This window comes from Mustela putorius, unplaced genomic scaffold, assembly GCF_011764305.1.
Source record: "Mustela putorius furo isolate JIRA1106 unplaced genomic scaffold, ASM1176430v1.1 tig00003834_pilon_pilon_pilon, whole genome shotgun sequence".
Taxonomy (NCBI): Eukaryota; Metazoa; Chordata; class Mammalia; order Carnivora; family Mustelidae; genus Mustela; species Mustela putorius.
Window position 1 is genome coordinate 70061889 of NW_025421987.1, and position 121896 is coordinate 70183784.

Below are 121896 nucleotides of genomic sequence, written 5' to 3' on the forward strand. Positions count from 1 at the left end.
GTGAAACGATGGCCCTAAGGAGGTCTAGTAAGAGCACAAACCCACACTTCAGGTTGGTGCTGTTTGAAACTAAAGGAACAACAGCATGCTTCCCATACAGTTAGGGTGATCCTGTGGTAGCATCAGCCCTTAATACCCTTTCCTTTTCTGTCCCCCTTTTCATACCTACTGCAATATTCACAACTCTGTCCTACAAACCTCCCTTTGGCACTCAGGTCCTCCCCTGAGCGTTTTTCTGAGAAGTCCATGCCATATGAAACCCACTTCACTTTTTTTTTTTTAATTTTTTATTTTTTATAAACATATATTTTTATCCCCAGGGGTACAGGTCTGTGAATCACCAGGTTTACACACTTCACAGCACTCACCACTTCACTTTTGAAATCATATCCGCTTGCCTGCTGAATTACAGAGGCCATTTTTTAAAACAAATTGTCCTTTCTTCTCTCCATGCCTTCTCACCATAGCCTGGAAACACTTATTTGCTGATAAGTTCAGCCCCAGGCCTGAACCCTCCTTAGGCAATCATGCTGCCTGTCTTGAAAATATAAACTGAACCAATCCAATGTCTCTCTCTGAATCTAGAATTGAAAACCAATTCAAGGGAATGAAATAGTGATGTGGGGAGAGCAGAGAGAGAGAAGCCATGAGGCAGAGGCCTGGGTGAAGAACAAGTTGCATCCCTGGGTATAAGCACGAAGTTTGAGTGAATATAAGAAGCCAGTCAGTAGGGAACATAGAACTAATGTGCCCCCCAAAAGCAAAAACCCATGAGTGGTCAAGACCATCCAGAGACAGAATTATCTCCGGTCCAGGAACTGTAAAATCCTGTCATACCAACTTTTCTACAGCTCCTCTTCTTGGATTTTCATACCATTTCACTTCTCACTAAAATAAACCCACTTTATTTTCAGTGCCTTGACTGGGTTTCTGTACTTGAAGAAAAAGATATCCAACTAGAAATCAGTTAACAATGTAGTCTGCCTAAAGCTGGATAATTTTTGAAGAGATTTCAATGAATTGAGGAGGAGAAACTATCTTCCTTCATTGTTCTCTGGAGTCTGCTCTTACAGCAAGAGATATAAATCCAGTAAAACATCCTAACAATCTATCACATTCTGTGACAGTATAAATCCCAGAAAACCAGCCTGACAGGGGCCCAGAGATCTAGGACTCTAGGCCACAGTCTAACTTTTGTGGTAAAATTCTTTCTTCAATCTCACAAAGAATCCCTTTATACATTAAAACAAACAAAACAAGCAGAGATGCTTTTGTTGAACAACTCAGTCCTCCTTCAAACTCCTCCCTGAAATCAAGAAACCCTATGGGTCCCCAGAACTTGGTCTGAAAACATTTAATCTCTCATTGATATGTGAACTACAAAGGATTAAAGCACTGCTAAATGAGCACATAACCATGAGACTTTATCTCTAGGACCATCTGTAATCTCTGGCTCTCCTATGCCAATATCCAATATTCCTAATAGAAGAAACTATTTTATATTTGTTCTCTGTGTATTCTTATGAAAATTTCCATCATAGGTTTCAAAATATCTTAATATTGGAAACTTCATTTGAGACAAATATTTCATATCACAGTATTTTTAACAGAGTGCATTCAAAGTCTTTTGGCATCAACCCAAAGACTGAACTTTAAAGAGATGTGGAATGTGTTTTAAGAAGTCTTAAGGTGAAAACCTGAAACTGAATAATGAAGTCTCTGTTTGTGTAACAAAAGCATGTTTTTCAGACTAAAAGAGAGGTATGGTTTATATATGAATTTGAGTGATCCAAGTATAGGAGTGTCTCTTAAATTTATCTTACTTAAATCTCAAAAGGTTGGTTTCTGCCACATATTGCAAACCACATTAACTGCAAAATGCCTATATGCTGAAAGCAAGCTGCAGTAGATCATTAATGAAGGTAACATTAGAGGCTGCAACAGACCTGCCAGGTGCCTTCAATATCCACTCTCTCCAACTTCCCCGGTGTAACAACCCCACTTTTATTCTGAGCAGCAATGTACCCTCTTCAGTGACTACATTTCCAAATCCTCTTGTCTCTAGATGCGACTAAGTTCCAGCCAATAATACATAACAGAAGTGTTGCGTGAGATATCCAAGAACACTGGTTAGAAGAAGTTACCTCAGTTAGGAGGTGTCTACTTTGCTCTACCCACTGTCCCCCTTCTTGACACCTTGAAATCAGATTCTGAAGGCTGGAGATCTATCCCCATCTTGAATGACAACGTCAACTTGAGGACAGAAACAACACAACAAGATGTAGTTGCTGCACCAACTCCATACTGCCTACTCCTGGACTCAACTTACAAAAGAATCTTCTATGTTAGTCCGCTGTTATTTGGTATTTCCTGTGATATAAAATTAAATCAAATCCTGATTGGTTCAATGGTCTCACTTACAGAGTTTTCTTCCAGGGCTGTGGTGTGGTATAGATCAGAGGAGAAAGTGAATGTGGGGTGACTACTTTTGAAAAATCAAATGTGCATCTGTTCATCTTCTGTGGCACTTGCAGGTTTTATTTTTTTTTAAGATTTTATTTATTTATTTGACAGACAGAGATCACAGGCAGGCAGAGAGGCAGGCAGAGAGAGAGGAGGAAGCAGGCTCCCCGCAAAGCAGAGAGCCCAATGCAGGGCTCCATCCCAGGACTCGGAAATCATGACCTGAGCAGAAGACAGAAGCTTAACCCACTGAGCCAGGTGTCCCACAGGTTTCATTTTTTTAAGTGCAGAAGCTGTTTACAAATTCTACCATCGCTTGAATAAACAAAAAAAGTTATACTATAAAAATAAGACAATTCTAAAAAATGTGAAATATCAAAATTTACCCTAAAACATTTCTTTCATACTTATGTTGAATATATAAGGTTTAATTTTAAGATAGGGATGAAGTACATTTCCCCTCTTAGAAGTCTTCCTAAGCATTTGTATCTAGAATAATGTATATTTGTCTTCTGGATAGAAGGCGATACACGAAGTGCTTCCTTCTGGCAGAAATAAGAGCATAGAGATGCTTAGAACTGTTTCCATAAATGTTATTGCATATTACATGTAGTTGAAAAGAAGAAACACAAGCTAACCCCATCAATCAATTAACTCTTTTCATTTTAAACATAACTGTCACCTCATGGAGAACATTAAAAATATCCTCTTCTTTTCTTTAACTATGGAAGACATTTGCATTAAAAAGGGAGGATTGTATTTCCTTAGAGTTCATCTATGCCTGCTGGTTATTCCCCAGCTAAAGTCATAATCCTGTTTGCAACATCATAATCATTTACCCAGCAAACAATCAGCGTGTCACTAACAAAGAATTATGACTTGAGGTGGGGGATAAACTACAGGCACAGATGAACTCTGAGGAAATAAAGATTGTTTTCATGAAAATGTGGCTAGTAATAAATAACCAGCGATGAAAATTATGCTGAAACAAAATATCCCATAAAAACAGATTTGGGGAGGTATAAGTATGTTTTTAAAATTTCTCCTCTCTGAAAGTATGACGCACAAAGTGTTTATAAAAGTACCAGCGTGGGGTGCCTGGGTGGCTCAGTGGGTTAAAGCCTCTGCCTTCAGCTCAGGTCATGATCTCAGGGTCCTGGGATCGAGCCCCTCATCGGGCTCTCTGCTCAGCGGGGAGCCTGTTTCCTCCTCTCTCTCTCTACCTGCCTCTCTGCCTTCTTGTGATCTCTCTCTAATAAATAAATAAAATCTTAAAAAAAAAAAAGTACCAGCACAATCTTAATATTTAAAAATTCTGAATTTTTACAGGATAGAAGAAAGCTAAACATAGGAAATAATGTTTCAAAAATAATTTTAGTGAGATAAATTTAGATATTTAGCTTTCAACATAAACAACTTTATACATCATTCAGTCTAACTGTCCAACTCAATGGAAGCATTTTCCACTCTAGATACTGAGTGACTTTTATCATTTATTAACTCAATCCTGAATTCACTAATTGATCCATCCATAATTTGTCTGTATTTTCAATGATTATAGCATAAACTCTTGAAAAGTGATGATAATAAGCATGGAAGAGAGCTTTTCAGTTCTCAGTGTTTCCACAATCACTACTGCTTTGGATTCCTGCCACATTTCTCTAAGAAAAGCTGGTGACTTTTTTTCCATTTCACGATGAAGAAACACGTTCAGATAAGTTATTTGCCACCTAGTAAGTAGTGTATCCTGATATCCTGTGTTTCTCATTTTATATATGTTACTGTGTCCTCTTGGGAAAAATTAGGGACTGAAATGACTTATCATTGGATCCTGTACACTTTATTCATTCATTCATTCATTCCTGATGACCAGCAATGTGAGCTAGGCATATGCTACAGGCTAAGTGTACAGTGGTGAACAAAATAGACAATCCAGTCAGTTGAAATGTATTGTCTGACATACATTCAAAAATTACACCAATAAATTAATAGGTCATGAGGTAAGAGAGAAAGGAGAGAAAAGTAGGATGCCATGAGAAAGAAGAGAAAAAGGAACATAGGGAATTAATTTCAACAGAAATGGAAAGTCTCATTCAGAAGGTACATTTTGAGACCTTAGAGATGAGAAATATCATGTAGCCAAAACCAAAATGAGGTAAACATTGCTCAAGATCTTTCCAACCACTGAATCATAGGGACAGAGAGAACTGTTTTATTCTGAATCAAGACATTATCTAAAATATCTGAGGCCCTATTACATATGGAGCCACTTTGTAGAATTCTTTTGTTCAAGAAAGGTTTTCTGTGCACTTCACATATATGGCACATATGTGTCACAGTGTGACACACTCAGAGTGCACTGGATGTGAATGACTTCAATAAATATCAAACAACATATCCAAGTTATCAGATATAATTCAATGTCAATTCATTTCCATTATGTGTATGTCCAGAGCTGCAAAATTATAGAATTTCATATGACTATTACACCACTAAGCAAGTCTGAGTATAAACTACTAAATCCCAACATGCATATAAAACCATGGGATCACTTGTCCAGTGGTTGCTAGAGGCACACTGTGGTAACTGCAGCACTCGCAACACGGTTGTGATTCTTCTGGAATCTCTGTAACTCTCTCAATTCCACAGTCAGAATTAGGTGCATGCCTTTAACAGTGATTTTAAGCTTGCGCTTCGAAATGAGAGAACACATTGAAACTGCTTCAGGCAAAGGCTCTAATCTTATTTAGTTTTTATTTCCTCATTAGACTAATGGAAAAGGAATTAAAGATCTTTTCTAAATGTGTGGTTATGGGAAGCAAATAAAGACAGAAGGGGGTCTGCTCTGCCACAGAGGACCCTCATGTTTAATTTCAATGTCATATTGGAAGTCAAATGGCAAAGTCAATGATACATGCCTTATCTCAGGTCCTGGCCAGAAATGCACTAATGACAACTAGTTCTCAGATTTATTGTTATTTTAAGATTCTTTTATTGTGAAAGGTAATAACATCTTACAAAATCTCTTTCTGAACTAGTTCATAAAAGACTCAAGCTATGCCTGGATACACAGAAGGAATAGCAGTGGTCCTTCTTCCTTAATGAGAATAGGACACCTCCTTCCACTTGGAGAAAAACACTGGAGTTGTATAAATTGTCACTAGGGAGCGATTTTCTTCTTCGTCAGAAGGAAAAAGGAAGATATTGTCTTACAGCAAAGGAGGATAGAAAGAGTCAAAAAACTTTAAATCTGAGAAGACATGCTAAAAAAAAATAATGTATTTTCTTCCTATTTTAATTGATGAAAAGGCAATCTCCATTTTAACTATAAATTCTAAAATTCAGAAAGCTATCAGCCTCAGGACAAGATGCTAGAAGGGCCTTTGACATAAATGATGAGGATTTGAGGGTGACTCACTGTTATCTTTCTGAGATGGTGACAGAGGAAGTGCTAAGAGGACAGTGAAAACTTCGGAGGAGTTACACTCTTTAAGATATCTGTTTCTTTTCAGAAATTCTATTTTGATAGTACGATTGGATTTCCTTATTGCTTATTGTTCATATATGTTACTCACTTTTTTTTTAAAGATTTTATTTATTCATTTGATAGAGAGAGAGAGAGAGATCACAAGTAAGCAAAGAGGCAGACAGAGAGAGAGAGGGGGAAGCAGGCTCCCCACTGAGCAGAGCGCCTGACGCGGGGTTCGATCCCAGGACCCTGAGATCATGACCTGAGCCGAAGGCAGAGGCGTCACCCACTGAGCCACCCAGGTACCCCTGGGTGCCCCCTTCACTTTTAATGTAGGACATTTTTAGACCTATTAAAAATCGTTCATTTATGTTACTTTTAATGAAGGGCATTTTTAGGCAAATTAAAGGGCATCTCTAGCCCTATAGACCTAACTATTTTTAGACCATAGAAATAGGTGTCTTCATCATTTTTTTATCCTGATAGTAGGTCACCTGTGTGAATACGAGTACAATGTATTGATCCCATAGAAAATATATCAAAGATAAATTATGCTAAATAATCAACGGTCTTATACAAGGGGTTATTAACCAGAATCAGAGGGAAGAAAAAAGAGTTTGATTCTTCAGCTATGGCTATGCCCTGATGATGGCATTACTAACCTACAGGTAAGTTTTCCTGATGTTAATAAACTCCTTAAGAGGAAACTGTCCTAAAATGTCACAAAGTGACAACCCATAAAGCTTTCCTTGGGCATGTCTTTTTCTGTTCTTTTGTTAAACCCTTGGATTATAAGCTCATGTAAAGAATTGAACCCCAAATCTCCTACTACTGGAGACCAGTAGAATACCTCTATGTGTACTCATTTTTTTCACTGTAACAACAATCCAGAAACTATTTTTATTAGTCAGTGTTCTCCAGGGAAACAGAACCATTGTGACAGCTAGCAAATCCAAAATCTATAAGGCAGGCCAGAAGGCTGGAGATCCAAGGAAGATTAGATGCTGCGGTTTCAGCCCAAAGGCAGTCTGGAGGCAGCAGTCCCCTCTCTTTGGAGGACCCAGTTCTTTTTTCTCTTAATAAAACTGATTAGATGAGACCCACACATACTGATTAGATGAGACCCACACATACCATATAGGGTGATCAGCTTTACTCAAAGTCTATTGATTTAAATGTTAATCTCATCTAAAAAATACCTTCATAGAAACATGTAGTATACAGTTTCACCATATATCTGGGTATCATAGCCTAGCCAAGTTGACATAAAATTAACCATCACATGACCCTCCCAAAGTAAGAGGCTTGAGGGGGAGTTTCTGTGTTCTCTAGTTTATGTCTTTGTGTTATATTAGAATGACAAGTATTATGTCTGCTTTACTTTGGGTCCTCTTTTTCTCTTCTTGCAGCAATGTTTGAAGTTACCAGAACTTTCCTAAATGTCAAAAACCCTAACAATCAAATCAAAACCAAACAGTAGTTACCAAAGTAAAATATGGATTCTAGGCTCAATTAACTCTTATGATGACATCATTATTCAATATAATTCAGCAATTAAATATTACTTTAAATACAATCATGTTCTAACCTACAGTAGTTTCTAGACACACAATATAAATGTCATTGTTACAAATTCACCAAATCTTCCTAATATGATCTGCAATATAGATTAGCATTTGACATACAATAAATCATTTGGAAGAAAAAGCCCTTATAATTTCACTAACTTTTATTAGTTTGCAAACCTTGAAATATCAGAAACATTAATAATCAAAAATCTCCAGCACCTGTACAGGTAATCACTTGGTCACTTTTTTCAGCTGTATGCTTTACTTTGGGTACAAAATCGAAAAAGTAATGAACAAATGATCATTATCAAGAGGCACTCTATGACCACGATAGCATGATGACATGTTGCTTGTCAAGAAAATCCTCTTCCTCCTCATCTGTGCTGCTTTCAGAAAGTGTCAGCAAAGACTGAGCTTCAGTATCTCTTTCAAAAGAGCTGGAAATACATTAAAAGATCAATACACAATATACAGAACCAGGTTTCAACTCTTCATTTATTTTCTGATCAATACTACATGCATTGAAGTCATTGGAGGCAGGCAGATGTGAGGAGGCTGTCTCAGACCCTGGCCATAATTTTCAATGTGCCCAATATCCGAAGCTTCCTTTTAATGAGAAATTCTCATCATTCTCCCTCTCCCAAGAAATAAAGGCACAGTGGAACCAAGGGGAGAAGATTGTATGGTCTCTGGTTGTGTCCTTCATTGATGATTCAGAAGGCTCTTCAGAAACTTGCAGAGCCTCAGGGTCATCATTAAGAACATTCATCATTACATTGGCTGTTTAATAGAATCCCAATGAATAGACTGCCAGATAAATCACCTCTTTTGTGTACAGTAAATTAGGACTATGTGGATAGCCAGTCAAGATATGCCAAAATCAAAATTAATGTCAGCAATTATTTAGTTGTTTTATTTTGTTATATTTTATTGTGGAAAGGAACTGGTAGAAACTCTAGTATATAGGTGTCAGGTTTAGGAAAGGAGGTAGTGTGGGGGAACAGAAAGGAATTTGTACAATTCAGATTTTTTTATTTTTTTTCCAACTTATCTAGAATTTCAGCCCATGTATGCTACTAAATAATATAAATATGTCATCCTGTGATGGATATTTTTTTAGATCCCTTTTTATAAGCCCAACAGAGGCTAAATCAGCAGTTCCTAAACTCTGATCTGTGGACCAGGGCAGATCTGACTGAGATAAAAATTTCCACTGGTCTAAGAAGAAAAAATAACAACAAGGTAATGACTTTTTCATGACATTTTTAATTTAAAAGAACTTTGCTTTATTCTGTTTATTCCCCTTATATTTTTAGTATGAAATGTCCTTTCTTTTCGTGAAATGATACCTAGAGTACATGGTAAGTTTAGTTACTTTGTTTTAAAAGAGATTTTTAGGGAAAAAATAGCAACTTTATATTGATTCCTCTTTTTAAAAACATAAGTGGTGTTAGAAATGCAAAAATCCAAGGACCACAGCTAAACGATTTTCTCCTTTAAAAAGACAGAGTAATGGACTCTTGATTCCTTTTCACTGCAATATTAGACTTCAAACCAAACAAAGGAATTTATAATTCAAGGGACTTTTATTTTACATTTATCTTAATCCTTCTAGAAAAATCCATCCTCCTTTTTCAAGAAACTCCAGCATGCCAATAATAGACCAACATGATAAACTACTTTTTGAAGCATTTATTAATATAACCTGTATTCTTTACAGACTGATCATCCAAAAAAATGTTTTTCATGTGCAGAAAGAATGAAATGATACAATTTAAAATATGCTATCATTAACAACCTTGACTTAACTTTAAGAATCTTCTTAATACTCTAAAAACCTTATTCATATTAAGTAAGATCCTATTAGTGCAAACTAGTGAGATTTATTAAGTTAATTAATCCAAGTAAAGCAACTGTTTTTCAACATAAGAAGAAAGGCTAAAGGATTATAAAATTACAAATATCTTTTCATTTTGCTGACACACATTGTGCAGCAGAGAATTATCTCTTCACATTAAAGTAACTTCTTCATAAGACTTCTATGAAATCCTGAAAATAGGTCAACTAAGGACCCAAACATTTTATAGAGGATGGCCATATAAAGTATACCCATGAGGACAATCTTTCTTTACATAGTAAAGATAACTATTCGGGGCTTGTCAAAAATTTCACTATGCACTATCTTTACATGTAGGCTGTAGCCTTAACCTACCTCCATTCCTCAACTGCACAAAGGCCTCTTGCACTTGAGGTCTTACAGAAATCTAGGGTAGTCTGACTTATGTTCAGCGAATGGTTGTTGAAGGCTGGTAACTCTTCTGAGGTTAGGCTGTAAAGCTTTTCTGAAGGATCTGAAACATTTTATTTTATGCACTGTCAACACATAAATTCAAGACATAAACGCGCAGCATATGGTACTAAAAGTTTACCCGGCGTAAACTATAGGCAGTACAAAGAAGGTCAGTACAGATTTTTAATCACCTCAATTTTCTAGTATTTGTGGGGTGGGCAGAATATCGAAGTTTGATCTGACCCTCTAAATTAGGACATTGGTACCAAGTCACTTCAATCATATTGACTTTGCTTTTAGCGAATTCCCCAATTTTTTTCTATCTCTATGGAAATATAATGGACATGTGACATTGTGTGAGTTTAAGGTGTACAATATGTTGATTGGAACACATATATTGCAAAATGATTAATACCATAGTGTTAGCTAACACATCCATCATGTCATATAACTACCTCTTTTTTTATTTGTTTGTGGTGAGAACAATTAAGATCTACTTTCTTGGGGCACCTGGGTGGCTCAGTGGGTTAAGCCTCTGTCTTCAGCTCAGGTCATGATCCCAGGGTCCTGGGATGAGCCCTGCATCTGGCTCTTTGCTCAGCAGGGAGCCTGCCTCCACCTCTCTCTCTGCCTGCCTCTCTGCCCACTTGTGACCTCTCTCTGTCAAATAAATAAATAAAATCTTAAAAAAAAAAAATCTACTTTCTTATTAACCTTCAAGTATATAATATTATTAACTATAATCACCATGCCATACATTACATCCCAGAAGTTATTCATCTTCTAATGGGAAGTTTATATTCTTTGGCCACTATTTCCCCATTTCCTCCACCCCCCAAGTCCATGGTAACTACTACTCTAGTCTCTGTCTCTATGAGTTTGGCTTTTTTAGATTCCATACATAAGTGATATTATACAGTACTTGTCTTTGTCTTTGTGACTTATTTCACCTAACCATATTGATTTTTAAATATATATTATACTTAAAGTGTCAATTGTCCTGAAAATTTATAATATCTCAAAGAATGTCATGGGATCCTTTTTAAACCTAGAATACTAGGTGACACCTCAATTTGCCTGAATGTTAACTGCTTTATTGTTTATTTTTGTCTTCTAAGAAATAAAAGTTTTACCCCCCGCACAGTCTGAGGCAAAGATTAGTCTTAGCAAAGCTACCCTTTCTTTTTCTGCTTCCTTGGTTTGTTTGGGTAGATAATAACCATTTGTATGCGAAAGGGGAGAAGCCTTAAATCTTCTCCTTTTACATGAAGTTGCCCTATGATTTAGCTCAGGTAAGGACAAATAGTGCCAGTTAAATAAGCCAATGGACAAGCAACCATTTTATATAAACTACCAAAAAGTCAAGTACAGAAATAAATATGATTATTATATTAGAAAGACGATAATGCCTTCTTTTCATCTTTGATAAAGTTTTAAGGGCCAATCTAGCTTGTACCTAAGGTTATACTATGATGAATTTTAAAATCATTAAAATACTGGATCTGGGAGTTAGACACTTCCAACTCCTATGAAAGTGTCAATCAAATATCCTCCTGATCTGAAGGACCACACACCAAACTACGTGTATTATCCACTTGACGAAGAGAATTATTTTAGTAGCATTATTTTTTCTCAGAAGATAGCACTTACCAGAAATTTTTGAGCAAGCAGAGATTCCCCTGCTGGAAGAAACTTCTAATCATTCCTGCTGCAAGAAAGACCTCAATATATATACAACTGGAAGTGTCCTTAAAATTGTTTAGTCCAGTGACTTTCAAATTATGATACATGGTGAAGTTCAGAAGGCTTGAGGATATTGCTCCTGCTCCCACCACCCCAAAGCAATCAAGACAGCTTTCACAGGGTCTCATTTAAATCTGGGGCTCTGTATAAGACTAATTTTGAAAAAAACAAAAGATCCTCAGATAGAATTTTTGTCGCATCCCCAGCTGTTGGGAGATTAGAAATTGTGGGTCCCCAAGGCATTGGTAACTTAGAAGTCACACACCAGAGGAAAAGAACTGGAACTAGCTCTAAGCTCTTCTAGCTCACCAATATCATCAATCACTATGTTCCAGAATCTAATTCTTTAGGTGAGGCTTTTATTCTCTCCTTTTTTCCACAAGGAATAAGACCGGTATGCAAGATACCTTTACTTGCCCCAATGATAGGGAGTGTTACGATGAGAAAGCAATCAATTCAGGATTTGGAATTGGTAACACTATAGTACTGAAACCTAATAGGGGCTCTTAGATCTAAAGAACACCAGAAGGAGAGGTATTCAACCGCTGTTAGGTATTTGAGTCCTAATTAGCACAGGGCTAATTCAGAAAGTACAAACAGAATGGGTCTATTTTTGTGTAATTGTACATTCTCAAAATTATATTTCAAAATACCTTTTGAAGTTAATAGGGGCAAAGATGACATCACTTGATTTTCAAAGCAGTGGAAAATAAAACTGCTTATGAAAACCCTATTGTGGGTTAGTGTTAAATCTAAAAGATCAATTGTACATAAACCTAACTTTTTCTAATATAAGATCAGGGAAGACTGGATTGACACTTATATTGGAAATTCAGCTATTATAAATTTACTTTATACCTGTCAAAAAAGTGGACTTTTGAGGAATGGATTGAAATTAAACGTTTTCTATCCCTTAATCTTTTAATTTATCCTTTAATTACTTGGCTCAGTTAACTGCCTGAGTGCCTTACTTGGCTCAGTTAACTGCCTTTAAAAGTCCACTGTCTGTGGACTTTTAAAACATAGGATCGCCATGGGAATTTAAGCCTTAAACCACAAGTCAGAATGAATTTGAACAACTGAATCGTTTATAACTAACAAAAATGTGAATGCTTTAACATGCATTATTATTGAGACTTTCTCATAATACATATCTTTTGATATTTCCCAAATTTCTTCAGGCTATAACAATATTCAAAAATTGACAAAGTGGCTTGGTAAATAAGTTATACTGCCATGTTGAGCACATTAAAGGAAGTGACTATAACATCATTTACAGATATTCATAGAGGAAATAATTATATGGCATGAACTATAGCTAACTATATCCTCAAAGTGGCCCCGAAGAAGACATGGTTTTAGGATAAAAAACAACTTTTAGATCTTTTTGACTAGAAATTAGACTTACCAAGAGAATCTTACCTGACTATATGTGGAAAATACCACTCACTGGTTCCTTACATAATTTAACAGATTTTTTTCAGGACTTACTATGTGCTAGGCAATTAACTCTTGAGAGAGAGTGTGTATGTGTGTAGAGAGAGAGAGCATGAAAGAAATCTTCACAAATATAGTATTTAATATATAATTTAACTCAGTCATTGAACAATTTTATGATAGGGCCTATTACTACCCAGGTTTCATACACAGAAACTGATGCAAGATCAGATTAAGAAAGTAATTTGCCTAAAGTCATGAAGCTAGTAAGGAGTGGTTTCAAATTTCAAAACCAGGCTCCTAGCGGAAGAGCCTGGCTTGCAACTACCATGTTTTGCTTCCCCCTACCTCCCACCTCAGCAGAAAGTTGTGTCTGCAAGCAGCACACACATCTCCTGTCCCCGCCCACCGGCCCCGCCTGCCTGCCTCCAAAAAGGCTCTAATATCAGCCACAGCAAGCTGAATGAAATGGGAAAACACTTCACTTAATGCAGTTATTTCCTGTCTTTTCTTCTCCTACCTCCTTGACACAGTTGTTTTCCACAGAACTTAGAGGAAGGGAAGAGGAACTCTAGAGCTAATAGAAAACAAGTCAGGTTTGTTGCTCTCAAAAATTTGGCTTTCACAGAGATATGAACACATTTACATTTGTATAAGAGTCAAATTGTGTAGCTGTGCTTCTGTGGAACCAAACCTCATGCGGAGTTTTTCCAGGTTGTGCCATGAGTAGTGAAATGTGGGTGGAATTTTTCTGCCCATTGATGCTAAACAGAATACAAAAGTCTCATACACAAACTGATTTTTCTGGAAGAGCAGCTTATTATACCACAGCATCTGTCACCTCAGTGACTGTTGGGTTGATTCAGCTGATGGGCCACCCTCTTCCTTCCTCAGCTCCAGGTGAATGTCTCCAAAGCTCTGCACTCTTCCAGAGCCAATCTTCCCAAATAGAAAGAGAGCTGTTTGTGGGTCAAGTGTGTGTAAGTGATTTTGTTCTGCTCCTGGGACATCCGAAAAGCCCTGGTGGTTCACAGGCTACACAGTGTGTGCTTGCTTTTGTATATGAAAAGTTATGTATCCTAGTGAAAATACTGGTGTTGGCATATGAGAAAAGGAGTGGCCCAGAGAAAAAGTGAAATATGTAAGAACAAAAGTGATAAAGGAAATAAGAAAACCTAAGTGGTTAGAAACAACCAGAAGAGACTACTGCTTGTTAAGTGCTGTGTTTTATTTATAAATAGAATTTACCAATCTATCTAAATAAGAAACCCTTCGTTTTCTGAATAAAAATTGTATGATTATCCTTTTTAGATCCAGTTCAGATCTGTCAGGCTTCATTTTAGACTTGATCTTTAATGTGAAAATTACCTCCAAGAAGATTTGCATTTGATTTTTAGTATTTCAGAGTAAGGCAAATGAACAGTACATACAGATGGATCATAGACTCTCATTCCCCACCCCATAATGAAATGAATAGAAAAGGCAGAAAAAAATTAAAATCAAATCAAATCACAAAAAGAGTCAAACAAAGGAAAGGATACAAGTCCACATAATAAAGTAGGACAAGGGGCAACCAAAGAAAAACAGAAGATTCATTGAGGGTACAAGTGGGTGCTACCACTGTCCACCCATTTTCCTCCCCACCCAATAGGCACATCAAACCAGTAACAGGAAAAGGAGAGTCATCTAAAGTACAAGTCTCACCAATACCACACCAATTTGGAGAAAAGTAGATGAATGGGAAGTAAGAAGAAATTATTTGAAATATTTTTAAAACCCCTAAGTACCCACTGTAAGATCCTGGCAGAAGCAACCAAATTACAAACCTACAGGTGTCCCCATAGGGACAGAATACACTTGAAACCAGGTGTAATGAAGTTTAATGTAACAAGAAGACTAGAGAGTCCAGGTCCTCCAACAAAGGAAGATGAACTCCCCATTCCTTCCTCTATACCCCCATGCTTCTAAGCTGGCAAGACATGAAAACAATGCAATAACCAACCCACCAATAGTAGCTCCAAAGATAAGACTGACACATCTCAGGTGAACAGCACTTTAGGGAAACTGTCATATCACTATATTAGAAAAGAAGGAGCATATGAGCAAAGTAGCCCACAGTAAATATAAACAGGGAAGATACAAAGAATAGGCAGCAACTAGCTATGCAGACAAACAAACTACAATCTAAGAATTCATAGCATGCAAAGAATGATTAAATAAAAGATCAATCTGGTAGAAAACAGATCAAGATCAGAAAATTTCCCACGAGTGCTTTGGTTACAAGAGAAGTAATGAAAATGACACTTTAAAAAAATGTAACACTGCGAGGAGCCAGTCCAACATGGTGGTATAGAAGACCCTGAACTCACTCCTCCCACAGACACACTGAGTCTAATCCTACTTACAGAGCAATTCCTCCTGAAGAGGAACTCAAGGCTGAACGAATGGCTCTTGCACAATAAATGAGAGAGGGATCACACAGGGAAGAGTAAGAGACGGAGACAAGGTAATGAAGGGAAGCCCATCCCCAGTGTGGCAACCTGAAGTGGAGAGTGTGTGCATGTGTATACTCCCTCACCCTGAGACACAAAGAAAAAATAGCGGTTTAAAGGGAAATCAAATGATAAGTGAAGGAAATTTATTTACTAACCATAGAGCACCTACCAAATGCTGAGAAACTACTAAAAATCACTCCAGGATTGGAAGCACTGGTAAGTGTCATTAGCATGTTCCCCCTGCTCCTTGATAGCACAGACAAAAAAAGCAGGATCCAGGCACTGTAGTTGGCCTGATGAGGCTGACCTGAAAATCCCCAGGCCCCTAGCTTAGAAAAGTTCCAGCCATTTCCCTAAGACAAACCCCCAGCATGTTACATCCTGTGCCAGTCCCACTCCTGGGTACAGAAGGAATGCATCTCAACATAAGAAAGACCCATACATGGGAAATACAAAGCTAACATTATACTCAACCATGAAAAGCTGAAAGCTTTTCCTCTAAAATCAGGAACAAGATAAGGTTACTCACTTTTATCACTTTCATAGGACTTCCTTGTTTTATTCAACATATTCAACATTGAAAGTCCTAGCTAGAGCAATTAGGATAGAAAAAGGAAAAAAAAGGCATCCAAATTGGAAAGGAAGAAGTAAAATGGTCACTATTTACAGATGGCATGATACTGTGTACAGAAAAACAGAGACTCCACCAAAAAGCTGTAAGAACTAACAAATGAATTCAGTAAAGTCACAGGATACAAACAGAATTAACATACAGAAATCAATTGCATTTCTATACATAAGTAATAAAGTATTAAAAAAAGAGAAATCAAGAAAATCCCATTTACAACTGCATCAAAAAGAATAAAATATCTAGAAATAAATTTAAGGAGGTGAAAGACCTATACTCTGAGAACTACAAGATAGTGATATAAGAAATAGAAACAACAAAAATAAAGATACAATGTGCTCCTAGACTAGAAGAAAAAATATTGTTTAAATGTCCATTCTACCCAAAGCAATCAAAAGATTCAATGCAAATTCCATCAAAATCCCAGTGGCATATTTTATAAATCTAGACCAAAGAATCTTAAAATTTGTATGGAACCACAAAAGAGCCCAGTCTCTTCAATAAATGGTGTTGGGAAAACTGACAGCTACATACAGAAGAATGAAACTGTATCACTATCTTATACCATTTATAAAAATAAATTCAAAATAGATTAAAGACTTGAATGTCTTTAAACACTGAAAACCATAAAACTCCTAGAAGAAACCATAGGCAGTAAAATCTATGACATTGGTCTAAGCAATATGTATTATTAAATATTTTTGGACTAGTATTCTCAGGCAAGAGTAGCAAAAGCTAAAATAAACAAATGGGATTATAGCAAACTAGTAAGCTTTTGCACAGCAAAGGAAACCATTAACAAAAAGGAAAGGTAACCTACTGAATGGGAGAGACTATTTGCAAATTATATAGCAAATCATGAGTTCATGTTCAAAATACAACTCAGTATCAAAAAACAATGTAATCAAAAATTGGGCAGAGGACCTAAATAGACATTTTTCCAAAGAAGACATACAGATGGCCAACAGGCACATTAAAATGTGCTCTATAAAATCATAATCGTCATGTAAATGCAAACCAAAACCACAACCTCAGCCCTGTCAGAAAAGCTATTATCAAAAAGGCAAAAAAAATAAGCAGTTGTTAGTGAGGATGTGAAAAAAAAAGGGAAACCTTGTACACTGTTGATAGGAATGTAAATCAGTACAACTACTATGGAAAACAATATGGAAGTTCCTCAAAAAATTAAAAATAGAACTACCTCATAATCCAGCAATTCGATTTCTGGATTATTTGAATAAAATGAAAATATCAATTCAAAGAGACACCTTCATCCCTATGTTCATGGCATATTATTTACAATAGCCAGGATATAGAAACAACCTGAGTGTCCATCCATATATGAATGGATAAAGATGAGACACACACACACACATACATACATACAGAGATACACACACCAGAATATTATTCAGCCATAAAAAGAAAATGAAATCTTGCCATTTGTAACAACCTGGATGGACCTAGAAGATATGCTGAGTGAAATAAGTCAGACTGAGAAAAAAAAAATCATATGATTTCACTTATATGTGGCATCTAAGCACAAAAAAAAAAAAAAAAAAAAACAAGTGTATAAAACAGAACATAAGAGTTTCATAAATATAGGAAACAAACTCTTGGTTACTAGAGTGCTAAGGAGTTGGGGATGAGCAAACAGGTAAAGGGGATTGAGAGCTACAAGCTTCCAGTTATAAAATAAATAAGTGATGAGGATGTAAGATACTGCACAGAGGATGTAGTCAATAATACTGTAATAACTGTGTGTGGTGATAGATGGTAAGCAGACTTTCCATGGGGATTATTTCATAATGTATAAACCCAAACCCATTAATCACTCTTACGTACTCCTGAAATTAATAAGATATCGTATGTCAATTATACTTCAATAAAAAATTAAGAAGAGTAAAACTAATCTTAAAGATCAAACAATAGCATGTCAGACATCAAAAAAAAATTTTTTTTTCAATAGTCACCTATTCCTGGGTTGAATTCTGTACCAGAAAAAAACAAGTATAATGAACACCATTGAGACAAATTTTAAAAATTCAGTATGTACTGTGGATTAGAGAATCACATTATATCAATATTAAAATTCCTGATTTTGATAATTATATTATGGTCCTTAAGAGAATGGCCTTGTTCCTGGGTAATACACATTGAAGTATTTCTTTGATCAAGTGTCATAATCTTTATAACTATGTCTCAAATGCTTACAAGAAAGGACAGTGTGTGTGTGTTTGTGTGTGTGTGCATAGCTAAGCAGGGCAAAAGACAGATACTAGGTAATGAACTGGATAAAGAGCATACAGGAGTATATAAGAGTTTGTATTTTCTTGCATTTTTGCAAATTTTCTATAAACTCAAAATTTATCAAAGTAAAAATTTACCAAAAATATCAAAGCAATAAAAAAAAAACAAAGCAATACCTTTAGAGAGCTAATTTAGTAAATCAACCCATTATTTGTTAAATCAATTCATAAAGAATATTCTATAATTATAGCTGAAAATTAAACTTCCAACATAGAACACGAGCTTAAGATAAAGTAATAAATGCAAAGGAAAATAAAAACTGGTTAAAATAGTTGAAGAAAATATAAATAAATACATTGTACAAAGAAGATCCAACATTGATAAAATAGATTTGTCAGCAGGAGAAAGCCAAATGGAACAGAAAAGCAATTCAAACACACAACAGCAGAAAATTTCTCTGAAAATAAGGAGCAGCTTATTCTACAGAAAGAAAAAGAGCCCTGGGCTTTAAGAAATGCTCAATTATCGATATTGAAACACATTCCTGGTCCAGTTATTGAATTTCAAAGATAAAGAAAAATATTCTTCAAACATCTAGTCTGGAAAGAAGCCCTCACTTGGAAGAGAGAGAGTGAAGAAAGAAATCATGGTAACCTGAGACTACGTCATAACAGAATTCAGACCCAGAAAACAAAGAACCAGTACGTACAAGGTTTACAAGTAAAATGACCCAAGGAACTTACCCTCCACTGATATGCCATTGAAATATAAAGGAAGCACATTCTCAAACATGAAAAAATTCGAGTGGCAGAGCTACCATGAGCCCTACTAGGGAGGAAAACTACTTGACAATTAAATTTAACCAAACAAAAGTTAAAAAAAAAAAAAAACTGTGCTAAACTAACTAGCATCAATAATCAGGGACAGAAGACAGAAGACAGTGGAGAAATGTCTATTAGGTGCAGAGGAAAAAAGTTATGATTCCCTAAGTTAATCTAGCTAACTTGCCAATTGACCAAAAAGTTGAAACAGGCATTCTGAAGAATTCCACAATCAGATCTTCTAGAGATGAATCAAAATAAAAGGTCAGAATTGGAAAGTCATAATAAAAATGCTAGTACTGACCATTTAATCTAATATGAATTTTCACTAAGAAAATGAAAAAGGAAACCTCAAAAAATGGAAAATAATAAAATTAAAATAGCAATACATTCTATTATAAATATAATATATAAATATATGTATATATTTGTATATATAATTTTTATATAAAATACAGTTATAACCACATGTGGTTTTAAAAAAAAAAGAACAGGGGCACCGAGTGGTGCAGGCAGTTGAAACTCTTAATTTGGTTTCTGCTCAGGTCCCTATCTCAGAGACCTGAGATCGAGCCCCACCTTGTGTTTATCAGCTTAGCAGAAGTCTGCTCAAGTTTCTCTCTCCCTCTTCCCTTCCCCTGTGTGTGCATTATCTCTCTCTCTCTCTCTCAAATAAATGGATAAATCTTTAAAAGAAAAAAAAAGAACTGAGTCCTCTTATTATACGGATTTAATCGTTATTGTCTAAAACTAAGTCATATATAGTTATAAATGGCCTTCATAGCTTAATGTTTCCTTTTTCCTTAATTTTTAAAGGGATATTTATAAAAAGCTACGGGATATACTATATAAAATTGCCAATATCCCACTGTTTCTTGGGTACAAAACGGCAGTTTCATATATTTCAACTTCATATTTTTGTAATAAAAAAATACTTCTCAGAAATGTATGATTTCCTTTAGTTTCATTTGAATTTTTCTTTTGTGAAACAGAGTAAATACAAAATTATTTATAAACTTGTAAAGCATAAATATATTTTTATAAAATTTTTACTGTCTTTCCTTCAATCTATTCATCCTTCTATGTATTTTTACATGTATACTCATGATTTAAATAGATATTTAAAATGGTGCTCATCAAATAGTATGGTTGTTTTTGGAAGAATAAGATTTTGTGGGGATTTTGGCTTCCTTTTTAGTATTTTTTTGTAATTCTTTCAAGGATATGGTTATGATTTGCTAGACTGCAGACACTGAGGTTTAGGAAGGAGAATGCACAAGTATAAATTCCCCATAAACTGGTCCGCCAACTAGCATTGACATCAATTGGGTACTTGTCAGATGTGCAGAATCCCGGCGCAACCCCAGAATCTGCATTGTAACAAGATCCCCAGGGCGTTTATATACACACTGAAATTTGGAAAATACTGCTTTAAAAGATCTAACAGCTCAAATCCCAACAAGGGTGTTGGGCGGTGGCTTTCAGGAAGCTACAGAAATTAACCACTCAGTGGGGTTTGTAGAAAGGAGAAAAAAATTACTTTGTTGTCCACATGAAGTTCCTTGTGCTATATTTTGACTGTGTATTACATAAGCGAAGGGGACATCTCTAGTGTGGGCATCCATATGTTTTATAACATTCTCAGGGTGATGTCATGGGACACCCAAGGAAGCAAATACAAAGGTTGGTGGTTGAACAAAGGAGAGGGAAAGCCTTGTTTCCTTGGAGTGTGATAGGAGGAATCAAGCAGAAGACAGAGTTAACATTGTCTATAGGGGGAAAAAATAGCATTACCTGCAAGATTTCTTAGGACATTTAATTCTTTTTCCAAACTGTCTAAGGTTTGCTGATCAGCAGTGCCATCTAAGAATGGCTCGGTGTGGTGAGTAGTATCAATATATTCAATTTCTGAAATTTCAGAAGCGGCTCTAGACAATGGTCGAGCCCCTGCACTTCTTGACCGAGGATGGGAGGAGACAAGGCAGCTGGAGCTTTTTTTAACAGAGTTGGAAAGGGATAAATTTGCTGTTGAAGGTCTCTGGGATATCTGGCCTAAAATGAAAAATAAAAAATTTTTATATCAACTTTTTTATGCTTAAAGGTATAAAATACCAGCCCCCTAAATCTAGAACAGTTAAGGTCATACAACAGAGTTTAAGAGAAAGTGTACTTTAAATTATCATGCATTCTGGTTTACCACAATGTTTTAATCCCAAATTACTTTCCCTATGTCATAAAGAACACTTCTGAGTTATTTTTCCCTTTCTTTTCTACATTCAGAAAAAGACAAGCTAATTTTAACTAAAGCAAGAAATCTGTAAACCAAGTTAATTCCAGAACAATTCAGTATCTAATCTTCTTTTTATCCAATATCCAATCTTATAATCTGTTCCCTAAACATCCCAAACTATGTCATGTTTCTTAAATTCTAGGATGATACCACACTGTGCCTTGTAAGAGAAAAAAAATAAACCATAGAATAGACATGGGACCACTTCCCCGTGAATTTTTTTGATGGTGCGTAACATTCTTCTATTGAGACAGATATGGAGACAAAATAATAGTATGCGAAATCTTCTAGAAAAACACAGGCTTTCAAGAAATTGAGATTCTATTTCTAATTTTCCTAAATATAAGTTCAGTTTCTGCTGCTATAGAGGGCACTTTAGTGGAAAAGTTCCAGAAACACAGATCTAACTTGGGTTATTACTTTGTTCCACTATGGTAGTCACAACTTTGTTTTGACTTCGTTTAGTTGGTTTCTTTAACATTTGTGTTTCTTTCATAGCAGGAAAAAAGATCCCTTCAAATCTTAACTAACATAACTATTTCTCTCTCTTTCTCTATCTACATATATCCATCTATCTATTGATAGATACGTATATCTATCTTTTGATACTACTCACAAAATTCTTTAATGAAGGTCAAGGGAATATTCAAAGTACAAATTTAGAAATTCAGAGTGTAGGTATTTTATATGTACTAAATCACTGTTCTTATTTAGATTAATATTTTCATATTAAATATAAATATAAGAGTCACTTATGGTTTGTCTCCCTCCCAATCCCATCTTGTTTCATTTATTCTGAGGGTTGCCGGGGGGAGGGGGTTTGGGAGAAGGGGTGGGATTATGGACATTGGGGAGGGTATGTGATTTGGTGTGTGCTGTGAGTGTGTAAACCTGGTGATTCACAGACCTGTACCCCTGGGGATAAAAATATATGTTTATAAAAAATAAAAAATTAAAAAAAAAATATATATATATATATATAAATATAAGATAACCTTGTGTCCCCTTAATGAGAATTGGCTTTGTGTAAAATGTTGGATTATTTATTTAAAGAAGCACTACTGTCAATATCATGAAAATCATTATTTGAATGAACATACGCCATTATAACATTATGCCCACTCAATTCGAAGGAAAATGTAAGATTCAGAAGAACAGCTACAGGTAGTTGTCATGCATTAAACATTCAAAAACTACTGAATTTGTCTTTTTTTTAAACTTAAAAATATACTTTGAATATAGCTGGTACTCCAAGAAGCATCCTAATGTAGTACGTAATTATTTAAGCAATTAAAACTAAGGTAAGTCCCAAAGGGCACCAATTTTAATGAACATTTCAGAAATCAATTTTGAAAATATTTTTTGTCGGAATGAAATTATGAATAAATTAAAATAAGATTCTGACCTTTTTGTCTATGAGCACAGAGATAATTATGAAGAAAAATTATTGACAAAAATGTATCTATGTTTGAGGACATACAAATGCAAATATCCTTATGGATTACTTTAAAGGCTAGAATTTGGAAATAATTTCCCCTTTTATCTGTAATACACAGGAGTACATCATATATAAAATAAACAAATACATAAGAATACATGACACACAAAAAAGCAACCTTGCCATTCTTACATAGCAAAGCCAGAGCAAGAAGAGCTAACGTGGAAATGTGAGTATAACAATAATTCAACTATATGAATTGAAAGTTCTGCATCTACGGAGAAAATGATACCCTTCTATTTGTATTGTGCTCTGTCCCAGTCAAGTAAAATTCAGAGGAATGCAGAACTCTGACTAAAATAAAACCAGTGGAAGATGTTATGAGGAAGAACCGGACTTCTGCCAACACAGGCAAATATGAGTCGAGAAAAATTTAGCATAATATGGATGTCCTTCAGAAGATTCAGAAGAGCACAAACACTTGCCAAACTGTTGTGACAACATCTGGTTGCCACAGTATTAGACGTTAATTGATCCCAGTTGAGAAAACAAGTACACTGAGGGTGGGACATGCATGCAGCAAACAGACCATCTTTTTGTGGAAAATATGTTTAAAGACTAATATAAAGTCCCCCAAACATAGAAAGAGACAGCAGAAGCTTCAATCTGGTCCTTGATTTTATTTATTTATTTTGTTTATTTAGATGAGTATATTGTTCTCTGTACAGGCTTATTAATGTAGAAGCTTATTGATGTTAATGCGGGGGTTAAAATTTGAAACACCGTTAAGACTGACACTAATGAAAAGTGCCATGATTGAAGGGAGCGCTCTATAATTTTTTTTTTTTTAAGTTCAGCCTGTAGATTAGGAACATAAGAAGTTCTTTTTAGAGTAACTTGTGCCATTGCTGGCAATGTAATCTTACAAAATTATAGATTACCAGTGACCACAGTTATACTCTGAAAATAACTTAAAAAACTCTCCTTGGTATTAGCTAAAGAAAATGTGCTCCATGACTACTAATGAGACTTTGCTTGCTATTGGTAAGATAAAAGAGAAGGGCGCTTTGGACTATGGGCACAAGAATACTGACAAGAATATGAAAGTCTGAATCACTCAGTGAATGGTATTTAGTACAATAACTGTTATTGCCAGTCTAAATAAAAACATTAGAACTGGATGAAATATCAATAGAGCAACATGCTTTTTGTGTAGTGTCTCAGTAACAAATAACATCTGATCAAAGAAGCCACTATTTTATTTCTGAATAAAGGTTGTGAAACATCATTGCCTTTTGACATTCTTGTTCTTCTGTGTAAATTACTAAGCATTTATACTTTAAAACATAAAAATATATTTTCTAAGAGTTCTTGACACATAGATGGGCATTTTTTTAGCAGTATGGGTTATTGGAAAGAAGGCTAAAGTGGGAAGCACTTGTCCATTCTCACTGAATTAGAAATCATCTTGTGACCTAAGGCATGCAAATATATTTCAACCTACAAAAGTTAGGAGTAACTTAGGAGTTGGGACAGAATATCTCAAATCCTCTCCAACTCTGAAAGCCTATGAATTAATACCCAATTCAATTAAATTATAAAAATCATTTGTCATATCCTGAAATTGTCAGGCACTGTGTCAGGTTCAGGGTGTTCAAAAGTGAATGAGACATTGCCTCTACCCTCAAGCTGTACTGCAAATTAACACACAGTCTTGCTCTCCTGCTTCCCTCCTTCAGACACGGTTGCTAAGTGCTGACAATATGCCAGGCTGTGTTCCATCACTGAGGACGCAACAAAGAAAAGGACAGGCTAGGTCCTCGCTTTCTTTCCAACCAAGCTTAGGATGAGCAAAAAATAAATAAATAAAATAATTTCATCTATTACTAGTAAACAAGTACAATAATTACATCTATTATTAGAAACTATTATTAGTTTCTAGGAGAAGGAAAAATAAGGTAAGTGTGACGGGGGTCTCAAGAGGCTGGCATTAGTTAAGGTGGTTTCAGGAGGCTTCTCTAAGGAAGCAGCGTCTGGGCTGAGATAGAAAAATGGAAAAGAAACGATCATTTGAAAAATGGTGTGAAGAGTGAGAAAGAGGCTACAGACCATTCCAGGTTAGATGGAAGAGCAAATTCTAAAGCTAAGGAGCTTCTTTTTGAAAACGAAAAGAAGCCAGCCAGTGTAGCTGCACTGTGAGAGGACCACTGTTAGCAGAGTTGGGCAAGGCCAGCTCAGTACTGCTGTGTGATGTCTGGTAAGAGATGTTGTGGGTTTTTTTTTTTTTCCTGTCTTCTATAAGAAGCTATAAAATGCTTTTAAGCAGGAGAATGACAAGATACAATTTATGCTTTAAGTTGAAAGAAAATGTGATTAGCTCCCTATAAACTATAAACAATTTTACGGCTATAAACAATTCACTCACTGACTATAAACAGTATAATTTGATAGAAATTATTTACTAAAACTTGTTTTCAAGAAAGGCAAGAAGTGAAATTAAGAGATAATGGACAACTGGCTTAGGCTCCTCTGGAATAAAGGTAGAAGCAGTCAGATTCGGGATCAGTCTCAGAGCTGAAATCAACAGAATCTAGGGATGACTCGGCTGTAGAGGGTAAGAGAGAGACAAGAAAGCTCCTGACCATCTTACCAATGCTTATATGGTTTTGTAGACAGACACAGAAAAATGGGGTGGGTGAGCAAGAGGTTTTGGCAGGAGTTGGGGAGATCAATGGGCTTGCTGCCGTATTTCATAGCTATTGTGTTTCTACATTCACAGACTTAAAAATCTTACAGAAGAATTCCTTTATCCACTAGCATCAGTTGAGAACATAAGATTTTGATAACTTGTGGCTTAGCCAGAAAAATTTAATTTTTATTTCAGGATACTGCTTCTGTTCAGAAAGTCCTTTCCCTCTGTCCCTAACTGGTACATCTTATTAATTCCTTAAGACTTAGATGAAATGTCACCTGGTCTCTAACACCTTGGTGATCTACACCTTTTAACAGCAAAGCAATAATTTTACCATCTCCATTCCTAAAAAGACTGCACATGTACCTACCTTTACTATAACTGATCGCATGTACTATGATTATCAATTACCTGTCAGTCTCCAAAAGTATGTTATTCAAAGTCCTCTTACAAAATGTGTATTTTATATGGGGTAATTTATGTGTTTATGTATCTATATAGCAGTTTTCCCTAAGTATGATTTTTGGACTGCCTACATCAGCATAACATGGAATTATTGATAAAATAAGTACAAATTTCTAGCTCCTATCTCAACTTTAATAAATCAGAATATTAAGAATGAGGTGGTGAAATCCACACTACAACAGGCTTCTCAGGTGGTTATGCTCACACTAACATTCTAGACCTTCTGCCTTAGCCTAAGCTCAGGGATGAGGACAGCTTTTGTCTCACCATGTCTGCAGTGCCTGGCTTACAGTAAGTGCTTCCACAAATGTCTCTTATAGTAAATTACTGATTTCAACTGATCACTCCAGATCGAGACTTAAAGGCATTTGGCATCTTATCTATAAAGATTTGTCCTGATAACACATTTCTCATAGCATGCATATGAATTTGTTTTCGGCAATATGTGGTAACTTAAAACAGTTCCTTTGGCTGCCTCCAAATGAAGCTACCAGAAGTTTTGAAGCTGCTTGAGACTTTGATGTGAGAACAGGTACCTAATTATAGAGCCAAAAAACATTTATAATAAATGGATGGTTATTTCATGAAAAAAAATGTTTTAAATCTGGCAGATTATCAACATAAATGCATATGAAAGGGATCTAAGCTAGCCAGAGTTTGAATCATAGGATTTAGGGCAAGAGAGACATATAAATTTTGCATATTTGGACAAATCATCTGTAATTAAATCTCTGGCTTGAAGATGGCATTCAGATGAAGGCAAATAACCCCCCTGTCAAGCGTTCTTCCTAAACCTGTGAGCTCCTAGAGATCAGGGAACATGACTTACGCATCCCTTTTTCCTCAGGGCCCAGCATCAGGCCAACATACTCAACACAGGTCTGTTGAATTGCCTTAATTCATCAGTCATCTACAGCAACTTCACATGAAATTCAGTATAAAGCAAACTTACTGCAACAGGTGTTCTTGGATAATAATAATAATGACATAAGAAAACTACTGATTTTAATGATATCAAAATTCTCTGCGTACATTCTCTAGGAAAATATTACAGTGAGATTCAACATTCAAAAGAGTTATCGTAGAGACAATCTTAAGACTATTTTGGTTAGTGAATGGAGTCAATGAACGTAAATCAAAATTTCAGGGTTAACATATTCAGCACGAGATGTAGAACAGAGGTGTCTCAACCATGGCTACAGAAAGCAATCTTAACATAAACCATTCCTTTCACAAATGGCTATGTCTGGTCATAATGTGAACCAAGTGTATGATATGCAAAATCTAGAACAAATACACTGTGTCCCAGAGTGTAATAAAACTGAGTATGTACTTTATGAGGATTGTTTAAAATACACACCATACCCTGAGCTACATTTAAAAAATACTATTTACTAATACATTGTAGCAGAAATAACTAAGAGACTGAACTCATGTTGTTGAGAAGAATATGACAAGTCTTGCTTTTTTGGTTTTGGAAAAAAAAATGTAAGGCAGCCAGTAAAATGAATATGTTCACATTATGAAACTGCAAAAACTAATTTTCAGGTACCTAGTAAACTGCTCAGAGAAACTAAAGAACACAGTGAGTCATCAGTATGGCACTGTGGCCTTCCAGCTGATCTTACCCATTTTTCGTTGTGTTCTACTCATTGACGGGTTCTGGGCACTCTGCTGAACACCCAAGGTGACTGCATTATCAGCATATGTACTTATGCTACGGTCTGGAATCCACTCTCTGTCTCCTGAAATGGAAAAACTGTAAGCTAATTTAAATCTTAAAAAGCAGAGAGATCCATATTATGGCTTTATTTTATTTATCATCTTACTGGATAATCTAAATAAGGAACATTGATAAGAGTGAGGGATATATTATAAAAGACAGAAATCTCATAAATATATAATAAAAACATTAGATTTGCATAGCATAATAAAAAGAAATAAACTGTAAATTGCAAAGATATCACATATACATTTGAATAAAAACAAATACTTAAGTATATAACAATATACTTAATATATAATAAAAATAAATACTTTAAGTATATAACAATATAACATAAAGCATAATAGTACATGAATAAACATATCTGAATACATGGGAAACCTAAGAATATAGGTGATACCAGAACTTGCAGAAGGAAATTCCAGCTATGTTTCAAAAATTCCTATAAATCCTGAGTTTTTATATTTGCTTTTAGGATGGTATTTAAGAATCATCATACAATACTTAGCAGCTAATTAACTGATTCAAAGAATTTCTATTTCACAATTTAGTAAAGGCTACATTTCTAAATTCTAAAAATAATCTCTCCTCAGTCTCATTATACTTATATTCTCTCACATTCTGAGAGTAGCCTCAAATATAAATATGTGGCAACTCACAGAGGGTTAATAATTTCAGCTGGAGAAGAAGAAAATGACTTTATTCATTGAACAGAATTGCCCAGTATTTCCGAAAATGAGGATGAGCTGTTTAAAAAAAAAAAATGTCAGGAAATTGTTAGGTTGGTCCACAGGCCATCTGATTTCATGTCTGAATTTACCTGCAGTTGTAATCCTAGTACTGGAATAGCTGCATTCTAAGCTATGAGAAGGAAGTAAGTTGAGTCTTTCATTTTTATCAAAAACAAAGAATCTTTCAAGTCCTTGATATTGTTCAGTTATAGGCTTACTTCTGAGGGCTATTTCTTGTAACAACTAGGAAACAAAATATTCAACAAAATTAAGTTTATTTTATCTCATCAACACAAAGCAGCACATTCATTCATTGAGCACCTACTATGTTCTTGGCACAAATTCTCTCCTCATCAGATTTAGGTTCTTATAGTGAAGACATAGAAAACAACACAACATTTATATATAGTAAGTCCTGAAAAATATATAAACCACAATTATTGTAATTATCTGAAAGTTGTCATCAATCCAAGAAGGACAGAAGATCACAAAAGAAAAGGTCACCTTTCTCCCTCCTTTTATTTTCTTCCCTTAGTGTCTTCGTGCCTAAGTTACTCTGGAAAACAGATTCTTCCTCATATGCTGTGCTTTTGAATTAGTATCTTTGTCTATATATAAACTAATTTCAAAGATGAAAGTAGAATACCAAAGGGAATAAAACTTGTCATGGACAAAATCCAAGTTAACAAAATATTCATTATGAAACAAACATCTATGTAGTAAACAGAGGCAAGAGCAAGCTAAGTTATTTGAGAAGGTCATACAATTAGAAACTAGCACACCTAGGTTTGGCTGATGTGAAGCATAGGCTTACTTTCCCGCCCTACGAATTCATTTTGTGATATGTTTCATCCTAGGGAAGAATATTAATGGGATTAAAACATACATGATTCTAGTAAGTAACAGATTAGAGATTCAGACGTGAGAGCTCTAGATGGGCTTAAAACATAATCAGAGTGCTTTCCGTATTTAACAGTTCCCTAATGGATCTAATTTAATGCCCAAATACAGTCTGTTTCCAGGCAGTAAACAACACAAAAAATTATGATAAGTCCATTCAAATGTATAAGTCATATAAATGATAAAAAGTTACAAAACAAAGCTAGTGACCAATAAAGCACCTCCTTCAAAGACAAATCTAAGTTGGCTCTATTCATGGCATTTTCCCTGGTTGTCCAGGACACTGATTTTCAATTTATAGCAACCCTTCAGCTCTAGTGCAGCTCTGATTTGTATTAGACAACTGCAAATCTGGAGTGTTTTTGTAAAGCATCAGTTGAGAGATAAGAAAAAGAAAGTGGATTGGTTTGTTTCCCAGACTACTATTGATGGTGTCAAAACCAGAACCAAGAGCCCCTAACTAGTCCATGTTTTCTTCCCGGCACCCGGCCCTATTCCACTGCTGCTGCTCTACAACTTGGTACTGAATTCCACAGTTTCCACCTTCACGAAGGACTCAGTTTCTGAAAACTGAAGTGCAAAATGAATGATCGTGCACTCCAGTGCAAGTCAAGTAATACTACTGCTAAAAACTGCCCCCACTGCTCAATCTTAAATTTTCTACTGCAGCAACATAGATATTGAAGTAGTCTCTGCTCAAGGAATAGCTTCTCTTACAGCAGAAAGAGAATAAAAACAATTCATGTCTAGTCATCACAGATTAAAACAAAGTAGATTCTATCACTATATAAAAAGCACTGTTTTCTGTGACATAATCATTTACCACTTTTTTTTTACTATAGTAGTATAAGTAATCAAAATATGGTTAGTAGCTCTGTAACGCTTCAATTCTAATTACGAAATACTTTAAGTATGTAGATATGTATTATCTATAACATGACTTGATCACACAATTTAATATCAGTAATTTAAAATATTCATTTCACGGGTGCCTGGGTGGCTCAGTCAGTTGAATGTCTGACTCTTGGTTTTGCTCAGGTCATGATCTCACATTAGTAGGATCAAGCCCTGTATCAGGCTCCACACTCAGCATGGAGTCCTCTTCAGATTCTCTGCCTCTCCTCCACCCTCTCAAATACATATAAAGATTTTTAAATCTTAAAAAATATATATTTGCTTCAGATATCCACGCCAAAAAATTAGTCTTTAGAGCTAATTGTATTATTGCATTGAAGTAGACATACTTAATTCCAATGCATGTTTTTGACTATTACTACATCTGAATGTATCCATAAAAAGTTATGTCTTAAATGTTTCCAAAAATACTGACTTATCTCTACGTGCCCTTTTACATTTAAATTTTAATGCCATATTTTTTTAGATGGATCCATATAAATAGAAATAGTCCTATGCCATTCATTTTAACTGCTAGATTGCTTTCCATTATACAAATTACCACAGATTACATATCTGTGAGCTTTGACCAACCGCCTTTTATTAGGTTACAGCAGAGAATGTCTCGCCCTACGGCATAGGTCAGGCAGGCTTGCAACCATTATAAAAGAATTGGGGTCCTTGTGCTCTAGGATTCCTCTCCCTTAACACAGGACAATGCATGTGTAGGTTGTCACTTAGTCCTCTTCATGAGGCCATGTGGAAATTGGAAAATTAGAGTTCTGTTTGCAGAAATTCAGTCTGATTGCTTTCTTCACTGAGGGAGGAGGAAGAAAAGCTCCTCTGCAATGAGGCTTTGTTTTTGAGATCTATTATCAGCTAAATTGTGAGAATGTCTTCTAGAAGGAATTGGATTTCTTCTGGCAGACACATTAAGGTATCAACATAAATGGATTAAAATTAATGTGAATTTGTTGGCTTGGAGCTCCTAAGCAAGAAATATATATTTAAACTGTAAACCTATGTTAAATGAAAGCCCAAAATTTCCATTTTTCAGGTAAGGTATTTTATTGATCTGTCCCAGTTCCTCTGCAGAAATCAGTTTCTCTTCATCTTGTTGCATCTGTGAGCATGTCTCCCAGGGTATTCTTCCAGTGACTGAGAAGACTTCTACGGATCAAAAGCTTTTGCAAAGGTCTCAGTTCCAATTTTGCATTTCAAAAAGGAAGAAGACCCATCACAAGGTGGGCCCCAAATCCAATCCCCCAAGCAGAAGGGGCAACAAATCCATAGTCATTCTTCTGTGGTTTTGGTCCCAACTTCACTTTAGGCGTCATGAAGATTCATTTCATATAACTTTGAAGGGTTATTAAAACATTTGACTTGCCTAATTTCCAAAATTTGTATTACGTAATCATGATTACCTAAGATTTTTTTGTATAGAACAGAGATTCAAATATAGTTTCAAAACTGGGCATTAATGCAATGACGAGCTACTTTACTTTTTCCTCTAAGATGAAATGAAAACTATACCCCTATTTATTTATTAGCCATTTTTCTGAAGGAACCACCTTTAAAACCTTGTACTTACATTAAGCCACAAAGACTAGTTATATCTACATATCTGCATTTATTTCATTTTTTTTTAACAGTGACTATATTCTGTAAAAAGCTAGAAAGGATTTATTATGCTAAATTATTTCTAATAATAAATTTCATTTAGAAAAGTAACAGCTCTCTTACTATGGTGCATGAGGTGGGCCTTAAAGTGTTGTCACATAAAACCGTTTGTTATAATGGCATTTACCATATTAGAATTTTTCCTATAGGTCATTAACATTCTTTCCCATAGGAGTCATTCTTCAACTGTCTCATGATAATATAAGGTAGCAAATTTTAACTTCAATAGGTAGTAATGTTTAAGAATATAAGATGTCAATATAAAATTTTCTTATGACATTTCATATAAAATTTTTAATGTAATAAACACAATAGAGATTTACCAGTGGCGACTCCGTAGCTTTAGAATCTTCAAAGTTTGGCCTCTCATGCAGATTGCTAAATTCCAAGGATTCTTTGATGTCCTGAGGTAACTGCTCCTTAATGGAAGGTTTTTTTAAATCTATGCTTGGCAAAGAAGCCTTGCTCTCAAGTGATACGCAGGAATCACCAGACTTTTGATTACTCTCTGTATCTATCATTTTATCCTTGAAATTTCTTTCAGAAATGCTGCTTTCCCCTATTTTCTCAATGGCAGGAAAATAAACATCAGGATCCACAATGATTTCAAATTCAGTATCTGAAGTTCCTGCTGTTGAAAACAATTATTTACAAAACTTAAATAAATTAACTAAACTGTTAATAAACCAAAAGTTTTGTGGTGTAAACCTTTATCAATAAGCACTATTTTATCAACATTTCTTTACCGAGATCTCAGTGTTAAAATATATTTACTCTGTTAATGTTTATAAATGATAATCATAATTTACTGATACATTCAAACCTTAATGGACCAGACTAAAGGAAGGAGGCAAGATTTTATGTTGTAATGAAATGTCAAAATTGATGCACATTTTTACTTCAGCCTGTGGTTCAATTCCTACTTTCCTACATCTTCTCCCACTCCAGTTTTATATTGGCAATTTATGAAAAATAATGCAGAGAGAACCTTATTTCCACATTTTGCGTCTTTTCTTTAACATGCCTAGTGATGAGGTGAGGGCAAGGGGAGATCTGCAGATGAAAGAGCAGTACCAGTTAGGGGCACAGAAAATGTTTCAGCTGGGACACCTGCCTCTGGAAAGCTACAAAATGAGCAAGATTATATTAGTCACCATCTCATTATGTCTGCTTTAAATAAATGAGTTGCTTTAGATCATTGGTTTTCAACCTGGGTGCACAATGGAATCACCTGAAAGTACTCTAAAATTGTCAGTGTATGAGCCTGACCCCAAACCAATTAAATCAGACACTGGGAGTGGGATTCAAGCACTGCTTCTTCCACCTCCCTCCACAAAGTTCTCCAGGTGATTATAATGTGCAACCAGGGTTGTGAAACATTGGTCTTAATTTTAAGAAGAATAAAAATTCTTTAACAATTTTTATGCCATACTGCATTCATTTTAACTAACAGTATGTTTATCATTATCCAGATGGAATATAGCTTCATCTGATTATCCCTATGCTCTTTCCAATATAAATATCTTATCTCTATAAATAGATGGTATAAAATAGTAAAGGCTATGACTAAAATACTCTCCAGTGATGTAAATTCTGCCTTGCTGCCCAAAGGACTTACTTGTTGCAATCAAATGTTTGTATAGCTTAGCAATTACACATAGTATTTAGAACCTCCATTTCCAACAACTACCACCTCTCACCATAAGTACTATGAGAAATACAGTAACTTGTATATCAGAGAAATATTTTTACAAGCATAACTTTATAAAAACTGTTCAACTTAAGGAAACTTCCATAATAATGCTGCATTTTCCTCCTAAACTTCAATAGAAATTAATTGATTTTTTGGTACAAAAAGATGCTATTTCCTCTATGTAAATGTCTACAACTAACCTCTGCAATATTTTTGCAAGATTGCAAAATTCTATTATTAGGATCAAATGTTGCTGAAGAGGTGACAAAGCTGCATTTTAATGATCTTTAAAAATATGATGAAGAAAGTATAGGTATGATTTAATTTAGTCTATTCAGTGGAAGGCCCATAAAGCCATAAAAATCAGATGTCTTGATTCAACATTTGAAAACCAATAATCGAATATGTCACATCAAGAGGTTAAAGAAGAAAAATCACAAGATCATATCAATAGATGCAAACCAGAAACAAAAAGGAACTTCCTCAACTTGATAAAGACTATCTATAAAAAGCCCTAGAGTTAACATCATACTTAACAATATACTAGATGATTTAACCCTACTATCAAAAACAAATCAAGGATGTCTCCTCTCACAACACCTTCCCAACACTGTACAAGTCATAGTTAATGCAATAAAACAAGAAAATAAGTATACAGATTAAGAAGGAAGAAATAAATCTAATTTTGTTCACAGATGGCATGATTATTTATGTACAAATTCTGAAAGTATCAACCAAAAAACTCCTAGAACTGATAAGTGATGATGGCAAGGATACGAGATCAAGATACAAAAGTCAATCACCTGCCCATACAACAACATGAATAAGTAGAATGTGAAATTAACAACACAATGCCATTAGTACTCAAAAACTGAAATACTTAAGAGTGAACTTAAACTATGTAAAAGATTTATATGAGGAAAACAAAAATCTCTGATGAAAGAAATCAAGGAACTAAATAAATGGAGAGATAGTCCATGTTCACAGATAGGAAGACTCGATATTGTCAAAATATCACTTCTTCCCAACTTAATCTATAGATTCGTTCAATCCCAATTAAAATCCCAGCAAGTTATTTTGTGGATATTGATAAAATGATTCTAAAGTTTATATAGAGAGGCAAAAGACCCAGAAAAGCCAACACAATATGGAAGGAGAAGAACAATGTCACAGGACTGACACTATACAACTTCAAAAATTACTAAACAATTGTAGTAACAAAGACAATGTGGTATTGGTAAAAGTATAGAAAAAATACATCAATGGAACATATCAGAGAATCTATAGATAGTCTCCCAAAATATAGTCAATTGATCTTTGTCAAACAGCAAAGGCAAAATAATGGAAAAAAGAAACTCTTTACAACAAGTGGTGCTAGAGTTGGACATCCACATGCCTCCAAAATAATCTGAACACAGACCTTCCACACTTCACAAAAATTAACTCAAAAGAATGATACACCTAAATATGAAATGCAAAACTATAAAACCCTTAGAACCTAAAAATCTAGATGATTTTGGGTATGGTGATGACATTTTAAGACACACACCAAGACCAGGATCCATGAAACAAATAATTTATAAGCTGAGCCTCATTAAAATTAAAAATCTGTTCTGTAAAAGACGCTGCCAAGAGAATGAGAAGACGAGCCATAGACTTAGGGAAAATATCTGCAAAATACATATCTCATGAATATTATATCTCAAAAATATTAAAAAATCTAAAATCTCAACAGTAAGAAAATGGAGAGCTCAATTTAAAAATGGGCCAAACACCTTAATAGACCTTCATCAAAGAAGATACATAGATGGCAAATAAGCATATGAAAAGGTGCTCAACATCATATGCTATTAGGGAATTGCAAGTTAAAACAACAATGAAATCCACCCCACAATTTTTGGAATGACAAAAATCCAAAACACTGACAATACCAAATGCTGGCAAGGATGTAGAGAACAAGAAGTCTCATTTATTGCTTTGGGAATGCAAATAGTACAGCTACTTTGGAAGACAGTTTGGTGATTTTTTTACGAAACTAAACATATTGTTACTATGTGATCTAACAATTGCAATCCTTGGTATTTACCCAAGTGGGATGAAAAGTTATCTTCAAATATACATGGATGTTTATAACAGCTTTATTCATAATTACCAAAATCCAGAATCAACACGTTGTCCTTCAATAAGTGAATGTATAAATAAATTGTGATACATCCAGATAATGAAATATTATTCAGTACTAAAAAAAAGAGCTATCAATCCATGAAAAGACATGGAGGCACCTTTAAGTGCATATTACTAGGTGAAAAAAGCCAATATGAAAAGATTGCACATCATATCATTCCAGCTTGACATACATACATGACATTCTGGAAAAGGCTAAACTATAAAGTGAAAAGATCAGTGGTTGCCAGGAGTTAGGAGGCAGGGAGGTAACATAAAAAGGCAGGGCACTATAATGATTTTTTTATGATACTATAATGGTGGATACATGTCATTATAAATTTGTCCAAACCCACAGAAAGTACAATATCAAGAGTGAACCCTAATGTGAACTATGGATGTTGGGTGATAATAGTGTGTCAATATATGTTTGTTGATTGTAAAAAATGTACTACTCTGGTTTGGGATGTTGATGGTAGCAGAAGCTATGAGTCTGTGAATGCAGATTGTATAAGGGAACGATCTGTATATCCTGCTCAGTTTTGCTGTGAACCTAAAACTGCTTTAAAAAGTCAAGTCTATTTACATAAATCAAGTATCTTGTAAAGTAACACTTAATGGATATTTATATTCAGCATTTCCTCAAAGACAACTGGAACACCATGCTCCAGGTAGATAAGAAAATATCTTTTTGGAGCCCTGTGAAGTCCTAAATTCCCATGTGGATATAGTTCATAGTTGGTCATAATAATTTAGAGGCTTATTAGTTGAAGATGTCAAGACCAGCAGGATTATCACAAATCATGGCTCTACCATCTATTACCCAATCAAAAGTAATCATCAGTTTTATAACTAGTTATTTTAAATAATGCTCTCGAGTATCTCTCAAATCTTTTATATAAGACACATTATTAGTTTTTCTGAAAATTCTAAATAGAATAAAATTATATTAGAAAGGCAGATTAGAAATAATATAGTTCCTATGTTTTAGTTTAGGAAAATGCAATCTAAGAAAGCAAGTGACATATTCAAGGTCACACAATGATTTAAGACAGAAATGGAAATGAAATTTGACTTCCCGGACTAAGATAATTTATTGTGACTGTCTTTTATTTTTTTTTTTTTTAAAGATTTTTTTTATTTATTTACTTGAGAGAGAGACAGTGAGAGAGAGCATGAATGAGGAGAAGGTCAGAGAGAGAAGCAGACTCCCCATGGAGCTGGGAGTCCGATGCGGGACTCGATCCCGGGACTCCAGGATCATGACCTGAGCCGAAGGCAGTCGTCCAACCAACTGAGCCACCCAGGCGTCCCTGTGACTGTCTTTAAATGGTGCTCTCACCATCTGGAAATTGAAACCAGACATTTACACCCAGCATTCTAATCGATAAATTCTAAGGAATTTATTAGTAATAACAATGTAGATATATAAACATGATGATTGGTTTTGTTTGGTTTTATCAATTATGTGAAACTTTACATCAAATTTGAATATTTTGGGAGATTTAATGCAAGGCAGGCAACAAGGTGTCAATTAGATTTTCTTCACTAAAAGCCTGCCCATGTAACCTTTTAAATGCTAGCTCAGTCCACAATAACTTTCAGACAGACCAGCCAACATTGCCTGCTTTTCTTCTGATTACAGACACTGTTCCCCATTGACTGGACAGAGTATTTGCTAGATAACTATATCTTCAACCAAGTGTTTCTAAGTACTAAGTCTTTGGGGCTTAAAATAAACATCATAATAAGAAAAGCTTTTACACACTGCAATACCTACTGGTTTTATTAACTTGCCAACATTTATTGTTAATAATATTAATCTACAAGGAAAAAAGTTACCTTTTGAGTTATTTTTACAGTAAGAAGAGCTGTTGTTCAGATGAAGATGTAAGAGGTCTGTTTTTTCCTTGGTGGAAACATGATGTTGATGGATGTCAGTTTCATATAGAAAAGTATTCTGATACTCATGAAATGTGCAACTTTCATGTTTCAGGGTAAACAAAAGAGAAGAATTGAAAGAAACGATATAGAAAAGAATGTAAAAAGGCCCATCTTATTAAAATTACAGTAAAACCTTCAGGGAATAGGGTTATTCACAATAATTTAATATTTTTTTAACCTTACTGTGGACACATTCTAAACCACAAGTAACTAAATAGTATTATGGATTTTAAAGAAAGAGGTATCTGGTCAGATCTGATTTGATGAACAATGTCAATTGAAAACCTCTTTTAAAAAATATTCTGAAATAAGTTTGTTCTTGATATTATTTCTTCTAAAAATGGAGAGTTATCTACTAGTGTATTGAAATCTGGTAAAATCAGGGTTTTATTACTTAAATAAACTTTTTATTTGTTTATCAATGAACTATCAGAGTCAAACAGCAATACGTGGTGGGTTAAAGCCTCTGACTTTGGCTCAGGTTGTGATCTCAGTGTACTGGGATAGAGCCCAGCACTGGGCTCTCTGCTCGGCAGGGAGCCTGCTCCCTCCTGTCTCTCTGCCTGCCTCTCTGACTACTTGTAATCTCTATCAAATAAGTTAATTAAATCTTTAAAAAAAAAAGGGGGGGATGGGCCTGGGTGGCTCAGTGGGTTAAAAAGCAATAGATGATATTTATTTTCAATTTTTAATGATGGTTACTATATACTTGCATATGTACAATTCAAACAACACTTTCTATGAATTGAATAATATATTTTAAAATATCTAATATTTAATAATATCCAATATGCAAGCTTTACGTAGTACCACATAAAAACTGGATTATGCTACTGTGTCACTTATGATTCATTATGGTTCTCCTTAGAAAGAAAGAAACTTGGGATGCCTGGGTGGCTCAGGGGGTTAAGCGTCTGCCTTCCACTCAGGTCATGATCACAGGGTCCTGGGATCGACTCCCACCTCAGGCTCAGTCCTGGGATCAAGTCCCACATCTGGCTCCTTGCTCAGTAGAGAGCCTGCTTCTCTCTCTGCTTGCTCTGCTTGCCACTCCCCTGTTTGTGCTCCCCTTTTCTTTCTCTCTTTGACAAATAAAATCTTTTTTTTAAAAAAAAGGGAAGAAACTCTACAGGCACCTCCATACCCAAGAGACAAAACCATTGCCAAACCATGATCAGTAACTTTCTCTGCCTTCTGTAATACCTTACTTGGAAGTCAAAGCAAGACTTGCAATAAGACATATAAAAGAACCAAATTAGAGAGCAGATAAGTCATTCATTTTCTTAGGAATACAGTAGTTCATACAAATCTTTTATCTACTGACTAAAAGGTTATCTCCTGCGAAAAGCACATTGGCTGCTAGACATCTGGGTCTATGCGTCCAAACATGGGTCTTTTCCCTTAGGAAAGGGACAGGTCCAAGGATATCCCTTAGGCCCACTGCTATTCCAAAATGCTGATAGGGCTTAAGTTGATCTGAATGTATAAGCAAAAAATTGGCATAGGAGCTACTTAACAGAAATCTCACTCTGCTCTTTACCCAACTTAATACTTTGTAATCAAAACACATGAAACCCTGGCTAAACTTTTAAAAGCAAAGAAGACCCAGAGTCCTTTTATCATTACTAACAGATACAGCTATTATTTTTCACTTGGAAATGACAAAATTCTAAAAAAAAAGTTGCAAAGTGAGCTGTTATACTATACTATACTGTACTTATTTATCACATAGTAAAATCTACCTAGTAACTAATCTATAGTTTGGGAGCCCTTTTGTTTCTCAAACTAATCATTAATATAACTTTTTATTTAGGGTTCATAGCAAACTAAAATAAGAACAATTCAAAGAATATCTTTGGAGAAAAGAAGAAAGCTCATATGACACACATCACCCTTGGTAAGTTACTTCAAATAACGATGCTAAAATCAGAAGTATTTATTAAATAATCCAGATACTAGGTAAGAATATAAACATACCATTATAACCATGTTGCTTTGAATGTTGGCAAATATTAGCAATATTGTACACAAATTTAAACATGGCTTTAGTAAAATATATTCTAACATTGAAGTCACATGTTTTTTTTTTAACATTTTATTTATTTATTTGACACAGAGAGAGAGATCACAAGTAGGCAGAGAGGCAAACATAGAGAGAGGAGGAAGCAGGCTCCTTGCCGAGCAGAGAGCCCGATGTGGGGCTCGATCCCAGGACCCTGAGATCATGACCGAGCCGAAGGCAGAGGCTTAACCCACTGAGCCACCCAGGCGCCCATGAAGTCACATGTATTTTACATCATGAATTTCTCATGTAAAGAAATAGTTGATTTTGAGAGTAGGTTTTTAATAAGCATCAAAAGTGAGTTAGCAAGATCTTACCTTTGTTGACTATCCGCATCTGCTAACTCAACTTTGTAGGGCACTGGGTCTCCTGGTTCTTCAAATTCCTCTTCATAAGTCTTATTAAATACATGTAGTATAATATCAGTATATTCAATAAATGTATTACACATTAACCAGCTAACAAGTATGTAGTATTTAGAGAATTTTCTTCCTACAAATAATGTCATTAGCTTTCTGGCTATGTGCCATAGAACATGAGTTCTAGAAGAACTAAACAAATACAACTATTTGTTGAGGGCATTTGCTGTGTCAGCCATTTTATCCTTACTATCACACCTAGAAATAACACTAACAGCTGTTTTATTACGTAACTACTAAGTGCCAAGTAGGCTAGTGACAAGTGTTTTTAGTCCTCTGAACAGCATGTTATTAAGCTTACTCTGTGCTTCAACAAAATAATGACAAGCACACACATATATACACAAGCACATGTGTTTATTTATTCTATATCTTAAATTTACCCAGAAGAGAATTAAAATGTTTCTAGGCATACATGCAAAAAGAGCAGAAGTTATTAACCAAAAGAAGAAAGTGGTCCTTAAATAGATACTTCTCTTCTAGTCTTTTTCTATGAGAACCACAGGGAGAGAAATATTGAGGACAAGTTGTACATTCAGCTACCAGATAACTAGAAAGTCAGAAATGTGCTAACACATTAAGTTTTGTCAAAACTTAAACCTTTCACAAAAGCTCTACCCCTGACTGGCAAGAGCTCCTGTTGATTTTACTTTTTGTCTTCTAGAGGTTTGTATCCAAGTTATTATTATACTAAATCCCTTAAATCTTAGTACTATTTTTCCTTTAAATAGAAAATAATATTAGATGGCGTTCAAGAAACAACATGTATACAAATTATATTAAACAGATATGATATTAGGAGACTAATTTTTGTTTAAAAAGACTGATAACATAAAGACCTAAGCAAAACAAACACTAAACTACATTTATATAAGTTAAAAGTAGTACATTTCCCACACTACACACTTCCAAAAATGGCACAGTATCAGTACAGCTCAGAAATGGACTGCCTACACTAAAAATAATACTGTTTTACTCCTTTTAACATATTTAATTCAAACTCTTATAAATTTCCTTCCAAACAATGTTGAATTATGAGAAAAGTCTTCTTGAATATAATACATAGTTGTAATTACGTGTTTTGAAATTTCTTGTTAGGTAACAGAGCAGTCATTATGCACTTACATCATCCAGTTCAACTATTTTTAGAGATGGCTCAGGTCTCTCTATGTTTAGTTCTTCTACTGGCAGAAAAGGCGCTGGGTACTGAACTTTGGTCTCCTCAACTAGGATATAAGATTAGGAAATAATATTTTAAGAATATACTTCACCTGATAATTCCCTATCTTCAAATAGTTGACTATTGTTGACTATAATAATGTTCTCTTGTGCATCTACACTAATATGTAAATGTTATCAATTTCCCCACCTCAATTTAAAATACACATTTTCTTAACATTCAATGTTTAAATAAATAAAATGATATAATTAAGGCAAAGTAAATCTATGGTATGGGAAGAGGAGTGTGCTTGATTCTGATCTAGAGACAAAGGGTGCATAGTCCAACTGAAGATAATACAGTAATAAATACATAAATAAATGCAGATGCTGACTAATGCTTAGTGTGTAAAATTTGAAATGATAAATTAGACAATATCAAATAAGTCTGAACTAACCATCACTATCTTCATCACTTTCATTCTGGGAACACTGTGCCTCACTCGCTGTTTTACATTGTGGTATGAATGTATTGGGTAGCATGTTTCGAAGTTGCTCCTGTGGAGTTCTACAAAACAAGAAAGAAGCAATTATAAGACTAAAATCTATTATGTAAAATTTTCCCTGATGAGATTTTGATTTATTTCACAAACAAGTGAGTATACAAAATTAATGATGAAAGCAAAGCTATGCCTCTAATTCACAGAAGTATGATTGTATAAGAGAATCTTAATCTACTAAAATAATTTTATAAATTAAATTAACATCACACAAGATTTTTTTTTTTTTTTTTTCAAAATGTATTTATTTTTTGAGAGAGAGAGAGAGAGAGAGAGAGAGAGCACAAGCAGGGGAAGGGACACAGGGAGAAGGAGAAGCAGACTCCTCGCTGAGCAGGCAAATGCATATGGGGCTTGACCAGGACCTAACCCAAGGCAGATACTTAACCAACTGAGCCACCCAGAAACCCCCACACAGGATTTCTCAATTGCATGTCCTACTATTATTCATTTAGAATGAAAATCAAAGTTATGATAGAAGTCAGCATTCTTGCAGAAGTCACATGGAGCCCATGAAACATATTACACTATTTAAAAAGCTAATTTATGGGGCGCCTGAGTGGCTCAGTGGGTTAAAGCTTCTGCCTTCGGCTCAGGACATGATCCCAGGGTCCTGGGATTGAGCCCCGCATCGAGCTCTCTGCTCAGCGGGGAGACTGCTTTCTCCTCTCTCTCTGCATGCCTCTCTGCCTACTTGTGATTTCTGAGTGTCAAATAAATAAATAAATTTTTTTTTAAAAATTAAAAAATAAATAAATAAATAAATAATTTTTTTTTTAAAGCTAATTTATGGGGGCCCCTGGGTGACTCACTTGGTTACATGGCCAGCTCTTGGTTTCAGCTTAGGTCATGATCTCAGGGTTCTGGGATCAAACCCTCCATCAGGCTCCATGCTTACTGGGAAATCTGCTTATCCCTTGCCCTCTCATGTTTCTCTCTCTCTCTCTCTCAAATAAATCTTTTTTAAAAAACCCTAATTTAAAAATATTTGTTGTATCACAGCCTATGTAACATGTTGATAGGTACTAAGGGAACCTAAAGATATTCTTCTAAACTTTCATCAAGCCAGTAGGATGATAAAATCTGTTCCCACAATGTGAATGCAGTATGTTCTGGCTGTCACATTTATCACACAGTTAATAAGGTCTGATATGGCCCAACTCATATAGAAGGCAACAAAACACAGGAATTCTCAGAGGTCAAGATTATGCATCTGATTCCAGAGGGTATTCCCAAATTGTCAGGAAAGTGGTACTTTTCAATCAAGAATATAAGTAGCTACAGCCCTTCCAGACCATGCCAGTTCATGGAGTCCTCGTGTAAAAGTCAGGGCCCTCTAAATGATAATTCTGTGCAGCACTGATACAAAGCTTAAAATGTACCAGGCTCTATTCAAACTAAGTTCGGATATTAAATATTAATAGGTAATATTAAATAGGTACCAATATTATCTTAATTTTACAGATGAGAAAACTGAGGCACAAAGAAGTAAATCAAAGTGCTCAAAGTCATTCAAGTAGTAAAAGCAGAAGAGGAATTTGAACCCAAGGAGTCCACGTCCCCAAGTCAATGTTCTTAACCACTAACTTTATATAATCTTTCTCCTAATTTGCAAAAGCAATAAAATTTGATAATCTGGCAGTCTATGGCTAAGTGCATTTTCCTAATATATGTAATGTACATATCAGAACACTCCAAAATATTTATATTATTTAAATATTTATATTATTCAGCTTTGTGTCTTAACAAATTTGATGGGCATGACATCTTAAATCTATAATTTAATTAAGTGATGGAAAATTTTAAAGAGTAAAGGTCAAAACAAACTGGCACCTGGCCACCAGAAAACTCTTTCCAGTCTGACACAAATATACTATAAAAAAAAACCTCAATCACAAATGCACATGAATGTACAATTATCCAGGACTCCTTTTAAAGTAAAAATTTACCTTATTTAATGAGCAAAGCCCTGAACCAAATGCTTATAGAATCTAGACAACAGAATATTGGAACTATTGATCCTTTATTCTAGACTCAAAATTTTGAAGATAAAAAATGTGGATCAAAATATTTTATGGGATTTTCCCATGAACAAACAACTAGGTAGTCAGTGACCTAGGTCTGTACTCTGGATATTGGGACCCTAGCACCAATGCTTATTTGAAAGATCATGCCACATAAATAAAGGGTAAGCATCTTTTTTTTTTTTAAGATTTTATTCATTATTTATTTGACAGAGATCACAAGTAGGCAGAGAGGCAGGCAGAGAGAGAGAGGGGGGAAGCAGGCTCCCTGCTGAGTAGAAAGCTCCATGCAGACCTCAATCCAAGCAAGGATCCTAGGATCATGACCTGAGCTGAAGGCAGAGGCTTTAACCCACTGAGCCACCCAGGCGCGCCAAGGGTAAACATCTTTAAAAATAAGACTACCTCACCATATTTTCCTCAAAATTTGATCAGATATTTATTGAAGACTGATGAAATGACAGGTACACACTACTGAGTTTCATATGAAAAAGACTATTATAGGAATTACACTTTATAATAGAGATAGACAGCTTGGACAGCAGTTGTACAGGAATAATCAGAAGAGTATATGAATGAACTTAAATACCCTGCCACGTAAACCACAAGGGGATACAACTATATACCTATGAAAATGACCACCACCAAACAAACGAAAAAACAAGCAAACAACCCTGAAATTACCAGGCACTGGCAAAGATGGAGAGTGGACAGAATTTACACATTGTGAGAAAGGACCCAAATTGTGCAGGTGCTTTGCAGAAATGGTCTGACAGTTTCTCATAAAGGTAAACATGCACTTACCATATGATCTAGTCATCCCAGTCCCAGGTATTTACCCAGGGAATTAAAAATTTACATTCAAACAAAAGCTTATTTGTAAATGCTTCTAACAGATTTGGTCATAATTGCCAAAAAACTAGAAATCAGCAGGATGTTTTTCAACAGATTAATGGATAAACTGTACATCAGGATGATGAAATTCTCCCCCAAGTACGGGGGGGGGATTTTGATTCACTGAAGAACACAGATGACTCTTAAATGCATTTTGCTAAGTAAAGGACACAAAAGGCTCCATATTGTGTGCTCTCATTTACATGACATTCAGAAAAAAGCAAGTTGCCATGTGTTGGGGAAGAAGGGTTAAGTACAAAGGGGAAGCAAAAGGAAATTTGGGGGCAATGGAACCTGTGCTGTTTGGTACTACGGTGAACACTGGACTCCAGGCATTTGTAAAAACCCACAGAATCATATACAAGTTTATGCTATTCAAATTTTAAAAAGTACTCAGCATTTGGACATAACCGAATGAATGGCAGAACTACTCTAAAGGAGGTGGGAAAGAAATGAGAGCCATGGCCTCAGCAACTTTGAAGGAAAAGATCTGGACTGTGTACTGTGAGCTAAAGATAAAAAGCACTGCACACAAACAGTGTGTCGTAGTGTAATATATATGTATATACATACACACACACATATATAGTGGTATACTATATACATATTTATATACACACACACAGGATGATAAAGGAATAAATATATCATAGATAATGAAAGCCAGGATTCTTACTGTGGGTGAAAGAAACTACAAATAAGCAAAGGGAGAATGTGATGCTGGTTTTGAGTCAGAGATATGAGTACACTCACGTCTACTTTAACAAATACTCAGGTAGATAGATACAGAAATAAATTTGGCTGTATGTTTATAGTAGGTAAGTATACCTACATATATTTCCTAGATGTTCTCTGAGAAGACCGAGGCTCTGGTGGTACCTTTGTAACCATGAGTATACCTATAATCCAGATCTTGGTTTCTGAATCCATTTTCAAAAATAAAAAAAAAAAAAAGAATCAAGATTATTTGGAAAAATTATTTCTGGCCTAGGGCACAGAAATGTATCTTCAGTGTCAGAAAAATAAAGAGATGTTACAAGCAAGCCAACGAACAAACAAAAAAGGATGAGACCACGTTGAAAGCAGAGAGGAGTCTAACTAAATCAGCTCTCAGTGGTCAAGACAAGAACCATTTGAGTCACAAAATAAATAACAATAGTATGGGATATTAATCCAAAAAATAAAACACATATCCAGGAGTCTACACAAATAAACAGAATAAATAAATGGAAGGGGGGAAGAAATATTCTTCCTTGAAGGATTCTAATTAGTAAATATAGAAGAAATGAAGGAAATAGAAAATCCCCAGATATTCTGCTTCTGGCAAAATCCACTGATATACTAATATTAGTAGTAGAAAGTTTAAGGAAAAATAGCATTTTATATCACCTCATGGTATCTTCCCTAAAACCTGTATTAGTTATGATGTGAATGTGCCCCCTCCCAAAATTCATATGCTGACATCCTAACATCAATATGATGGCACTAAGAGGTGGGTTCTTTGGGAGATAAATTATGAAAGTACAGCCCCCATGTGGGACTGATGCCCTTATAGAAGAGGTCCAAAAGAGCAATGTGGGAACACAGCAGAAAGAGCCTATGAGCCACGAGGCAAGCCATCACTAGACTCTGAGTCTGCCAGTATCTTTTTTTTTTTTAATTGATTTTATTTTATTTATTTGTGAGAGACAAAGAGAGAGTGTGTGTACCTGCACATGCAGGGGGAGTGGCAGGCAGAGGGAGAAGCAAGCTCCCTACTGAGCAGGGAGCCCCATGTGGGACTGAATCCCAGGACCCTGGGATCATGACCTGAACCAAAGGCCAATACCTAACCAACAGCCACCGAGGTGTCCCTGAGTCTGCCAGTATCTTGATCTTGAACTTCCAACCTCCAGAACTCTGAGAAATAATGGTTGTTTGTAAGGCACCTCAGTTTATGATATTGTTTCAACATCACAAATGTACAAAGACAAAAATTGGTACCAGAAGTTGGATGCTGCTAAAAATGTAGAAGCAGCCTTAAAACTCACTGATGGGTAGAGGCTGAAAGAGGTTTAAAGTTCATACTGGAAAAAAACTATAGTGTTATGAAAGCACTTTAAAGACAATTTTGATGAGGACTCAAAAAGAGGAGAACAGAGGAAAAGCCTCAGTCTCCCTACAGAATACCTAAGGAATCCTGAACAGTGTCAGTAGAAATATGGATGGTTAAGTGCCATTTTACTGAGATACCAAATGGAAATAAGGAACATATTATTGGATACTGGAGGAAAGGCAATTTTCATTAATAAAGTAGCAAAGAACTTGGCTAAACTGTGTTTTTGTCCTGGTGTCCTGTTTTGTCCTTTATATTTCTAAAGATTTTATTTATTTACTTGACAGAGAGAGATCACAGTCGGCAGAGAGGTAGGCAGAGAGAGAAGGAAGGGAGGCAGGGCCCCTGCTGAGCAGAGAGCCCAATGCGGGACTCGATCCCAGGACCCTGAGATCATGACCTGAGCCGAAGGCAGCAGCTTAACCCACTGAGCCACCCAGGCGCCCTTGTCCTTTATATTTAAAGTATAACTTATGAGTGATGAAATTAGTTCTGTGGCTAAGGCGATTTCTAAACAAAGTGTTGAAGAGGAGGCTTGGTTTCTCTTGACTGCTCATAGTAAAAAGTAAGAAGGAAGAATGACTTAAAGACAGAATTATTAACCAAAAGATAAGCAAACTTAAATATTTGGAATATTCTCAAAATATATATATTGAAAAAGAATGAGAGGGCCTATTCAGGCAAGAACAAGAAGTAAATGGCCAAAGGGCCATCTGAAATGAAGATTAATCAGAATCACCCAGATAGAAGTTGTGGCTTTTTTCAGAAACAATGGGAAAATGACCTCCAAAGGCAATTCAAAAATCATCAGGGCTATTCCTTCAATTGCAGGCACAGAAAGCTCCAGGTCACACAGCCAAGAACACCTGTTGGGGTAATGCCTGGTGAAACTATGAGGGTAAGGAAGCCCCTATAACCCCAAACTAGAAATGCCACATGATTTTAGCCCAAGGGAGCCACAAGATGTGACCTCACACAGGGCCATCATAGGAATGAGACCACACAAAACCATGAAGGCAGAGACACCCAATGTCTTAGAAGCCCCAGCCCCAGCACACCATAGCTATGGGAGCACTCCTTAGTGTGTCTGGAAGGCAGGACCCCCATTCTAGTGTGTTTGGAAGGTGGAACCTTCACCCCAATGGGCCTTGGAGTACAGAACACCAATGAAGAGGATAATTCTCAAGACTTAAGGTTTTATAGAATTTTCCCTGTTGGATTTCAGACTTGCTTAGAACCTGCTACTCCTTTCTTATACCCTATTTCTCTTTTTTGGAATGGAAATATTTATCCCATGCCTGTCCCACCATTATATTTTAGAAGCACATAATGTGTTTGATTTCATAGGTTCACAGTTAGCAATTTGCCTCAGAATGAATCACACATTGAATCTTACCATATCTGATTTAGATGTTATTTAGATGAGACTTTGGACTTTAGACTTGAGTTGATACTAGAAGAAGTGAAACTTTGGGAGCTTTTAGGATGCAATGAATATATTTTGCATGTGAGAGGACTGATGAACCTTGTAGGGAGCAGGGCTGAGCTATGTTCAGAATGGTTCATATGTTGCAATCCTAACCCCAAAGTGATAATATTAGGATGTGGGCCCTTTAGAGGTGATGGCTTCATGAGGATAGAGCTCTCATTAATGGATTAATGCCCTTACAAAAGAGACCTGAGAGCGCTCCCTAGCCATTCTGTCGCGGAAGGACACAGAGAAGGCTATCATCCGTAAATGGAGAAGCTGGATCCCTCCGAATCTGCTGGCACCTTTTTCTTGGACTTTCCATCATTAAAAACTGAAATGTGAATGTGTGTGTTCATAAGCTACCTGTTACTCTGTGTAACAGCCCAAAACATTATTTACAAAGTGAAAAGAGAGAGTATGCAGTGGAGGAACTCGGTGAGCACCACATTAACCATGGGCTCAAAGTTAACATGCTGGTATTAAGATATACTGACAGTATAATTATGTGATACCACACACTAAGAAGGGCACATCCTCTCTGTGTTATCCTTCCTCAAAATGCACAACCTCAATCTAATTATGAAAAAAAAAAAAAACAGACATATCCAAATTGAGTATATCCTCTGAAACACCTGGAAAGTACTCTTGGAAAATGTCAGGGTCTGGAAAAACAAGGAAAGACTAAGGAAGTGTAATGGATAAGGAGCTATGATTAAGAAAGGAAAAAAAAAAAAAAGGCAATGTGGAATCCTGGATTGGCTCCTGAAGTAGAATAACAATGGAAAAACTGGTGAAATCCAAATAAAGTCTGTAGTTTGATTAATAATATTGTATCAAAGTTAATTTCTTGGTTTTGACACATGCACTATGGTTATGTAAGATGTTGCCATTATGGAAAGCTGAAGGAATGATATGTGGGAAATCTTAATACTGTTTTACAACTCCTTGGTATGCCTTATTACAAAATATTAAAAAAAATTAAATATGTCACATGAAAAACAATTACAGGGGCATGGAAGTAGATAGTAACCTGTCATCAAACAGAAGCTTCAAGGAAGATATGAGGGTTGACTTCAAAAATCCAAAGGAATGCCATGGAAAGGAAGAATTCAATTTGCTCTATACTGGCTTAACTGGTAGAGTTGAGACCATGTTTGGAAACCAGTCAGACACAAATTACAGTTCACTAGAAGATACTATAGCAGGCAGAAAGTTCCAAAGATGGAATGTGCCATCTCAGGGGAGAGTTTTATATGATTGAAGGTGAAGCAAGAGCTTGATGACCATTCCTCAGGTACCTTCAACGTATTGGCACTCCAACACATTGGTCCTCAAAATGCAGTTCAGAGACCAGAATTACCCACACTAGTACCACCTGGGAGCTGTTAGAAATTCAGAAATGCAGAGTGTCAGGTCCCACCCAGACCTACTGAAGAAGAAACTGTATTTTACCAGTCTGCCAGTGATTCACAGGCACAATAAAGTGTGAGCAGCCCTGCTATACGAAAAAGTGAGACTTTAAAGGTACCTCCCAATATGGATCTTATTTGATCATAAAAATGTGAATGACTCTAGCATACTCAGTCATAATTCTGGTCTGAGATTTAACAATTTAACTGTTGAACAATTGATGAAATGGCACATCTAATGACATAGTCTTTGAATAATATAACTGAATATTATTAATAAAGCTATACTATTAAAAGTCTAATTAACTTAAAAGTAGATTCTAAAAAGTAGAGCCTCAAAAGTTTATGCTAATGTAAAAAAATAAGAGTAATACTTTTTCAAAATAATCGTTCATTACACATTTTTGCTATCGTTCTTAAATTCTATACCATATTTGTACCTTTTTTTCACATACATATTTGCATTTCTCCTAGCAAACTCTAAATTAATGGTGCATAACATACATAAATAAAATTTAAATTCTTATTAGAATAGAAGAAGCTTCACAAGGATTTAATATTGTTTTAAAATTATTTACGCAAATGTGAAGCGCACATATATAATTGCTACAAAAAAGCATGTCACACAAGTCAGGAACATAAATAGCGTTTATGTTTCTTATTAATAATGCAAAGCTTCAGAAAATACCTCCTGTGTTTTTTAAGCCATAACTTTTCCATATAGGATAGACTGTCTTCTTTAAATTCAATATTGAGTGGTTCTCTCCAAATTTTCAGATTAGTTTGTACTTCACATTCTTCCAATGAGTCTATAAAAATAAATATAATGTATAAAATTAATGTAAACTAATCTATAAATTAAATCTCTCATGATACAAAACTCACCATTTTTGAAGCAAATATGCTTTGTAGTCAATAGTTCTAGGCTTAATTAATGCAAAATGTTAACTATTAGTGATTTATTAAATGACTGTACAGACAGTTTTCTTCAATAATCCCTTGAAATGAAAGAATCTTATGATTCATAAGGTTTTTAAAAGGAACCAATTCTTTTCAATGATAAATACGAACAGGTTCATTATATATTCTATAAATGCAAAGACACATAAAGGTATGTATCATAGCCACTGACAATAATATTTACACATTATGGGAAACAGAAAATAAATAACTCAGAATGGCACCTGGAGGAGACAACTGTCTTCATGAATTTATATCTACACGGAAATTCACTTCCAGATGCTTAAGATATTTCTGAAGTACTACTAAAATTAAAACCACTATTCAGAGATATTTAAAACTGATGGAGATTTCTGGGAAAGAAAGCAGTGTAAATCCAGAATTACCAGTATCTGCACCTTCTTGGATACTATCCCTCTCTCCAAACTGACCATAAGAGGAGGAGAAAAACTTCTGAAGAAGAAAGGGAAGCAGTAAGGAAGAGAAAAATTAGTTTCGAAGGCTGAAACTAGAGAACTAGTTCCAACTAGTTCCAACTTCATACCCCACAGCCTTTAAAGATTAGCTTCCAGAACAGCCAAATGCCAGCAATAGAAAGAACCAAAAGAATCCAAGTCACACTACCCATATTCTTCCCCTAAAAGTGGAGCTTTGTCGAAGAAAGCGATTGGAGGAAGCTCTGAGAAACACTCCAGAACAGCCAAATGCCAGCAATAGAAAGAACCAAAAGAATCCAAGTCACACTACCCATATTTTTCCCCTAAAAGTGGAGCTTTGTCGAAGAAAGCGATTGGAGGAAGCTCTGAGAAACACTCCAGAATGCACTAACCTGTGAGCAAAAGGAGATCCCTCCACTACGGGTCCTCCTTTCCAGTGCCAAACAAAATATGTCTTGATAGGAAATCTGAAACTAAAAATGAGGACTCACTTTTTTCTCTGACTAGGCATAAAGAGGAGCCACTCTGCTTGAGCGATAACTCCCAGATCTATCAGCTGATGAGGGGGAAGGGGATAAAGCATCACTCTTCTCCCATTACCAAGGGTACATCCCCTGGAAATAAAGTCAGTGGGTAACCTGAGTTAATCTGCTTGTGAATATGTTAATAACTGAACCTACTGGAAAATAGATTAGTGATATTAATGGAAGCAGACTCTTACCTGTTTAATGCATTTAAAAGGATAGCCCTTGTTTAGAACTGCTTATAGAAAACAATTCTAGGACACATGGTTCTATGAAACATGTCTCTCTGAAAAGTGTCACATAAGCTACATAACTTGGGTTTTAGTTTGATGGCATTTTTCATGGGTCTCTGGCTACCTTTTGTGAGAGAATTTGTGTGAGATGTCCCAGTATTCATACTGATGGGATGGTGGGTGTTTTTCTCAATAGACAGTGCCAAAGTCTTAAGGTAAACGTATGTTTTGATGTGTTGGAGTAGGCGTTGGAGGGACAGTCAGCCAGCCAGTGTAGCTGAAACAGAACACTCCAAAAGGAGAATAACAGGAGGTGAGATCACAGAGATAACAGACTTGAAATTACACTGAAACTTCTAGGCCATTGTAAGTATGTGCCTTTCACACTGAAGGAGATGAGACTTTGGAGTTCACTTAAAATGAAATGAAGTTAGAAATCAATAACAAAGGGGAGCCGAGGTGGCTTAGCTGGTTAAACATCTGCCTTCAGCTCGGGTCATGATTCCAGGGTCCTGGGAACTAGTCCCACAAGTCATGCTCCCTCTTCAGTGAGGAGTCTGCTTCTCCCTCTACCTCTCCCTTTGCCCCTCCCTCGGCTCATATTCTCTGTCAAATAAAAAATAAATATATTTTTTTAAAGTCAATAACAAATAACTAGAAAACTTGAAAATTCAAAGCATGTTACTAAGTTAAATGGCCAAGAAGCATATAAAAAGATACTCAGTATCACTTGTAATGAGTTACACAATGTAAATATGCCTTTTCATGTCTATCAGAGCAGCAAAAATTTTAAAATCTGACAAAACATTGGTGATAATGGGAGGTAACCAAACTGCTTATCTACTGGTGGGAGTATTAACTGATACTAATACTTTGGTAAATAATTCCGTTTTATCTAGTAGAGTCAAAGACATATGCAGCCTATGATCCAATTATTCTACTCCTAGGAAAAGACATCCTAGAAACGTGTACATGGGTACCAGGAGACCTATACAAAGATATTCATACCGGCATTGTTTATAATGGCAAAATAGGAATCAACCCCAAGCCCATCAACATTTAAACATGTAAATGGTGGTAATTTCCTATAACAGAAGAATATTAAGCAGTAAAAATGAATAAAATACAACTATGCACATCTTCGTGGGTAAAGTTTAGTAAATAATAGTGAGTGAAACAGGCTGCAAAAGAATATATATGCTAGCTTTCCACTTATGTAATATTCAAATACACGCAAATTTAACATATTATTTAGAGATACACAAAATACAGTAAACTACAAGGAAATTTTTTTAAATGAAAAATACAGAATCTAAGTTAGTGACAATCTCTTAGAGAGGAGGAAAGGAGAGAGAGAACAGGTGCTTACTGCTTTGTTTTTCTCCAGAATCTATACAAATTTTGTAAATGTTCTTTTCTATCTACTTAATATGTCAGGAAAAGAAAAATATTGACAAACGTATACATATGGTACACCCACAGTCATATATACAATACACTGGGGCAAGAAAAATCACATACCAGATCAACAGAAGTCCTCATCTTAATGATTTCTCTTCAGCAATCACTGACACAGTATTTCTACATTTAAAAATTTATTTTAAGGTAATCGTACCAGTACACAAAGAGCTAAGATGGTCATTATAACTTTTTACCATAGTGAGCATTAGAAACAAAATATCCATCAATAAAATCCTGATTAAGTAAATCTTGGCATACAGAGTATTATGCAACAGTTATAAACGATGACATATAACTGTATTTATATGTAACGTTGTCCATGATAGAATCTAAGCAAAAAAGTCACAAATAGCATTCATAGTGACACCCCATTTATACCTGTGCATGATGGTGCAACTGTGTCTACTGAAAAACGTACTACATGTTAACATTGATTAGATGGTTGAATTAGGTTATTCTCATTTTCTTCTTGGTTAAATTTTTGTAATAATAAAATCATGCAAAATAATCATTATGTTATTCTAATAATATAGTTATCACCACTATGAAAAACAAAGTTTTTTTCTTCTCTGATCTCATCTGATTTATCATATCTGTCCCTTTATTAGTTTAAGTCTTTTAAAGTAGACAATCAAAAGGTATTTGTATAGAAGACTTTTCCCGTTCAAAGCTAAAAAATAAAAAAATACATCAAAATTTGAAATTTCAAATAAAAAACACATAAAATAACATAGTCAATGAGAATTATATTAAGATACATGCTACAAAGAGAGTATATAAATAAAATCTTGGAAGTATTAATGAAACTGAGGCAGCATGAACAAGGGTAGGGAAATATTTCAAAGAGAAAATTATTTAGAAAAAATTCCAGCTTTAATTGGAAAATGGTATGTGACACCTTGATGTCAGGAATGATAACAATGTTAAATAATGAATAAAAATATAAAAAATGAATAATCAGGAGAATTCCTGCACTGGAAAAAAAATGAAGTAAAAATAATAAATTGGATCCTGTCAATAAAGATACATGATTGAAATTCATTGCCTCATTTTATTTTCAGTGAAAAACAACTGGATGTCTCTATAAGAGTCTGAGAAATAAAATTAATTAATTAAATAGTTTGAGAAGTATGATATCTCTCAAAAGATTCTGGGAAACGTAAAACAGAAACAGAATGTGCCTCAGTCACCCAATCTTCAATGTCTAGAATATGGGTGCAAAAATCATCAAGGAAAAATAAAAATAAAAAATATTCCTTTGGGCAGGAGGGGAAAAAAGATAAATCAATTCTCCCCCTTAAGTTCATAGTGGTCCTTGAACTATATTTTTTCAAGACACATACAAAAAAATTCTTTACTTCTCTATCTCACAGATCCTCTTGTTTTATATATAAATACAGTTCAATAAAGGAACAGTTGTCCCGAGAAAAACGTTCTGCCAGGAGTGGGGGAGCTGAAAGCATCCAATTCTGCATTCATTTGACAGTCTAAATTTACATAGGAAACAAACACAAATCTCCCCAGTGCTCAAGTCAGGGTTCTATAAATATTAAACCACTTACCCTTGGTTGTACAGTGAATGCTCCTTTGAGGAGTTACATTAAACTGTTATCCTAATGCTAACAGTTTTTAAACACTGCATTTTTATTCACAGAGAATGGAGATAAATAAGATAAATTCAGCTTTATTTTATAACATTCATTTGATAAAAGTAACTGTACCTGCTTTTGCTGCAGGTGGATTCTGTTTCTCGTTGTCATCTTGATGTCCAGTTCTCCATTGATTTAAAGTTTCCGGAAAGGACTGGGCAGAAGCTTCTTCATCAAATGACCCTTCACAGAGGAGCCTATCTTTTGGATGTGAACACTCTGCTCTTTTTGTGGTTGGAACTTCTACCTAAACCAATTAAAAGTGCATCTAAGTGTGCTTTGTTAAAATTTCCCTATCTTAAAATATAAGTAGCATTAATTATTAGGCATTTTGAATCATATACTACTTTTTAACTTTAAAATGGAATTTTTTAAGTTGTACTTATGCATATGCTTTACTGATTTCTTTAAAATAGTATGGACAATTAGAAATGGTCCCTTCAAAAATTATTAAAACTAGAGCCTGTATGAATGAAGATTTATCATCATGTTATTCACCAGTGTTCCCCATGGGGAGTGGCAAGAGCCATGAACCTAATCCCCCTACTTCAATCTACTATCAGCAAACTTCCCATGGCAGAGGGAGCAGTTTTGTTGTTTTTTTTTTAATATGTGAATCTGATCATGCCATTCCTATATTCAAAACTTTCCAATGATTCTTTGAAACCCCCAGTTCCTAATAAGACCTACAAGGCTCTGCAGACCGTGTACTTCCCTGCCTTTTTACTCCACTTCCTTCAATCCCCCTCTTCATTCCCCTCTTCATTCATCAAGAATGTTCACATTCTTAGTGCTGAGCCCACGAAACACATTCTCACTCAAGGGCCCTGCACTAGCCGCATCCAATACCGTGACCCTCCCTCCATATTTTCACATAGCCATTCCACTCATTACAGTTGGTCTGTGTTCAGATGATTACCCTACAAATACAGCCCTTTTACCCCCACCTTCCATTCCCTTACCTGCTCTCTTTTTCTCTGAAAAACATCTCTGTGTTAATTTAGTCTACATGTTTGTTTGTTTATTGCCTGTCTCTCCCCATTAGAATGTAATGAGATCAGGGATTTTTTCTTTTTCTCAGTGCCAAGAGCACTGCCTGGCATAAAGTAGGTGCTCATTAAAAGTCAGTTGAAAGAATGAACAAATTAATTAATGCATATGAAGCATCGCATGCTTCCTGGCATAACGATAAGAGGAAAGGATGAATTCAGCACAAAATGTAGGCTCACTGTGAATGCACAGAAGAAAATAAATGTAGGATTTGGTAGTTACACACAGGATCAGAGAAAATGGCCAAATTAGGAAAATAAGGCAAAATAAAGTCCACACCAATGCTGAATTAGCATTGTGGATTTACCTACACTGATCAAATTGCTAAATCTCCATTGTGTATATTCTAGATACAAAAGTAGAGTTCTCTATGTTCACCCCTTGATTACAAAATAAACAGGCAGACCGTTAGAGTATAATTGAGAAAAGAACATTAAATATGTGTCCAAAATTTTGAATATAAACAAAGGCATTTGGGAAACTTAAGTCACTGTGCCAGCTGCTGGCCACAGAAACACGGGTTTAAAAGTCCACAACAAAAACAAGTGCAAGAAACAGGTTATTTAACTCAGATAAGCAAGAGTTCTACGGGTAAAAAGTGGTAGGGACAGTATTCCAGAGAGAGGGGACGGTATATATGACAAAACATGGAGTCAAACAGCACAGTGGCATGGAGCCATTAGTAGTTTACACTGAAGTAGTAAAAAGTAGGATAAGAGAAAATATAATTTGTGTCCAATCATGAAGGATCCTGCTGCGTAGAGAGGAAGTTAAACTTACACATAATGGAAAATCAAAGTCACTGTAGACTTCCACATAGTAGTGTGGGAGAAAGAGAAATTAAGGAATAGTGAGTTTGGATGCAAAGAAACCAGTTAAAATATTACAGCTAATTGGTAATATCTATCAACATTACAAACACATGACATGTATATATACACAAACATGTATATATATGTATATATATATACATACAGAAAATATATTGCATATATATATATGCAAAAATATTTTTCAAAATCACTCTTTATATTCTACTTTGAATTGACAAAAGATCAAAATAATGTAAATGCTGGTCAGTGGAAATTTTAAAATTTAAACTTGTATTTTAAAGTAATTTTTGTCTAATAAATAGGGTGTTTTATAACCACTATGTAGAATGAGAAGGCTATAGAACGTACTTATGTGTATATCAAAACATTTTATAAAAAGCCTATTTGCAGAGCAGCATTGAACATATTATTAGTTGTGTAAAGAAATACATACATATAAAACTGGAATTATGATTGCCTTCTAGAAAGGGAGAGAATGAAATCCAGGTTCCATAGAATGAACATTTTGTACTTCAAGAAAAAGCTAATTTCCCTATTTGGAAGACCAATAAGGACAGAAGGACCCAACTATTCAGGTGAGTTTTTGGACAGTAGCTGCATGAGTCCAGTAACCAACTGGACGTGCAGAGGAAGAAGAGAAAGGACTACAGAAAATGATGGTTCCTGGCTCACCTGAAAAGCAAGAAGATAGGCTGTCATCAACAGTGACAGTGATAGGTTTGGGGGGAGAGGTAAATTTGGTTCAAAAGTACTGAGTTTTAGGGTCACTTGTGAGGCTCAGTTGGTAAGTGGCCAACTCTTGATTTTTGGCTCAGGTCATGATCTCAGGGTCATGGAATCAAACCCTATGTTGGGCTCTACACTGGGCATGGAGTCTGCTTAACATTTTCTTTCTCCCTCTCCCTTTGTCCTTCCCCCCTCCACTCACACTCTCTATCTCTTAAAAAAGGGAGGAAGGAAGAAAAGGAGGGACAGAGGAAAGGGAGGGAGGGAGGGTTGAAGGGAGGGAAAAGAGAAAGAAAAGAAGTGCCGAGTTTGTGGAAGGTATTTATAGGTATCCAGTAAACAATGTGAGTGCACATATGTATGTATGCTGCACAAATAAAGCAGCACTGGAAACTCAGTGCTTAATACAAAATGGTTTAAGGATGCAGTGATTCCAGCAGGTGTCCAGAGCAGCTCCTTTCCAACCAATGAGTCAGAGATATAAGAGATCTGCTTTTTATAGCTATGTTTTTTGGAATACTTGGCTTCCTCACAGCAATGGCAGGATAGGAAAAATCAGAGGACTAGACATCAGCTTTCAAATGTTTGAGTCCAGAACTCTCTCATATGCCACTTCAAACTCAAAACCTAACATGACTCTACCCAATTCTGAAGGGAATAGGAAATTTGAAAGAGCATATGGAATTCAGTGGATAATATTCATTATCCTTCTAAGCCACATGGTATCCTTGCAAGATATGGTTTAATATCCCCACTTTCTAGAAGAAAGGTCACATTTTAACAAACTCAATCAGTGCTTCTGATGTGTATGTATTACAGCTAGAGAGCCACTGCCACTGAGTACAGGTGCTCACCTAATGGTTGATAGCAGTGATGTCCAACCAGAATACTTACACCACCATGACTGAGCAGTTGTTAAAATCACACCTGTGGACCCACCCAAAGAGAGGCAGAATTTGACCATGTGTGTGTGTTCCTTTAATGGTTTTCCAGTTGGTTCTGATGTGCACTCCTGGATGAAACCACTGAATTAGTAGTTTTTAGGTTAGGAGGAGAAGTAGAGAGGGTCTATCTAGCATAAGCAGTCACCTATGGGGACAAGAGGCAGCATTTATTGTAGGGATTAAAAGCACAGGCAAAGGCATAAGCTTTCTAATAGGGCTAGTTACTAAGTTCCTCTCTGCCTTTGTCATCTGTTAAATAGAGTAATAAAAAATGCAAAACTTACATGGTTGTTGTGATAGTTGGATAAGATAAGGCAATGAAAGGATTAAGCACAATGCATAGTGTTAGGTGTTTAACAAATGTTAGCTATTGATCTATCACTATTTTTAACGATTAGGTAAATTACATAAAATGGCAGCCAGGAAGGAGAAACCCTTAATGCCACAGCCTCTGTGTAGCAGCTAAAAGCAAATAATTTGGAGTCATAAAGTCTAGGTTTAAATCTAATTTAATTTATACCTGGGCAATTTATAAAAACTTATCTTTGTCACTAATTTTCTCATCTGGAAAAAGTAGGGAAAAATTAAGAGAGGATAGAAAGAGATAATACATGTAAAATATGTAAGACCATGTCTGGCACAGAGTCCATTTTCAACACATCTCACCATTGACAGCTCTATTAGAAAGTGAAATCCATGTAAAAACACTGACTTTCCTGGACAATTCAAGCACAGCTTCTTTGCTGGAAAGAGGTCCTATACGCATAAAGCATGTTTTCTTCTTTGTTCCATAAGCATGGGTTAAGAACTCAAGAGACTGAAGTTCAAGCCTAACCCTGTCACCAAGTAAGAAGTTTGGTGACTGGCCATGTTTGTTACTATTTCTGAACTCTAGTGGAAAGGTGAGTGGCATCTAAAAGGATGAGGATTAAAATATAGATCAAAGATCAAGGAAGCTTGTTTCTTGCTAAAGAATCATTACAACACGTCCATTACAAAATATAGACATGAACTGATGAAAGCTTATCTAGAACAACATGGGATCAGTAGTCAATCTGAATAATGACCAGAATTTGGTGTAAGTCCAATTTTAAATAACTATAAAATTGCCCATCACCTAAAAACAAAAACAAAAACAAAAACAAAACACACTTGGCAAGTTTTTGTATTTTTAGCCTCTCTGAAATCCCAACTAAAATAAAATTGTTATATTGCATTGTGTTATTTTTTTTCATGTTTCTCCCAAATACTCATTCATTTCCTTAAATGGCCCCAATGACCAGAAAGCAACATGTCAAACAATCATTCATTAAAAAAAAAAAAAAAAGTCTTCAGTGGAATCAAAGAAGTCTCCTTAAAGAAAGGATTTTAACAGTCAAGATGTTTTTGAGTCTTAAAAAAAATTCAAATATTAAACGTGATAGAATAACCTACGAAACTGTTTGCCTCTAGTTAAGTCTATGAGTGACAGTCTCCATGATCATGTATGACAGAAAATGTCTACTCTGTTTTCCTTAGCTTACCCCAGAGTGGCTCCCCTGTAGAAGAGATTTGGGCTTGTTCTCACTTTTACTGATCTCTTCTTCAGAATGATTATTCCCTTTGGGTTCATCTGGATTAACTTCCTTGATAAATCGATGGGCAGCATCCAATACATTGGATAACATTTGAGATTTCGCCTGTTAAAAAAGAAACGAAATAGGACTAAAAAGACTAATATGTCAGTTGAAGTAAATTAGATACATTAAATTGCATTTTTTATTATTCTATGATTACTAAAATCCAACACATTTTATTTAATATTTCAGAATACAAATTGATGTTTATATCAACCAATATAATAGTGACAGCTGCCATCTACTGAGGAGATACTATCCCAAGTATCTTGAAAACGTATCATTTAAAAAAAAAAAAAGAAAACATATCATTTAATCTTCAAGTCAACTCTACAGCATTATTATTTTTGTCTCTGTTTTAAGAATAAAGAAATGAAAGCTGTGATAGTTTAAATAACTTAGGCCTGGTCACATGGTGAGTGGGTGGCAGAGCTGGGAAATGACCCCAGGTGTGTTTAATTCTGACTCACAGCCTTTCTACTATGTCAACCGCAAATAGATAGATGTGTTATTTTTGTACAACATAGCTGAAGAACTAAATATAGCTAATCTAGTAGGAGCCTGAATAAGCAGTAGTAAGTATCCCTTGGTGATAAAACATCTTTGGAAAGTATTAACTATTCAAAAGTGCACATCAGAAAGTGGCTCTGCCTGACGGTTCCTAGTAAATTCCAAGTTGCTCCTCATTTAGTATCTTCGCCCATGAGCTTCACTAACCAGAAAGGATTTCCTTCTTTTACCATCTTCTTTGCCTGGCAGACTCCTACTTTTCCCTCTAGATGCATCCCAAATGACTCCGACAGGTCTAGGAACCTTTCTTTGTCCTTCTCACTCTGGCTGTGTGAGGTGCTCATCCTCTGTACCTTCTTCAGACCCAAAGTAGATCTCTAGTAACCCATACAATATTGACTGTACATTCCCTTTTGGTGTCTATCTATTCCATCATACCATGTAAGTTCAAAGAAGAAAAAATCTTGTCTTCTTAAATCTTTCTATGGCTACCACAGTGCCTGGCATATAACATTTGGTAAAAATAAGGGGCCGGGGGGGCGGGGGAAGAAGAACTGCAGAATTAAAATAAATGACTGAGAAAAAGACTTCAAAAACCTCTCCCCATGCCTTCAGTGTAGCTAAAAAGGAATAGGCAACTCCTGGAAAGTCCCTGTTCTCTGAGAAGTCTCCTATCAGCAACTACTCTGATGTGCCCTAGGACTCTGCAGATTCTAGGTTGCATGTGACCTTGAACCAAACAAACTACAGGGTGAAACTCTCTGAAAACCTGGTATTAGAAAGACAAACAATAGGTTGTACTCCTTTAGCAAATGTCCTCAAGACAGAGAACAACTTCAGCAGGGATGAGAAATAATTATTTTGTACTTTCTCATGTAAATATTCCTATTTTTAAATTTTTATCTAGTTACCTATTTAAATGACTAAGATTATACTGAATCTTTCCAGTTATGACCTTTTACAGATCTGTTAAGATTCACTGCAAACTTACTCTAGAATAAACCAATGAAGATCAAATTATTTAGTGTTATTTCATGTTGAATTAATGGATTATCTATGAAAAATGACTAATGTGATATATGCACATTTATATATATATTTAATGCCCAGATATCAGTGATATTTGATCTAAATTTTCCCAGTGATCATCAAAAAGCCTATATAGACTTATATAATCATTTTAAAAGAAATTCAAGCCAATGGTAATGCTTTACCAAAACAAGTATTTTTTAAACAGAGTAATCCAATATAAGCCTGATTTTAAATTCCCTGGAGTAGAGATCTATTGATTTAAAAGGTGATTAGAAGATCTACTTGTCATTTTACACATTCTTAAAAGTAGTAAAAACAACTATTAATTTTACAGGGATTTTTTTCTTAGAACATCTTATATTTAAATATTACTTTTCTTAAAAATGTTTTTAATTTAAAAAATAAATACTACTTTTTTCAGTTGTAAATGTAAATACATTTTTCTTACTCTTAAAATAAGCATGCAAGGGAAGGGACAGATATTATGATCCCCATTGCATAGACAAGGAAATTCAAACTCATAAAGCGTACGTCAAAGCCAAACGAATACAAAATATTGCAGCTTGAGTTAGAACCAAGATCGTCCTTCTCTTAGCCTAATTCCTTTACTCTACTGAATTACACTATTACAGATAATGTGTTTTACTTTTTTATTTCCTAAGAATTGAAATATATTAGATTTTATCTCCATAGATATGAACATTTTTCCTTCCTTTACAAAAAAATTGTAATTATGTATATAATTGCTGGTGTGGGGATTACATTGCTTAGTTTCTGTTTCTAACTTATTCTGCTTATTTTCATGTTTGACTAAGCACTAGCAAATTGAAGGGAGAAACAGATTTTTCTTTTACTTGTCTCATCTACTATCTGCAATGTGGGGTTGGGGAGGCATATGAACTTTGCAAAAACAAAATTTCTGAAAAGCAAAATTAGACGTGTCCTAAGAGTAGAATTATAGAACACACTTAAAATATCTATCTCTTAATTAAGATGTATAAGATTTAAGAAAATTATTAAGATTAGAAATTTACCACACTACTATAACATACTATTTTACAAAACTTTTAAGTTCCTAGGTATGTGAAAAATATATCATTTATGTGTTAATGATTTGCAACTTCCTGTTCTCCAAATGCAATTTCTATACTTATTCCAGAGAAGAATATATAATCTAGGTGGAGTTTATGATAGTTTAACAGAATGTGAAAGGTAGTAATGAATATTACTTCTACTGGCAAGGTGGTAAGAAACTACCCCTTTTCCTGTTCAACAAGCCAGCTAGATGGATATATAGTAACATATCTAAGATGGTAGTGCTACACATTAAAGTCCCCAAATCAAGAGGGAGGGAGATGTTTAAAATGAGATGTCTTAGGAACATCTATGTTGAAATTTAGGTAAGTAAAAATTAAACTTTTTCTGTTTTAAGCTACTGAGATTTGGAGGTTCTTCTACCTCAGCAAGGATTCCACCAATATATAGCCTCATATTTGGAACTACTCCTAACTGGGTATTCTGTTTCACCAGCGGCGGTGGGGGGGGATGCTTTAAATGTGTTTCCTATTAAAAACACACATGAACATATTTCTTCTATGTCTTGCCAAAGTTTTTCTCTCTAATGGCTAGCTTTCCTATTATAATCCTGTTTATCATTTTAGGCCCAGATCAAGTACTATCCAGTTCCACTGTATCTGAACTAGGGCAAATTATTTAATTTCTCTAAAATGAGTTTTCTTCTTCAACTAGCTGCAGCAAAATTTATGTCTTTTCTAGGTGCCCTTATAAACCCTTGCTCACATCAGTACTAGAGCTTTGCTCCTCAGTGCGCCATCTATGTACCAGCAGCAGCATCACCAACTGGAAACTTGCTAAAAATACAAAATCTCAGGTCCCGCTCAAAACCACTGCAACAGAATCTGGGCCTTACCATGTAATCTGAACGTTCACTATGGTTTAAGAATCATGTGTTGTACCATTCATTTGAGTTACAATTGGTTGAATACATCTTTCTTCTCTTTCATGATTATGAATTCCTTGAGAGGAGACCATGTCTTATTCTAACTTATCCATGCTTTATATCAACTTCTTTTGCTTCTCCTCCCTGCAGCTTCATCCTTCACACTTTGCAACTAGAACATTGCCTGACACTGGTTAAGTACTTGAGAAATGTTGGTTGAATCAAATTTCTCTGACTTACTGAGATAAAAATGACTAAATATTCTATTTGAACATTCCTCCTCTCTACTGAAGCTATCTAAGTCAGTGTCAACACAGACACAATCAAAGGCATTGTTAATAATAGCATAAAGGGGGAAATCACTTATCTTTCTAAGTGAATAATATGAAGACATTATGTACCTTACAAAGCTGTTGTGAAAAGTATACATCCTGTATGAAAATCACCTACCAGAGTGATAACACAAAATAGTGCATCCAAATGATTGCTATCATTTTATCTAGATCACAATATAATACTTCCCTGTAAGTAAGAAAAATAGTTCAAATACCCCCAAAATAGAATTCTTATTCAACTCAATAGAGAGAGATAGAACATCTGACTATGGCATAATGAAGAGGTCAGCAAATAATTCTATCCCCATAAAACAAATGTTACACTGGATAAATTTTTTAAAACTATTTCAGGACTCTGAAATCAACCAAAAGCTAACAAAAAGTTGAGAAGTATTTACTTAAGAAAAACTACTATGATATAACTCAGCAAAAATCTATGGCTGTTTCTTATATCTCCCTTCCTAACTTGGTCAATGTTACGAGGGAAAGACGGAACAAGGAGTGTGCTTGATTCCTGGCAGAGGGCAGAATCTTAAAATTATAGTGGCATTATCAGTGAACTAGCAAATTTGATTATAAACGAATGGGGAAAACCCACAGCTCTGACAGCCCGAGGCTTTGGTCCCAATTAAGGTGAGCAGTGGACTACTCAAACATTTAATGGGATGATTCTGAAAATCTCTAAGAGAGTTATAGAGGAGCTACTTAAAAATGGAAGTCATAAAAAAGAACCAAATGAAAATTCTTGATTATGACCTAGAGTATGAAATATTTTAAAAGGAAAAAAAATTCAGTATATTTAAAGTTAGAGATAAATTATCTAATATGAAGAGTAAAAAGTAAAAGTTTAAAGAAAATGAAAACAGCCTTACAGACCTACAAGACCACATCAAGCATCCCACATACATTTAGTGAGAGTATCAGAGAGAAATGAGAAGAAAAATATATGTGAAAAAATGATGGTCCCAAACTTAAAAATTGTTACTTTAAAAATTCAAGAAGCTCAACAAACCCCAAGAAAGATAAATATGAGATCCATACCAAGATAACTCATAACCAAACTACTAAAAGTCAAAGATAAACAGAAAATCTTTAAATACATGAGAAAAATTACTCATCACATATAAGAGCACGTAAATATGAATAACAAACTGATTTTGTATTGGGGGGAAAAAATGGAGACCAAAGGCCATAGAATAACACAAAGTGCTTAAAGGAAAAGCTGCCAAAAATAATTCTATACTAGGAAAACTGTCCTTCAAAAATGAAAGCAAACATAAAGATTACTCTCAAATAGACTAACTAATAGATAATTCATTACTAGCAGATCCACCCTAACAAGAAACACTAAAAGAAAAGGTGGTAAAGACAAAAGTTATTAAATCCACCAGAAGGGGGCGCCTGGGTGGCTCAGTCGGTTAAGCGTCTTCCTCCTGTTTGGGTTCTGATTCCAGGATTGAGTTTCCCACTGGCTCCCAGCCTGATAAGTAGCCATGCTTCTCCCCTCTCTCTCTGCCTGCGGTCCCTCCTGCTTGTGTTCTCCGTCAAATAAATGAATAAAATCTTATAAATTAATTAATTAATTAAATTCTACCAAAAGAAAGATAGATCCCCAGAAGCCCTAGACCTAGAATATGAATGCTTCTAAAGCTCATATGGAACATTCTTTAGCTAGACCATATGCTCGACATAAAAAAAGTATTAATAAATTTGTAATTTTTGAAATCATAGAAAATATGTTCTCTGACCTCAACAACAACAAAAAATTAGAAATCAGCAACAAATAATTTTGGGAAATCACAAGATATTTAGAAATTGAACAACTTGTTTCTAAATAATCTTCGGATAAAAAAATAAAGAAAGATATTTAGAAATTGAACAACTTGTTTCTAAATAATCTTCAGATAAAAAAATAAATCACAAGGTATGTTAGCAAATAATCTTGAATTGATTAGAAAGGAAGCATAACAAATCAAAATACGTAAGATGCAGTTAAAGCAGTGGTTAGACTGAAATTTATAGTTTTAAATGGTTGCTTTGAAAGGAAGAATATCTAAAACCAATAACGTAACCTGAGCCTCACTCAAAAAAGTAGGGGGGGGGGGGAATCAGTGAAAAAAAGTCCAAAAGCCGGTCAGAACCAGAAAATAAAGATCAGAATCAATGAGATAAAACAAAAATTTTTAAAAAATCAATAAAACTAAAATCATATTTTTAAAAAGACTTGAAAATTTATAAATATTTAGCTAAACTGCCCTAAAATGAGTAAAATACAAATTAACAAAATCAGTGATGAAAGTAAGAACATCAATATAGACTTACAGATATTAGAAGATTATAAAGGAATTGAAAAACTTATGCCAGGTGGGGTGCCTGGGTGGCTCGGTGGGTTTAACCTCTGCCTTCAGCTCGGGTCATGATCTCAGGGTCCTGGGATCGAGCCCCACATCAGGCTCTCTGCTCAGCAGGGCCCCTGCTTCCCCACTTCTCTCTGCCCACCTCTCTACCTGTGATCTCTGTCAAATAAATAAATAAAATTTAAAAAAAAATTATGCCAGTAAATCAGACAACTTAGATTGAATGGATAAATTAAACAAAAAACACAAATCACCAACACTTACTCATAACTAATAGAAATTAGAAGAGAACAATACAGTAAAGAAACTGAACTAATTATTCAAAATCTTTCCATGAAAAAACCCCAGACTCAGATTGTTTCACCTGTAAAATCTACTCAATATTTAAGTAAGGAATTATACCAATCTAACATAAGTACTTTCAGGAAAAATAGAAAGAAATATTTCTAAATTCATTTTATGAGGCCAATACAACTCTAATACCAAATTAGACAAGCACATTCCAGGAAAATAAAACTACAGACTAATATCCCACATGAACTTACAAGCAAAATTCCTTCACAGAATATTAGCAAATTTGTTCCACCAATACATAAATTATGAGTCATGACCAAGTGAATTTATATCCAGTAATGCCTCCTTAACTGGACATCTAAAAATCAAGTATTGTAAAAAAAAAAAAAAAAAAAAAAAAGCTTATTAATAGAAGACCAAACAACTTGAGCATTTCTATAAAAACACAGAACAAGAAGCAAGAAATACAAAGAGATTTCCTCATGGTAAAAGCACCTATGAAAAACTTATAGCAAATATCACAACTATTGGTAAAAAAGACAAAATGTTAAGCCCTTAATAAGGAACAACGTCAGAATGCAAACACTTGCCACTTGTATGTAACATTTTACTGATGGCTCTAGTTAACACAAAACAAGAAAAAAAATTAAAACCATCTAGATTAAAAAGGAAGAAGTAAAACTATTTTTTACTTGTACAGGATATGATCCAGCATGTAGAAAATCCTAAGGTATCTAAAACAAACAAACAAACAAACAAAGCCAGCTACTATAATAAGTGAATTTACCAAGCTCACAAGACTCAAGATCAATACTCAAAAATCAAATTTATATATATATATGTAATAAACAACCCAAAAATAAAATTAACAAGTATCCACAGTAACATCAAAAAGAACAAAATACTTACAAAAATGTTTAACAAAAAAGTACATGGATTTAACACTAAGAAGTATAAAACATTGATGAAAGAAATTATATAAGATCCAAATAAATGGAATAAGGGGTGCCTGGGTGGCTCAGTGTGTTAAGCCTCTGCCTTCAGCTCAGGTCATGATCTCAGTGTCCTGGGATCGAGCCCTGCATCAGACTCTCTGCTCATTGGGGACCTGCTTGCCCCCACCCCCGCCTGCCTCTCTGCCTACTTGTGATATCTCTCTCTGTGTCAAATAAATAAATAAAAGCTTTTTAGAAATTTTTTAAATAGATAAATAAATGGAACAAAATCATGTCAGAGACTGAAAGACTCAATATTGTTAAGAAGGTTATTTTTCCCCAAATCAATCTGTGTACTACACAAAATCTTTATCAAAATCCCATCAGGATATTGCTTTGTAACAATTGACAAGCTTACCCTATTATGTATATAGAACAATGAGATGTTATCTCACACCCATTAGGATGACTACTGTCAAAGAACAAAGGATAACAAGTGTTGGTAAGCAGGGGGAGAAGTTAGAACCCTTGTGCACTATTTTTTTTTTTTAAGATTTATTTATTTCAGAGACAGAACTAGAGAAAGTACAAGAAAGGTAAAGGGGAAAGGAAGAAGCAGACCCTCAGCTGAGCAGGGAGCCCTATGTGGGACTCTATCCTGGAACTCTGTGGTCCTGATATGAGCCGAAGGCAGGCACGTAACTGAGCCACCCAGGTGCGTGACTCTTGTGCCCTATTAATAGGACTGTAAAATAGTTCAGCTGCAGTTAAAAAAAAAAAAAAAGGAATTCCTCAAAAAATTAAAAATGGACTTAACGTGATCTACCAATTCCCTTTCTACATACATATTCAAAATAATTGAAAGTGGGGTCTCAAAGAAGTGTCTACATACCCATACTCATAGAAGAACTATTCACAATAGCCAAGAGGTAGAAGGAACCCAAGCATCCATCAATGTATGAACACACAAACAAAATGATCATAAACGTGACCCATAAAAGAATCAATTGATAAATTAAGGCTTTGTAAAAACAAACGATCTGTGGATGCCATATGTTCTATACCAAAATTCTATCAGCTTTTGCATTTGTTTGGGGTTTCTATAGTAAGGGACAATCTTATCCTAAAATTTACAGCCTTATTCTAAAATGTATATGGAAATGCAAAAAATCCAGAATTAGTATTTTTTTTAACTTTCATTTTAAAAGTCAAGATATATAGATTAGGAGAAAATATTTGAAAATCATATATCTGATAAAAACCTACATCCAGAATGTATAAAGTACCCTTAAACCTCGCTAACACAAACAAATACAAACCATGCGATTTTAAAAATGGCCAAAAAAATTAAATCAACATTTCAACAACGACATACAGATGGCTAATAAGCAAATGAAAAGATGTTCAACATCATTAGTCATCAAAGAAATGCAGTTAGAACTCCAATGAGATATCATCACACATACAGAATAGCTATAATGCAAAACATATTTGACAATACTAAGTTTTGGCAAGGATGTGGAGAAAAATGAAACCCTCATATATTGTTGGTGGGTAATGAAAAATGTTATAGATATATTAGAAAACAGTTTGGTGTCTCCTTGAAAAGCTAACAAATATGTTATGAATGAACTACAACAAACATGTGGAAGAATGTTCTCAATGTGGAAGAATGTTACGATAAGTGAAAAAAGTCAGACACAAAGGATCACATAGGAATGATTCCATTTATATGAAATTCATAGAAAAGATAAAACTATACCAACAGAAGAAGACCAGTAGCTGCCTGGAGCAACTAGAAGTAGGAGCAAGGGTTGACTGCACAAATGTACCAGGAAGTTTTTTATTGTGATGGAAATATTCTAAAACTCAATTGCAAGATTGTTGCACAGGTTTGTAAATTTACGTTAAAAAAATCATTGAATTGTATACTTACAATGTGAATTTCAGAGTATATAAATTAAAACCCAATAAAAAGAGTTTGGACTAAAAAATAAATCAATAGACAAGTACCTTCCTGAATCACTGGGTCTAACTGCAGCGGAGACTTGTATTAAGGTGAATACTCAGTTTCCAGTAATGTCCTATTCTATGTGATTTCTCCCTGACCCACAGCAGTGCTCCTCTGCACCAGCCCCACCATGTGAGGCACAATCACTCAACATATTTCTGTCCTCTGGGCTATGGCTCATTGGACAAGAAGTAAGCACCTAGTCTTCATTGAATTCATGAGAACTTAGATTTGGAATCAAGAAAGCAATATATGTTCTGTCACTGATGTTCTATAATCTAATTCATAATTTATTCATTAAAAGAAAAGAATAAAATAGATATACAAAGAAAAAAATAAAGTTGAAAGTGGAAGAAGAAGTCTGACAAGTATCTCAATAGCTTTGCAATTTCCAGTCCTGATTCTGAATATGACTCAGCTGCACCATCCTTAGCCCCATACAATGAGAGACATCTATGAGGCTTTTAGCAATTAAGAAACAAGTCTTAGTCCCAAACTACTGCAAAGAGACCTAATTAATATAAGGATCAGTACTTCCTAACTTCCGCAAGGAAATTTCAAAGTGTGGGAAGGGGGGCGCCTGGATGGCTCAGTGGGTTAAAGCCTCTGCCTTCTGCTCAGGTCGTGATACCAGGGTCCTGGAATCAAGCCCCACGTCGGGCTCTCTGCCCAGCAAGGAACCTGCTTCCTCCTCTCTCTCTGCCTGCCTCTGCCTACTTGTGATCTCCATCAAAAAAATAAAATATTAATGATCTTAGGGTCCTAGGATGGAGCCCTGCATCGGGCTCTCTGCTCAGCAGGGAGCTTGCTTCCTCCTCTCTCTCTGCCTGCCTCTCTGCGTATTTGTGATCTCTCTCTGTCAAATAAATAAATTAAATATTTAAAAAAAAATAAAATAAAATATTAAAAAAAAACAAAAAAAAACAAAAGTGTGGTAAGGTGTTTGGGGTTTTCACACTCATTGTAGAGCATTACTGATATTTAATGGGTGATAACCAGGTTTAATGAGTATTCCGAAATCTGAGGAATGGTGCAGCTCAAGAAAAACATTCCTGCCCAAAATACTCAAGAGCATCCTCAATCCAGAAACACTTAACATAGACCTAGCCTTCAATTAGCAACATTTGTTTTTTAATTACAGAAACCCACTAAAAATAAATCGTAATGCCACCATATTAAAAAGTAACAAATAGACATTCCTTCCAATTAATGAGTGGTACTCCACAGGGGTAACCACCTGCAGTCTTTCATCTTATGTCTTCGCTTAGATGGACACACCTAGATTTGCAACACAAAACACATTATCTTTCACTTAATAGTATACAAACTATCATTTCAAGTAGTAAGTAACCAATGAACAAGAATGTTAAGGTTGTTACAAAACAAAATAGTTAACTATGCATATTAATTATCAAAGACTGTACCTTATCTATTATGGTATTATCAAAATTAAAAATTCAAAGATAATTATATTTCCATCTGCTAAATATGAAAATTTATACATAACAGTACTAAAAGGTAGCAAGAGAAAATGGGGGGACCAAAAATGAATAAAATTACTTGTGCGACTTTTCTACATGTTAAAAATGTTTAAAAATCAAACCAAAAGAGTCTTCGGAGCAGATAGTAAATCATATATCTCACTGTGGGATAGAAGCTTAAACTAAAGCCAAAGAATGTGATTTACTGCCAGCATTTCCAGATCCCCCCCCCCCCAATCCTTCACTATACTGTGTGATGGTAGGATTTCATCTGGTAACTGTTCTAAATTCTTACCTGAACTTTTTTCTCCCTAGAATGATATTATCTTTCAAATTACACTCTAGAAGAATTCATCACTCTGACAATGTATCATTAATCAAAAGTAAAGAGGGTTGATATTTTATAGCACTTTGGAGTGGATGGCACCTTGTAGAAGTTTAGGTACAAGAGTAAAAGTTTTAGTTCAGTTAGAAAAACGATATACTTTATGGTAGTGTCAGTGCTTCAAAACTCTAAGTACCATCATTATCCCAAACCCTGGCTATCCAGCAATAAGTATTAATAATCCTGTTGACATAGCCATGCCTCCTTAGGTGATCCAGAAGTTTCAGCTCAAAGAAGATCACACGTAATTTAAACCTATATTATTTCCTAAATTCGGAAGAAAAAAAAATGCTGAAATGTCTCTTTTCATGGTGTTAATTTCCATTGATTTTCCAGTTGCAAGATTTTAGAAGACATTTACTGCAACCACAGGCTTTTAATAAAACCTGTTATTTCATTTGTATTGCTAGGCAAATGATATAGATACACGCATACAAATACAAGAAAAACTGTGTTAAGCAGAACTTAAGAACCATTATGAATTCATAGGTTGCACTGACTGTTGAATATAAGTAGAACTTGGATAGCTGTTAACTATAAAATTATTTCAGAAAGACCAAATTACACACCAAGGGGAATTTAAAAATTACATATGTTATAAGCTATATTTCATATATATATTATATATAATTTTTTTGGCCTGGATTTTGAGAAAACACTTTCCTCCCATATTGGAAATATTTTCCCACAGAAAGCTTCTTCTGGTTTCTTTGATGTGAATTACCTTAAATGCAAATGGTAAATAGGGGAATGATGTCAGTAGAACCATGGAGCTTTATTAAGTTTCTCTTTTCCAACACATTACTGTTTTGAGACAACTGTGGGCAAGCTATCTCACCATTAAAACCTGAACTTTAGCAATATAGGAAGAACTTAAGTAAAAAGCTGAAAATCTGTATTAAATCTTCCCCTTTGTGCAGAACTATTTTAAAGGTTTTAACAACCTTGCATTCCACTAAGTCATCTGGAAAAAATGTGAGTGTAAATAAAGAAGCTGATTTAAAACAATGGATTCATAAAGGAAGTAAGAGTTTGATTCCAATTTTTCATTTTGATTAAAATGATCTGTTAGCACTTAATTCTATCCAGGATCTACATCACAAAGAAGAAAGAGATGAAAGCACAAGTCCTCAAGGTGTATATATTAATGGTATTGCAGTATTGTTAACTGTTTTTGTTAGGGCTCTGGTTACAAAGTGCTATAGGATTTGAGTGGTCTTCCTCTAATTTTTCCTGAAGTTATTAAAAGGGTTACTATTTTCCAAACTGGAAATTTTTCAGAAATCATATATCATGTTATAGCAGAAACACATGTACACTAAAAAATATATTTACAGTAAAATAAACCTTTTCATTAAATATCATATAAACATTTGCTTAAGATTTATTTATCCAGGGGTGCCTGGGTGGCTCAGTGGGTTAAAGCCTCTGCCTTCAGTTTGGGTCATGATCCCGGGGTCCTGGAATCGAGCCCCACGTCAGGCTCTCTGCTCAGAAAGGGGGAGCCTGCTTCCCCCTTTCTCTCTGCCTGCTTCCCTGCCTACTTGTGATCTCTCTCTCTGTGTCAAATAATAAATAAAATCTTTTAAAAAAAGATTATTTATCTAAAGAAACTTCCACAGATTATTTTGCCAGCATATTTTCTCTTTATACATTGCATTGAACACATTCATGATGACGGTATAAGGATCCTGCTAACTACCGTCAATAATTAACAAATGAGATTAAATCTGAGTTTGGAGATATGTAGAAAAGAAGGACTAGTAATTACAACAAGCAGATAAACTCTTCAAATTATCATAGATCTAGGATAAAATGCAATAAGTCCATTGGGGCACGTGGGTTGCCCAGGGGAATACACACACACACACACACACACACATATAATTATATATTTATATAAGTATTATAATAAAAGATATATATATCTTTATATATAAAGGAAATGTCTTTTATTTCTACAGAAAAGTGTTGTCCTGCTTGTCTGATGAAACCATTTTTAGATTATCTTAGTTCAAATGTGTTCCCTAAAAATGGGTTTTACCACAGAGTCAACTGTGCATTTTCTATGAAAGTTGAAGAAGGAAATATCCATAAATGATTTTATCAAAGGTTTCATCTAGTGTTGGGATAAAAAGAAAGAGAAAAAGAGTTAACTTTAGAGCAACTAGAAAGGCAGAGAAGCAAAGATGGGAATTTCCATATAGTAGAAACTGGAAAAGAAAAACAATTTGGGTAAAAGTTCCCATATAAATACATGAAGAAACAGGAGAAAACTAAATATTTACAGGATGAAAGAATGTTGCAATGAGGCAACTCATAACAGAATCATGTTTTAAATACAGTTCTGCTCATCATCTTTCTAAAAACAGACATGAGTATTTGCATGAGGGGTACAAAAATATCAATGGTATAAAAAAAACCCTGCTTACTGCAAGCTAAATAAAAATCAAATTCTGGAAGTGTAAAATTCATGTGGCTAAAATTTATTGCTTATTCTAGCATCATTTAAGTATAACTTTAAGTAGAACTTAAAGGACCCTTGGATTTACCTTTCCTCTGAAAGTTTAATGAAAAACCACAGATTTTATTAATCAAAGATTTATGTATTGGTATTCTCCCTTTACACATAAAGAGAAAATAAAAATAAATGAGGATCTGGACACATGCTCCTGATTATAAATGCAGTTTACTGAGAGAGCAATTCAGGACAGCCATGCGGGAAGATCCTGATCTCACCGTCTCCCATGGACACACCAAATCTATAGCTACATAGAGACCAATTCCCTCTACAAAAGGCCTGAAGACCTGGAAACTAGCTGAACAAATGATAAAAGGACCATGTTAAGACAGGTAGAAAAGACAGAGATGCAGTGTTGCCAAAATCCTCATCTCTGGTATGCTGACCCACAATTGGGAAGGATCTCACAACTATGGAGTTTTTCCCTGAGAAGTAAGGCATTATACCTACATCAGGCATCTCAGCCCTTGGGATCTATACCAGAAAGATGGGAGCTGCCCCCCCCCACCCCTGCCAAAATGTCTGGCTCTGAAAAACAAGAGAGATTATCCAGGAGATCCAAAAGATTAAGGGAACAGAAACTCTACTGGGTTTGCATGCAGACTCGCCATAAGAAGTAAAAGCAACAGTTTGAAAAGCACCTAGACCATATGTGAAGATTCATTAGCTAATCTTCAAGTATCTCTTAAAGACACAGTAATCTGGTAGGACTTTCTGTGGAGAAGGAAGTAATGGCAGGCACCATTGCTGTGCTCTACCTACTTCTATCTTGTTGGCACTGGTGGGCTTGCTCCACCCCCTCACCACAGCCCTGATAAAATAAGCAGGCTTCCTCCTCTCCTGACCTCTGCCCTAAAGCTGGCAGGCTTTCCCTGTCCCCTACACTCCTGTGGTCTCTCTATGTCTGGCAGGCAGGCTCCACCCACAAGCTTTCTCAGCTAGAGCTGGGGGGCTTGCCCTAGCTCCATGCTCCCTGTGGCCCCAGTGAAGTCAGTGAGCTTGCCTTAGTGCCAAGTTCTCCTATGGCCCCACTGAAGCCAGTGGGTGGGTATGCACAGTCCACACAGGGCTGCCCCTTGAACACCTGGCTCTGGTGGCTTGGATCTGTGCTACAGGGCCTCAAAGGACTAAAACAATTAAAGACAAAGTTCTTGGCAAGCTATCAACTGGATGGCATGGCACAGAAAGCCGACTGAAATGGTCTTTTTGTGAAAAAAGGCCTATTTACTTGTTGTGGAGCTTTAGCCTGAAGGCTAGGCATACATACAGAGTTTACATATAGAGTTTACCATACATATAAAGACTATGGAGGAGCTCTCAGGGAAGGTATCTGGGGGATCCAGCTTTGCACTCTCCCTGGACCTTGCTACAGCTCACCTAGTATCTCCTAGAAGGAAGCTTATATACTCATCTAAAGCCTTGATTTTTACAACTGCCCTGAAGGGGCTGGCTCTGAATTGCCTGGTCTGGAGGCTGGCAGGATTGCAACTGTGGTTCCAAAGGACTGTATATATTTGCATACTTAAAAACTGCTGCCTGAGGGTATGGGTTTATGTAGGCTTGAAACTCGCTGGCTGAGATGCCTCCCTTAGGAACACTGTCAGGGCTGGGAACAACCTCAACAACTGGGTTTTATCAGGAACAAATCAGATTGTTTAAATAATCATGATGGTTCAAAAGAACCAAGAACTAAAGCAAGATTGAACAATAATGTTCCTCATCTACACAAGGTCATGCAAGACTGGGAGAGGCAGTTGCTTCACCTAATTCACAGAAACAAACACAGAGAAAGAAGCAAGTTAAGGAAATAGAGGAATATGTTCCAAACAAAAAGAACAAGATAAAGCCACAGTAAAACTCCCAATGGAACATAAGTATGTAATTTACCTGATAAAGAGTTCAAAGTAATAGTCATAAAGATGATCACTAAATTCAGAAGAAGAATGGATGAACACAGGGAAAATTCAACAAAAAAAATTTTTTTTAAAAATAAGAAAGTACCAAATAGAACTGAAGAACTGAAAAATACAATAACTGAAATGAAAAATACAATAGAAAATTTCAATAGCAGATTATATAGAGAAGAATGGATCAGAAATCTGAAAGACAGAGCAGTGGAAATCTCCCAAACAGAGCAACAATAACAAATTAGAAAAGTAAATATAACTTATGGGACATTCGCACCAAGCAGAATAACAGTCACATGATAGAGTCTCTGAAAGAGAAGAGAAAGAAAACAAAATGGCAGAAATCTTATTTGAAGAAAAAATATCTCAAAACTTCCCTAACCTGTGAAGAAAACAGACATCTAGGTCCAGGAAGTACAGAGAGTTCCAAAAAATATAAATCAAAAAACCCACACCAGACATACTATAATTAAAATGTCAAAAGTTAAAGAGAGAATCTTAAAAGCAGCAAGAGAAAAACAGCTTGTTATGTACAAAGGAACCCCCAAAAGACTATCAACTACATTTTATCAGAAGTTTTATAGGCCAGAAGATAGCGTCATGATATAAGGAAAAAATTCCAACCAGGAATACTCTAACTGGCAAGGCTATCATTCAGAATTGAAGGAGAGAGAAAGTTTTCCAGGCAAGCAAAAGCCAAAGGAGTCCATCATTACTAAACCAGCCTTACAATAAATGCTAAAGAGACTTCTTTAAGCTGAAAATAGAAGATACTAACTAAATAATAAGAAAACATATGAAAGAAAAAATCTTACAGGAGAAAGCAAATATATAATAAAGTTAGCAGACTAGCCTCTTATAAAGATAGCATAGAGGTTAAAAGACAAAAGTAGTAAAGTTAACTATAACTACAATAATTAGTTAGAGATACAAAAAATAAAAAGATGTAAAATATAGCATCAAAAATATAGAATGGTATGGGAGGAGAATAAAAATTTAGAGTTTTTAGAATGCTTTTAATCTCAAGTTATTATCAACTTAAAAATACTATGAAATATATATGCATGCATATATATTTAGATATACATGCACATATATACATATATAATCTTATATGTGAAACTCATGGTAAGCACAAAGCAAAAAACTATAGTAGATATACAAAAGATAATGATAAAGGAATCCAAACATAACACATAATCAAGACACAAGAGAAGGAAGGGTATAAGAGAAGAAGAAAGGAAAAGAGAAAAACCACAAAAACAGTTAAAGAACTACCAAATGTCAATAAGCACATACTTATCAATAATCACTTTAATGTAAATGAACTAAATCCTTCAGCCAAAAGGCATAAAATGATTTTAATGTGTTAAGAAGAGACCCATCTATATGTTGCCTACAAGAGACTCACTTTACAAGTAACAACATAAACAGACTAAAAGTGAAGGGACAGAAAAAGATATTCCATGCAAATGGAAGTGGAAAAAAATAAAAAAGCTGGTGTAGCTATACTTACATCAGACAAAACAAACTTTAAAACAAAAACTGTAGTAAAATGAAAGGCATTATATAATAATAAAGAGGAAAATCCAACAAGATAGGATAATATTTGTAAGTATTTATAAACCCAACATAGAAGCACCTAAATATATAAAATAGGTATTAACAGACCTAAAGGAAGAAATTGACAGTGATAAAATAATAGTAGGAGAATCTAATGTCCTACTTACACCAGTGGATAGGTCATCTAGATAGAAAATCAATAAGGAAACATCAGTCTTATATGAAACATTAGACTAGATATACTAAATAGATATACACAGAACATTCCATCCAACAGCAACAGAATAAACATTTTTCTCAAGTACACATGGACCTTTCTCTAGGATAGATCACATGTTAGACCACAAAATAAGTCTCAATAAATTTAAGAACACTGAAATCATAACAAGCATTTTTTTCCCAACTAAGTGGTATAAAATTAGAAATCAATTACATGAAAAAAATCACAAATATATCCAAAGAGGGAAGTTCATATTGATGCAGGAATACCTCAAGAAAAACAAAAATTACAAATAAACTTTTACACCCAAAGGAACTAGAAAAATAACAAAAGTAGCCTTAAATTAGTAGAATGGAGAAAATAATAAAGATGAGAACAGAAACAAATGAATAGAGGGAAAAAAATGAAAAGATCAATGAAACTAAAAGCTGGCTCTTCGAAAGATAAACAAAATGGCAAACCTTTAGTTAAAATCATCAAGGAAAAAGAAAGGACTCAAATAAATGAAATCAAAAATGAAAGAGAAGATACAACTTATCCACAGAAATATAAAAGATCATAAGTGAATACTAGGAACAATTTACTCTAACAAATTGGACAACCTAGAAGAAATGGATAAATTCCTAGAAACATATAATCTTCTAAAATTAATCATGAAGAAATAGAAGACCTAAATAGATTACTAGAATAAGGAGATTGAATCAGTAATCAAAAAACTCCCAACAAACAAAAGTCTATGACCAGATGGATTCACTGATAAACTGTACCAAATATTAAAAAAAAAAAAGACTTAATACTTCTCAAACTCTGCTAAAATGCTGAAAAGGAAGGAATACTCCAGACTCATTTTATGAGGTCAGCATTACGCTGATACCAAAACCAGAGAAGGATACCACAAAAAAGGAAAATTACAATCTAATATCCCTAATGCACATAGATTAAAATTTCTCAACGAAATATTAACAAACCAAATTCAACAACACATTAAAAGGATCATATGCTACGATCAAGTGAGATTTATTCCAACGATGCAAGAATAGTTCAACATCTGCAAATCAATCAACCTGATTCACTGCATTAACAAAATGGATAAAAATCACAGTCTTCTTAATAGATGCCAAAAAAAGCACTTGACCAAATTCAGCATTCATTCATAATAAAAGCTATCAACAAGAAAGACAAGTAAGAAACTTTATAATGAAAACTATCGAGAAAGAAAGAAAGAATCTCAAAACAGTAAAGGTCATATATGACAAACCCCAAATTAACATCATACTTAATGGTAAAAAGCTGAAAGCTTTTCTTCTAAGATTGGGAACAAGACAAACTTGTCCATTCTCATCACTTTTGTTTCACAGATCATTGGAAATCCTAGACACAGCATAGAAAAAGAAACAAGCAATCAAATTGGAAAGGAAGAAATAAAATGGTCATTATTTATAGATGACATAATACTATATATAGGAAACCCTAATGACTCCACTAAAAAAATCTATCAGAATTAATAAATGAAATTAGTAAAGTAGTAAGATACAAAATCAATATACAGAAATCTGTTTTCTATACACTAATAGCAAACTATCAGAAAGAGAAATCAAGAAAGCAATCCCTTTTAGAATTACATGAAAAAGAATAGAAAACTTAGAAATAAATTTAACCAATAAATTTAACCAGGAAGTAAAAGAACTGTACACTGAAAACTATAAAACACTGATGAAAGAATTTGAAGACATAAATAAATGGAAAGATATTATGTGCTCATGTAATAAAAGAATTAATATTGTCAAAATGTCCATACAACCCAAAGCAATCTACAGATTAAATGCTATCCCCATCAAAATACCAATGATATTTTTCACAGAATTAGAACAAATAATTCAAATAATTCTAAACTTCATATGGAACAACAAAAGACCTTGAATAACAAAGATTTGAGATTTATCAAACTAATCTTAAGAAAGAAGAACACAGTTGGAGATCTCAGGCTCTCTGACTTCAAAGTATACTACAAAGCTAAAGTAATCAAACTGGTATAGTACTGGCATAAAACCAGACCTGTAGATCAAATAAAACAGAAGAGAGATCCCAGAAATAAACCCACACATATACGGTCAATAATTTATAATACAGAGTCAAGAATATACAACAGAGAGAGTAAGGATAGTCTCTTTAACAAATGGTGTTAGGAAAACTGGACAGACATATGCAAAAGAATGAAACTAGACTATTATTTTACACTACACACAAAAACTAACTCAACATAGATTAAGGACTTGAATGTCAGACCTGAAACCATAAAACTGCTAGTAGACAGTAAACTCCCAGACATCAGGCTTGGTTTTCAATTTTTGGATATGACTCCAAAAACAAAGGCAACAAAAGCAAAAATATATAAGTGGGACTACATCCAACTTAAAACCTTCTGCATAGCAAAAGAGACTATCAGCAAAATGAAACAGCAACCTTCTCAATGGAAGAGAACATTTGCAAATCATATAACCAATAAGGGATTAATATTTAAAATATATGAAGAATTCAAACAACTCAAGAGCAAAAAACAAAACCAAACAAAAAGCAAAACAAAAACCTAAAGAATCTGATTAAGAAATGGGCAGAGGATCTAAACAGAAATTTTTCCAAAGACATACAGATGGCTAACAGGCACATGAAAAGATATTCAAATTCACTACCAGGAAAATGCAAAGCAAAACCACAATGAGGTATGGCCTCACATCTGTTACAATGGCTGTTACCAAAAAGACAAGAAACAAGTGTGGATGAGGGTGTAGAAGAAAGGGAACCCTCATACACTGTTGCTGAAAATGTAAATTGGTATAGCCAGCATGGAAAACCGTATGGAGGTTTCCTTAAAAATTACAAAGAGAACTATCATAGGATCCAGCTATTCCACTTTGTGGTATTTACCTACAGAAAACAAAAACACTAGTTTGTAAAGATATATGTACTCTTTCATTGACTGTAGCAGTATATACAATAGCCAAGATATGGAAACCTAAGTGTCTACTAATAGATAAATGGATAAAGAAGAAGTGGTATATATATACATATATGTATATGTGTATGTATGTATTTATAATATTATACACACACACAATGGAATACTACTCAGCCACAAAGAAGGAGGGAATCTTGCCACTTGTGAAAATATGGATGGACCTTGAGGGTTTTATGCAAAGCAAAATAAGTCAGACAGACAGACACTGCATGATTTCATTCACATGCAGAATCTAAAAAAAAAAAAAAAAACAAATGGACAAACAAAACAAAACCCATAAATACAGAGAAGAGAATACATGGCTATCAGAGGGAAGGGGGTTGGATAAAATGGATGAGGGTGGTTAAGTGCACGGTGACAGATGATAACTTATTGAGGTGATCACTTTGTAATGAATACAAAAATAGAATTATTTTGGATACCCAAAACTAATATGATGTTATACACCAATTTTATTTCAATTAAAAAAATTAAAAATGTGGTTTACTGTTCAAGGGATAGTAAATGTCAAATAAAACTAATCCAGACTCAATATTTAATAGTGTCAAAAAGTGATGTGAAAATCATGAAATAAAACAATTCATGCAGGAAAATATTTTAAAATAAGACAATAAAGCATATGTATATAAAAGAAAACATATTGTCAAAAACTGTTAAACCACTTGATATCCAGAAAAATAATAAAATGGGATCTTCATCTAAATAACTGTGCTTTTCAAGTATTATTAACATTTAAAAATTCTACTTAGATATCAATCTTAAAAGTGAGCCAGAATAGCAACAAAAAAAATAACACAGGAAATTCACACCTGCAATCTTTCTATTTGCAGTTTTGATGCCGTATAATTATGCACTATATTAATTACCTTGGCAAGTACTTACTATTGTTTTCAACTAATATTACATGTATAATGCATCCAGATGAGTTAGCTGCTTTCAGTAATTACTCATATTGAGCTACATGAGAAAGAAATGATTTTATATGCAGTGCTCTGAATAATAGATTTTTTATCATAGCAGAATAAGCTTCCTAACAAATAACAATCAATAATTTGTCATATTTGGTTTTTATATATAGCAGTGCTATTACATCACAATTGAACATTTTTGTCCTATAAAGACCAATGAACATAAAATACTGTAAAACTTGTCAGATTCCATGAAAAAAAATTTAAGAACATTACTAACACCTGAAAATTATAAAGGCTCCTCAAATATTCAATAACAATGTGATTGATTAAAGGTTCAGACATGTGGTTAGAATAATAATTTTTATGGTCCCCTCCAAAATTGAGATTTGATTATTCTCTATTCGGATAATGAGAAAGTCTGTTTTTCTCTAAAACTTTACCTCACTGGTTGTTCATGAGCCTCCCGAAATATATATTACTATAATGATTTTAAAAATAACCCTAAAACCAAAGGTAACCTTTTCATTAATTCTTTAGATTCATTACCATGAATATAATTTGTTTTCCAGGTTCTAAATTTAGAATGTAGGAATTGTGCTAAATTTCTCCAAGTACTATATCCTGACTAATAAAACCTAATATATGGAGCACCTGCTATAAGCAGAATACTTTTATATTTGTTGTCATTTAATTTGTTCCTCACAACAACCCTTCATGTTTCTGAAATTGCATATATGAGTTTTATCTTAAAGAGTCCCTTAGTATAAATATTACAGAAACACTCTTCTTTCCTTTTGATATTAGTTTGAACCACATCTGTATTAAACCTTTGCACTGTATCCTTCTCCACCGTATCTGTTACTCCATCTGTCATTTGATATTGTAACATACTCCCTAAACCACTTATGTTCTTCCAACTCCACCCTGATAGTAATAGAAGCCCTACTCTCCCTTTACCATACCCCTTTCAAATATCATCTTTTTCTTTTTTTTAGCCTTTCTTAATACTAGCATTGAACAAGTCATCATAGATGTGGTTTCACTGAAGTGTTGCCTATTAACTGTCCCATACCTAGGTCCTCTCAAAACTTGTAGGGGCACCTGGGTGACACAGTTGGTCAAGATTCCAGCTCTTGGTTTCGGCTCAGGGGTGATCTCAGGGTGGGAGCTCAGGGAGCCCCACACCGGGCTCTGCACTGGCATAAAGTATCCTCAAAACTCCCTCTCCCCCTGGCCCTCCAGCCCCTTGTGTGCGCTCTCTCTCTCTCTCTCTCTCTCTCAAATAAATAAATAAATCTTTAAGAAATGAAGAGGAAACTTCTTATCAGTGTTTCTCCAAAGAACAAAAGTTAAAAATAGAACTACCTTATGATCCAACAATGAAACTGCTGATTATTTATACACAGAATATAAGAACACCAATTCAAAGGGATACATGCATCCCTGTGTTTACAGCAGCATTATCTACAACAGCCAAGATAAGGAAAGAACCCAAGTGTCTACTGACTGATGAATGGATAAAGAAGATGTGGTATATATATATAAAATGGAATATTACTGAGCCATAAAAAGAATGAGATCTTGCCATTTGCAACAACATAGGTGCAGCTAGAGAGTATAATTCTAAGTAAAGTCAATCAGAGAAAGACAAATACCATATGATCTCACTTATATGTGGAATTTAAGAACTAAAACAAACAAACATAAGGGGGGGGACCCAGAAACAGACTCTTAACTATAGAAAACAAACTCATGATTACCAGAAGGGAAGGGGGGGGGAGGGATGGGTGAAATAGGTGATGGGCCTTAAGGAGTGCACTGGTCCTGATGAGCACCAGGTGTTGTATGGAAGTGGCGAATCACTAAATTCGACACCTAAACTAATATTACACTGAATTAGCTTACTGGAGTTAATGTAAGAACTTGGAAAAAATAGGGGATGAAATACTGCCATTTGCAAAGACAAAGATGGAGCTTGAAAGTATAATGCTAAGTGAACTGTCAGAGAAAGACAAATACCTTATTTCACTCATATGTAGAATTTAAGAAACAAAACAAGCAAAGGGAAAACATAAGAGAGGAAAAAAAGAGATAAACCAAGAAACAGCATCTTAATTACAAAGAACTATCTGAGGGTTACCAGAGGTGAGAGGGCCAGGAGGACGGGGAAAATACGTGATGGGGATTAGGGAGTGCACTTGTCGTGATGAGCCCAGGGTGATGTATGGAACTGTTGAAGTACTAGATTGTACACCTGCAATATGACACTGTATGCTAGGAAAAAAAAAAAAAGTGAAACAAAAACAAATGTTGGGTAGGACACAGTGAAATCAAAACTCTCAAATTCTGTTGACTGGAATGTCGAATGGAGCAGCCACTTTGGAACCCCCTCTGGGAGTTGCTCAAATAATTAAAGACAGAGTTACCCTGTGGCCTAACAATTTCACTGGTAGAGAAATAGCTAAGAGAAATAAAAACATATGTTCATATAAAAACCTGTACATAGGGGCGCCTGGGTGGCTCAGTGGGTTAAGCCTCTGCCTTTGGCTCAGGTCATGATCCCAGCATCCTGGAATCGAGCCCCGCATCAGGCTTCCTGCTCCGCGAGCAGCCTGCTTCCCACTCTCTCTCTCTGCCTGTCTCTCTGCCTACTTGTGATCTCTCTCTGTGTCAAATAAATAAATAAAATCTTTAAAAAAAAAAAAAACCTGTACGTAAATGTCCATAACAGCTTTATTCATAATAGCCAAAAGTTGAAACCAACAAAATGTCCATCAAACAATGAGTAAACAAAATGTGGTATATCAATGTATAAAATGGAATGTTATTTAGCCTTAAATATAAATGAAATACTGACACATGCTATAATGTGGATGCACCTTGAAAACTTTTTATTTTTACTGAGAAAAAGAAGCCAGTCATTAAAGATCACATATTATACAACTCAATTTATATGAAATATAGGCTAATCTACAGAGGAAGAAAGTAGATTAGGGGTTCCCAGGAGATTGGAGGAAGGAATGTATTGGGAGATAGGAGTAGTAGCAAAAGAGTATGGGGTTTCTTTTTTTGAAGTGATGATAATGTTCTACAATTAATTGTGCTGATGGTTATACATTATCTGTGAATATACTAAAATCTACTGAATTGAGTTGATGAATTCATAAATTCATCAATCTCTGAGATACAACATCATCCTTGAGATAAAAGTTGTATCTCAAGGAAGCTGTTTTTAAAATATTCTCGTCAACAATGCTGCACGAGTGTTCTTCATTTATCTTTTAGGCATTCCACCATTTTGTTTTTTGAAACCGTAATGCTCACCAACGAGTCTGCCTGAGTTAACCAAACTTTCAGACTCACAAGGCTGTCATCTGACCAGTTTTGGCATCGGTCTGCTGAGAAGGGTAAGAACAGGGACAGCACTTTACTAATAGGACAGCACCAGTTGTTCTTGGGTGGGAGTCTTGCAGAAATTCATGCACCAGTACAGCTTGAATAGGTGAGGATGATGCCTGCTTAAGAGCTTTATTTTCCACCAGGGTCAATCCCCATCTGCATGGTTTCCAGAGCCCCCCAGCAAAAGGCATAGATACAAAGCTCACCATACTCAGGGAGCTGTGGCTTACTTGAAGTATTTATAGTTCTCCCATTTGGAGGCAATCTGCCAATCAGGGGTTATGTTTACCATAAATATGTTGTCTAGGAAACAGCTGACATCACTGCCTTTATCTCCTTCCCGGGGAAACAGCTAGGAAATTCAAGTTCAAACTCTCAGACTGAAGAGGCTTTTGCTGGCCCTTCACCCACAGAACACTTTAATATACCATAAATTCCTTTAATTACCCAATCTTTGGTTTTCAAAAATTCAGAGAATAATAAAATTTTGCTACTTAAAGTACAGTTTCAAATTATTTCAGGAGCTTGATCGTATCATTGGGGACTCATTCATGTTGCCATTTATTCAAAAACTTGATTTGTGTGGGCCAGGTATAATATTAAGCACCGAGAATCCAGTGATGAACAAAATAGAAATAGTCTCTTTCCTCACAAGATTTGAAATTTATCAGAAGCTATAAAAGAGTGTATAGTTGATAAGAATATAATTTTAGAAAACCCTTTGATAGAGGAAGTACAAAGTGATAATCATATAGAAGGGTAATAAATGCAAACTTGTAGCATAAGGAATCTTTGTTAATAACACTATTCATATTTAAGAAAATAAGAAAAACGTGCCATGGCTCAGTTGTTTATATATATTTTAGGTATTTTGTTTTTTCTTAAGTGCAATATTAACTAATATTTATAAATAGCAAATTTATACAAAGACATTTATATTACCTAAACTTTAAAATCATAGGAATTTGTGATTATTCTTTTTTATGGGAATATTTACTCTTCATCCCTACATATCTATCTTATTGCTGAGACTCTGAAGAAGAAAAGGAACATGTTCACTGCTGTCCCTTCTGGGTTTTCTCTCTGAGCTCTGCCTGTCCAGAGAATACACTGCAATCTAGATATCCATTAAGAAGTTTTACTGGGTAGATCCTGCCCTGGCAAAGGGAAATGTCTACCACTTGGGAGGGGGGTAAAAAAATGTTCAATTCCAGGAAGAATTGGGAAGCGGACTGTGGCAATCAGTAATTTTAATTGTAGCAATAATAAAATTGATATTTAGATTTCTATGTCTTCACTCTAATATCTGTTTCTCATTTGATTCAGAATCTGAAAAATGAAAAAAAAGAGATATTATACATTGACCTCCAAAAATTGCAGTGCACTCTAAAGTTGGGCTAAAAACTCTATAATTCCACTCTGAATTGGATATTGTCATGGGTCAGGTTCCCAGGAAACAAATTCTGAGATCTGCCTGCCTAACTTTTACTGGGAAATTCTTTGAAAAGAACAAGTATGATTGACAAAAGAGACAAATTTAGGGAAAGAGGAAAACTGAATTTGATGCGATTGCCAGTTGAAGCTATGATGGCCCATCAACTATTCTCAACTGAGGCAAGGGTCTGCTGCTGGGAACTTGTACCCTCACGTAGACCAGAAATTGGACCAGAAAATGACTGCCTCAAGGAATAGAGTGTAAGCTTGTAAGTGGAACTTCTCTTTGGGCAAGAGCAGTTCCCAAGGAGAGACCCAAATATGATCCACCTATAGGCAAATACTCCAGGTAGCTAAGGAAGTGAGTATCTCAATCCTGAAGATGAGGATCTCAGTAGCACACCATGGCATCTATAAATACTGTGTACATACAGCATTTAAAATGGGTCCATTAAGGTCATCTTAGTAATAATGATATTGTCCAAATGATTAGCTATGATTTAAAAATACTATATTATTCCTAACATTAACAGAACAATGACAGTGTGAGCCTGTAAGCTGATATTGGTCATTGTCAACTAAAAGAAAAAACTACCATAAATAGTATTCTGATGATAACTGAAGTTCTACCTGGTGATTACTTTCCTACAAGTATGTTCAAGCAAACATATAACTCTATTATATCTACATAGACATACCTTTCTTTGGAGATTAAAAAAGGTAAAGAGGCTGCATATAAATGGTTTATACCAGAAAACATATGTATACTACCTCAATTATCTCTTCACTCATTAATAACCATCCCCCTTCCCAAGATCTCTCCCTCCCAGCTAAGAAAAATCTCCATTCCAATTAAGAAAACACACATACCAGAATCTATTAGTGATGTACCTAATCCAACCTCCCTTTGTGCATGTAGTATTTCATAATGGAATACCTTTTGTTTGCTTTCCCTCCTATCTTCTATTATCTCTGATTAACCTTGTCTCTTGTGTTTGATTGTATGTTGGTAAAAGGAAATAGAAATGCCTGATAGATTAAGACCTTATTTTTCATCAATCTGAGGCTTACCCACTGAAAAAAATTTGTTTCAATCCTTAAAGTGTTGCAAATCATTCTAAATGTAGAAATAGGATTTTCATCCTTAGTAATTCTCCTCATGCATTTGCACTTTATTTTGCAGATAATTAACTATTTAACAGAGATTGGAGAGGTGAAAAAAAGAAAAAACTTGTGTTAGAATCATTACCAAGTATAAATCAATCATAAATCAAAAGAAAAACCCTTTGAAATTATAATGTCAGTCAACATGGAAATGGTAGTAGTTTGCCTCCAATTTTTTCAAGGATTTATCTCTTAAGTAAAAGAAGATATACAGTACAAAATGGTCCCTGTTGACTGTGAACTATATAAAGACTCACTGGGCTATAGGATTGGGGCTGAAACAGTTTACAGCAATCAAATTTGGCTGTGCTCTAAAATAACCGGAAATGTCAGCATAGGTTAAAGAATATAAAAGTAGAGTAGCCATTAGCTTAGAAAGCTTGCTTTTTATATAGTAATGCTTAAAAGTCAAGTATCATATGTCGGCTCTAACTTCTCAAATTTGGCATGAATTCAGCACTCAACAAAAAAAAATCTCATGGCTTTGACAGTTGCCAAATTAGTAGAAAGGTAAAAATACTATATGACTGGTTAATGAGAGCTAAACAGAGAGAGACACCATTCATTGCTGACCAGTGGTCCTCAGGCCAGGGAACAACAGCAGCAAGAACCTTTACTGATAGGAAAAGACCATGGAGAATGATGAAAACAAGGAGAAAAAACAAGATGACTGGAAAAAAAAAAAATTAAAGGGCTAAACAGAGAACAGAACGAGGAAGAAAATGCCAGATAGCTAATGGGACAATTGATTAAAATCAAGAAGTGATGGCAGAGAATTAGTGAGACCATGATAAAGAAGAAAATTGAAATACTAATCAGAGCAAACCTCTTAGAAGGAAGGTATAGCTCCACCTACTACATCTGCTGGCCAAGGCCTCTTATTAACTAATAAACTATTGTAACAGCTAGTGGGCAAAACAATGAGCAGGAGTCACCAAAACACAGTGAGACTGTATTCACTGTAATCTTTACTAAGATGGGAGGGAGTATGTTACACATTTTGAAAGTTTCCTTAAAACAAAAATCCCTTTTTAATTAAATTTTTGTTCAATGAATAAAGGTCAAATTTACCTGATTTATTTGGAAAAAATCTTCAAGGTATTTCACTACATAGCAATTTGGGTAAGTGAAATGTTGTTATATAAAAAGAGGAACAATATATGTTCAGCTCCCAACATGCACAGTCTCCCCATACTTTTCTCTAAGTTTAGCCTCCTAATTTGATTTCCCCAGTAGGAATGAACTTCCCAGAACGATCCTCGAAATAGCATCAAGTAGCAACTTTTGTCTTCACAGACTGTAGGGCAACACAGAGGACTAACATGAATATGGAAAATACATAGTTCTCTATGGTATTTAACTTTAAAATATATACATAAAGGAACCCCTGTGTTTAAAGAGACATCTCAAGGATTTGTTGTCACTTGCTATGCTCTTTGATCTACACCTGTTATAAAATTCACTTCTGTTAACTTTTAGAGATGAATGTGTCTTCCACAACTTGAGATTCACTAGGAACTTAAATGCCATTTTACTATTTCTGGTTCACCAACCTTTCTCCCCTGCAATCAAAGCTAGAAAATGTGATGCTGGTAGGATATAACAACAGTGTATGATACAAAATATATTCTCATAAGTATTAATTCTCTCTTCCCTATCAATTCCACACTAGAATTACATGGGAATCCCATCTAGAAAGATGACATTCTTTTTTTAAAAACATAAAAGACATAGATTTTAATGACATAATGTTTATAAAGCCTACACTATATTGCATTGCTTTTAGTAAGCATGACTTGACCCATATTATATCTGTCTCTGGATAACAATAAGCCATATCACAGCACAGTCTGTCTTTTGAAATTGTGTATGTGTGTGTGTGTGTGTGTGATGTGTATGGAAGAAAGAGAGGGAGAGAGACCTGAAAGAGAGGACTAGAGATGGGGTCGGAGGGAGGGACAGGAGAGAATCAGACCTCGGATCCATGTCTCATTCTTCTTTATATCTTCCACACCAGCAAATATTACTAATATGAGCTTGGTGGGCGAGGGAATTAGACTCTACCCTTAAAGTGGAGTGCCTTTAAATTCTACATTAGTTCTATATTAACAATTACATTCACTTTTATAGACATTAATTTTCAATTCTATAATTGTCCAGTTGTACAAACCTTCCTGAGACAGGAGAGTAACAGGTGGTTGGTTATTTTTGTTTTGTTTTTCTCTCATGATTTCTGCTAAGAAGCTCTAAATATTGAGTAGTCACTCAAAAGTATGTCACTTGGGTAAATACTGATACAAATAAGGTCTGTTTTATGTTTTGTGATTATTATGACTTGAGTCATCAGCATCCTTGAGAGTTATCAATATTTATGGTGAGGTGTCATGTAAAAGTTGAAACCTACCAGTATCTTTCTAAATATTGATCTGATCCTCTCCTTCCTTTTGCCTACAAGATAGTAAAATCTTTAACCCATTACACAAGGTCCCTGGTTCTCACTTAGGTCCTTAAGAGCAGAATCCTAGTCTTATTCATCTGTGTAAGGTACTGCCTAGCACAGACCTTGCTTTCTAAAAGGTAGTCAATAAATATTTGTTGAATAAATTGCTGCATAATGAATAAAATCTATGACAAATCAGTGCACTGTGAAATGTAACCAGTATAATATGTCCTATCTATATTTAACCATATTTCTTGTTAAAGTATTAGAATTTTTAAACCATCTGACAGGGTTTGAACTTGAGCATTTCACAGAACAATGCCTATATGAGGAAAAATAAAAGCTTCTATTATGTAGGAGGAAAAGTAGAAACCTGAGAGATAAGCTTATTTAAATGATAATGGGTGAGGACAAATACAAGACTAATTAAAAAAAAATGAAAAGAAAACAGTAGAGATTTCTATTTATAAACTATATAGAAATAATACTTAAAGCAAACCATGTGTTCATTTGAAACCACAATAGATAAAAATACTGTCTAATTTTTAAATGTCAAGTTCACAGATAAAATGCATGATCTAAAAACTCTAATCAAGCTCATGTCTCAGGAACTATATTAAAACCCAGTTTAAATAGCAAAATTGCCAATCCCATCTTCCTACCCAGATTAACACTCAGTAAAATAATTTTGAGATATAAGTAAAAAACTGTACATAATAGAATTTTGTAAATTAATATAAGTCATCCTAAATTCTAGATAATTAAACATGTTTTAAATGTCTTTCGGTTGAAACATTTTATAAATACAGTACAAGTAAAGCATTTTTAAAAGTCATACCTGCAAAAGAGTTGTTCTATGGAGCTTCAGTGCCCCCTTTTGGTGAATTTTAGCAAAGCAACCCAAACAATAATCTTCTCCACATTCAAGGCATACCTTAAAAGACATTAAAATATCACACAATCTTATATTAATGACCTTGAGAAAACATTTGCATAAAGAAGTCATTATTCTTATCTTTATTTCTCCGATTACATGCCTAGATGTCATCAGAATAGAGAAGTCCAAGGAAACTAGAACAATTTGACCCAAAAAATTAATTTGTAAACTCTAATTACTGTCGTATGAAAATAAATATAATAGCTGCAAGTAACTTTTAGATATATGTGTTAGATGTATATATGTATATACAATTCCAAGTAAGTCATAAAACACCAGCAACCTGGGACCAAACTTCTTGATCTGGTAAGAACTAAGCAGGCATTCTCTCTGGGTCAAAACTACTTCATTTTTATGAGTTCTTTAATTTTCCTCTATTGATTTACATGACACAATGCATATACTGTTTGTCTCCAAAAATACACACACTTCTTTCAATGGTACTAATTCACCGGTGATTCTCAAAACATGGTTTGAGAAGTATGCTTAGAAGATTCCTCAAAGGAAAGTAAGTATAAGAAAAAGAACAGGATGGAACCACATCAATATGTCAGCAATTCTTATGACTGGCAAAATGATTATGGACAAGTTTATATTTATCTTTCAAATTCCCTATGGTGTTAAAATGTAATTTTTTTAAATTTATGAATAAATTGATGGGCTATACTTGTACCTATGATGGTGCTGAGCAAGACTGAAAGTAAAAAGAAAAAAAAATGGAACTTTTACTGCTACTGAAAGTACTATAGGCAGTTGTACAGCCACTTCAACGTGAGCCTGTACAACATAAGAAAAAGCAGCCCAAATAGCTAAGACCTCTAATTTTCTTGAGTTTGGGCCATGTAAAGAATGCCAGCAGCACAAATAAGTAAGAAAGCACAGGGTCTAGAGAGATAATGTCAGAAAGTCTATGTCACAGAGCCCACATTCCCTTTGATTCTTTTTCATTTCCTCTCCTCCACTTTGCATGCCCACCACCATTCTTCCCCTCCACCCTCTCTTCTCCTGTCAAGGGATCTTACGCAGAAAGCAGCTAGGGCAGATTGGGGAAAGGTTGACCACGCTCTTCTACCCTTGACTAGGGAGTGACTGACTAAAATGTGCAATACAGTGACCCCTCTTGTGCATATGAATCACCTGGGATTCTGTTGCAGTGAAGACTGATTCAGGAAGTCCAGATTTGGACCTAGATCCTGCATTCTAACAAGATCCCAGGTGACGTCCATGCAGCTGCTGGTGTGCAGACCACACACCAAGTAACAGGCACCAGAATGTATAGGGTGTAGAAAAGTAAACACTTTCTAAAAACCCAACAGGAGACCATTACTTTAAAAAAAAAAAAAAATGTATTACAAAGTCTCCATATGATGACAGTTGCCTGCAATAATGTGACCAGATTTATTAAATATAAGATGATTAGGACAACACCAACAACCACCACCAAAGGTAAAAAGAGTAAGACATTTTATAAAACTAATGAAACTGAAAAGGAAGGCTAGAATCCCATAACAATAACAGTAACCACAACATTTACAGAACACTAACTCACTGTTCTAACCGTTTCATATGTTTCATCACTGAATCCTCCCAACAACCCTAGAAGATTAACATGATCATTGTATCTCCGTTGTGAAGAGGAAGTAACAAAGGAACATAATGGTTGGGAATGTGCCCAGTCACACAGCTAATGGAGCCAGGATTTTAATCCCACAGACTGGCTGAAAACTCAAGCTTGCCCATGACCCAAATTATTAAAAATCACATTGACCATTAATCATAGCACTAATCATTTATTGAAAAACCTTGATAAAATCTGCAATAAAATAAAACCCAATGTGACAAATGACTGCTTGGGAGGTATTTATCATAATCCAATTGCATCTTTTTCAAATGTGATTAGCTATAGAGAACTGAATGTTTTATTTAAGTGAAGGAAAAATAAACACTATCCCTAATAGCAGAACTAGTCCCACCCTTCCAACTCATGTTTGAAGAACAACAGTCACTTACAGAAATGATGATTAAAACATTATCTGGATCAATAATTTTTAAATGTACAACCAAATATAAAGCTGTAATTTCACATACACACATGGCAGTACTATTGTATTGATGCATATTTCCAAAAGTATTCTGCATAATTTTAACATATCTGCGAATATTTTAATAAATTTTTTAGACATATTGGAACTGTCTTTACACTGTAATATAGAATACTGAAAATCAGTTTTAACATTGAATTCTAAGCCAAGTATTTGTTAACAACAGATTTTTAATGAAAGTAGCTGAACGGATGTTGTAGACTAGAAGATCAAAGCTGGAATTGCAGAGTAAGCTTATATATTTTGTTATACAAGCATATTTGGATTTAAATTGGGTTAAAATGACCGCCAACTGGAAAATCTTTTTAGGCAGTTTGTATAACTGGCAGAAACGTACTAAAAATGTAGATAAGGACCCCATTCCGCCACAGATGCTTCTTCAATGATGGAATACCCAAGTGCAGTTTTAGCAAATATCTTTTTAATTTGATCAAGCCTAGATCAGTTGTGCTAAGCCTTGAGAATCCCTTTGAGTTTAATTAAATTATCTACATTTGCCAAATTAATATGTAATTTTTAACGATCCATTTCACTTTCGCCATGTACAAACAGCCTAAAGCTACTGGAATTTCTTTTAAAAATAAGGAATCTGGAGGTTTGGGATTTTATTTTTACCATCAATGTATGTGAATGCATCAGGAGATATGAAAATGTGCCAACAACAAAACACACAATTTACTGTCTCCTCTCAATGTGCCAGGCACAATGCTAACTACTTCATATGCATTAACTATTATTCTCAGTAACTCTGAGGTATAGACTATACTACCTGTATTATCCCATTGTAACAAATTAGAAAACAAAAATACAGAGGAATTAGGCCATTTTCTATAGATCACATAGCTAATAAAAGGTAAAGTCAAGATTTAAACCATCAAAAATTCAAGCTCTTAACCTCTACTTGCCATATACAGTCTACCCTGAATGAAGGCCCTGATGAAGGCCTTATCATAATTTATTAGAAGGTTTAATCTCACTACACACCAGCATTACCATCTAGAATGATGGATGCTAAGAATGCAAGATAACCTTAAGTTCACCATCACCACGGTCTATTTCATTAGATATGCCTAACTTGAATTTTTAAATAACTTATTATGGTGCTTGACAAATAATCATGGGTCATTACTTTCACTTCAAATCAACCAACATACTTTCTTAAAATCGTAGCAAAAATCTTCAAGACCATGTAGGGTTTAAATGATAGCTTCTATTTCTAACAGTTTTCAGGCAAATCAGCCTTTTAATCACTGCACACATCATCACTCTCATCTACTTTCCAGACAAGGCATGTGCCATTTATCTTGTCTGAAATGTCCGCTTCTTGTTTTTCCTTCTCTTTGGAAAATCATCCTTTATTTCCAGGTCAAATTTACCTACCTACATATGTCACGTTGTTCAGATTTGATGGTCTTTAAATAATGCTCAACACAGAACAGGATTCACAAGAAATATTGACAGCTCCTACATAAATACTTTGCTCAGATCATGAACAGTGGACCTCAACAATTCAGTTCAGCCAGCAAGTTCCTTTTAGCTTTCATACTTCCAACTTCAGGAATATTAACATTGTTTGTATTTTTTTTTAAATATTTCTGGATAGGTACAATTTATAAAGATTTCTTAAATTATTGTCCATCACTACATCAAATAAGAAGACAGCATGATGTAATAGTAAGAGCATTGTACCAAGAGCCAGGGTAATATTAAATATTAAACATATTTAATATTTCTATTATCTCTTTATCAGATTTACAGCATTCTAACTCTCTTAAACAATTAAAACTGCCATGAAATAAGGACAGTAACAGAGTCTCAAATCAGAAATGATGAAGGCCAAATTCTCCAAAACCTATAACAAATATCATTACAGTCATCTACAAATATTTGTTATAATCATTAAATTTTGGGGGGGGGAAACTTCTCAAAGGCATATAATATTTTAAATTACATCAGATATTAGAGTACTTTTAATACTAACTGAAAGGAAGATATATCTGAAGTCTTTATTAAAGAAAAAAAATGGATTCTTTCAACAAATATTTTTTGAGTGCCTCCTAAATTGCAACCATAATTCTAGGTGGTGGGCATACAACAATGAACAAAACTAAATCCCTACTTTCATGAGCTTGACATAGGTAGGTGGAAAATAAACACATAAGTACATATTAAGAGGTAATAAATGTAATGTGGTTGCATGGAGAAGCTCCAAAAAATTCAGGGCTACTCAGCTGTTCCCCCCTTACAAAAGGCTGCTGGGGCAGGGAATATCTGAATTGACCATTTTTCTAAGGAGACTGTGGGGAAGAAAATATGTTGGAGAGATACTAAAGGTTCAATTTTGAACACACTAAGTTAGTGATTAGACAACCAAGTAGAGCTGCTGAGTAGGCAGTCTGAGTTGGAAAAGTTCAGGGGAAGGAGAGGAATAAGAGATGTATATTTTTTGAAGATTTTATTTATTTATTTGACAGACACAGAGAGATCAAAAGTAGAAAGAGAGGCAGGCAGAGAGGGAGCAGGGAAGCAGGCTCCCTGCCGAGCAGAGAACCTGATGTGGAGCTCCATCCCAGGACCCTGAGATCATGACCTGAGCTGAATGGCAGAGGCTTAATCCACTGAGCCACCCAGGCACCCCAAGAGATGTAAATTTGGGTACCATCCATGTAGAGATGATCTTTAAAGCCAAGAGAGTAGACAAAATTACCTATCAAGAGTAAACAGATGGGAGTGCCTAGGTGGCTCAGTGGGCTAAAGCCTCTGCCTTCAGCTCAGGTCATGATTCCAGGGTCCTCAGATCAAGCCCTGATAGGGCTCTCTGTTCAGCAGGGAGCCTGCTTCCCCCTCTCTCTCTGTCTGTTTCTCTGCCTACTTGTGATCTCTGTCAAATAAGTAAATAAAATCTTAAAAAAATAATAAAAAGAGTAAATAGATGGACTAGAGAAATGGGTTAAGGACTGAGCCCTGGGGCACTCTAATACTCAGGGGTCTAAAATACAGAAAACAAACAATAGACTGAGATGGGACAGCTAGCAAAGTAAAATGAAACCAAGAGAGAATTATGTCCTGGAGGAAGCCAAGTGAAGAGTCATAAAAGAAAAAAGGAATACTGTACCAAATATTACTAATAGATTAAGATAAGAACTCAGAATTGGCCACTTTATTTAAGAATATGGATGCCATTGTGACCTTGATAGCAGCAGTTTCTGGACATAGACCCAATTCTGAATAGACAGCATTCAAGAAAGAATGGGAATTTTGCAATTCCACTTTTGGGCCTATACTCAAAAGAACTGAAAGTAGAAACTTGGGCAAATATCTATACCCATATTCATTGCAGCATTATTCACAATAGTCAGAAAGTAGAATCAACCCAAGTGTCCCCTAATGGATGAATGAACAAAATGTGGAATATACATGCAATAGAATGTTATTTGGCCTTGAACAGGAAGGAAAATCTGACACATGCTACCATATGGATGAGCTCCGAAGACATTAAGTGAAATAAGTCAGGCACTGAAGGACAAATATAGTAGCTTCCACTTATACAAAGCACCTGGAATAGTCAAATTCCTAGACAGAAAGTAGAATGAGAAAGGAGAAGGATGGTTACCAGGGGCTGACAGGAATGGGGAATGTGAATTTTTGTTCAATTAGTACAGAGTTTCAGTTTTGTAAGACAGAAAGAGTTCTGTGGATGGATGGTGGTGATGGCATCATAACAACATGAATGTACTTAACACCACTGAACTATACTCTTAAAATGGCTAAAATGGTAACTTTTAAATTATGGCATATTTTACCATATTTTTTTTAAGTTCATGAAATCAGCAACAATGAGAAGTTAGAGAACCGTTGGAACCCATTTGGGGGCTTTTTTTATTTTCAATTTCACTTCATAACTTTCAAGGAGAAAAAATAAACATCATTTGTTTGAAGGAAAAAATTAAAAGACCTGCACATAAATATCCAAGGCAGCCTTAAACACAGTAGTAAAAAACTGGAAACAACCCAACTGTCATTCAGTATGTCAATGAATAAACAGATTGTGGTATATTGTACAATGGAGTACTACTCAGTAATTCAAATGAACAAATTACTAATAAATGTAATAACATCGGTAAATCCCTATGTGGAACAAAAGGAGCCTTACACAGAAAAATATATACCCTATCATTCCATTTACATAAAGTTCAAGAATAGGTGCCACTAAAGGTACGGCTAAAAATCACAAGAGCAGTTGGCTTTGTAGTGGAAATTAATTGGAAAAGTCATAAAAGAACTCTCAGGGGTATTCTCTTACCTTGACGGGGATGTAAACATCTGTCAAAAGCCTTCTAATTGTACATTTAAGGTCTATTTCACAGTAAGTGCTTTCTACCTCAGTAAAAAAGAGAGAGAGAGAGAAAATAGGAAGAGAGAATACGATGAGAGCAAGTGTACAACACCTCCTTAGAAGTTTTACTAACAAGGGTACAGAGGGAGATGTGGTGGTCATAGGAGAACTTTGGGTGTAGTTTTGCTTTGGAAAGTGCTGCAACATGTTTGTGTGCTGACTGGCATGATCCAAGAGGGAGAGGACAGGAGGAAGGTGATATCCTTAAATTGGAATGAGAGGATGAGATGCAGTGCATTGAACAGGGCGGCTTGCTCACTTCCCCTTCAGCAACAGCAACTCCCAAAGCAGGTCAACTTGGAAGAGGTGAGTGAGGCCATGTGAAAGTTAGGTTCTAGGACCTTTTTATAGTGCACATACCAGCAGAGCAGCTTTGTTCTCACACTGTCCACAAACCTTCCCTTTTATCTTGGATTTTTTACTTTCAGAAGGATTGGCCATCTTATAATTGAGTTGTGGTTTCACTGGATCTGGAAGAAAAGAAAAATGTCAGGCCAATTAGTTTTCTGACTGATAAAGTAATGAACTTAAGCACATTTCTAAATTCTCAAAGAGTATTTAAATATTAATTCCCCAGTAAGAATGGGTGCAGGCAAGTCTACTCTTCCCAGTAAACTGTGGAAACCATACTCCTCCCTCATAGTCCCCTGTGACCTTAGGGCCCACATACGTGCCCATACCCATCCTGCTTAAAACTCACTTGAATTAGACAAGTGAAATTACAGAATGTCAAAAACTAGGCTCTTGATAGAATCGCTATGGCATTCTGTCCCATCTCCGGATTAAATTAAATGAAGCTCACAGAAAACAGCCTTCTATAATAAATGTTACATGTATTTCTAGAATTTGTCCTACCAAATTATCTTATCCATTCAAATTAAATGTACTTATCCTCTATAAAAAAAATTACTTCTTTTGGATTTACTGTGAATTCAAAATTTATTTTCAGGTTTTGCTATTTTGAAATAATTAATTAAATATAAAACTATTTTCAATATTCTTTTAGATTCCTAGAGTAGAATTTCAATATATAATTTTATACTGCTCAATTATCTTCCTGGTTAAAAGATTATATAAGTAAGGTCACAGAATAGTACTATCAAAGTCCTCAGTTTGGAAAATGTTATTATTATATTCATATTTTAAGTTGACTTTTTTAACATAAAATAAGGCTGCCCTCCCCCAAAAATAAATAAAATGGATTTGAATATCAAAACCTCACATGAGAGTCATCATTTTGGGTTTTAGAATCATTATGTAGCACAAACAATTCTAGCACTTTAATTATCTATGTACTTCAAATGAAAAAGAAAAGTTATAGCTTTAGCATCTAATAACACAGTGGTAAACTGTTTACCTTGAAGTTGCTCCTTCAGTAATTTTAATTTCACTTTTCCAGCAGAAAACTGTATTAATGAAATGGATATTATTTGTCAGGTATATATTCTCTTATTCAAAGAATGCTTAAGTTACTAACAAAAATGGTAGAGAGCCATAAAATTTCAGTGAATCTTGAGCAAAACAAACATTTGAGAGAATAATATAAAATTAATAAAAAATCATGATTAAAACTTATATAGAACTTTGAAGGAAGAGCAAATACCCCCCCAAAAAAGGAACTTTGGGCAATAACTAAACCACTTTTAAAAACATGCCATAAATTATGTTTTGAACAAAAATAGTTATATATCCTCATGAAACTATTTTAGGAAAGCACTAGTATTCAAACACTGTAAAGGCTCAGTAAGCCTTTTCTATCTCTGATCTTTCTGAAACACACAAAGTCTAATATTTGTACAGACTAAATCTAAACTGAATTCTAACTGAGACACTCTGCTTACCTAACTGTAGAAGCCAATATTATCTTATTTGTCTAATTTGGAGAACCACATGTTTAAGCATCATAGATTTAACCTTCAATATATTAGCTGTGATCCCTGATGGTCCGAAGTTATAGACAAAATATTGAGTAAATAAGCTTCGCCTTTAGGTGTTTCAAATAGTCACTTAAAATCCTTGGATCTTAAGATTTTAAGACATAAAATGGACTCACTAACTGTATATACTTGCTTTGGTCTTATTAAAACCAACATTCAAAGTACACAAATGAGCATGGAGGAATGGTGCACATTTACACAGACCCTGTCAATTCATGCCTAGTTTTCAATTTTCAATTTGCATGCTCAGTTGCCCAATTTGTACATGAGAATATGAGAACAACAGTTGCCTCTATGTCGACGGCTGCACCAACTGCAGTCATCTTTGAAAATTTAGGCATAATTATTCTCAGTGAATCTAGTGGTTTTGCTTCAAACGGGCATTTTTTGTTCACATTCTTCAAGTAGCTGCTCAGATGCTATGTACCAAACACAGCAGAAAAGAAAATGGGATTGAAATAATCAACTTTTATGTGAATCACACTTATTTTTAAACTGAAAATGTTATACAAGTTACAGATAATTTAATCTCATTTTTTATAACAAAAGTATCCATTATTATTACCTTAATTATACATCTGAATTGCAACATGGTCAAGGTGGTTATAGGCAACCTGGGCAGGATGGCTATGCCAAAACAAATTGAACCCATTATTAGGGAAATTTTATAATTTGTTTTTATTATTGTAAATATTTTTCAGCTCTATAAATATGGTCACATTTACTTCAAATGATTCAAACTGCATAAAAATATTTCAGTGAACAAACTGCTAGCTGCTATTTTTAGGCAACTAGAATTTCCTCCCAAGTCTGATTTTCATCTGTTTGGAAGAGTCTAGGGTCAGGTAGGGTTGGACCGGGGATACACACATTACATCATACACACACACATCCATATGTATATACACATGTGTACATGTATGTATGTATATATACATTTATGTATATCTAAAACATCAGTAATTTGGTATCCTGAAGCCTATGCCTTATTAACCCACTTATGCCTCCACCAGAGAATACTGAAGGGATACACTGAGGGTCAAGGAAGCTTAATAGTTGTACTATACAGATATATCATATGGTCCCTGGGAGTCAGACTATGCTATCATCAGCCTCCTTGCATTGACAAATGCCTCCAAACTCCCACCAATGCCCTAATCTGCCATGCTGGGCCCACATCCATGAGCAACTTTTTCAAATATTCTTATTCTTAATACAATTAGCTACATAACTTTTTTCCATTTTCTACTGCTTGTCCTTATATCCTGGTTTCCTGCTAGTCCATAGAGTCCTTATTAAATAATCATTTATCCTATGACTTAAACCTTTCCTAAAAACATCTCTTGCAAAAGTTCCCATTAATGGGACTCACCTTGCTTTAGACACAACCTTCTCTAAAGAACTCTCCAGAGGAACTAGCTCCATTTCTACTCCCTTGTACTCACCAGAAGAGAAGAAAATCTTTCTCCCTGTTTGGTCCTCAGTCCTGCTTCCAGAATATCGCTCTGATCTCATCGTTCAGCAATGATGCCTCTACTGAAGGTCCTCACCAACCATGGACCACTTTCATTAATATTCACAATCCTCTTCCACCTGAACTAGAGTAATCTGCTCAGTATTTTTCTCCATCACAGTTCTGAGTGATGATCATAGAGATTTCAATGTCCATGTTCACCTGACATTTTGATGCTGAAAACCCTCCACCATGCTGACTACTATGAACATCTAAATGCCTCTTCAGCCACCTGACCATTATGACCAAACCTTAAACCTAACAGCAATCTGAAAGGCCACACCTTCAAAAGCCCAGACTCAGAGCTATCTGGTGCTAAACATGATCACCCTACCTTCTTCCTCTTAGACCTCTACCTTTATCTACCTACCATTGTGATGAAATAATCCTGACTGGGTCCCCTACAAATCCATACTCTTATGCTCTTCAGCAGTCTACTTATTCATTTTGTGCTAAACCTCAATCATGACTCCCACATAACTCAAATGTTCCCCATTCTGAAAGACTCACATTCACCCCACTCTCCCTCCTTATTGTGAGCAGATGATGTTGCCTTCAAATTTACTACAAATGTTGAGGTCTTCCCATTAAAATATTTCCACAGCTTCCTGCCTCACCTCCTGTTAAATGCAACCTCTAAAATATTACCTTTACTGCCACCTGCTTTGTCTTCTGTCTTTCTAACCAGATGCAGTGTGTCCTTCTTCCATTGGCCAAAGCCTACCTAAGGAACCATCATTGCAAAGACTACACCCCAGCAACTGACACCTTCCTCATTTGCATCTTCTACATTTCCCCCACTAGTGAGTCCCATCCCTCAGCTACAAACTGGCTCACATGTTTCTGATTATAATAAACAATATACAGTTGACTCTTGAACAATATGGGGGTTGGGGCACCAATTTTTGGCCCCCCAAAACTTAACTGCTGATAGCCTACTGTTGACTGGAAGTCTTACAGAGAACATAAACAGTTGATCAACACATATTTCGTATGTTATATGTTTATATGCTGTATTCTTATAATAAAGTAAGCTAGAGAAAAGAAAATGGTATTTAGAAAGTCATAAGGAAGAAAAAATACACTTATGGTACTGTACATAGATCTATTGAAAAAAAATCTGCATATTAAGTGGACCTGAACAGTTCAAATCTGTGTTGTTCAAGGGTCAACTGTAAAAAAGTCTTTCCTTGATCCTGTTTAATCCTTGAGATGTCACCCACCACTCTCATGCTCACTGCAACATTAGACTTTATTCACTGCCACCCACCCTTCTTCCTGTAACCAACTGATATTTTTCCATCTAATATCAAATCAAATTCAATGTTTTTTTAAAATTCTAATTCTCCACAAACATTTTCAGCCAGTGTTACAACTTGTTTCACACACATAATCTTAACATTGCTTAAAACTCTGTGAAGTAGTTAACAAATATTGTATGGTTACAAATATAACAGACGCTCAGAAAACTCAAGTGACTCACTTAAAATCACAAAGCTAATGAAAGGAGTCAGGATTTTAGTCAGTATGGATGAACATTCTTGACCTTGATACCATGGACACTTTAGGCCAAGTAATCCTTTGGTGGCGAGGCTGTCCAGTATGTTGTAGGATGCATACCAGAACTCCTGGCCTGGAGCCACTAACATTCATTAACCAAAAACCTCAAACCATTTTGGTGGTGATAACTAAAATGTCTCCAGACATTGCCAAATGTCTCCTAGGAGGCAAAACTAACCCCTGTTGAGAAACACTGGTCTAAAATCACAGTCAAAACACCCTCATTTACTTTCATTTTCTCTGAAATTGCATTACTTGGGTTCTACCATTCTTCCTCTTCTCAAGCTCCCTCTACCGGAGAGCTGGCAAATCACCTTAGCACCAGCTTGAAAGCCTGCATTCCAAATCTTGGCCCTGACGCTTGACCTTGAGCAAGTGAACTTTTTTGATGTTAAATTACTTCATCTGTAAAATTGGAAAAATAACTGCCTCTCAAGAGCAATATAAGCACTTAATGAGATAAAACAGGAAAAAGCAGCTGAACTGTTGACTAGTATAAAATAGATAGTGATTATCAATATTAAAGTTCTCTTTTGCCTCCATATTCCTTGAGCTTTATCCTTCATACCTGCCCTTTCTGAGCTTTATCCTTTATACCCTTCTTCTCCCTTTTATAAATTCTTAGGAAGCATATTTACTCTCTTGGCTTCAACTAACATATTAGAAGTCAAATAAAATTCTAAATCCTCAAAATCTGCTAGGTAGAACTTAAAAGTCCTAGAAAGAAAATAAGGAAGGAAGGAAGGAAGGAAGGAAAGAAGATGAAAGAAAGAAGAGGAGGAGTAAATATGTGAGGTAGGGATGGGTTAATTATACCTATGGGTGAAATCTTTTCACAATGTATACATGTATCAAATCATCATGCTGTTACACTTTAAAATATCTTAAAATTGTAACTGTCAGTTACCTCGGTAGAGCTGGGAAAAAAAGGAGAGGAAGGAAGAAAGGAAAGAAGGAAAGGAGGGACAGACGGAGGAAAGGGGGAAGGAAAGAAGAAGGGAGGGAGGGATTTCTAAATCCCAATTTTTTTTCAGCTTTTCTTTATTCTACCTCATTGTCAATCATCCTGATATCAGTTATACATTTGACTTCCTCCTTTCCTTTCTCACTGCTTTTTTGGTTCCTTGATTTCCTTCCTATTTCTTCTGCTACATTCTAATTTAGACTCTTCTCATTTGACCTCTAGATTCTTTTACTAGTCTTCTAAATAGTCTCTCTGCCTATTTAGACTTTGGAGGCTACTATCTATATTAGTGGCCTCCAAAGTAGCATGTATGCATGCCTGAGGGAGCTCAGGAAAAGACAAGAAGGTAGAAATGAAGTTTGTGCCATCCTTAAATAATGTCCACAATTTGTTTTATAATACACATGATATATTAGTAAACTATCATATTTATAAATAAATTTTAGTTATAAATAAATGAAAAGTTCATGTATAGAAAAGTTCATGATCAAAATACATTCTTTATTGATGTGGGACATGATGAAAATAGTTTCAATATGACTTATTCTATCCTCTATTTATAAACTCCTAATGCCCTGCATATTTAAACAAAATCAGCCATCATAAATCATCACCTTAATCTTGCTGTCTTCCTGCTCAAAAGCTGTCAGGGAATTCCATTCCCACAGTGAAAGAAAAGACTCACTCTGTTATTCCCTCCTGCCCTAGCTCACTTTCTAACCCCACCTTCCAGAGCTCCCTAAACCCCATGCTTTCACATCTGACTCCATTATGAGATTTGTGGGGCCTGGCATTATGATTTATTCATCATTTTTTCCTTACAAAGACATCTAGAAGACTCTCAACTATTTGTAGAACTGAAGTAATTTTTCCCAAACACAGATGGTTTGGTTATGACAAAAATGACATACTGACTTTTCCTATTCTCATATGTACGTCATCTTTTACATTAGATGAGGATCTCCTTGAGAACAAGGATAATACACTATGTGACAAAGGAGGCACTTAATAATTGTTATTGAATAAATAAGTCAATAATCATAGAGTCAGCATTTTTATTATATTATATTTCAATAACATCTAAAACATGGAACACTATCTCAGAAAGATCATGAGAAATGGGAAGTGGATTATAATCCAAAAATTAAAGAAACATATCTCAGGAAGAGAATGACACTAAAAAATAAAAGGCTTTTTTGAAAACAGAAAGGTTAGAAGCATCAAGTAAGATGTTTATAGATGCCAACTGGTCCAAAGAAAGTTTAATGATAGGTATATAAAAGAGAAAAAGCTATATAAGTTAAGACTTACGAAGTCACGGATCTTGTACTAAACAATCCAAAAACAAAACAGCTTTCCTTACATAAAGTCATTCATCTTGTTTTAATCTTAAATATAAGGTAATGTTATATTTTATAATACACAGTAAAGCTAAAGCAATTCTATAGCTGGGAAACCTGAAAACATTTTTTCCTTGGGTATCTTCACACATAAACTCAATACTATATGAATAATAATTATTCAAGCAAAACATAAATACTATTAAACAAATGTGATTATAGGAAGGCAGAAAAAAGTCTGTCCTTTGTTACATCAAATAACTTAGTTTTCATCTTAATATAAAACTACATAGTTGTATTTCACATACTTGAAACCAGAACTGATTGAACTGTATAAAAAAAACTCAGTCTAGAAAAATTCTATTCAAGGTGAATTCTTGAAAATCATCTTGTCGATGAAAAACAAAATATATCTGAATAATGAAAGTTATAAATTAACCCATAAGAATTAATCAAAACCCAATCATATGCAGTTGTTAAAAGAAGAATAGTCGATTTCTTAAATATAGAAGGGGATACAAGATCTGAAAAATTAATTTATATCTCTTCACTGAGTAAATTCCCTGAGAGCCAAATGGTATTTTCTTACCTTAATAATATTTTTTTTATTTTGTGACATCGTGTGTGATTGATTACCCAATTTTCCCACTCGTCCAGATTTCCAGTGATATCCACTTGACCTTTAATATATATAAACAGAAGATGAAATGTAATTACCAAATACATTTCTCCTTTTAATGAAAACAAATATATTTTCCCTGTTTCAAGAAATGATATTCAATCATTAACATGTAACAGACCACCACAAAATGAAAATGAAATATCAATAATGCCATGATATCCTCAGCAATTCCAAAATATAGCTCTACCATATTTGCAACTGTTGAGAAGAAATGAATAAAAGTAAAATATCCAAACAGATGAAGAATTTCATTTTTTAGACATTTATGATGATTAAAGATAGCTTTACTGATTTATAGGAAACTTTACAGATTGTTGTACAGTTTTAAAATTTAAGTGTCTACAAATGTAAAGAGGAAAAGGAAGCAAACTAATACCCAAAATATTTGGCAGATCTACTAGTGATGAATTCCATGTATAAGACTACAAATGAGTTCCCACGTTGAAAGGTAACAGAGATGAGAAAGAAGGCAAACTGTTTAATTTCTAGTTTTCAAAGCACTTTTGAAACTCACAAAATTTTCTGAAGTCAGCAGGGCAGAAGTCCAATTCTCACTTAAAAAATAATGAGACAAAAACTTCCCCAAGGTTACACAGACAATAAATAATAAAGTCAAGGTCAGAACATTAGACTTCTATCTTCCTGACCAGTGAGTGGCAAGTTCTCATTCTAGCAGTGGCATTTACTATCTATGTGACCTTAGAAGAACACTTACCTCTTCTGAAAACTCAGTCAAGCCTTAGAACATTTTTAAAACCATCTAGAAAAGGTTCCTCTGCTAATGAAAACCCTCTCTTGAGGCTGATTTCAGGAACTCAGATTCACAAATATTTCATGAGCCATTGAGAAGTGCAAACTAAGTTCATTGGATCATTAAAAGAGGAGTATCAAAATATACAATATACTTTATCACCTGGGATGACATATGACATTGAGATCCTTGATTAATCTGTTATTAGAAAAGGTGTGTGCATATGTCATGAATATTTTTCAAAGAATCAGATTCTAAAGATAAATACTACTGACGCTATAGTAAACATTTGAATTTTATTTAATGGTTCAGAAGGTATTGCATGGATATTTGATGATATCACTTGGATATATGATAAGACCAAACAAAAGCAAATTTAATATACAAAAAGCCTGGTGAGATTTAGTATCAGCCAAAGCACATGAGACATGCACTATTATCCTTGTAGGAGAAAGCTATACATTTTTGAAGCCTATCTGAAAGACAATATTCCTAGTTTCTACTAAAATGTAAACTGCACATACACTTTGACCTAAAATTTAACCCTTTGATACTTTTGCATGTGTAAGCAAAAATATACATAGAAGCATGTTCACAGTAGCACTTACAACTTCAAAACTGAGAAAATTTAATAAAGATCTGAAAAGCACACAAAGAAATATTATGTGGCCTTTAAAAGAATGAGATCAACTGTGTGCTGATGTGGCAAGAATGCTAAGATGTATTAAGTAAAAAAAATAGGGTATGAATCATTTTATAGATAACCTCACTTGTAAAAATGTAAAAGATATGTGAGAAATACACAAATACACATTCATACAAATACACACACACAAACACACACAGGCTTACACAAAGATAAGATAGTTGTGGGGGAAAAAAACTTAATTGTTAAAAGCAGAGCTACAAATGGTCTGAGATTCAGCCTACAGCTAAAAAGAAATAATTTCCATTACATAACCATCAGCTCTGTTTGACTTTTATAATCTGTGCTTATTATTTTTATAATAAAGGAAAATGTCCAGTAAAATTAGTATAGATAGAGAGTACAATATTAGAGAGTGCTCATTAATAAAATTTCAGCTAAAACATATTTGTCTAAAAATATTTTAAACATACTTGAGGGTTTGAATGGTTCTTATAGATTAACATATAAACTCCTGTCCCCACAAAGTCTTGTCTTAAGTAAAAATGACCTTAAACACAAACACAGTCTCCTATGGATGGCAGCTTTATGAGAGCAAAGGCCAACTTCTGCATTTCTGTGCTAAACATCCCAGACTTTAATGGTTCACAAGTCATGTAAAAAGAGAAATAAGAAAGTGTAAGACCAAATAAGGTACAAAGGAAACAGAAGTAATGGTAATTTTCTTTGTTTTTTTTTTTAAGATTCTATTTATTTATTTGACAGACAGAGATCACAAGTAGGCAAGAGAGAGGGGGAAGCAGGCTCCCTGCCGAGCAGAGAGCCCGATATGGGGCTCAATCCTAGGACCCTGGGATCATGACCTGAGCCGAAGGCAGAGGCACAACCCACCAAGCCACCCAGGCGCCCCAGAAGTAATGGTAATTTTCAAAAGCAACATGCCTTACATCATAAAAAAGACAAAGAAAAAGTAGGAGAAATTTAATACTATTTGTTCATCAGGAAAAGCCAGAAATTATTCATTCAGGGCAGCTCTTTTTTGGAATGATATATTAATATATGAAGTAATTCTTTACCCAAGTCAGTTTATTCCTCTCAAATTCCCTAAAAATGTCACCTACTCTCTTTCTTCCTTTTCTTTACTCCAGGCTGATTGGAATTCCTGTAGCTTCTTTTCCATCTGTTGATTCTCCAGTTCTAACTGGACCTTCTCCATCCTCAGTTCCTGAGCATTTCTGAGTTAGAGATAAACACAGAACATTCATTTGTGGTAAACAAAGACAAAATAATTTTATAACATCTTTTGCCTTTAATTAAAATTATCTACAGCAAGTGTAAGGCATTCTAACTACTTCCTTTGCATTCTGTGAAATATGGTTTCTCAAGTTAGCAATAACTTCCATTAACATTCTTCTTGATGTATACATCTCTTCAAATCTCAAATTTTTGTTTTTCCTATTACAGTGTTAGATGCTTCAAATCATAAGTCACTTTCCATATGAACTTTGCCTTCACATATGCACAAAATATCTATGCTATACAAATAGAATGCAAAAGAAAAAAATATGTTCTAATTTTCATACTGTCTTTCTTCTAAAGAATTCAAATAGTTTGAGGCATATGGTTTAGAGTAACCATTTTTTTTATTCATAGACAGAATACACATTTTTTGCTGACCTGATCATCTTAGAAACCTTCAATAAATTTCTACCTCTATTGTATTGTATAAGTACAATACAAAGAAAAAAAGAAAGAGCAGAGCCTGTTTGGGGCCTATTAGGAAGAAGGCATCTATTGATGGTCTTGGTATAGGAGCCATCAAAAGGACTGAATGGGAACTGGGCCAACACCACCTATTGTTTCCTCTGAAGGAAGACAGGAAGACAATAAGAAAAAAACTTTTTGAAGAGAGGAGCCATCTTAGCGATTCCTGTGCAAGAGATTTTGATAATAATACCTGAAGCTCATCAAACTTTTGACACAAGCCATTTTCTTCATTTTACAGTTCTCATCTCTTGTCAGTATTAGTCACTGACTCCGTCTTCCATAGGTCTATGCCAACCTAGTTCTCTAGCTTTTATTATCTATAATGAGTTTAAATTTCTTCCTTTATTACTACATTAATGATTGTCCATATTCAGGCAGTGTGCATACCCAAGGATTTAATGGCGAGGAGTTGAAAAATAAGAATAATGGAGATCAGAAAAGGGAACAAATTTACAGAGGCAGTCACCAAGGTGCAAGGGGGCCAAAGATCCATGCCCAAGTGTACACTATCCAGGGAGATAAACAGAAAGTGAAAGGAGGCAAGGCTGCCCGAGGGTTCAGAGAAGCTGTCAAAGATGCTGAGAGGGAGGACTATTTTCATTGTATCTGCTCCACAAGGAGTATTTCAGCCCCCAAAACAAACAGGCACAGGATATGTGACAGTATGTGAAAGGGGATGAGACCCAGTAGAGCTTCCAGCACACATAGGAACACAGACATGCCTGAAGGTAATTGAAATACCATATAATGGTGCTGTCAGTACCTGAACACACAGAAAGGGCACAGGGCACATACCCAGCCGATGGGCCTACAAGAGCAGTTCCAGGAGAAAGAGAAGTCTGAGCTGAGCCCTAAGGGATGAAAGGACCTAGCCAGTCAAAGAGAAATGGTGAGAGCAGTGTTCCAGGAAGAAAGAAAAGTGTGAGCACAAGTGGATACAGGTGATGTGTGGGTCAAGAAGCAAGAGATTCCACTTAACCAGTCATTATGTGCAGGATGGCAAAAGTAGCAAGAAATGGAACTGCTGAGGTGGAGAATGCCAGATCATGAAGAGCCATGTAGACCATGACAAGAATTTGTATTCTACAAGCAATGAGACTCACCAAAGGATTTTAAGAGAATTGATCAGACTTGCATTTTATTTAGGAAGATCGCTCTGATTGCAGAATGGGAAATTAGAGGGTACAAGGCTCAAAGGCAAGGCAAGGTAGCCAGTTGGGAGACTATTTTGGTAATCCTGATAATAGAGAGATGACGCTGGTCTGACTGGATAGAGACAGTGGAGAGAAAAATGGGAGCACTTGAGAAATATGAGGAAATAAAATTAACTGGACTTGGAGACTGACCAGAAGCAGTTGACTCACCAGGGAAGGTACAAAGAAGGAATCTAAGATAATCCTAGGTTTCTTACTCAGGCAACCAGAAGGATAATGATGCTTAGATCACTTTGATATGGGATGGGGACACAGTTCAGGACTGATACCTGAGCTGGTCTCCCTGCCTAAAGTCTCAATGGCCCAGAACACTTTTCACATGGCTTCCAGAAAAAGGGTTCAAGAACACAAATGTAATTGTGTTACTCACTTACTTAGAAAACATTTAATGTTTCTGAAGACCCCACTGTGGTAGAGGAAAGGGATGAGAACGGGAAAAAAAAAAAAAAAGACTGGATTACTGACCAAGTGATCAAGTTGATGGAATGTTATGGTTCTGAAACAAGACAAGGGTTCCTTCCAGAGACAGCCTCAGACTCAGAGCCAGAGGGCAGGAAGGACCACTGAGGAAAACTAGGGTTGGTCCTGCAGAGACCAGGTCAACCCACCAAATCCAAGGGCCAGAAACAACTGCTGAAATGAGTTAGAGGCTGAGAAAGAGGAAGATAAATGTTGGAGAGCACCAACACATCAAACAAGGTTAAGATAATCATTAAGACAGTATCAAATGAAAACAGGGGACAAGGGGAATAAGGAAAGGGGAACAAATGGACCTCCAGAGCAATTACCGTAGAGTGTGTGTTCCTGTCATAGCTTCTGTAGGTTATTGATCTTGGATGGATCAGGAAGACCTGCAGGCCATGGAACAGTGATCCCCCCCCACCATACCTCCAAAATAAATTTCAAACTCCTTAGTGTGGCACACAAATTAATTTATTATCTGTACAACCCTGCCCTTCTCTCCAATTTTGCTCTATAAGTCTCTCTTCCATACATCACTGGATGTGTCTGAAAGTTTCCAGACTATGTGGTCTTTGTGCTTTCGCCCAAGTTCTCCCAATAACTACCCAACTAACTGCATCATTCAGAGGAAACTTGGAGACCTCCTCCCCACTAATCCAGTAGTTTAGACCATGTTCTCACAGCCCACTGTGCTTTCTCATCACACTACACTTCTCACTATCTCATAAATGTGATTTTATCCATTCACATCCTCTACAAGCTACCTGAGAGCAAAGGTTTTGTCTTCTTACTTTCATATTCACCATTCTCCAGCACAGTGTATAGAACACATGCACTTAATAAATGTTTGGGTAAACGGTTTATAGGTATATAAACACAGACTGGAAACATATGACCAAAATCAAATTTTGTATGCCCCATTTTCTTTTTACACACAAAAAAGCAAATTTGGTAATACTAGCAATTGGATAGCTCCCCTCCCACTAAAAAAATGGTAAAACTAATACAGATAATCGAGGGGTTTGAACTGTATGGGTCCACTTCCGCACAAAATTTTTTTTTTACAAATACAGTACAGTACTGTTGTCTTTTCCTTACAATTTTCTTAATAACATTTTGTTTTCACTAGCTTAGTTTATTGAAAGAATAAAGTATATAAAACATACAACATACAAAATATGTGTTATTTTACTATTTATGTTATCCATAAGGTTTCTGGTCAACAGTAGACTATTAGTTAAGTTTTGGGGATGTCAAAAGTTATACATGGATTTTTTTTATGTGCTTTAGTGATTTAGGGTCAGTGCCCCTAAACCATATGTTGTTCAAGGGTCAACTGTGCTGAGAATCCCAAATATTTGTGTAACATTTTCCAGTTTACACGTGCTCTTACACACAGTATCTCAAAAGTGAAGGAAGAATTAGGAAGGCTCTGAAGACACTGAATAACCACAGGACTATTGATCTCTTCCCTGGAACTCAAAACTAAAATTAAAAGTCTACAGTCTGTCCCGAATCCAAATCAGCTGCCCCTTATTGATACTTGAAAGGAAGGCCTTGGCAATTTCCTGTGACTCTAGATGACCTCAAAGGGAAACAGTATATTGACATTTCCAGTATTCCTGCTGTGTTATGAAATTCCCTGGATACGCAAAATGACTTGGTTTTAGTTGAATGCATCCACACTGCAATCCAGGACAGAAGGTGCCCCTCCAAGAAAGGGGAATTTAACACAGTCTCTTAGTAGGCAAAGTGCTGGGATAGTTAGTACCTTCTCTGTTTAAGATCTCTTGGCCCAATAGTGTCCCTAAATTTCAATGTCTTTCAGTTTCTTCAGGGTGATTCCTTTTAATTCCAAACAAGGGCCACAAACTATTTATAACTTTGTTAGATGGCTTTAATAGTCAACAAATCCAGATTTTACTTATAACTTCTCACTTCAGTTTTGTGACATAAAGAATTTTAGTCCTTATTTTAAAAACTATTTTGGATTTATAATATGTCAAACTTACTCTCTTATAGATAAAAATACACCAAGGTAAAAAAAAAAAATGGAGATAATAACTCACAAATTTAAGTCTAAACTGCCTCATATAAAAAGAATACTTAAAATTACAACATACAGAAATGTTAACAACTATTTCTATTTAAGTAATAAATACACACTTACTTGTATTTCAGCTTTATAGAATTTCCAGGTTTTCCCCAAGGAAGAACTACAAAATCTTTGGAGTTCATGATCACTGTCGTGTTTTTTTTTTTTTCCACTATCTTAATAGTAAATAAAAATCATTGTGATTTGCAAAAACTTCTGGAAAAGTAACAGATAAAAGAATTATGCCTGAGTAAGCCAATCAATTACAAATTCAAAACTACATATAGTTCAGGCAAGTTTTAAAAACAGAGATCATTATGAAGCAAAAAGCTGAATTAAAGGTTAGACAATAAATATATATATGCTAAATATAAATTTTATAAATATTTATATATTAACAAAGTTATAAATATAACATATCTAATGGAAGTAAAATTTTATCAATAATTATATAACAAAAGACTATGGAAATAGTCAATTGAAAGTGAAGAATGCACTCATTAAGACAGAGAACATTCTCCGGCACTTTCTATAGTAAAGAGTATAAAAATATATATCAGGTTTTGCTCCCATCCAAATATCCATGGCTAAATATAGGGAAAAGAAAAGAACTTTTGAGATACAATCCAAACTCAAAACTTTTTTTGTACATATATGGCAATGTAAAATGAGAATTAAGGTATGTAACAACTACCCAAAGGCATTCTAATATCCTCATTCATCAAAGAAAATTTTAATGATGCTCTTTGCCGAAGACCAGAAATTAGCATATTTAGAAAGAATTTTTTAACAAGAAATGAAACAAAAAAGATTTTCCGCCCAACTCCAAGTTAACCAGAAAATTAAATTATTCAGAACACCCTATTTCCTGAATATCCCAATTATTCATGTTTCCATAATAATTTATTCTGTAATGCTGAATTACTGAATCACATGCACAACTACTTGATTTTTATACCAATAAAAATTCCCAAATTCTGAACATTCTTAAAGAAATATAGGCATTACCGTAGAGTCCAGACTCTTAAATGGCCAAACCATTTGATATTGTTAGTTTATATATGTGTTACTACATATTCACAACTTCCACTAATATTTACTAAGTCTCTGCTATATGCAAAGCACTGTGCAGAGAGGCATGAAGGAATCAAGGCCCAGGGAGATTCATTTTCTGGCTCAAATGGCAAAGAATCAAAATGGGCATATAAAAACTATATATAAAAGCCATAAAATAGGGTAAAAAATATAAAGGCCATAAAGCAAGATGTAATAATATAATAAGTGAGAGAAAGGAAAAATTCGAGCTGGCTAGCATTTAAAGTGGAGTTCTGAGGAGAAGGGGGGCTTATATAAGAAGATATAAGGGGCACCGGGGTGGCTCTGTTGGTTGTGTCTACTCTTGATTTCAGTTGTCATGATCTCAGGTTGTGAGAAGGAGCCCCAGGATGGGCTCCATGCTGGACATCGAGCCTGCCTAAGATTCTTGCTCTCTCTCATCCTCTGCCCCTCCCCCTCTCCCCCTCACTAAAAAAAAAAAAAAGAAGAAGAAGAAGATATGGATGGGATGAACACTCCACACTATAAGAAAGAACAGCTTTTGAATGGGGACTAATAACTGGTTCCATTTGGTTGATGTGTGGGTTTACATGGAGGGGGGAAAGTAGGCATACACTTGGAAATAAGGCTAAGGCCCAAAAACAAGTGGCTTTAAATGCAAAGTTAAGGTATTTGGAATTTATTCTCTAGAAATTAGAGTCACCGGAAGTTTTAGATAAAAGAACAGAAAATAAATCTAGAAGCTTTGCTCAAAAACTTGAGGAGGGAGGGCATCAGAACAGGAGCAACCAAATGGAAGGCTATTGTAACATCAAAGTCTACATAATCGAATAAGTAGTTGTTTGGTTTTGTTCCTTTGGGAACATAATTTCAATGACGCAACTACTGATCAAAACATTTTTAGAATGCCTCTTCTGATGGGTGCCTGGGTGGCTCAGTTGGTTAAGTGTCTGCCTTCAGTTCGGGTCATGATCCTAGGGTCCTAGAATGGAGCCCCTTGTTGGGCTCACTGCTCAGTGGGGAGCCTGCTTCTCCCTCTCTCTCTGCAGCTCCCTCTGCTTGTACTCTCTCTCTCAAATAAATAAATTATTTTTTTTAAAAGACTCTTTTGAAACTATCTGAAGAGTCCATCATATACCCAACAAACACACAGATCTACCTTGTTATGCCTCATTTAAAACTGAAAATGATATTGTTCAGCAAGAGTGACTATTTTTTTCAGTCAAATTTAGTTTCAAGTTACTCTACCTCCAAAAAAAAAAAAAAAGCAAACTAGTCTGAAAGGGTAGATTTTTACTACCTTGGAGAATATTCTGAAGGAATTTATTCTCTGGAGATAATTCCACAATGGAATTATACAAAATAATTTTATACTGTAAGCAGTTTAGTGGATGCAGTGTAGAATTAAGTGTATTTGTGCATTCAAAACAAACATTTAGCTACTCCTTTGTGACTCCCTTGGGGTTCCCGAAGTCACAATGGTAAAAACATGGTGTCTTCCCTCAAAGAACTCAAAATGAAAGGGAAAGCACACAAATCTTGAAAGAAAACAAAAACAAAAACAAAACTCCAGGAATAATCCTACTCAAAGAGTCTATATCTCTTTTTTATTATAATCTAGAAATTCAAAGAGCTGGGCCCTAGTCTACTGTGGCTAAATTTTTCATGAAAAGTTCCATATTGTTATCATTACCAAAAAAAAAAAAAAAATCAAGTTGAAAACTATACATGGATTTTTCACTGTGTAGGGAGTTGCTGTACCTAATCCCCCACACTGTTCAAGGGTCAATTGCATATGTACATATGCATAAAACCAAACTAATACATGAGGACTGAAATGAATTTTTTTAAAAAGTCTGTAAATTTCATTAGGATGAGATGATTCAGATTTATAGCTCTGCTGATAATGTGATTTAACCAATAAATTTGAGGGCATTTCACTTCACTGAATGCAATTAGTAAGGCTTCTTCTCAGTTAAATGTTTTATCAAGTCACACACATAAGCCAATTTTCTTGTATGAAGAAAAAAGGAAGATCATAATTGTGAGTCATGCTGTTCTGCCTGTTTCCTTTCGTAAAACCAATAGAGAATTAGTCACCTTTCTTAGGACAGCAAGGATATAACAATGTCAGCAGGAAGAAAAGCAAAGCACTAAACTTTGTCTCTTAATGGAATCAGGGAACTACAGATAAAACACCCTATAATGCAAATTTTGTAGTTCCGCCGTCCTTTGGTTACTCCATTTTTTGCTGATGATTAAATAGCAAAAGTTTAATATTTATTTGGAAAATTTTCTCATTACCTGATTTATTAGACTGAATCATTTTCCCAACCCCAACCTTGTTCTTCCCCACACATGTACACATAATATGACCCAATGTTGTCCATGATGGTTTGATTCTCCTCCTACATAAGTTCCTGTTCTGGGAATGCAACCCAGTCATCAAGACTGACTACCACAGAATGGAAACAAGGAAATTATGATGATTTATAATCCTAGAAACTCAGAGCATTCATCAAGAGTTGCCCTGGTCTCCTAGAATTTGCCATGACATCATTGGCAGAACGGGAGGTTTGGGAAACCACTGTTTTAAAGATGGGACAATTTTTTTATGAAACAAGATGGGATGAGGAGGGAGATAAACGGTAAGAGACTGTTAATCTCAGGAAACAAAGTGAGGGTTGCTGGGGCTGGGGGAAGGAGAGGGTGCCTGGCTTATGGACATTGGGGAAGGTATGTGCTATGGTGAGTGCTGTAAATTGTGTAAGACTGATGATTCACAGACCTGTACCCCTGACGCAAATAATACGTTATAAGTTAATTAAAAAAAAAGAAAAAAAGATGTGTTTATTTGAGAAAGAGAAAAAGAGAGCACAAGTGTGGTGAGAAATAGAGGGAAAATCAGACTTCCTGCTGAGCAGGGAGCCCAATGTGGGGCTCAATTCCAGGACCCCAGGATCATGACATGAGCCAAAAGCAGATATGGAAAGGACTGAGCCACCCAGGTACCCAAGAAGGGAAAATTTTTATAACTGAAAACTTATCTAAGATGTGTTGGTTATTCTGAAGACCCAGATCATCTTAGACCTAAAAATTTAAAAGCCAGTTTTAACACATATTTTATTTAACACATATATTTATTTTAACACATATTTTAAGGTCCAAAAGCAAGCTCTTTTGGATGGATTAACATGTTTACCATAGTACTTAGAAATCAGAGGCTCAAAAAAAAATTGTCAAATAAAAATGAATTTTTTTAAAAAAATAGTTTTAAACTCTTAAAAGAATTATGCTTTTACTATTTTCACTACCTGATATTATCCATATTCTAAATGTATATATTTATTTTAAAATCTTTTTAAAATCTGGGAAAGACTGATAATACATGATCCTTAGCATATCTTGGGCTTGAATGGCCTACTAAATAGACATATGCCATTTTCTCCTAGTGCAGGCCATGAAAGTAAATCAGGTATTGACTTCTCAGCTGTGCTTAATCTTTCAACCAACCAACATATCTGATAAATACTGTCTCAGGGTACTAAGTAGTACCCATGTCACCCAGTTTTTACCTTGTATGTGCAGGTTCCCTTGAAAACAATTAAGGAAGTTTTCTTTCAGATATCAAGGGGTGAGGTATCTTTTTAAAATATTTGCCAACTAATCTTTAAATAATAATAATAAAAAATAAAATATTTGCCAACTAAAAATGACAAGTAATACTAAAAATACCAGTTTTAAGTTCTGAAAACCTTTGTGTCAGAGTGGTCTCTGAGTCTCAGTTTATCAGTATTAAATAAGGAGAATTAATTCTACCCCCCACAGCCTCCCACCCCCACCTAATTTCCAGGATATCAAACGAAGGACTCAAATTTGTGGCCTGTAAATCCTCCTTAAGGACCTCCAGAGAGTTCAGGGTTCAGGGAAGGAGCAGCCTTAAAAGCTACTTTGAGAGGGTAATGAGGGAGCATCAAGGCTTTTCTTAAACCACAGCTTCTCTGATTCCACCTATTTTACATAATGAGCCTCTGGTTCAGATTAACTATAAAGAAACTCCTCTATAGCTTAAAAAAATGTTTTAAAGGCACAACAGTAAATTAATATACAATCATTATTAATTCTGTATCAACCGAAAACTGCATGATTACAAATAGCAATGAAAGCATTAAGTTTATAAATCACAACTTTCAGAAACCCAATCCTTTTATATTTATCCATCCCATCCATTCTCATAAAATCCACTATTAGCTTAAGTGATCGCTTATGACTATTTTAGGAATGGGAAAATTAAAGGCACCCGTCCAAGATTAGTGACAAAGCCAGAAATTACAATTTTATTCCCAGTCCTGTTAGCTCCTCTTAAGTCTCAAAATCTAAATATTGTTCGATGTACTTAAAATGATGAATTTATATCATTCATCTTCTTCCCCCTTTCATACTCTTAACCTGTCATAAAAAAGAAATTTAGAGAAAGAATTGTTTGGCATCAGATCATTTTCTAAATTTTACAGTAATGTATTTAAATACCTTGAAAACCTTTTAGGTGCCAAATCGCTCCCATGTAATACAAGATAACAAATTTTTGTTTCTATATTTTTTCCCCATACCCAAAAGGAAAAAAAATTTTTTTTTCTCACTGCTCTGTTTGGTACCTTAAGAGCCTCAATTATGCATTCCAATCTTCCTAAGCATTATACTTTATTTTCCACTTCTCTGCTCACCAAGTTTTATTCTATTCAGTTCCCAGTTGGAATGCCACCTCTACCATGAAGATTTCTTCCATCAAAAGTGAACTTCTCCTGTAAGGACATCATGTGTAACACCATCATTTGCTACTCTGTGCTGCCCTGTGTTATTTCTTCCTGCTTTGCTTGTACAGGTGTTGTTTCCCTAAGCATCCCAAATATATCATTGATCTTTGAATCCCCAGCAATTAGAAGAGGGCCTACTCATAAGGTACTGCCAGTAATAATATGTTAAGTTTTAAATATTTAGTTTTTTACTATGGCTTTGAATTTATTGCACAAACCTTATGGGAAAAAAATTAAACAAACACACCCTCTTTCCCACTTCAACAAATCCTTTTGTTCTTTTTTCTCTGTATCCTACCAGACTTTGATGAACATTCAGTAAGTACAGAAACACCTCCTCTGTGCCAGGTATCAGATTAAGAACTGAAGAACAAGGTGAACCAAACAGGAATAACACCAATCCTCACTGAACTTACACTCTGGTGAAGAAATAGGAAAAAATTTAAAAATTATTTAAAAATTAAAATTTATTTGCTTTTTAAAAAATTAAAAAGCAAATAAAATAATTGGAGGACATATTAAACATTTTGAAGTAAACAGACAAAAGACCGAGGCACTTTCAAATACATTTGTAACACCACCAAAAATACTACTACTAATAATAATAAAGTCAGGACAGGCCTGTAAGTGGCCTATAAAATAAGGTGTTGGAGGGAGGTGGGGTGTTTTTGTTCTTGTTTCTGTTTTCATTTTCTTTTTTTTTTTTTAAGGTTTTATTTATTTATTTGACACAGAGAGAGAGAGATCACAAGTAGGCAGAGAGGCAGGCAGAGAGAGAGGAGGAATCGGGCTCCCTGCGGAGCAGAGAGCTTGATGCGGGGCTGGATCCCAGGACCCTGAGACCATGACCTGGGCTGAAGGCAGAGGCTTAACCCACTGAGCCACCCAGGTGCCCCTGTTTTCATTTTCTATAAGCGTACAGTTTGCACAGTTTTAATCTTGTGTAGCTTCAAATCTATGTCACTTTTTCCCCCCTTAGGAGTCTAGCTAACTCTGGATTTAGAAAATCAGGCTATTAAAAAAAAAATTATATATACATATATAATTACACTTGTATATGAGCACCTCTATCTAGCTGATTTGGGGATAGAAGAAAAAAACTCCCACAAGCTTCAGATTTCTTAGGAATCTGCCACCCCTCACCATAACCTTTACTGGGGAGGAGCAGACTTCCAGAACATAGCGGGTGCATGTGGCCCCAGGCAGGAAGCAGGCTCAAAAAGAGGATGTGGTAACGACTTGTCAGGGCACCAAATTTTTCGTAAGGCACCAACGACTTCAAAGGATAAAAGACGGTGGCGTTTGAAAAGGTGAGGTTGTAGAGGGAGGACAAGCCCCTGGTTTCCGTGGCTAGGGTTCACTGTCAGTTCATGACTCCACTAGCACCATGGGCTCAGAAGTTCTTTGTTTGAAAAAACAAAAAAAAAAAAAAAAAAAAAAAAAAAAAGAACTTCAACTCCTGAGGGCGATGCTGCGTCTCGCAGTCCGCGGGCCTGGGACAGTGTCTGGCCCACGGCAGAGTCTCCGCAAACACCGACTGGGCGGGGGCCCCAGCTCCAGCCTCAACCCGGTCTACTTTCCCGCCGTCCCGCCCTGCTCCCCGCACCACCGCAGACCTGGCGACCACACACACACACACTCACACGCTCACACACACCCGCCAACTCGGAAGTCCCCCGCCCGGCACCACCGTCTTCGGCAGCCAGCTGACCCACCTGAAGACCCCGCCGCCCGCGTCACCGCCCTGGGCTCTGGCTATCCAGAACTTCCGCCTCGGTCTCCTTGGTTCCCGCGTTACCTCAGTACCCATAGCAACCAGAACGCTAGGTCCTGCCGCTGTTGACCAGCAGAGGGCACAAAGGAGCCTGCCGAGAGAGGGAAGAGGGGAGAGGAGCAGGAGAGAGAGAGGGGAGAGGGAAGAAAGGAGGGGTAGCAGGGAGGGGGAGAAGAAGGATCTTCTCCAAAAGGGAAGGGCTGGGAAACTCAGCAGGCTCTGAAGACTTTCTGCTGCAGGGGTTCCCACCACATTCGCAGCAATATTCTAAAAGTTTTATCTGTAATATTTAATTCATCCTCATAATGGCCCAATTTATAGCTAAGAGAATTAAGGCACAGAAAATTTGAATAATGACTCAAAATTACGAAGCTAGCAAATGGCAAACCCAAGAAGAATTAACCGAAGCAATTAAGAAATCCCACACGTGGGGCACCTGGGTGGCTCAGTGGGTTAAAGCCTCTGCCTTCGGCTCAGGTAATGATCCCAGGGTCCGGGGATCGAGCCCCGCATCGGACCCTCTGCTCCGCGGGGAGCCTGCTTCCTTCTCTCTCTCTCTCTCTCTCTCTCTCTCTCTCCCTCTGCCTGCCTCTCTGCCTACTTGTGATCTCTATCTGTCAAATAAATAAAATCTTTAAAAAAAAAAAAAAAAGAAATCCCACATGTATGCTCTGTTCAATCATTTATCAAAGGTCACAATAGGTAAAATCAACACTAGAATCCAGGTCTTAAGAACCCTCTTTTCTTTATACCAAATACATGACCCATAGTTGTGTGTGAGTCTTTATATATTATACATTATACATTATATGTTATGTGTATGTGAAAGAGAGAAAGAGAAGTAATCAACCTATGCTTCTCAAACTTTTCTGTCCAGTCACCTGTGGTGAATTTATTTTTTGCTTCCTAAATATGCTGCAGTGTTGTAGTTTTTATCTCTTTTTTTATGTAACTCATGTAGGATGTGTGGTCAATTCTTCAGTTAGTTGGTCTAAAAATGTCTATCCTTATCGACATTGTTATCTATCTTGTTACTAGACTACTAATCTCAACTATTATGGTTAAGATACTAAACTTTGCACCATTGCTTTCTGCACTAATATGTCTGTCAATACTCATTTAAGAACACATTTAATGTTTTCCCCTGGAAGGTTCAGTTGTACAAAACTTAACTAGCATACATAGGAAAAGACAATGATAGTCTTGTGGCTATGATTCCAGACTTTGAAATGAAGGCGGACCTGAGTCTGAGTCCTGGTCCTGCCACAACTAAGCTATTGTATGATCCTGAGTGAGATATAAAACCTGTTTACGTGGTTAAATGAGCTGATAATACACTTAGTCCATACATAGTCTAGCATGGAAACATAAATGAAATGATGCATATTAAGTCTTTAGCACTAACGCAGGCCCCTAATTGGTGCTTAATAAATGGTTAAAAAAAAAAGGTGGTGGTGCTGTACACTGATTGGTATCTAAGTGTTCGTGATATAAATTCACCAAGTCCTTCCTTTAAATCTAGTACAATGTCAAGTGTTAAATGGACGTGCAATACTATGAGAATTCTCTTATGCAGGACTTTTTCCAAACATGCTTTTCCAAGTACCAGAAAAGATATTTTCAGTGTGTATCCATTCATTTATTTATTCAACAAATATTTATTGAAAGTCCACTCTTCTACATCTTGAAAATACTGCAGTGAAGGA

The 121896-nt window shown here is 35.3% G+C and overlaps 1 protein-coding gene across 4 annotated transcripts; it reads right to left on the reverse strand.

Moving 5' to 3' along the window:
* Positions 1–6294: 6294 nt before the first annotated feature.
* Positions 6295–120210, reverse strand: ZBBX (zinc finger B-box domain containing). 4 transcript variants are annotated; one of them, XM_013058283.2, is made up of 20 exons: positions 120132–120210; positions 112622–112762; positions 108130–108243; positions 105519–105609; positions 98973–99021; positions 97976–98085; positions 91019–91114; positions 60213–60368; positions 55209–55383; positions 50561–50681; positions 41878–41987; positions 41387–41487; positions 40160–40239; positions 37679–37818; positions 32304–32611; positions 28596–28749; positions 27678–27794; positions 20959–21216; positions 9713–9851; positions 6295–7937 (listed from the first exon to the last, which is right to left on the reverse strand). In XM_013058283.2, the coding sequence occupies exons 2-20, from the start codon at positions 112687–112689 to the stop codon at positions 7820–7822; spliced, it is 2505 nt and encodes an 834-aa protein (XP_012913737.1). In that variant the 5' UTR covers positions 112690–112762; positions 120132–120210; the 3' UTR covers positions 6295–7819. The 4 variants fall into 4 exon arrangements, with proteins under 4 accessions (XP_012913737.1, XP_012913739.1, XP_004756560.1 ...); XM_013058285.2 differs by lacking the exon at positions 20959–21216; XM_004756503.3 differs by lacking the exons at positions 28596–28749; positions 32304–32611.
* Positions 120211–121896: the final 1686 nt, after the last annotated feature.

Bases quoted from the DNA above. Each gene is read 5' to 3' on its own strand.
- ZBBX (XM_013058283.2), bottom strand. From the start codon at position 112,689: ATGAACTCCAAAGATTTTGTAGTTCTTCCTTGGGGAAAACCTGGAAAT. The intron at 28,750-32,303 runs GTAAATCTCTAT...TTTGTTTCCTAG, and splicing joins AAGCTACGGAGTCGCCACTG to TTGTTACAAGAAATAGCCCT. The intron at 21,217-27,677 runs GTAAGATCAGCT...TTTTCATTTTAG, and splicing joins TAGAACACAACGAAAAATGG to GCCAGATATCCCAGAGACCT.